Genomic DNA, 141,993 nt, shown 5'->3' with positions numbered 1-141,993 from the left:
ATGTGGCAGCAGTCGAAGTGTGCCTAATGAAGCAGAACTATGAAAAGTGTGAGTATGCGTTTACTTGAACAGGTCTACGGGTTGGTCCCATCAGCCTGTTTCATATGAAGAGAGCGTACATATATTACTGAATGACTTTCATTAGACATGAAATTCTGAACTCGAACTCTCTCTTTTTGGGCAGCCTTGAATTTGAAAATGGATCTGGTTTTCCTCCGCATCTTGTCGACTAGTACCAAAGCTATCTGCATATGTGTCTCGGTAAACTAATGATATGTAAGTTTAGAGCTTCAATCTGATACCCTTTGATCTAGGATATGCAAGTAAGGATCTGACGTTAACTGAACCACGAGATTGATACAAATATCTTCGAAACCTGTTATTAACTCATTATCCTGCGTGCATGTCTAGGTTTAAGGCTTCGGACTAAGAGTAAGAGGCAGCAGATCCGAACCCGGTCAACTTCTGAATGATTTATTATTGGGAGAACTGAGAAGCGCGCTTGAACCAGATAATAAAATGTAAGTGCAGGTGAGAAATTTTTTTGATATGGATCAGATTTAGGTGGTAGTTTGAAGATGGTAGGAACAGATTGGGGTGGGATTTTAAATCCGTTGGCGCCTTAACTTATGATTCACATGTGACTTAAGAAAATACGGGGCTTGGATCGTCGAATATCATTCACGCTACTCATTACCATGGATGAAGATAAGGAGGCCCATACAGATTTGGATCCCGTGAAGTGTCCATTTGCGTCTCCAGGAGTGGGGGCCCAGGTAAATGACTGCAATGGACGTCCGGGACTCTATATATATTTAGTGAACCGTTGAGATAGGTCCGGACGCCGAAAACGCTTTGAAAAATGACACACATCGCCATTGAAGGCTAGTTCGGAGTCCGGAGGCTTCACTCCCTCCTCTCTCCATCTCACCGATCAGGACGTCTTTCCGTTGCTTTTCATATCTTTACTGAATTTTACTTCTCTCTCACTCCCTCTCTCTCTCTCTCTATGTGGCTACTTCTCCACCCGTCTCCTTGTCATTCTCATTCTTCCCAACTCTTGCAGGTAAGTGGACCTCTCTCTCTCTGTACTTTGTTGATTGATTGTTTCTGGATAGTAAATGTGTAGCCTTTGTCGCCGTCGTCAAACGCATCTGGTTGCAGTTGTGGAGATGCTTGTGTGATATTGGTCTCCCTGTATCCCATGTTCAACCCTTTAAGAATCAGGTGCATGCGTTTCTACTAAAATTCTTTTTGTCTGAAGCTGTTTACTTGCGGAAGGCGTGGATGGTAGGTGGCAGGAAAGGGGAGTTGGCATGTTTGAATAAACTAAAGTTAGGAAGTAGGGACATCCAATAGTGATAAATAGGAACATAGATGGGGTCAGATATTGATTATAGGTTGTATCTGTGGCATCTCCGGAATACAAGCAGAAGACACTTTGTGGCCCATGGTGCAGAAATTGCCAGGAAGATGGAAGCCCTCAAGGCGGCGGTAATGGCCTATGGTTCCACGCAGGACGGGCTAACTAGTAGCTATTTGGTCAAAGAACCACCACACCTATAACCCGGTCTAATCCGAAATGCTTAAGGATGTTCCGCCGGGAAAACTGTCTTCTGTGCTGGCCTGGCTTGGTAGAAACCTCGACATCCTGACGCGTCTGGCGCATAAGTTCCTCATGGGAGATGGAGAAGGGATAAACTTACAAAGTTACATAAGTAGTACGTGACTCTAAATGAATTGAATCTGTAGAGTAATCTGTATATTTTCATTAAAGAAAGGGCAACTTCAATGCCTTCGTTCTTATTCCTTTAAGTAATTGAACATATATTAGCTGAGATTTCTTTCTTCTTGGTGGCGAATCCTGCACAATTTAGACCTGTTAAGAGCTTCTTATTGCAGAATTTCACATTAGATCAAGGGTTTGACCTATGACTTCTCCTGGATTAGTGGCTTTATTGAGTGCCTATTTCAGTTACTCACTAAAACAATGGATGGTTCAAATGTGGTGATTCGGTGGTGGTGTTGCAAAAGAGTAAAGCTTCTGTACTATCTCAAAGTGCATAGCCACCAAAGTTCACTTGAGTTATTTTGTCATCGTGACAGAACCAGATGCAACACCTTCCATGACTGCTACCATAGTTATATTTGGTCCATGATGCATTTGATATCAGTATGCTTGTAGGGAAGGTTATGGTTCTTTTGTTCGTTCCTCAAATTTGGAGTTGCTTTGGGTTTAAGTTTTGACATGTTTCTTGTGCATGTAAAGGTGCCTCCGATTTCGGTTTTTGCTTCCAATAGTAATTAACTTGTGCTATGCTATTGAATTTAACTTTTCTCTCTCTTGTTCTTAATTAAATTATTCTCAGGACATGGTTAATCATCACGTGGAGATTAGTGCATTGTCTATGGTGAATGACATCAACGACCATGTTAAACGAAGTTGCCCTATGGAAGATATTACTTTGGATGGTTACGTGCCAAAAGTTGGTATGGAATTTGATGATGAAGAAACTGCCTTCCAGTTTTATAATCTGTATGCTCGTAATCTAGGATTTAGTGTTCGAATACATAACTGGAGAAAGAATAGCAAAGGTTTGCTGGTGCGGAAGGAGCTTGTGTGTTACAAGGAAGGCTACCCTAGGACACAAAAGAAACATGGAATAGTACAGATGAAGCCAAATGCAAGATGTGGTTGCCCAGCAAAGTTACATTTGAAGAGAGGGTTGAGCGGTAAATTATGTGTGGTAGAGTTTGAGCCTATTCACAACCACCCACTTGCTAGTCAAAACAAAGTTCACATGCTAAGGTCACACAGAAATGCACCAAATGCAGGTGTGGCAGACAGATCAGGTTCAACACCAAAAAAACAAGCTGGTGAACGGAAAAACTTAGCATTTTTATCAATGGATTTCAAGAACTACTTAAGAACAAAAGGCGTATGCTTACCTGCACGTGGAGATATGGGGTCTCTCATGCAATATCTAGCAACTAAATCAGCAAATGATCCTTCTTTTTTTAGTTCTGTGCAGCTAGATTCAGATGACCTTATAACAATTTTTTTTTGGGCAGATGGGAGGTCGAGGGTTGACTATGATTGTTTTGGAGATGTTTTTGTTTTGACACTACGATCACTTTAGACACTCCTACACGGCCATTCACAGTATTTATTGGTGTCAATCATCACAGGCAAGTGTTTTTGGTGCAGCACTTATATACAATCAGACAGTTGAGTCTTTTGAATGGTTGTTTCAAACCTTTGAGAAGGCTATGAAAGGCAAACAGCCAAGGGTGATTTTAACAGATCAGGTTTCACCCATGGCAAGTGCACTAGCGAATGTGTGGCCTGAAACATATCATAGGCTATGTGTGGCATATATATCAAAATGCATCCAAGCAGTTGAGCCATATATACAACAAAAATGATTTCAAGAGTGACTTTGGCGCGTGCTTGATTATGAAGATGAAGGAAGTTTTCTATCAGCATGGAAAGATATGTTGAATAAGCATGATCTTGTGGGCAATGAGTGGTTGCAAAAATTGTTTGATGTTAAAGAGAAATGGTCCTTGGCTTATGAACGAGGCAGATTTTGTGCTGACACAGAGACTACACTGAGGAGTGAAAATATGACCAACATTTTGAAAAAGTATTTGAACTCGGAGACAAATTTTTCTTGTTATTTTGAACATTATGATAGAATTGTGAAAGACCGAAGACATGCTGAGCTTCAACAAGATATTAAGACAAATCAAACAACTCCAGCCATGTTATTTTCATTTTTGTTAAGAGAAGCTGCAAGAGTATATATATACTCCAAGCATCCTTGAAAAATTCAGAGAAGAGGTATTGATGATATCTGATTGTGATGTCGATCATTTGGGTGAGGAAGGAACCCTTTCGAGGTATAAGGTTAACATGGTAGACGATGTCAAAGATTACATTGTTAATTATGACACTTAAAATAAAGCAGTTTTCTGTAGCTGCAAAAAGTTTGAGTTTATGGGCCTCCTTTGTTGCCACGCTCTGAAAATAGTCGATCGATTGAAAATCAAAGGCATTCCTGAGAAGTACATCTTGAAAAGGTGGTCAAAGGAAGCTAAAAATGGGATGGTGCAACCATTTTCATATGGAGTTGATTTCAGTTGCAGCGATAAATCCATTGTACCATTGCGTTATGGCCTCGTAAATGATGCATTGGTGAAAATTGCTGCAAGAGCCTCAGAAAGTGAGGAGACTTACAAGTACCTTGAAAGTCAGTCCATTGTCATGATGGAAGTTGTGGAGAACATGTTGGAAGGTGGTACCAGTTCTCTCCATCCAAATGCCCACGGCTTGCGACCGTAGAACTTGTAGTATTTGTTGGCACATGTGACGTTGTAAAAGTTGTGGCAGTTGGTGAAAATGATATGACAAAGCTTAGATCTCATTTTACTTCCTAATCAAATGTAGTCTGACATCGAAATCCTTGTAAAGTGATACAGTTTCTTTAAAATGTACTGTATTGTTCCTTATAATGCAACGAAATTTCAACTTCTAGTGAAAGTAAGGAGCTTGCATATAATGTCCCTTTTTCCTGCTATTCCTCGTACCCTCATGTGTCCTTCATTATTTTTGTGTACAGTTCGTTTGCAACTTTGTGTTTCTGTGAAAACAATCCTTGATAAATGCGGTTCATTAGTTTGTTATTTTCTTGGATTTCTGAAGTACACTTAACTAATCATGCGAAGTTATGTTTCATGAGGTGCTAAAGACTGCCGCTCTCCACCTTCGTACGTGTAGAGATATACAGATGTTTAAATCACCGCATTTGGTAAAAAGTAGTTTAATTTGTGATCAATTTCAACTTCTCATCATTCTGGAGTTGTCGGTGACAGGCGATATCTACTCTTTCTAATGTTTTTCCCTTTTTACTGACAGGCAATATTCTCACTTCGTCAGTGCTTTGTTTCATGGTCTTTGCTCTTCGTTTCTTATTCACATATAACTATTATTTTCTTCTCCATTGAAGTGCAAATAGTTGTCATGAGCTACCATCTTAGTTTCTTTATACGTAGATAGCATAAAGCTTTGCCTTGAATCTGGACTGGATCTTCTGGAGTGGAAATTGAAACGTGTCTTAGGAGGTTGGATCAGTCTCAGATCGTCAGCTTGTTGCTTATTACTTTGACAAAGGTTTTAGATTTACAGTTTGGACGAAAGTGGGCAGTTACGGTAGAAGGGGTTGGTGCGGGTAAGACGGGTCTGTTCCTGTTGGCATCATTCACGGTTTGATTCTCATGGTCATCATCTTTGTAGCAGCTGAAGCAAGATGTACTTGCTGTGACTGATGTTATGCATGATCCAAGGAGGTTTACCATTTACTGTAAGAGGATCCAGACCTGGGTTTCCTTTTGCCTCATTTGAACCAAGAGACTTCAGTTTCTTGGCATTTGTTTCTATTTTCATTCGTGGTCCAGTTATTTGCTTCATTAGCTGTTGTAAATCCGCTTGTGTCGTACCATCAGCACTTCAGAAGTTTTGAAATGTCTCCTGCAGTATGGCTGCTTCTGTTGTGCGAAGTATTTAAGATTGGGCCTGACATCCTCGGTTTAAACCATCTGATCAAGACCCTTCTCCTTGGAGATTAATCTTGGTGCTTAATGTTTGCTTCTTTCTTTCAAAGATTCCGTTTCACTCTTCCGGATCCTCATCTTCTTTTATTCCAATTCCACTAACCACAGAGGCCATGTGAAGTAATTGGCTTCCAGTAAAAGCAGCTTTGCCCAAGCTTCTTCTTCTTCTGTTTTCTTCTAGACATTGAAAATAATCACATTTTCATGACGTCAAATTTTGAAATGCCAATAAAGAACTTCTATGGATCATGGACATGAGACGTTGGTTCATGGACATGAACTTTGATGTTTTACAATTTTAACTCTAAGTGCTCCCGTATATAAGCCTGTGGCAAGATTTTAATCCCAACTTCCCAGAAAGTGCCAACAAAATGTAGATTGCTCATTGACAAGGAACAAGAGACCCTAAAATCTTGGTAATTTGACTAGTTATTTCATATAGAAGTAAGCCACCATCTCTCCCTGAGAGAGCAGTAACAAATTAGCAACAAGATTAATGCATTCTCTAGAAAAGGTCTTCCATCATATTTACATAATACCGCCGCAGTTCATCTCGTTGCAAACATAACAAAGATAACTGATTATGGACTCCTCGAACAAAAATAATAATGAAAAGGATGTGAAACTAGATGAATCCTGTCTAGTATAGATCAATGAAAGGCAGCTTTCGCGGAGACAACAGAAGAGGTGTAATGAAGAGTTGGGGTGGAGAAACTGCTGCTACTGTTACTGTTTGATTGAGAGCAAGCAGCAGCCGCGGCGCCCGGCTTGACTAGCTCCCGGATTTGGTTGTCCGGCGTTGATGGTCCTTTGATCAGCATGTCAACCTTGCTGCTGGGGCACTCGCCCTCCCTTTCATGCCTAATTTCCTTGAGCATGGCCGCCACGTCCTTCATCGTGGGCCGCTCTTCCGGGCATGGATTTACACAGAGCAGCGCAATCCCTACCGCCTGTACCATCTCTTCGGTTTCAGAATCTGGCCGCCCACGGAGTTGAGGATCCAGAACTTCCACACAGGAATACCTCCTCTGCCTAACCCAGTCCACCACATGCAGCCCTTCCGGTATGGTGGGATCAATGGGCTGCTTCCCTGTCAACACCTCCAGCACCACAACACCGTAGCTGTAGACGTCGCTCTTCTCAGTGATCTTCATCCGGTATCCATACTCTGATAGCAGAATAAGTTAGAGGATGAATCAAATCATTTCAATTCTTGAAAGGGCGATGCATTCTCTTGTTATGCCTATTTATAACTTGGTCATCGTTTCAAGCAAGTGTATAAATGAATTCACCGTCATCTTCCTACATATCAATTTTCAGATCGTATTTTTCAACCACCTAGTTTTAAAATTTTTCATATTGAAAGAGTACAGCGGCAACCTGGTCGCTCTCCGTGCCAAGTGGGGCTTTGGCAACTCACGAGTCAAACAGACGCAAACTTGGGAACTCAACCATGGTTTTATCTTGCCAAGCACGTCACGGAAAACATCGGTTCCAGTCTACCAGCTTTCCGCATCAATGGCGGCACTCGCCGCTGGGGTTCCCATCATTGAGGTCACATGGTGAGAGAGAGGAAAAGGAGGTCAACCTCTTTCCTTCTGTCAACAGTACTTGAAACCACGACGTGTCCTTTAATGACTAAACTATGAACAAACGCCATGATTGTCCTGGACTCAAGCAACCAAGAAGGAGAAAAGGAGTCATCCGAAACTCCACATAGGCAGTCCTATATTCCATGGAAAAGGGCGCTCCTATGCCCTCTCAAAATTCTTCGAAGAAAGCGACCTCTCTGGTAATCCATAGATCTGGACCGAATTGACATTGACCACTACAAACGTCTGAGTTGCCATGCGAAGCAAAATGTCGACAATACACCAAAAAGATTCAATCTGGTTATTTTCTGTTTATAGGAGTAATCAAGTCTAAATGTAGTTAGCATCTTCTCTATCTAAATATATAGTTGTGGAAAAGAACCAACACAAGAAAAGAGTTGGTTTTTGTTACCATGATCCCTACTCAAGATACTTGAAGGCCAGGTTTTAGACCAAATACGTTCTGATAAGCTACAATGGCGTTGTACCGTTCCCAAGCAATTGAAACAAAGAAGTTTCAGGCTAAGAGCTAGTTGGAATTGGTAGTAACTAGTACTAAAACAGCTGAGAGTTGTGACGAAATTCTTTGGGTACACAGATTTGATCTCACTTTGTTTATGTTAACGAGCTTTAGAACTTAATAAGATCAAACGGTCTAAGCTTGTATAAGGTTGGTTTAAAGGAAAACAGAAAAAAATCAAAGACGGAAGAAAATAATATCTGACAGACCTGGTGCAATGTAGCCGTAAGAGCCGGCGACGGTGTTGGAGGACCTGGCGAAGTCGTTATCGTCGACCAGCTTGGCCAAGCCAAAGTCGGCGATGTAGGGCTCGAAATGCATGCCGATGAGAATGTTGTTGGCCTTGATGTCTCTGTGAACAATGGGAGGGACGCAGTCGTGGTGCAGGTAGGCCAGGCCCTGCGCGGCGCCCAGTATGATCTCGTATCGCACGCCCCAGTCCAGCACCAGCCCCGTCCTCTCCTTCTCGTGCAGCAGGCTCCCCAGGCTGCCGTTGGGCAGGTAGTCGTACATCAGCAGCCGAGTCCTCTTGTTCCAGCAGCAACCAAGAAACCTCACTATGTTCTTGTGCCGAATGGAGCCCAACGTCTTCACTTCTGCAGAGAAGGAGTCCCGATTGTTCGCCACGCAGCCATTGACGATGAAGTTCTTGTTGTTCTTGATGGTGGTGGTGGTGGTCGTCGTCGTCGCGGTGAAGTCGTTGGACGAAGGCCAGAGCTTCTTCACGGCGATTACCTCTCCGTTGCCCATGTCGGCCTTGTACACCACGCCCGAACAGCCCTTTCCGATGACGTTCCCGTCCACGAGGCACCGGACGACCTCATCCACCGTGAAGCTCAGCTTCTGGAAGGGCGTGAACTGCCACGGCCACGCCATCATCGTCTCCGGGTCGTCGAGGTCGGAAGACGCCGGCGAGTCCTCTCTCATTACCATCCGCCGCGCGCGCACTGCTACCAGGATACCGACCAGCAGTGCTGCCAGCAATGAAGCGAGTACTCCGAGTACTAGCCTCACCCTCGCTGCCCGGCCGACCGCCGGGACAGAGGGCTCGCCGGCGATACATGTTGTGCAGAGACCGTCGTTGCCGGCGAGTTCACTGTCGGAGAGTTGCCGGAAGAGCTTCGTGTTGGGGAGGTTGCCGGTGAGACGGTTATAGGAGATGTTGAGGGAGACGAGGTTGTCGAGTGGGGCGAGGGCGGTAAGGTTTCCGGTGAGCATGTTGTGGGAGAGATCCAGAACCGAGAGCTTCGTTAGGGCGGAGATTTCGGGAGGGATACGACCTGAGAGCTGGTTGTTGCTGAGGTTGAGGGCGATGTCCAGCGGCTGAATGCGACAGAGCTCAGGCGGTATCTCGCCGGACAAATGGTTGCTGCTCAGGTCGAGCATTTGGAGTGCGGAGCACTGACCGAGTGCGGCTGGGATGGAGCCGTTGAGAGCGTTCATGTTCAGGCTGAGCTTGTTGAGGGACTTGAGGCCGCCGAAACTCGCTGGAATCTGACCCACGAAGCCGTTTCTCGACAGTTCGAGTACCTGGAGTAGGGCAAGCGACGCCAGCGAGGCCGGAAGTGCTCCCTGAAGAGTGTTATTGCTGAGGTTGAGCATCTGCAACTGGCTGCAATTTCCTATATCCTCCGGCAACTCGCCGGAGAGCTGGTTGTCGGAGAGCTCCAGGAAGTTCAATCTTGTGAGCTGACCGATCTCCGGTGGAATGCTGCCGGATATGCGGTTTCCTCCCAGACGAAGCCGAACGAGCGACGCCGAAAGGCCGACGTCCGGAGGGATCGGTCCGGACAGGTCGTTCGAGAGGAAGAGGAGCTTCGTCAGGTTTTGGAGATGGAAGATAGACGGAGGGATGGCACCGGATAGGGAGTTGTGCGAGAGGTCGAGCGACTGCAAGGCGGCGCAACCACCGAGCTCCGCCGGGATGTATCCTTCTAACCGGTTCTGCCATGCGAAGAATACCGTAAGGCCGGATAGCCGGCCTATCTCCGGTGGTATCGGGCCGGAGAGCTCGTTGGTGTCCAGCTGCAACTGCGAGAGCGCGGTGCAGTTGCCGATCTGGTAAGGTATCGGACCGGAGATGTTGTTGTCGCTCAGCATGAGCTCCCGTAGCCCTGCGAGGCTGCCGAACGCAGGTGGGATCCCTCCCGAGAGCGAGTTAAGCGAGAGGTCCACCGTCTTCAACTGGCTGCAGTTCCCAATCTCCTTTGGAATCGCCCCGACGAGCTCATTCTGCCAGAGAAGCAACTTCTCGAGCTTCTGCAGCCGTCCGATATCCGGCGGGATCGATCCGGAGAGCGAGTTCTCGTACAGATAGAGGTTGACGAGCTCGGAGCAGTTCCCGATCTCCGGCGGTATTTCCCCTGTGAGCATCGCAGTGTATATAGACAACGTCTGAAGCCGGCCGAGCCTCCCGAACTCCGGCGGTATCCCGCCCGAGACCTTTGTCTCCGACAACCCCAGCACGGTGAGGTTCGAGCACTTCGCTAGCTCGGTGGGAATCTCACCGGAGATTCCGAGATTCCCGCCGGCACGAATAGCCTCCAGAGAGGCCAGCACGCCGAGCTCCCGCGGGATGGTGCCTGTGAGGCGGTTGTCATAGATGAGTAGGTTCCGGAGCTGAGAGCAGCCGGCAATCTCCAAGGGGATGGCGCCATCAAGCTGGTTCGAGTTTAGCGCGAGCGTCTGCAGGCTCGACAGCCTGCCAATGGAGGACGGAATGGGTCCGGTGAGCGCATTGGCGCTAAGGTCCAGGACGACGAGGTTGGTCAGGTTTCCGATCTCATCGGGAATGACGCCGGTGAGGTTGGAGCTGGAGACGACGAGGGTGCGGAGGGAGCGGAGGCGGGCGAGCTGAGGAGAGAGCGTGGCGCCGGCGAGCTCGAGGGAATCGACCCTAAGGTCGGTGACGAGGCCGGCAGGGGAGCACGTCACGAAGGTCCAGTTGCAGGGTGAAGGGTCGGCCTGGTTCCAGTTAGAAAGCTGGGAAGGGATGGCGGTGAGGTTGCGGACTAGGGAGAAGAGCGCTAACGACTCAGCGTTATCTGCAGTTGCTTGCAGAGCAAGAAAGAGTTGCAGGAGAAGATGGAAGAAGAAGGTGGTGGTGGTGGTCCTGAGATGGTGGTGGTGGTGGCGGAGGAAGTGGGCGTTGGGGAACGACATGGCTACAAATCCCAAGCCTGAAACTGCATTGGGTCTCCAATGCGTCGCTAAGCTCAAAACAGATTGCTGCTACAAATACACACATAAAGAGGGAGGGAGACAGAGAGAGAGAGAGGTGGTGGTGGTGGGTGGTCTGGTTTTTGTAGGGTAGTGTTGAATGTGCGCTTGGAAGAATTTAGTATTTCGTTTTCTCAGGCGTCACGCGGCGGGGAAGAAGATGCCACACACATGTGCGTGTGGTGCTTGCTTGCGCCCATGCATGGGGCGGGAAGGTTTTCCGCTTTAGCCACCCACTTTTAGATTTAATTCTAGGAACGACCTCAAGGTTTCTGATTTTCAGTTAAAACCGGCCTCCCTTCTTCTTCACCAGGCTCCCACCGTTAAATTAGAAGACCAAGATCCTTGTTCATAGATTCCGGACAAAGCCGAGCCCTTAAATTAGAAACTTTTCCTTTTTAAACTATTTTTGCTTTTGGTGACGGCATGTAACGGTCTCCGTCCCTCTCTCTCGACGCTTTTGTATGATGGGGAAAAGGTGGCAAATAAAGGGAGTGTGGGGTTTAACACCGCCAAGTGTTTCGAGTCCTTTGACTTGCAAAAGGCCCCAAGTTTCAGTGATGCTTATCTGACATTTATATTGTATAGTTTAACAATGAAATGTCTGTATTATACACGAGTACTTTCGGTATTTGAATTCGCCATAGGTGTTTCAGGCATGCGAGTGAACAGGTTGAGATTCCGGCGAGAATTTTCCGGTGGGCTAGCATTAGAGGGCACTAAGGAAATCAACTGTTGTTACACTAGTCGAGTACTCTCTTTGTTCTGTTCTATAAAAACAGTTTAGTTAAAACTTAAGCAGTTTTAAGGAAGTTAATTGTATCATGTCTTAGAGTAAAAAAGTTTTGCATACCTGATCGAACCGATTGATACCGAAACTACAAGAGGAGGAGGAGGAAAGCCTTCACTGCTAGTTTAATGTTGAACCGTGGCATGTGCATGCATGAGACATGACTAGCTATGTGGAGTGCCCTTATTCTCTACCTAGAGCTCATATAATTAGCTACAATGTTGGGTTTAGGTCTGGTGACTGGTCGGGGCAGGTGCTTGTAATGGGCAGGTCACCTGTTCGATTCACAAAGATATTGTTATATATCTTGATGATACCAAGACATTTTAGTATTAAGTTGTGAGATATTTCATGTGATTTATGGGTGGCGGTGTTACATCCAGTTTTTTTTCTCTCTTTCTTGTTCTTGTATATAGGAGACTTATTGTCTTTAAATTTTGTTATGCATTCTCATTTTATGGACTTTTATTTTCCTCTTTTTAAGGTACCAACTGTTGATTATTTGCTATCTCTATCACACGTGTGGCATGATAAATTCTCCCCACATCATTGATGTAACTACATCTCATTTGGTCTGTATTAATTAATGTGTGGATATTTATTCTATTCTTTATCTTCACACGTTTCAGGAATTGTATTTCCAACGCTCCGAAGTGCAGCATTTTCTTAAAGGAAAAAAGAAAGGACAAGTAAGCGTGATATCTCAAACAACCTGAAGACTGAAGAGGTTCGCTGGTTTGTGACACTTGCAAAGGTACTTCTATTCTAACTTGCACAGTTATAGTCATATTCTCATCATATGAAAACTTGAAAAAACTGGGACAGAAGATCATGAGATTGTTCATCTTAGATGTTCCTTTTCTGGAATAATATGTCCTTTAACCAAGCAAGCCATAAGCATCAGTCCACAGTCTTTTCAGGATATAAGAATCATCTGTAGTCTGAAGCTCTCCTGGTCCAAGCGAATGATCGCTTCATGGCTCTACAGTCAACAACTACTCCTGCTACTCACTAAAAGCTAAAAGGGGCAGCTCTAAAATAATAGTATATCAATGTATATGAGACAATAAAGAGAAAGAGAAAACAAGGAAGAAAAAAGAAAAGAAAAGGTCGTGTTCACCCGGGTTTTCCGGGCAACAAAGGGATGGGAGTGGGATGAGTTATGATCAAAACAGCAACTTTATGATAAATCATTAAGGGGATCCCAGGTTTCGAGGAGCTCAGCCCCCCACTTGGAGTTCTTTTTCCCTTGTATCTATTCCTTATTTTATTTTATCTTATTTTTTTTTATATAAGTTTATATGACACCGATGAATTTGTTTTGTGTTTTTTAAAATGTCTGCGTTTTGGGTAGTGCTTGTTTTTTCAAAAAGTTTAAAAATTTTAGTGATTTTTTTAAGAAACAGGTAAGCAACTAATACATGATATTAAATACCCAGTCATTAGAATGCCTGGTGTTTTTAATATCGAGTGGTTTTTTAGATGACTTGGAACTTTTGTTCCATGCTTGTTTGTGTATAGAAGTTTTCTTTGGTATGAAAGACAACGGTCAAAAAAATTTTACCTGGGGTTAAAGTTCTACTTGTTTAGGTAGAACTTTATTCTCAAAGTTTCAAAACCTACTAAAAGGTGATGACATATTTGTTCCACATTTGTTTCTTGCTGGAAATTTTCATAAAATCTAAACTAAAGATCCGCCTCTAGAATGGAATACCACTTATTCAAACATAGCACTAATGTTTTCTTGATGATAAGAAAAGATACACTTGAGAGTTTGAGTTTCTGCACTCCTCAAGACACCTGTAAGTTGAGTCGGCCAAAAAATATACCTTCATTGATCTAATTAATCTTGTTCGTTTCAAAACAAATAGCTCAATCTTAAACTTTTTACAACTTTGTAGTATTTGAATGACTCTTATATGATCATGCCTCCATTGAATGATAAGAAAAAGGTAAAGTTCGATCTCTGTTACTCGAAATTCAGAAAGGAAAAAGTTTTTACCACCCATTTAAGATTAATCTTGTTAGGAGACTTAAACTAAGAAGCTTTCAACTAATTATAAAGAAAAGTTAGACAGCTATTTAGCAATACGAAAAACATTAGAAGTGCTTTTATTGTCCTCGAAATTCTAAGCAATCTTTTTTTCTTGGTAAAGTAAAGTTCTGAAAGTAAAAATATGGGGAGATAAGGTTTGCTCTGGGGGGCCATTTAGAAAAGACTTTTGCCCACAAACAAAGGGCAGGAGGGGCTTCAACCATGCCCTTATTTTTAGGGTCATGGCCTTGGGAGGCTCCCCAAAGTGGAATCTATACACGTTGTCACACTGTGAGGAGATGCTTACAATAATCAAATAAAAACAACTTCTTTAGTCTTTGTTTTTTCTCCTTTCCCTTCCTTTTCTTGTTTTGTTTTTTTAAAAAATGTGGGGAGGGGCTCGGTCATGAGGGCTCTAGGGGTGAGGGTCACGTGCCTTTGCTCATTTAAAGAGAACAAGGCACTTAAAGACCCTATGTCCTAGCCAGATTTTTTTTTTTGCCCTAAAGACAGTGTCCTAAAGAAGGTCTAGTGTTAAAAAGAAAACCATACTTGCAACAGGTAGCTTCAATTACAGTTCCATTCAGCTTAAAGAAACAGTATGCCTGCTGTCTTCCCAAATATTCCTGTATATATACAACACAATGAGTACACTATAACCCATCTATAACGTCATATATATATATATATATATATATATATATATATATATATATATATATATATATATACTGCTGTCTTCCCAAATATTCCTGTATATATACAACACAATGAGTACACTATAACCCATCTATAACGTCATATATATATATATATATATATATATATATATATAAGAGGTAAAAACAAGATACTTATTTCAGAAAAAAAAACCAAACCATTTACTTTTTTGCTAAAAAATTATTTTAATATATATATATATATATATATATATAGATATATATATATATATATATATATATATATATATATATATATATTGCATCAACCTATGCTTAAGATCAAATTGAAAACACTTTAAATATCATATTTAATGGGTCTGGTTTTTGTTTCTGACCTGGTCTGGTTTTTACCAATCACTATATATATATATATATATATATATATATATATATATATATATATATATATATATATATATATATATATATATATATATATATATGAGAAAGAAATATCACACGGGCTAGAGCTCAATAAAAAGTAAAGTTTGGTATCTTCCTAAATATGTGTTCCTGTATATATGGAACAAATCTACAAGGTCGTATATATACATATATTTTCCTATGTTAGGTATATTATAGGGAGATTATATCTTGAGGAACCTACCGGTAGTTGCACTTTTAGCAACTCCTCGTTTATCTGATAATTCAATATTGCTCAAGAGCCAGATTTACATTCACAAGTAAGTTTATAGAAAGGTTACACCACAAGGGGCTGATTTAAGTGTAATGGTTTAAAGTGTCTTTCCCCTCATGACATGCAACTTGGCCTCCCCCATTGGACCATAACAACCGTTTCGATGGAACCTCATTCCATGTCCATTAACTAATATATAGTAACACAAGAATTCATGTTTCCTTTTTTTTTTTCTCCTTTTTCTACTGTAAATAATGTTTCGCAAAATCATGTGTTTGAGCTTGACCTTGACTTATAAATTATACACATGAAGATGAATATAATATATCTGGTTGTGTAACACCCTAAAAAATTAGTCTTGTATTGAAGATTATGAGGGATATTCAAGGGTTTATAACGAGGGTCATTACATAAATGGTTATCATGGTTCTTAGCCTTTTTCGAACTGAAAACTGTTAGGATGTGGTTGGGATCCATCGAACCAGGGGATCGAGCCAGGAGTGGGTGGGGTTGTTATAGGTTGACAGCAGCTTGATCGAACCAAGCCTCTGCAAATTTTGAATCTCTCTGTCGAATGGCCTTTTCTCCCCGATCGGAATAGGTAGGTCAATTCCTTCCCTTAAAACTGTACTTGAGAGTTTTTTGCCTCATAAAGCTCAACAATCAACTCTTTTTTGGTGTTACATCTTTCTTAATCTAAATCTATCGTATCTAGCTGAATGAGATTGATCAGAGATCTATCCCTTCTTGGATTAGCCAAGTCAAATAACCTAAAGAGGTTAAGTTAATTACATGAGTTTCAAACTCCGATTTGGAGAGATATAATGAAATTCCTCTATCAATACCCCCGAAGTAACAATTTATTTGATGGATCCAACAAACAATTTAAGTGAATTCAGTTTGAGAAGAAAGTGTTCTTATTCGAACCGCTCAGTGATCTACGGTAAGTATTCTTTGCACCAATACAACCCTAAACCTTGGGGGGTAAGGGGAAAGGGGGCAGCACCGCTCTCGTCCTAAAACCATAGGGTAGATTCTCTCGCTTCCCTGGACTTATAAACTATACCCATTTGTAACATTCATGTGTATTTTTTTTTTCATGCATACATAAGTGTATGGATCAAATCTTACAGTGTCGAATATATATATATATATATATATATATAGAGAGAGAGAGAGAGAGAGAGAGAGAGAGAGAGAAAGAAAGAGAAGAAGTATTTAATGTGGAATTTCTTATGCGAAGATACTCTCATTTCTAAGGCAAGGAATTGACCTACGTTGGTGAGGCCATGGCGGTAGGGAGATTGAAAAAATCGCCATGGTTTGCAGAAGCTAGTAAAACACTTGACAAGCAATAGCACTTCCTCTCAATAAATATATACGAAAACACAGAATATGTTGACAGTCACCGAGTGATCTCGCAGAAGAATCTCAACCAACTATCCGTTTGGCATTAAAGATTTGCAAATACGAAGAAAGAAAGACAATTCTTTAGTCAAAGCAGGTCAGTTCGAGGTACAATTTTGGATAGATAAATAATAAGGAAACACATAAGAAATGATGAATATATAGTATTAAAGAAAGGCTGCCTGCAGGAGGAGTATTTGAAACGGTTCATACTGGGTCCACACTCAAACTGGGGAGGACAGACCCACTTGTGGCTACACCTTAAGATTGGCTCGTTCTGCCTCGGTTGGCCCCGGCCTTACCTATGAAGTTCGGACCAACCCACATTGCTCTCTTTCTCTTGTCCTTGAGATTCAGGGTTGCTTTGAGACCTAGACGACAGAAAAAAGAAAAGTATATAAAGATGTTATTATGGGGGGCTTAATTTGGTTTTAATGTGAAAAATTGAGGAGGTTTTGAATCCAAAGTTCATAGCGGAAAGGCCCGAACGTACAGATATGATAAAAAAAAAATTGGGTCAGAACGGGGATCAGGTCCAGCCCATCTTGGAGGTCTAGTACGGATATTAAATACCCGATTCCCTTTTCTATTTTAATGTTGCTACTTGCACGACCGGTCCAGCATAAACAATGCCGCCTTTATCTCAAGAACAGACGTACGGTCCCAATATTTGTAATTCAGTGAAGTGACTAAGCTCTAAGCTTAGGATTCTCCATCTCTTTCTCTCTCACACACACATGCGCGCGCACATGCTCGCCGGCCGTGTTCTTTATTTTTCTATTTTAAAGGTAACCAACAACTAATGAAAATTAATTAAGAAAAACTAAGGATAAATTTTTTTTCCTTCATTAAATAGTTTTGTTAACCAAAAAAAACATTTTTTTTTATTTAAATCACATTGGCTCATATCTTTTACTGCAACAACAACGTTCTTTATGCAATATATAAGCCAGAAAATTTTAGTTAAGAGGTACTAGTAATAACTTTTAAATTTTTAAAATGCATCAACATATAAATGAAAAAAATTGCTCTTAGCACTTTTGTGGATCCATTGGCCTTCATTCACTCCTGACTGTACCAACTGCATCGATCTTAGCTTTCCACGAACCTCTGATGCGCATCGCCACAGATTTTATATTCTTAAAAAAATTTGCGGATTAGAGGTTTTTATTAATGAAACCAGTTGAAACAACAAAGACAAGTGACATAGGATATAAATATATCAAGCCTGGTCATTAATGTTGTTTTTCCTTCATTTTTGGGATTAGTTTTCTTTGATTTCAAGAATTACTATTAAATTTAAATGATCTCATTCTTGTTTGAACTTGGGATTTATTAATAATGTGCAAACATGGAAATCTGTGCCTGTGACCACAAAAGAGTATCTATCCAAGCAATGCTAATCCCTATGACGCAGAAGAGGCATAGGGATTCTTCCCCTTTATGATAGGAAGCTAGAACTAAAAGTGCATATTCTACTAAAAAGAGTCGTATCGCTTCTACTTATTTCAAATGAGATTATCTTCTTCCCTGTTGCTGTAGAACATTTTGAATTGGAAGCTACAACTCGCTGCCTCAAGAATATGTTGAAGATTCCTAAGATTAACTTGAACTAATGACACCGAGAAATTTGAATTTGGTTTTTTTTATATGATAAGACATTTAGTGTGCAGAGCGATACCCTTAAGTTGTATTTTAGATTCGAGACTGCATAAAAAGGTGTGTTTTGAAAGACCTTCAATTCAACATTAATAGCATAGATTTTAAATCCATGCTACATGTCAAAAACCATAAATTTAAAGTCAGACAAAAAAATATTTGACCTTAAATTTATGGATCTAAGATCTTAGAATCTCAAACCATCCAGTGTTTGAGATCTGTGGTGAAACAAACACAACTTATAATCCTGGCGAGTCACATAATCGGGTCTAGTATGGGTATAACATGTAATTTTTGAATAAATCTAGTATAATATAGATCCATTACACTAAAATTTTTCATGGGCAGGTGTAGGTAGCGGACCACAGTAGATCTGCTATTGCGTTATTAATTGTTGTTTGGGAGGTAAAAGATTGTCTTGCCTCTATAATATTGTTTAAGTTTTGATTAAATGATGGTTGAAATTAGGTCCGTGAAAAACTTTGGGCGTGTTTGAACGACATCCTCATAAAAAACTGTTTAAAGAAATGGTTTATGAAAAAATTTAATTTCTAATTATGTTTTAAATTTTGGTTTTTGTATTTGTGAATAACTCTGGACGGAACAGGTTATTCAATCCCCTTTAAAGCCTGGATTTTCTCACCCGGTTTTGGTGTCATCCAAACACTAGGAAAAAGCTGCTTTGGAGGCAAAACATTTTTTGAGAAAATCGGATTTTAAAAAGGATTCAATAATATAGTTCCCTTCAGGTTATTTATTAAACAAAAGTTTTAGATGTATGATCCAAATACGAAAACAATTTTTTATAAAAAAATTAAAAAGCTACCTTTTAATTTTTTTTTTTTGAAAACCTTTATTTTGTGAGAGTCTCATCCAAACACACCTTGCCTTAGTTTTAACTTCTAACTTCAAGTCAAGAGGAGTGAATAACATAGTCTTCTTTGGGCTATTCACAAATAAGTTGTTTTGCTTTTTGATGTAAATTAAGTTACAAAAGCCACCATATTTTTATTTTACAAAGTACGATGGTATAATGAATGTTTTTTCAAATTTAGTAATTAAATGCTAGATATAATCATACTGTATTTTCCTAAACAAAAATGTGGGGATCTTGAAACGTACTCTCTAAGCATATTTGATCGAAAGAACAACATTTTTTTACCAAACATCTTCCAAAATCTGATTCTTTTTTTTTTTAAAAAAAAAACCCAATTTTATGGCCAGGATTCTGCCATTCGGGCGCCCACTATCATGCAACACACCGAATATGAAGAAATTTTTATAGAGATCAATTTTATTTTTCAGAAGTTTTCCAAAGGATCAAAGTCACATTTTAAAAAAAATTAGTAATACATTTTTTTTTTTTTGAATGGGGAGCGATCTCTCTGCCGGGCCCACCCTAGATCTACCAATAAACGTCTCCGTTTCAAATTTTGAAAGAGCCATCTTATTAGGTGATTTTTAAAATTAACAATACAATATAGGTGCCAAGTGCCTTTTTCGTAATTCACAAACATGGTTTAGTAAAATAATTAATATATATAAAAAAAATTATGAATACCATGATAATGGAAAACTTACAAATAAATATTACGACAAAAATGAGTTGGTAAATGAACCTTTTTTTTTTCAATTACTTGTCGATCGAAGGTATCCGGTTCAGAAAAATGTGGTAAAAAATGACATATCAATCCTTGGAAGCAAGAAACATCATATCAATATCAATGAATGAATCAGCATCTTTATGTTTTTAAAGATGTCGGGACTCGAGCTTCCATTTAAAGGTTATTTTACATTACAAGCCTTGAGTTCAGGATTCTTTTTCTCTCTCTCTCTCTATCTCTCTCTCTCTCTCTCTCTCTCTCTCTATATATATATATATATATATATATATATATATATATATATATATATATATATATATATATATATATATATAATTGCAGAGCCAAATCTTTATGAGTAATCTGATGTTTGCTGGTCCAATATAAGCTTATAGTTTATTTAATAAAGTAAGCTACTAAAAAGTAAGTATCAGAAGGACATTGTCACGATTTGTACTGCATCAAAGTCTCACAAGTTAAAAAATATGATTGATTTTAGGGAGAACAAGGAGATACCAAATCATTTTTTGAGTAATTGATTCTAAGATAATCATACTGTGGATATTAAATTAAAAAAATGAAAATTTAGTTTTGTTTTCAAAAGATTAAAATGCCCCTCAAAAATCAAAATAGACAAAATCTCAATTAAGAAAACTCATTTATTTCATTTATTGAGAACAATTTCAGTTCTTTAAAATATAACTGCCTTTTCATTTTTTCAACTTAATCTTTACCATTTAATCTCATTTAAAATTAATGGGACAAACAATATCCATGATGGTCTAATTTCTACTCGTTTTCCATTATTTCAAAAAAAAAAAAAATTATCACCAGCATACAAATATATCAACAGTGAAAAAACGAAAATCATAAGCATGATTGTAAGTCATGTAAACAATTTGAATGGCGATTGACAGAATGTAACAGGTAGAATTATTATCAGAAAAAATAGTACCTTGACTTTGGAAAAGTGACTTTACTCTTGTAAAGTATCAATGAAAATGTTCGTTTTACATTTCCGTAATCCACACATTTTATGAAGTGTATGGGTTTGCCTAATCCCATCTTAAGGCCTTTTTTTAAACCATCTTAAGAATAGTTTAAACTGGTGGATATTAGGCCAGACCCCACTAATGTTGCACTAAAAAACATAAACTTTTTTTTTTTTTTTTTTTTTTTTTTAAATCCAAGCCGTTTTGGGAAACGACTCCATCTTCTGATTCCAATTCAATTAGAAATTTTCGTTTTGAATTGGATTAATTTGTGAAAAATTTTCTTAACACACTAAAAATTCAATAAAGTTCAGAAAAAATCAGAAACCCGGAAAAGAATAGGCGGTTGAACCATCCAAATCACACTTTCCATATCCCGATTTTGCTTATCTAGTAGAAAATCACATTTCATACATTTCTAGGATTTTTCTATACATTAGACTAGAACCAACAGGAACAGCATGTGTGCTGGGTACTTCTTGTTGCATTAGCCATTCTGCACATATCTATTATATATTCAGAAAAATTGGATATAAATTAGATCAGATGGTTCATAAAGTGGAGCACCAAAAGTTCATTTTTCAAAAATCAAAAGCATAACTTATCCTTCATTTTTTAAAAAATAAATTTTACATGCAGTACTTTACAAGCTATCAACTGAAAACACTTAAAAGAACATTAATTAGAACCAAACTTCCCAATGTTTTGCACAATAAGACTGCTGAAGCGCCAATAACAGGCTTAAACTTGAGCTTGGTTTGTAACAAGTTCATGGGAATGAATATGAAGTATCCTTGTTACATTTATTCAGCACATTTACTAGAACTAGTTAAATGGTTACAGCTCTCTCTCTCTCTCTCTCTCTAGGAGGATGACCAGAACATATACCACTGACACAACCTGCTGCGGATACTGTAAAACCAATCTAGCAACCAAAAATAGATTATAACAAGCTTACCATCCAATATACAATGGAAATCTGTGACCTCTTGTTACTTAGATGCAATAACTGGGCGCTTTATTATTGCTCAAATGCAATACATAAGCATACAGTAATCTGCTAGATACATGATTGCAAGCTAAGCACAGTAACAAAGCATTTGAAGTCCAAACATATGCCATTTGGGTATGACATTTACATGTTCTCAAGTTCATTGAGCAACCATTCACGACGAAGATCTTCCTCGTAAGTCATGAATGCAACACGATTAAATGGGTCTCTAAAAAGTCTAGTTGCCTTCACCTTATCCTTCCGATCAAGCCCAGGTAAACGCTGAAGCTCTTCTAAGCACTCCTGTACAGATGGCTCAGATGCTCTAGTGGACTTCTGCACTGCTCGACTGTCAGAGGAGTAGTCAAATGGCACAACATTTTCTACAGCTAAAGGCATCATTAATTCAGGATCTGATTTCACTCTTTTCTCCCGCCGGCTTGACGAAGCTGAAAATCTACGTTTTTGATGTCTTGGTGTTATGGCATATCCATAACTTGCTTCATCATCTTCATTGTTTTCACTCATATTGCTCGATCTTGTTCCAGCTTCTGCATTCCGAATGATGGATAGTGTTTCACGTCCTTCAATTTTTTTACCTGCACAATGAGTTTCTCATGTGATGTTAAACGCAATGTTTCCTATAGGAATCAAATGGAGATGGCATAACCCTTACCATCAAAGAGTGTTGCACATTGATCAAAGAGGGGAAAGCATTTGTTCTTATAGTTTTTGGCATCAGAATTGATCTGCATATTGGGAGGAGTAAGCACAATACACAATACGCTTCTAATCCACCGCATGGAAGAAGGATGTACAACTTGCAATATTCAAACTTACAGCAATATATCGATCCCATACATCCTCCTCCGCAGTCACCACCTTGTATACATCATCCCAACCAAATCCACTCTGACTCCTAAGTAGTTTCACCAGTTCATATTGTTTTCTCAATATCTTAAAATGACTTTTCAGTTGTGTAGTCGTATAATTCAAATTGAACTTTCTGTTAAAAGAGGCACAGACCATTTTCCATGCTTCCTTAGTGAATCCAGAATCATTTTTGTTGCCATAAATTAACTGTTCAATTAATTGTTCAACCAGAAATTGGCTACGAGCAGTTGTCCAGTCAGCCCGATCCGAGTCTTGTGGTATGCGAGGAAGCATGGACATCTTCTGGATCATCAAGTGGGAACAATTGGAAAAGATGTCAATTTATAGGACCATATATTACATCTATAAATAAGAGTGAATGGAAATCCTGAAGTAAATATAACAAAGACTGAAAATTGTTGAAGTTATAATACATCTTATCCAATATCCGGGCATATATTTCACTATGCCATTCTCTTGCCATAAATTTTCCGCAACTTATGGCTTCATTATCTTACAGAAGGCCCACATTTGTCACACATAAACACTAACAGATGCACATAGATTGTGTTGAACATGTAAATGCAGATACAGAGTGAATGAATATCTAAAAAAGCACATAAAGTAATTAAAATTCAACAATGATAACCCATGATAAGCAGAAGAAGTTCCATCTTCATGCACTTGTTTGGCGTTGACAATGAAATTCTGCTGACCAAACCCACGAAAGCTTTGCAGTAGGGCCTCTCTCTTTGCTTTCACAATCCAGTCCAATAATAATAGATGGATGTTTCATCCATTAATCATATGTAAATGACAGAAAATTACCCCTCTAGTAATTCCAAACTGATCATAAAAAATTTGCAAGGTCTGAAGTGAGGATCTGACACAGCAGTATCTCATGACCAATGATAACAATTCCACAATTTACAGAAAGCTTCCTCTCTGTTAACACCCAATCCTATAAACAAAATTAAAGGTGATCATTCTCCAAGGTCAACAAAAAAGCAGAATCTCCCCCAATAGACATCTTAATTTTGTCAAAGGCTCCAATTCTTGACGGAAAACCTCTAAAATCTAATTAAGAAATATAGTTCCATGCACAAGACCCGATATGGAAGGGCTCCACTTAAAGATCAATCAGCCCCTTTAGTTACAGACATTAATGGAAGGCATAATAACTGACGTGTACTCAACTGTGGACAAGCATCAGTCATCTCAAACATAAGCAAAAGTTGGTCACTACTCACTAACAATCGACACTGTAATCCCAGCATGTGAGTTCTCGTATTTACAGAATCCCAAATTTGCCAAAAAGATGTCACCATAAAATCCATGCACTGGGTGTTCCAAATTTTGGTCTTACAAAGCAAGAATGGCGGTGCTTATTGACAAATGCAGGCGTTACTCCATCATCAAGCCCAAAAGCCACACAGAGTTTGTATAGTGAAGATTTTCTCTGGTAGTTGGAGAAAATCACTTTACAAGGTTATTGGTGTAAAAACGTCAGGTCCTTCTCGACCACCAGGAAGAACTCCCACCTATGCTCAAGTAAGATGCTTGACAGGACACAGTTCATTTTCGAAGATCATGAGCGTATAGTGCATACTACAAGGAATGGATGTTTATTAAGGTTCTGTTTCTGTAAATGAAATAACTACGGATAAACCAAACGCCCATCGGCCTCCTACTAGTGGCCATCACATCAGTCGAAGGTCCAGTAACCTGTTCAAAGCAAATTTAGCCACTCAAATGCTGAAATATGCAACTTTATGAACTTGTAAGAATCGCCATTTCGAGTGAACACACACACAGACAAACATGGAACCGAATCCAAACAGGGTGGCACCCAGAACTTCACCGTATATTCTCTCTTTGGTAATCGCGTATGAACAATTTATCATCAGAATCATGAAAGGCAATATAGATGTTAGCAGAAAAACATGGCTATGTGGGTTATGTTTACGAACTTCTTATCAAGAATTCAAGATAAACCAGAATCTCTGACTCAGAAACAGCTAATGAACAAACCAAGGAATTGAAAATTAACAAGAAAAAGCAAATTTAATAGGAATTCGTGTGAAAAAAAAAAAAGCAAAGGGACGGATCATGGCTTTCCACCCTTTTGGTAATCAAGAGGAAGGAAAGTAGGGGATCGATGCATCTTACCGCTTGACCGAATGCGAGGAAAGGAGCCAGCTGATTGAGACAAAGATCGAACCAAGAGACTCCAGAATGGTCGGTGGAATCAGGGGAAGAAGAGGGTGTAGGATGCGGGCTTCTAACTTTGAAGAGGAAGAAAACGAGATATTAATATTGTTCTCTCCAATTACCGTGTGGAAGACGCCAAATCTCGACACTGCCCTCATTATCTGGTTGGGGAAGACGTAAAAATCCTGATATTTCCATCTCTAACCGGATGTTGTGAAGACCCCATTGATTTGGTCATTTCCAGATATAGGTTTTATATAGTTTTCGATGTCCAGCGATTTCTAGATTTAGATTGATGCACAATACCAGCCTTAAATTTGGAGCAATTGTAGTTTGCCAATACAGATAACAACATTTATTACAATATCGAGAATTTGTAAGTTCTCAAACCTTTTCATTTTCAACATCTTGGCTTTGGCTGTCTGAACCGTAGCTTGGAGCAGCGGCGAAGCTCGAAAAAAATTTCAGTCCATTAATATTTTTTTAGGGGCAGCTGATTAATTTTTTTTATTTTATATAAAAATATTTTAAAAAAAAAAAGCAATTCAAAGTGTTGCTTTTTTGAAAATCCAGGGAGAGTTGTCGTTTTTTTTTTTTTCATTTAACTTCTCTATTTCAGAAACCGTCCAAGTAAGAAATCCTTAGATTAAGTCAATAGAGCATTCAAGGTAAGTGTGGCATAGAGTTTCAAATTTGAAGCACATTCAAGAGATCTTGTTGGCATAGAGTTTCAAATTTGAAGCACATTCAAGAGATCTTGTTTATGTAGTTTTGCAAGTTCCAACTAGGGACATGAATGAATAAGATATATTATTTGTCCAGATCTGAAACCATTCAGCTGGATCTGGTAGGAAAATCAGATCATGATGACTAAATTAGATTCTTTGAATCTAGATCTGAATATGATATCTAACTGGATCTAATAAAACTAAGCCCAAATTACATAAAATCTCGGGACTTATACTAGTTGGATCTGAAATCAATTTGAAAAAGTAGAGTCTTAATCACATCAAAGTTCAGATCTCACCACATAAATTCAAGTCGCATTCAATAGAAAGCTAAATCCGAACCAGTTCCAACAGATCCATGAAGGTGGATTCATTGCTCCCATTTCAAGCGAGACAAGGAGAATATGTTTTTGTTCTTTAACATTGTAACCTAGAGCGATTATTCCCTCTGCTACCAAAAGTGGTAACGCGATCATTGTATATTGTGATAAGTTTATTGTGAAGCAAACATCATTCAATTTTAGCACGGGCAAATGGGCTTTCATCGATGAGGTCAAGGCATATATATGTATCATCCTTTTACATCAATTTGCAAACAATCTGTCTAAATTTAAAAGTATCATGCCTTTGTCTGATTGTCGCTTTTTTAAACAGTACTGTATTAAGAACATATTTCTATCACTAAAAATATCATCATATTTATGAAGATTGGCTTTTATCCTAGTCACAGAAACTTTGTCAAGTTCACGGATTATCCTGATGTTTCTGTGAGTTTTTACAGATTTTTGGATTGTTGAATGAAGATATACCAAGAAAGATAGACATCGAATCCATAAAATGTACTTGTCCCTTAGATTTGGCATTTTCTACGTTTCATTGGGCCTTCTTTTATAATGCCAATTCGCAACAGGTGAAAGTCACTCCCCTTCACGAGATCCTGGGGTCGAGGATTGCTTTGAGACCTTCATGGATGTATGGTGCACTCATTAACTCGCAGATTGTTTGCAGTCCATAGAAGTAGTGTCCACAAGAATCGAACTCATGACTGGTCTCTGACCAACTATGCTACACCGCGTGGAGCCGGCATTATATAATGGGTCGGACCATTTTAGTGTATTTATAGAACTACAATTAATACATAAGCTGCATGTGGTATTGACTATTGTATTATTCTTGATGTGGCGTTTGTTGGTGTACTGTCAAGAACACACATGTTTGTGCTATGATGGTTGAAAATATTGATCTGAAATTTGAGTCCAACTTAAGATCCAATATAAATTTACATCTACCAAGCTAAGAGTAATCCTCTCAGAATCGTGAGTCTTTTGGTATTTGGATTCAAATATTGCATTGTAAAATCCAGATCCGTCTCATAATCGTATCCTTTTTGCTTTGAATAGTCGAATTAATGCGAGTTTGAGTCGGCGATCAGACAAGCCGACCCGTCAACAACCCTAGTTGCCGAAAAATGACAAGATTCATCATCTATGGAAGTAGTAGAGAGAGATCAAATAACACTACAGAAAATTAGATGAGAAGAATCTTGCCAACTTGAGGCTTTTGCATTCAGCATCTGATTTGCTCTTGACGTGCATGCGTATGGAATAAAATTACTCATAACTAACTTAGAATAGTTATTTTACGGAAAATATTAATATCTAATACTTTGGATATTTGATTCCATTTTTTTTTGTCTTTATTAAATGCCAATAAAGAGAGTGATTTTAGGATTTAATATGTTTGGCAAGTATGAAAGACAATATCTAATATGTTAGATTTATGACAATATCTAGTGCTTATATCATATCTTCTAAAACAAGAACGTATTATTCTTGAAGAATGCATTTGAAGCACATAATGTTGTTCTTATCAATGACTCTTGGACTATGTTTAATTGTCTGTGTGTGTCAACAACAAGCCGTCTTAGCCTCAGTTGTCATTCGGCGGAAGACCATTTCTGCGTTCAATGAAATGCGCATCACCTCATTTGATATGTCTACGAACTAAACATAATCTTAGAAGTTTTTGGTAGCACGATATATAGGTTCTGTCGAGTTTTTACCTCACAGGATATCGTCCAAAATAGATAGGATTATGAATATGCAGATTCTTAGTTTTAGGTTTCCTGACTAAAAGCATCCAATGTTTTTTCTTGACATAGAGAAGACATATAGTCTCGCTATGGAAAAACCAGACCTCTTAATGGGTATAGGTGCATTTGATAGCCTTGGATTTTAGGTCTCACATTGATTTGAATTCCCTTTTGCTTATAGACTAAACAAACACTTGGTTGTATGAATTTAGGGTCGGACCTTCCTCCATCCAACCTTAACATGTAACATGATTTTTAAATTCATGCTAAATTGAGGATCTTCCAAAATACACCTTTTTATGTAGTCTTAGATCTAAGATCTAGACTGTCAAACGCAACCTAAGTGTGTGGCCAAAATCTCGAATTTGGGGTTCAATGGGAGGGTGGTCTGAGCTCAAATAGTCGAATCTGAGATCCTCAATGATCTCAAATCAACTAGAGTATGAGATCTAAAACTATCAAACACACCTCAAGAGAAAACCAAAAAGGATTTAAAATATCGCGGATAAATATCTACTTGGCTGATATTTTCCCCAAAAAGGCGATTCTTGAAAAAGACTCAAAGCCTTCCCATGCGTCACTTTGGACGTCGACCCCCAATTCCAAAGGCTGCACTTGTTTTGGTGGGGAAGCAGAATACATTATCCTGGATTTCTTTCACCTAGGAAGTCCTTGTCACAGCGAAGGAGCCGAACTTGTGACCCCAATCCCATGGAGCCAACACCTACAATGAAAGATCAAGCTGGTGGTGCTTGGCTTCTGGTCGACAACGCTTGGCCGTATGCAAGAACATGCTGTCCTTCCTAATTGCTACATTGACAAGGACCATACAAGCTGCGGCTAGTCTGGGCTGGGTAGCTAGGTCTGCAGGTCCGCGGCGCACTGGGCCCAGACCGCATTCACCGAAACTCCGTGAGGTTGACCCAGATGTCCTTGAGACCTGCCTATATTCCCGGCCGACATAGTTCCAACCAAATTGACCAGCAGCTCCGCCAATTCGGTTCATGAACTGAAACTGAATCCACCACTGGAGATCGACCATAGCTGCTGTTGGTTGTGTGTGGGGAAAGTTTTTTGGTCATTGCTATATATGGTATGCTCCAAAGTGAAAATTAAGATGGTTTTGGATACAACTGGTCAGGTACAGTGCTGGAGATAGAAAAATTGGCGGAAAAAACACTTGTTTAAAAATACTCATATTTAGTGGGACACTTCTATACATATAAGGATAAATGTTTAAAGATTTTCATTCAAAAATAAAAAAAATTTAAGAGACTGGTGTGGACAACAGAACCATGTGGCCTGGTCAGGCATCATCAACTAAGATAAGTTATCACCATTATTTTGTCAAGTTGCCGACGAAAGCGAAGGATCTGCTGCTCCGTGGAAAGTCCAACGACAACTTGAACTGAGAGTTGTCAACTCATTACTCAAGAATTGAATCAGTTCCCACCAACTTGGTTGTGTTTATCATTTTTTGATATTATGTAGTTTGAGATGCCTAAGTTGGAGCCAGAGTGAAGGGGATAAAATGCTTGAGGGTGAATAAGAGTAACCCACTTCAAATGCAGATATATGGAAAAAATTCAGCCTCCTGAGTGATGGTGTTCTCAGGCATACCATTAGGCTGCTCAAGAGAATCTACAAGTGTAATACTCCAAAAGTTTAATCTCGTATTTAATATTGTAAGAAATTTTAGGGGATTTACAAAAGAATTATTAAGTAATTGGTTGTCTTTGGTTCTTAGACTCCTAGCACTTTTGGGTTAAAACTTAAGCTGCTAGGAGGTGGGTTGAGATTCAGTCTAAGAACTCAAGCTTGATATGTGAATAAGTTGGGTTATTACAGTGGTATCAAAGTTAGAGTCAACATTTAGACCTAAGGTCCTACACACGATTTATATCTAATATTATAAGTAACTTTGGAGATTTATAAAAGAGATTGTTAAGTATATAGTTATCCTGATTCCTAATTTTTTTTATTTGTATAAAAGCTACTAGTGAGCGGGTTGGAAATAGTCGAGCTGTTACAGACTATCATTGTGGGGTCAAACTTGATGTCACTTCAAACTTCACATTAGGGCCAAAGTTTCACAAACGCCCTTGAATCTTCAAAACTTTTTTTTTTTTTGGTTTAAAATTTATAGAGAACATGACTAACCGCACCTTACATTTGTAAAGAATATAAGTGTGCCTATTTGGTTGGTAGATCTAAGAAAATCAATCTATAAATCTATCAATAATGAAAGGAAACAATAGAACAATTCAACAGATGTGATGTCTCATGCGATTCTTCAAATTGAATAATGGAATATCACCAATATACATTTCCACATTCCCTCGAAGTTGCCGTCGGTTCAACACCCCGACAGGGAACTTTTGTAATCATCCCTCACAAATTCCCTGTACTCTTTACATCTTATTTTATTGGACTTGAGTGTGTTTGCACAGTTACTTTTGAGACGAGAGAAAAGGGAGAGTAGCATAAAAGAACAACAGGGAAAAGAGAGGAGCACGAAGTACCGAACTCATTTGCACGTACGAAGAATTAAGTTGGATTCGCAGTCACACAGTGAACAGTTTGGTGTGTGTGCTCATGAACTGTTAGTGATATGATTATGAACCAAAATAAAGTGTGTGAACACTCACAAAAGCTTCGCCTTTACATCATTACGTTTCAACGGAAATCCTCCACCAATATCTTTTTGCTTTATTTTGCAAGCTATTTATTGCTCTACTGGACTATTTGTCGATGCCATATATATATACACGTGTGTGTGCGTGTGTGGAGAGATAGGGGAGGAGGTGCAAGGGAGGCATGAAACAGATTAGAGTGGCATAGAGGGGCTGAATCGCTCAAGTCCTAATCTGCTTTCTTTAAGGGTCCTTTGGCATTAGGATCACCAGCATGAGCATTCTATGATTTTTTTTCTGAAGATTGAGATAGATTCATGCAAGTATTATTTTGACATTTTCATGAAAAGTATGGCCCTGGTTAAAAACATAGCAAAAAATATAACCTTGGTTTGTTTGATCTAGTTAACTAAGGGGGTCAGGGATGGAATGTAGATATATCTATGATGCTAAAGTCTCTTTCCCTTTCTCCTTGCCCGCAAGATTCAAAGCTGCTTCTAGACTTTAAGTGGAGAGCAGGACATCTGTACACTAAACATTGTACATCAATTGTTTACAGTTTAAGAAAGTAGAGACCAGTCTTACAATGCTCTGCCGATCCCACCAGCTATGTATGCCCCTCAGGGCGAAAAACATAAGGCAAAAACGATAGAGCTTGAACATTTCTCCAGTTTGAGATTCACAGCTACAGAAATTTTATATTTCCATCGCCAAAATTGTGGAGATGATAATGACCGTGCTTATTGATGACTTGACGCATGCTCGCTTACGACCAAACACCTTTCTGAACTCATTAATTAAGCAGAAGACGAGCTTGCCCATCATTAGACCCACCATTTTTGGTTGATCTTGGCCCAATTCAGCGCATCTTCAATAATTTGATGTGATCTTAAGTCTGTATTTCACAGTAAAAATGTGTAGATGCTACACGTTTGTGTTTGTGTATGTCTATATTTTATATATAGAGAAAGAGGACGCAGCTAATAAGAAGTCGGTTACTTGTTTGATTTTCATAGGCGTCAACCTCCGGCATAAGCCAATACAAGCATAAACCCTAGTAACAGGGGTATTAGTCTCGGAGTTTTATACTGTCAAGCAAGTGATAAAATCTCTCGGCTTGTGTGTGGTTTTTTTCAAGTCACAGACCAAGGGAGAGGAAAAGAAGACAGAGGAGGAGGAGAAGCCTGCATAATTTCAAAATAAATACACAAACACACAAGAACATGCCCAAGCGAATGCAAGGGCTTTTACATAAGAGGCCGCCAGAGTTGGCGGCCAAGTAAACCTATATCACATGGACAGGACCAGAAGAACACGGCGACAGAGCGTCCTTTGTTTGATTCTTTAACAAGGACAACATATAACGGTACCTGACGCCAGTGCAATTTAAAGGGTCCGTGTGACGCAGGAGCAAACTACTTAATTTCTTCCTTCCGGAACAAAAATTAGCAGGAAAAAGAAGAGCCTCCTCTTAAGGGCTACATACATAATATGGCCTACACTTGGAAGCAAGGTTGCTGGAGAGAGTTTCGATTACTGCATCATGAACAGTCCTCTTCTAAACGTTCTCGGTGGAGGAAGGTGGGAGAAGCGGCTGGGCGAGAGAGCTTCTCACGGAGGCGTGCTTTATGACTTCATGAGCTCCGGAATCCACGCACCTGATTCCATGCACCTCGTTCCTGATCTCACTGCTGGCCGCTATGATCACATTCTCTCTCGCCCTTCTTCTCTCCTCGCTCTTCCCCCACAGAACAAGGTACAGTCCAGCTATTATAAGCACTGCTCCAATGATTCTGCACCATGCATGCAGCCATTAGAAACGGAAACAGAAATTAACAAATGGGGACTCCAAGAATATGAAGACCAATTACTCTCTCCCTCTCTCTCTTTCTCTCTCTCTCTCTCTCTCTCTCTATATATATATATATATATATATATATATATATATATATATATATATGTGTGTGTGTGTGTGTGTGTGTGATGTATATAAGACACACATATGACACCAGCCATGTTGAACTCAAAGTCCGGTCTGGTTTAATGTGATGGCCAAGCATGGATTCAACTTATGAGCTCAGTGGGAAAGGTATGAGAGAGAGAGAAGCATACCCTCCCAAGTAGAACTGTTCACCCAATGCAACGGAGGCCATGATTGCGACAACTAAGGTCTGCACTGGCTGGTAAACTGCAACAAACACGGGGCCACCCCTATCAATGCACCAAATCTGAACAGCAAACGCTATCCCGGAGGCGACGCATCCCTTTCAGTCAACATAACACCATTGTCAAGATGGAGAACTAAAATCTTATATATATATATATATAACTGACTGTACCATACACCTGGCAAGAACTGATCAAACCACTTGTTTGGGCCTACTTTTACATTAATCAGCTGGTATCATGATCCTATTCTTGGTAAAAGGATGCTCTCCATGGCTTACAACCATTCGGGCCGTGTCATGGAGAATCCTGTCACCCCTGACAGTGATCTAAAAATCCAATGAATAGGGGATCAAATGGAGACCTAAACCTCAATAAAGAAGGCTTGACACAGGATGAACCTGTAAATTAGAAGGCTGCCAACCAATAAACAAAATTGTCAGCCTCAAGCTAAGCTTAGACCATCAATATCAATTTTTTTGGTACCCTATTACCTATTGGTTCCTTTTTTTTTTCCCTATTGAAGCATTAATTTTAAGCAATGAAGGTGATTAAACCTGCCAAAATAACAGAATAAAAATCATAGCTGAAAGCATTCATAGTACAGTTGAATGGAACGTTTTTTAACCCCACTTTGTATACGTTCTTACCGCGTATAGAATGGTGAAAAGTTCACCCCCTGAACTTATAATCCAAGTCTGGATATCTCTCTCTAAGAATGCTGCAATGATGAGGAACTGTATAACCCCAAAGAAGCAGGTGTAGGAGGTGACTGAGAGGCGCGCAGGGTATTTCTTCAGCACTGGTGCTTGCAGCACCAACCAGCCGGACCAAGAAAGGCAGTGCCCTATCAGAAAAATGCAGCCCAGTGTCCAGTTTTTGCCTCCATTGCCTTCCAGCAGAAGGAGCAGTTCATTGTTTGTACTTGTTAGGTGTGGCTTTATTACGACTGGTCCTTTGTATAGAGTGATGATGGATGCGCCACCAACACACAAGAGAGTTCCAAGTACCTTGGATATCCCATCCTTCCTGTTCAGGTGAACCTTTTCCAGCCTGTTCAAACCATACTAGATCAATAAAAATGTGCAAGGAAAGATGCACGAAAAGAAAAAAAACAGAAGAGATTAATCATACCCCAGTGCTGCTGCCATGACAAATGTGATTGCAGGCACAGAGTTTTGAATGGCTGATGCGAAAGTTGGGGATGTATTCTCCAACCCCAACAGATAGAATCCTTGGTTAGCAGTAATCCTGGCCAAAATTGAAAAACTTTCTTACATAAGTGAATTTTATTGCCTACTTGAACTGTGCCTCTTAGTCTCTTCGCTTTTGAACCATCTGTGAGATTCATCTGTTGGCCTTCCTTGAACCATTGTGTGTGTGTGTGTGTGCACGCATGCATGTGTGTGTTGGGTGAATAGTGAGGTCACTTAGCGTGCTCAAGCTTGTGGATGGGGATCTCTCCTATCTAAAGATCAGGCCTCATCTGCAGGGTGATGCAGTTAAAGTGCTGAAGATTCAAGTCAGTCAGATTTTCAGTCTTACAAGCAGTTTCATAAACAGACATCTGTGAAAGAATTATTCTTCTTACCCGCATAGAGCTAGGAGGAAGAACTGGACCAAGAATGAGAGATTGATCTTCGGCCTCTCCTTCCTGGAGATGAGACATGACAATGTAAGCAGCTAAGAGGAGGCAGGCATTGACAGAAGAGGAAGGAGGTAAGTAATTGACAAATTCCAAAGAGCTTTACTTCTCCAGGAAGTACGCAAAGGGAATGAGCAGAATCAGAGCTATGATGTTTCTGTATATTGCAAACACGACTTTGCTGACCCCCATGTTGAGTGCTGCTCTTGAAACGACATGGAAGCCAGCATAGCCGAACTGCAAGGCCAACATGGCCAAGTGCAGCTTGGCACGCTCCGGTATCATAGCCTTCTTCTCCATGGCAGCGTTTTCCGCCATTGCTCCACGCAGAGATAGATAGATGGATCGGCAACTGAGAAGAGAGACAGAAAAAGAAAGGCAGACCTGGAGAGAGAGGCAGAGGTGATGAAGTGGAAATGGAGGAAGAGGATGTTAATATACTGCACTAGAGTGGGGAGCATCACTAGCTATTGTGGTGTCCCCAGTATGTGGATGGCAGTGGGTCCCACAAGTTCTCATGGCAAACGCATAGCGTCAAACTGATATTTTGCTTGTCTCCCACAAAATTTAGCTTTACTTCCCCCTTTGCTCCATTGTTCTGCATCCCTCCACTCCACCCTGACAAGACAAGTCCCCTCTGCACTAACACTTGCTTTACCATCCTCACCCTCTTCTTTTTGCTTGATTTATGGTCCTTCTTGCCTTTTTCCCGTCCTGCCTTTATTTTTTGTCACTGTATCCCTGCTTTTCTTAATGAGCAGAGGCAACCAACAACCACTTTTATCATTATGATAAGCAACTAATGTGCTATCACATATTCCTTGAAATTATCAGAAATGATTACTCTAGTTCATCTGTTAATCCAAGATTTGTGTATATACGAAGAAAATAGATTTTGAAATCTGATAAACAAGCAAGACTGGTGCAGCAAGTTTTTGGTATAAATTATTCTCAATTAAAGGGTGTTCTCTTCACTGAATGAGATGATGAATTCCAGAACTGCAGTAGATGCAAGGATATCCATGCAAGGTTCTTGATTCACAAGGTGCCCATATCCGTCCTAGATTCTCATATGGAAAAAGGCCGCTATGGGTGTCTAGATCCTGATATGTTAGGTAACTAATGCGTATACCACCTATCATCTCTCTCTCTTTTCTCTTTTTCTTTCTCTTAACAGATCATACTTGTTTTCATTCAGAAAAGAAGAAAAAAGCAGAGCATTTTCCAATGGTCGGTATGCTGACCTCATTCCAAGGCCGCGGCAATAGACAACGGTAGATGCCTTGTCTCTACAGTAATAAATGTATGTCATGCGTCGGGGCCCAGGGGAGTAATGGCCACTCAGTGGCGTCAAAGTAGCAGTGCTGAAGTGCCCTCCATCAGATGCACATGTTTTCCCCACAGTGCACACGAGGGGAGAGGTCGCGTGGGGCGCCACCCTTCACATGGCCGTCCACCTCTCTCTCTCTCTCTGTGCCCCATTCTTTCTGGATGCAACCTGCTATAGTGATCCATTTGTCCACTGTCCCCCTCTCTCTTTCTCATTCAGACACATTCAGGGGTTAGAAAGGTCTCTTTTGCAAGAACCTTTTTCTGTCATTCCCATACCAAACCTGCGTCTTGTGGCCTTTCTACCACAAAGCTGCACCATGGTGGCCTTTCTTAGGATTGTTTGTGGCAGACCCTTTGGCTGCTTTCTGAGACACGGTGCTTGCTCAATGGAGACCGCATCATGTCAGTAAAAGAAAGCATCCACAGAGGACGTTCTCATCTTCCTTTTCTATCGCATTCTTCCCTGTAATTTATTAAGGAAACGATCCTATGGTGCGCAAAATTATACACCCACTAGGTCTTACGGTACTTATGGCCTTTAGGTCCCATGAAAAGATGAACCAAAAAAAAAAAAAAGAAAAAGAAAAAAAGAAAAGAAGGAACAGTAACTGACTTTGGTCTCTACTGTGTAGTGTAGGACATGGTAACTCCACCAAGCTTGGAGGAAGGGTAGGTCTTAAGGAAAAGAATGTTGAAACTGTGCAGGTGCTGCATGGTGCAGTTCATGAATCTCTCAAAGTGACAATTTTCCTGAGATTCTCATCATGACCTGCAGCTGTTCAGGAAGTGATGAAGACCTGGTAGGTCCTCTCGAGATGCCCAAAACGTAAGAGTAGCAGCAAAGAGACTTACACTTGATCATGAGTTAAAGAAGCTAGAAATGTTTATCAGTCCAAACCAAGAACTAAATGTCGATTTAGAAATGACGTTCTGGATTTAGGGAGAGGAAGGGATTGAAAGGGAGAGAGATGCTGTCTTCTAGTTCTAGGCACCTCTCCTGCGTACAAGAAGACCAAGGCATGATGAGAGGCGAAGATGTCCCTTTATTCTTTAACCAACTTGGGTAGCCCAATCGTCTTGTTATCGTTGGATTGTTCTGCTCTCACTGCTGATCATTTGCTATGTCTTTGAGTGAGATGTCATGATTTTTTTTACAAAATTAATGTTGAAGCAAATGTTTGGTAATATTTTTCTGAAAGAATATACTAATATGAAGATATGAAACATGAGATCAAGAAACTTTTTTCTTTTGATCTAACAACTGAAAAGTTAGGAGACCGTTTCTGAATAACCGCCTGGTTAGGCAACTTTCCGTAATTATTTTGGAAACCATATTGTTTCTCTTGGCAGTGTGTAAGCCTATAAAAATATTAAGATATCATGATCCTCTCAAAGTATTAGCAATATAAATTGGGATAGTGTGAATGGAGAGAGTTAGTTATGGGATCTTTATTTAACTAATACAATCATGGGCCTGACTATGAGGTAAACCCATGTAATTAATCCACTAATCCACATCCTCATAGGATCCTTTGCGAGAAAGACGGCTGATCTCCTACCAATGAGATTTAATCTCGAGTCCATGCGCCTCACCATTATGTATTGGATCTTGAACTGCAAGTTGATCTTATAAACAAGTAGATTACCCTTCATGATCCTCCACTGATGAAAAGAAGATTTGTTTAAGAACTTAAGCCATACACAATTGAAGAACTGATAATTCTCGAACCTACCCAACTTCAGTTTCACATGCATTGATACTAATCTTTATGTGACATTGGTAGATAAAATGAATGTTATCACATTTGGGGTTACTTTTGGGTAAAGCTGGTTATATACATCATCTCAAATTTATGTGCCATTTTGATAATGACAAAAAATGTTTATGATTAATACAAAAAGAAATTTCTTGTAAGAACAAAAAAGGAAACCACAAAAACAAGATCTGGGGATTAGGTAAAGGTAAAATTATATCTCTATTGTTATGACCAATATACTCCTCTAAACAGTAAAAAGTCTCATTCATAACGTGATGTCATTATCGCATAAACATGATCTCATACTTATGTTTAGCGTTATCTCATATATCAATTGTTATCTCATTATCTTGTATATTTTATTATCTCATACATATGTATGTTATTTCATATCTCATAAATATTTTGTTATCCAATAAACATTATCATATACTTATGTTTAACATTATCTCGATATATTGTTATCTCATTATCTCATAAATCTTTTGTTATATCATACTTATTTATTATTTCATACATATTTGTTATCTCATGCACATTCATATGTCCAAAATAAATATGCATATTGATAGTAGGGTCCATATCAAGCGTGCACTCGTTATATATACAAAGCGGCATATAGAACTCGCTCTCCTTTTGGGAAGAATTCCACAATACTTTTTCATATGTAATGCCCATAAGGTAAATCTTCCAAGAATTCCTATAGGCATGCGTTTGGACTCATTCTGCATAAAAGATCCCATTTACACTTTGATGTGTACAACTCTTTGCTTTGATCTGATACTTTAAAAGCAGTATTATCTATATGATTGAGTGGAGGTGCTGAGTATCGGCCTGTATCACTCACCTTCCTCGATGAAGTCAGGGCCAATTGTTGGCTAATATGGGGGCAATTGAAACCATATCGGCTTCTATTAGCTAATGCAGCCCTGCACAGCCACAGATGTTCACGTATTTGGATTTGAGTTTGGATTCGAATGAAAATAAAAAAAAAATCTACTTCACCTTTAATTTGAAATTTGAATCCTATCTGAAACCGACTTTTGAATTTACAACCAAATCCAAATTTGACCTCTAATAAATCCAAATCACATTATAATATATTAATAACTGACGTCCAAAAACATAAGGATATGAGATGTAGTAAAATTTATTGACCATGCTGACACTTATCATCCAATTAGATATTTATTTAAATCTGTAATCATATCTGAATCTGTAATTAAGATGTCGTTTCTTAAACCCCAATCTGGGCTGGGTTCTTAACTGGATGTTCAATTTTTAAAAACATCCATTTTCTTGAAGCAATTAAGTCTGTTATCCAATCTGAATTCAATCCATTGACATCCCTACTATCGGCCCATGACATATTGTTTGGGTTTTGGATATATGATAATACCAATATTTATGATACTTCTTTAACATACACAATGATCTATTCTTTTCTATATATCCAGGCAGCCCTATTCAATAGCAATCTATAACAACATAGTAGTCTTGAAGGAAACTGATTGCTCTTTAAACAATCGAAACTCTGACAACACCAGAGAACCCTAATACTTGAAAAAAAATATCAGTAATAATGCATTGATTCCCTTTCAAGATTGGACAAGACACCAAAATGTTTAGTTGGTTTTGTTTCCTTGCGTTTCCAAGGGCTCATTTGTTGCAAACCTAATGTTGGGCTCTTTCTGAAATCTTCTGTAAGTAGCAGTCTGTAATTACTGAAATTGAAAGAACTCGAAAATGAAGGTCTTGGATCTTTCAATGAATCTTCTTTTTCGTAATCATGTGGAGAAAACCATGCAAGGAAGAAGAAACCTTGGTGCATAATTGGTCCTTGACTGCCTTGCCTACAGTCCCCATCCTAACAACTAATCTGAAACTTTATAGGCTACCCATCGACTCTTAGGCGATCGACTTCCTGCTTCTGTATTGTCAAAAGGTGAGAGCCACAGGAAAACTTGAAAACGAAATAAAGAGGTTATTTCTCTATTATTCTTGTGTAAGGACCACATGAATCTCTCCTTCTAGTTAGTTCATGGAATTACGATCTAGAGCAGATACAATGGCATGGAAGCACAAGAGTTGGTGGAGTTTTGTGCCAAGGAACAAGTAGAGAGGGGATAGGGTAAATAACACATTCTATGTTATATTTACTCTATCACCGGCTTCATCTTTTTAAGTCGTTTGGCATCAAGAAAAGAACCCTTCCTTTAGTAAATAAGCATATTCACCTTTGATGTTAAACGCATCCAAGAAACCCGTGGCTTCCTTTCGCCAGGGAAAAATAAGCCAAAGATTTGGAGATTTTTGGGCCAAACTAGTCTCAGTTACAAAAAGAAAAAAAAACTTTCTCAAATTAAGGACTGACATTCCAAGTCTTGCAATTGGCACATAAAAGATTTTTTAACTTTTCTCCTTGTACTGTTTGCCTTTTGAGGCCCTTGATCACAAGGGCTCTCTCTCTCTCTCATGATCCTTCTTTATCAAATTTTTGAGAACAATATCTTATGGATGGTTGGTGCACGAATCTGATAAAGGGGAAAAAAGTGTACCCAAAAAAGATGTTCATATAATCTTTTTGACCAGGTAGTAGGTCGATGGATTACTTGTTGAATTTTTTTATGAACAAAGCATGTGTCCTCTAATCCTTTAATGCATGAATGAAGAGTCTGCACACATCATCATCATCAACGAGAAAATTGCTCTTTAAAAAAAAAAAATTTATCTACTGGTCATCATGCTTATTCTTAATTATATAGAGGACCTCCACTTGTTCGAGATTTCCGATACATAGGAACTTATTCTAGCAACTCCATCTTTTTAAGGAGTACGTTAACATAGTTTGGTTTAATAGGACTCAGGTTTTATTCTTGGATATACCGGTGATGATGAGCCCTTGTTTGAGATTTGTGAGGAAAACAGTAGGGACATGAGGCACGTGGTGAGATTATCGATGAAAGGTTAGGCTTTGGATGAAAAAAAAAAAAATCTTTTAAAGAATCCCGGATGGTGCTACACGCCAGAAACAAAGATTTAGTTCTCAGACCTCATGAATGAGTACTTCCACTTACAGATGCAGAGAGCAGGCTTACTGTCAGGCGTGCAATGGTTTTACCAGTCAACATATCATCTCCAATACAACCGAATCCTATGCTCATTTACATGTGTGAAGTCCTGGGAACAGATCGGATTCGCAACATATAGCCATCGTCAGATCCAATTTAGTTAAATATGGTTAGAGAGAGGTTGGGAGGGAAAAAGGGATCAGAACCGATCCACTTTGCCTCGACAACAACGTTACCCCTAGTCCCAGATCAACACTCTTCAATACCATCATCAGTATAGCGCCCTTCAAGACTCGAACTTATGATGTGGTTAATTTATGCCACCCAACTCGATTCGTTACATATAAAGAGAGAGAGAGGGAGAGAGAGAGAGCCGATAAAATGAGAATGCATAACAAAATTTGGGGACAAGAAGTCTGGTAGATCCAAAATCAAAACACAAACACAAAATAGAAAGAACGAATTATACAAGACAACAACACAATAAAGAGAAAGAGAGAAAGAGAGCCACACAAATCATGGTCTGGATCATGTACTTTGCGCCAAAGAGGTACTGGAACTAGGCCATGAGTCTTCAATGGCACTTGCTTCCATCTTTTCCCAATAGCTCAATGAAAACTCTTCTTTTTTTTCTTTTCAACATTCCTTGACTGGCTTTCTGATGGCAAAAACTAATGAAGAAGAAGATTAAAGAACTAGTGGTGCTATAGTTTTTCATCTCATGCAGGTGCATGACTTGAGATTTCCTTTTTTAAACTTCATACATGACCTTCTGCTAGCATTCCATAAACCTTTCTAATTTAAGCCAATTATGCAATTAATGGTTTCACCATGAATGGGGTGTATTTGATTCTCGCACCACAAATGGCATGTAGAGAAGCTCTTTTTCCAGTTGGGAGTTTTAGATGTGATACCACAAATAGCATTTTTAATAGTTTTTTTTTTTCCCAGTGGGGAGCTTTATTATGTGATATTTTCTGAAAGAAAAGAAGTTTGGAGCAATGCTTGTTTTAGGAAAAACTGTCACTATGTTAGCTCACTTTTTTCCTTATACAACAATATTTGTTCTTCTTTTGTTCTTTAAATTTGGATTTCACTTTTCCTTTGGTTCTTATCTTCAATGGTTCCCGCGTTTCCACACGTCATGTTTAACTTTTTAGCATGCTGGTGTGTAACGGGTTGGATCCAGACCTGGGTCCGGATCCAGGATGCTGGCGCAACGTCCTATCAGTTTGCAAAACTTCATTGACAGCACCTTTTGTTCGATAAGACTTTCAGACAAAAGAAGGAGAAAGCAGAAACTGGTGCTCCATTCCCCAAAGGACGGAGGAAAACATTTTGCTCTTCAATGGTAGCGTTTCAAATCACAACATTATATTTAGGAAATTCGAGTCTGTAGCAATAGCATTCAAACATAGAGGAAAAGATAAGTAATTAGGTTGGTTGTCTAGCTTAGATTCAGCTAATAATAACGATTATATAATAAGTTGTCGTATAACAAAGCCTCCATCAATACGAGCCGATGCAGCCCTAGACCCCGAAAGCAATGAGAAAAGAGTATGCCTTGGCTTTTCATTGCTTACTCAAACAAAGCTTCCATACATCTGAAAAGTCCAACTTTGTGACCTTTAAGCTAAAAGGAGGTTAAGTGTTCAATATCCAGAGCAGGACTCAATGTGTTTTGTTGGACACATTCAGTTTAAACTGTAATTTTCACTTGGGCATCCTTGTTCATGGCAAATCGTGAGTCTTATCGGGTTCGAAAACGATCCGATCCATGTCAAATGTTATAATTGACAACCCTGTTGGTGTGCACTGAGGAGACTTTCTCCTTGTCTCCAAAGGGAAATGCCAAAATGAGCACCTTTCCAACCCATATTGGATAACCAACTACTGGTCCACATTCAACACCTTCAAATGGTAGGATGAAAAAGAAACTAGAAGAGAGATGTATCTAGTGTATAATTATGGCCTTGGATGTGGTAACAGATCATTTGTGCTAAATTCATCAGCACTCACTGGCAATTTTGAAATGAGTAGATGGTAGGGCCAAGTTTGTAGGAGAATGGCCCTACCCATATTCCACAATCACCACTATGTTCAAGAAGATCATTAAATTGGGTTTCCATAATACACACTATCTATGTCTATGTCAATAATAGCATAAAGTGTCCTTCTATGAATCCACAATAAGATCATATAGCTTTGATTGTCTGTTGGCTATGGGACACCATGTTGGAGATCAAGAGATGACTTCCCCTAATCAGTGTGAGTGCTTCTCTTAGGTTTGAGAGATTTGTTTGGGTGCTTGGGTGTTTCTTTGCACTATTTCTAGCATTAATATGGGAATGGTAAATCTCCCATGGCAACGCCCTCTTCCCACTTTCAAACTTTTAGAAAAAAATAATTACATGTAAAATTTAAAAATTTTAGTTTTAACCTATATAAAAATTTTGAAAAAATATATTTCAACTCATGTTAAAATATTGAAACTATAGTTTGGTCCCTGCAACAAAAAATTTCCATCTCCCCACTAGGCGGACTTCAAATATTTAACTTTTTCAACTCTAAGGTCTTTTAAATCTAACGTTGTAAGTTGGTGAAGCTTTGATTGGCAACCACAACCAAGGGTGGGCATCCTGATGTTCGAAAGTCGGGCCCAGGCCCGATCCCCGAAACCCATGCCCGGGCCAAGCCCGACCCGGCCTAGTTATAATAAAAAACTATTTTTAAAATATAAAATATTTTTTGAATATAAAATATATCTTTAATTATAAAATATATAATAACAATAATAATAATTTTAAAAATTAATCAAGCTAGATCAGGCCCCTGTCCAGCCGATTCGGGCTGGCCCATTTGGCCCTGGCCCCCACCGGCTGCCCAGCCCGGCCGGCACCCGCCCCTAACCACAACACTACAAGCAGAAAGGGAGGGCAAAAATCTTAAGTAGTGTCAAAGGAAACATTATCTAGAGCATGCAAGGCTCTCTCTCTCTCTCTCTCTCTAAGTGCAACCAGTTGGGATGTGTGCCTGTATTAACAATATCCTCAGTTTGATTCTAGAGGGTGCTATCCTGAATGGTATAGGACTTGAGTATCGCTGTTCTTGAGGCCAATGTGGTTGGGTCTTAGCTCCCCCTTCCCCTCACTCTTCTCCTGGAGCCCTTTTTTTGTTTTCCTTAGAAAAATTCTGATGCGCATGTCAACATGCAAATCTCCCTCTAATTGCGTTCAAGCCGCATCTTTGTTCCTTCTTAACTTATCTATTTGTAAGTGGAATTGAGTATTGGTAGTAAATTGTTGATGATTGGATTCAATGAACATAACTACCATGAGAGGGATAAAAGAAAATATGCGTCCCAAGTTCGAAAACGGGAGGTGGCATTGCTGGCTGAACGGTCCTAGTTACGTGTGGTGGGTGTAAATGGGGAGAGAGAGGGAGATCTGACAAAATGGAAACACTAACCACCAAAGAAATGTGAAAGTGTTTGGATTTTACAAACAATTAAGATGCTTCAAATATGTCCCAGCATCTTTCCATGACTTATCTCAAGTTAAAGACGCACGGAAGATGTCCGAACCCAGTTTTTGCTCCCTCTGATAAAATTGCACTACTTGATGTTTAGATACATGTGGCACATGTACAAGTTCTATCAATCATGTCAACTAGAAACACCAATCAATGTTACCAAGAAAATGTTTTTTTCAAGAATAATTCAGAAAATAGCTGAACGAACTGGAGCCTTTTTTAAATCCCCATAATTTAAAGTTTGTTTTTCTTTAATCCAAAAATATATGAACAGGAATGTGTTCGAGGATTTGACAGGAGGACATCATGATAATAAAATAAATTATTGTTATTAAATTATGACAAAAAAAGAAAAACCAATTTAAGAAAAATAGCAACCAAGTGAATCACCGAACGAGTAAATTCCCAAACATTCGTCAGCCGCGGGGAACTACCCGTGCTCAAATATTGGCCGATTTAAGGCAGTAGAGTGGAGCATGTCCTTAGCGTAGAGGCCCACAGGCTTCATTCGTTTAGAACTGCTAAGACACATTCATTAACACTGCATCTCTTCATTTCTATTGTTAAATGTGGAGAATCAGTACAAGTTGTAGGACAACCAGTAAGTTCCCCAAGTTGCTCAAGCGCCTTTTGAAAAATTTTACACCACTGGACATGAGAAATCCACAAATGAGGCTTCCAAACTCAAGCAAACTGGAAGGTGGCCTTCATTGGGCATAGATGCTCCAAAAGAAGTTCTCCAACCATGCACCCGAAAGATCGAATCTAGAGAATGTGTATGCGCAAGGCAGTAATATTTACATGAAACACTGTATAGGGTAGGAAAAATATTAAAAAGCTTTATTTACATTGAAAAGGCAGACTTGCAGAGCGATATTTTACATTGAAAACGCTGCTATACTTTCCCTAAGCCGGAATTGCAGGCAAGGATAACCCTACTCCAAATGTGTTTTCCCCACTGTACGTCATGTAGAGAAACCCATCTTCATCTTTGTGCTCTTCATAGATGGTTGACATCATGGCACCTGCAAAAACCAGAAACTTAAAACGAAGTGACAGACCACACAGTCCACACCAATGTGCAGTTCACTTTTTGCTGCCACTTACCAGTGGGTGGTAGCACATTCTTAACAAAGATGAATATAGCTTTCTCAGCACTTAGCTTTATTCGCTTACGGATAACATAAACTAGTTGACCCACGGTTAAATCTGCAGGAACAAGATATCTGCAAGAATCACATAAACACAAAATTAGCAGCTGGCGTCATGTCAGTGAGTTACAAGAGAGCCAAATGAGCTGCCTTCAGCAAATCAAAGGCATAAAAATTGAACATGCAAGCGCAGGACATCAGAGTTTATGACTTCAATTACTTTCTCCTCGATGAAGGAATGAAATTTACAGGTCCACTAAAGTCTATAAAGGAGAGGAGAGAGACATAATAACATAAATAGGAGAAACAACAGGTAACAAGCTATAACAAACTCGTAAATCCTGGTGAAACTTGACAACTTGTAATGCATGGTCCCAAGAAATTATGATTTGGCATGGAAAAGTTCAGATTCCAGACAAATTTAAATGCTCAAGTCATGAGGCAGAATAAAGTAGATATTGGGAGGCAGGCTTCCAGGAATGGACAAAAGTTATTCCATGCACAGTATAGCAGTCTCTTCTTAATTGCTTTCAGCTTTTGAATTTGAATTTTGAATTTCATTAGGATGCCCCCAGCTGGACTGGCATAAAAATAAGCAAAAGTTCCTAGTTGGACATCAGGAGAGAGGTGGTTACAAAAATGAACCTTCAGAGATTCCAATTCCCATGCTTAAGTTCTTCAGCCTGAAGAATTCAGGAAATGAGATTGCTTGAGATTGGTTTTTGACTCTTTGTCCATTTCCATATTTTCACAGATGGAAGAAACTGTACGTTTGGTATCTGATAGTTGACATTCAAAGTGCTAACAGCTGATGAACTCAATCATCGAAATGGCTTACAGAATAAGTACTCGATGTCTAATGGTTTTATTTTTCCATTCTTGATTATCAGTTGTTCAAAATGGTTTATATGCCTCTCCATGTACTCAACATACAGACTTTGTACAGCAACCAGGTGTTGAAATGTTTACATGAATGTCGCTATAACTTAAATGGCTGCAGGCTCCATTAGATATAGGCACAGCTTATATGAAGTGCAGGACCATGAAAGCGAGGGGGTTCACAATCTCCGTTCATTAAATTTCATTATCACATCAAAGCATGTCTTTTTCAGCCAAACTGTTGCAGTTCTCTTTTCAGTCCCCTATCTTACCAACAGACAAAAGTTGGCGCAGTTCATTTCATCCACTCCAGGATCAGAAATGCTTCTGACTTACAAGTGCTGTCATTTCACTGCAATATCCAATTATGCTAACAAGACATAAAAAATGTTCACATTTTTCTATCACCAAGCATAAGGGCATAGCAATTGCTAAATGGCCACAAGTCAAGGTCTCTTCAGTAACTTTTGACATTGACAACAGAAAAATCCAATGGGCAATGGTATTAGCAAAAACATAAAAACCATTCAGACCTTTCTACCACTAATACCGTAAGGGCCCGTTTGATGGCCTGGAAAAGTACTGTAGCAAAGGAAATAAAATTCAAAATTTAAAAAAAAAATCAATTTAACAAACGCGGAAAGATTTTTTTTACCGTTAACACGGAAATCGGAATTTTATTTCCGGAAATATGTTTCCACCGCAAGAGGTGGAAACATATTTCCGGTTTTTTTTTTGCCCGTTAGGGCACGCTCGCTCCCATCGCTCGCGTCACCTCCTCCCTCCTGCCGCTGCCGCCTCCCCTGGTCGTCTCTCTCGCAGCTCGTCGTCTCTGTCAATCCCTCGCTTCCAACTCACGCAGAGCCTTTTCCCATTGAAGCTGGAAACGAACGCCTTTTCCAACTCTTGCGCAAGAAGCTACGTCTCCCTCTACCATCCATCGCTTTCAAACACCATTGCAGCCTCTTGCAGAGCTAATCAAGCGGCACCAATCGTTGGAGACGCTTTGTAGATTCTGACTTCCGCTACCTTCCATCCTCATGAGGCAGACATCGACAGGTACCAGAAACCCCCTTCTCTCTCTCTCTCTCTCTCTCTCTCTCTCTCTCTCTCTCTCTCTCTCTCTCTCTCTCGTACCCTCTTCTCTGTGCTGCAACTTCAGATTGTATCCTGTTTTGGAGGCTCTTGTTGATGTGGGATAGGCGTGCTTGTTCATGGGAGTGTCGGTTCTCTATGTGCATATTTTTTCCATTTGGGTATTACAGGTTCATGCACAGAATGCCTCTTAACTGTTTGTTAAAATGCATCAGCCTTGAAAATTGGTATGGAAGTAATTTCAGTAACTTATCCCAGACTGGGAATACAATTTCGATGCTCTTGACTCAGATTGGCCTAAAACCCCCTGCATAACCTAATTTTTGGTTCTTGTAGGCTATTCTTACTATGAAATTATTTGTGAATACAAAGTCTAACCATTTTATGTTTACAATCTTCTGAATTTGCCTTCTCAGTCTGGTGCTAATTGCTGCTGCTATTTGAGACAAATGTCGCTGGAGGGGATGTTGGTCTAGCTTTTCTAAGAACGTCCTTATATATCAGATGGGTAAAGCTTCACACCAACTCTCTTGAAAAGGGAAATTGGACGTCAATTCTCTTGGGACCTTCGGCAAATCTTTTATGTGCAATCAAATGGAGCCAGGTTGCTGCTGCTATATACTGCTTGTTTGGATGAAGGGGAAGTGACTCAAATTCTCTCATCAAATCAAAGAAGGGGAAATAAGGGGAACGAAGAGGAAAGAAATGGTATTATTATAAATGAAGTTAAGTAATGTGTATCTTATTTCCTTTCCTTTATGTCAGTCACATGATTCTACTACATACTGCTTGTTTGGTTGGACTATGCTCATCATGGAGTTGAAAATGTATTCTAGAGCTTCATTTGTTTCTTACATGTGAAGTGGTCGTCTTGTGAATAAGGAAAGTGCTGCTTTCATTTGTTTTAATGTCCTTTGTTTATTTATTAGATTGACAACACTTTTTACTCCTGCTTGCTTCATAATTTTATTACGTTAGGTTTCTTGGCTGTTTTTCTCTCATTCCCCCCCCTTTAACTGGAAATTTATTTCTCAGTCATCACACACTCATCAAAATGAGAATCGGAAAAAATTTTCTCATTCCTTTTTTCCAAGAAATATATTTCCAGAAATATATTTCCGATTCCAGATTTCCAGGCCATCAAACCCTAAGAGAATAGCAATGCTAAATGTTCCCTTACTTCGCATGTTACCATTTACCAACAATGAGTGGATAATATCTAGGAAAGTATACCATCACAAACAAAAAAAAAAATAGTTGCTAAATTCTGCAATTACTAAATAAATAATATTCAAAGGAATGAAATAAAGTAACTGACTTCTTCTTATCAATGTCTGGAATGTCAGTTTTCTCTGCTTTCTCCACAATAACCTAAATATACAACAGATGCAATCAACTCAAAGTCCCAGAAGTCATTCCAACCAGTTAATTGGTTGCATTCAAAAGAAAACAATTTATTACCGGTACTCTATCTGGGTATTTCTCCCTTATACGTACTGCCTCTGCCCGTCTTCTTTCTGCATTGCAACAAAACCATTTTTGGTGGTGTGAAATATTATTCAGAATTGACAAGACGGTAGTTATTTTAGGTGCCCAAACACATAACTGTATACTTAGGAATTCATTTTTTATGCATATGTGCATGGATTAATTCAACTTGGTTCTTATCAGACATAGAGAAAAAGTGGATAAGGAATAATGTCCTATTATTTTTTCAATTTTATGGTCTCAACTGAATAGCAGAGTTCAAACTCCCAATTCCACCCCACCTCCTTTCCCAAAAAAGAAGGAAAAAAAAAAACAAAATTCAATCAAAATCTGATTCATAAACAAGTATAGAAATACATTTATTATACATTCATACCAAGTTTTCTATTGTCTCAAAAAAAGTTTCATATAACAAAGTTGAAAGTTGAAACTAGAGAGCCAAACAAAACTAAGAAAAAAGGAAGGCTCTATGAAAATCTAATTGTTTCAAAGACATCCTTTCTATGAAACCAAATGAAACTTTCACATTTAACTTTTTCCACTACTTCCCAGGTACAACTACAGGTACCATGTTTAGGAATCGTTAGTGGTATGGTCTACTCGACATGTAAAGTTGTTAACTATTATCAGAGATTTAGAGTGCAAGCTGTCGTTTGACATGAAACATGATACAAAAGAACACCAAAACCTTCTTCTGTAGAATGCATATGAACTCAGACAATAAGCAACAAGCAAATCGATTTTTTTGTAGCCAATGATTGCAAAAATTTTGCTTCTCATGAGCAAAATCTAGTGGGGTAAAAGAGGTAATGAAACAACCTAACCTGCAATCAAATATACAATGTTAAAAAGAAAGCAAACAGCACGACAAACATGCGTGAGAACCTTAGACAGATTGTACCTAAAATGATGGTATAGAAGAACAATCTTCCCACCACTGAAGAGGTTCAAAACTAAAACACCCTAACCCCGGCCACCAGCACTCAAAAATCTTGCACATTAACAACCCAGAAGATAAACCGAAATAAATCAGCAAAAGGAACTGAAGGCCATTCGACCGCTCTTGAATGACTGTTAGTTGTATCACTAATAACAGTACCACAAATATCTGGTGATAAAAGAGAAAAAACTCCATCTGGAGCCAGTCGTTCCACTTGATCCGACTTGATCGGTAAACAAAAAATCGACTAAAATGTGAACGTGTCGAACAATTTCTGATGAAAAATAACTAATCGTGCAGGAAGTACCCGAACCAAATAATATATATATATATATATATATATATATATATATATATATATATATATATATATATATATGCCATCTCGACTCCACTCAAATGCCTGAAGAGATTGAAAGTCGAAACCCGCACTCCTAAACTGCTCAACAATATCATACGGAATATAAAACAAAGATATAAAAGTTGGAATTGTCAATAACAACGCAACAATCATACTTAGAAATTTATTTAGTTCCAACTCCTCCGTAGAAACCCACCCAATTAAGTCCATCTGCTAGTATCAAATCAAGGATGCGTGTTTTCATACTTTGCGTGGGAAAAACTACAGCTGTGCTAATTCCCTGAGTTAAAAAAAAAAGATACATGCTACGTTTAACAATACAAGAATCCAAAGAAAGGGCTTCTCAACTCTAGGCGGATGCCAAACGGAATACAAACTCTGAACCTTGATGAAAGCAAACATTGAGTCAAACGAAAACAAAAACCGATCACGGTAACGAAGCAATCGGCGGCCCGTACATCCCTACAACCAAAGAAAGGAGCAACGGCAAAAAATACCCAAAGGATGCTCCGCCTTAAACGAACTATTCGCCATCCTGATACTCCCCTCGATTCAGCTAAGACCTGCTGCAATAAGAGAGAGAAAGAAACTGATACAAGCAAATTCGAAACGAAAACTAGAAGAAATGGAAAAAAGCGGCGGAAGGAGTACTGCTTCAGAAGAGGGCAGAACTCTTTCTCTTCTCTTGATTGGCGAAAAGAGAAGCACCCAACCAGAAACCCCTCCCTCTCCGTCGGAGTGACCATCGAAAGAGGCCATTTTATAGTTGGAATTTACCTTTTGGCGGGGCCTCACGCCCACCCTCCACCAGAAAAAGCGGACACCGCCGAAGATGGACGGCAAGGAACGTGTGAATGGTAACGGCGGAGCTCCTTAACCCTCCGATGGAACTCGACATCTCCGGCATTTTAAAGGCATTTCTCGTTATTCAACTCAGGGATCAATGCCCTACAGTCGGGCGCTGCCAAGTGTCCAAATAACCTCAGGAATGTGATAATTATACAGGTGGCAGTAACCAAGACGAGGCACAATCTTTTTTAACTGGATGCCCGGAATAATTTTTTGTTGCAAGATTGTTCCCAAACAAGTTAGAATATCTTCGATTTGAATTTCATCTCTTGACATTCCTAGCAGCACGATTTTACTAGTCTCTCTCTTGTGCATGTTGTTCGTTTGCTTCTTTGTGAATTTTATGTCTTTTTGCAGACTTTTTGTGTTTTTTAGTAACTATTCGTCACTCAATTTTGTTATTGAATTTCCATTTTACCGGATCTCTTGCGCAGTTTATCTTTGTTCTGATTTGTGAATTCTTGTTGAGTATCCGATCTATCGGCAACCGCTGCATAAAGCCATGTTGCTACTTGAAAGTCAATGTTCCAGCAAGAGACATTACTCAATCCACCAATCGCAGCATGATATCGTATACAGCAGTAACAGCAGTGTTGCATAAAAGCCTCTTCCCGCTATCTGCAGCGGCCCGCGAGTTTCAAAACAGAGCGTCGATCATATGATCGGAAGGGGCACAACGGTTTAGGGCTTCTGGTTCCCGCCATTCTCGAATTCTTCCACCTCCCTCCTTCATTCCCTCCGTCTCTCCCCTGTTGGGCTCCTGATGGACGTCGATGCGCCTCTGGATTTCGAGGCCGAGGACTTGCTCCTGAACCAGCTGGGCTCCGCCAAGAAGCGGTAACGAACTTGCCTCCGCTTGGTATTCGATTTTTCTTTCCGGACTCCAGTTTCCCCATTTCGCCCATCTTCTTAGTTCTCGGTGTCGAACGATTTTGCGTTTTTCTCTGGCCCAGGAGCAAAAGGGTGATCGGATTAGACGACCTTGTCGACGATTTTTACGCGGAGAAGAGCAAAAACGCGACAGCAGAGGTTAAGCGGGCGAACGTCAGAAAGCGCGCGATTTCGGACGACGGCGACTACCATGAAAGAGACAAGGAGGCTCTACTATCTAAATTTGTTGATGAATGCGAAAAACAAGTGAAGAATCTCTATGCTCATAGTTTCATCATACATTTGCGAATTCGATAGATGATAGAACTTAATTTTGTAGCAGTGGGTTGTTGGTAACGGCCGTTTTCTGTTTCAAATCCATCAGGTGAAGGAAATAGTGACGGAAGAAGAGATTCCCTCGTGGGGCCTTCGTGTTTTCGGCAGTCAGGTTGTTCACGTTCCTATCCGATTTTCCTCTCTCCAATTCCGCAGCAGACTTCAGACATTTCAATGATATTCTGATTCCCGTTGATCAATGAAGTTACTTTAATTTTTTTTTTTAATACCTGCTATTGTGTTTATATGGTGAACAAGGTGTAAGAATGAAGTAGTTGTCGTGGTGATTGGTTTGTTGCGCATTACTATATGTCTTTCTCTAAAGTTTAGTTATCTTTTGCTTCAGAAAGCTTTGCCGGCTTCTCCTCCTACACCTGCAATTGGGAATTGCAATATGTTAAAATGCGTTATTGACAATGAGATCGGTCCAAAGTTCAGTTCATCTGATGAGGAAAGTAAGTATCTCGGTTCAGGTTCATATTGTACTGTACTCTGTTGATTCTTCATGAAGCATGCTTCGGGATCTCTAAAATCTATTCTATAGTCTATAATCAATTCAAGCGCTTAAAATGGTTCTGTAGCTGTGCTCGTTCCTGCCCTTGCCCTTTTTAGCGCCGAAAGCAGAATACTTGTGTAATATCTGCAAGTGCACAAACAAATTAACAAGAGCACGTAGTGGGGCCTGCTCAAATTTACACAGATGGTGATCCGTGCAACGACACAAAATGGCTCCAATGTCCATTTTGTGTTTGTCCCTGTCAAACAGCTTCCCTATGTCCAATATGGGCTTTTGGATTACTTTATTTTGCTGCAGACAAGGAATTATAAGCATCAAATTTTATAAGGTTGTTCTTGAACTTTAAGTCCTTATAAAATTTTACTTCTCATCGAAGCAGTGACCATGATGCACGTTTTATGTTTTCGGGCTTGCATATCACATCCACGTGTCTAGAATGTTTGGAAAGGACCATAAAAGATATTCTGTTAGATGTAACTGCAAAAGTTGGGACAAGTATACTACACAAACTACTTCAGCGTCGATGCTTTTGTTGACAACCTTCTGTTGTTTCTTCATGTCATCCTACAGTCTAACCTGGTGATTGTTGCACACATGGTTTGCTTAAATAGGTATAATATTGCACAAAGAATTAGTGTAGTTATTGAAGGCTGTCAAATATGTCGAATCTCAGTTGGTCTTTCCTCGAAGAGTATAATGAGAATCATTTCATGTAGGTCTTTCAACTCTCTTGCTATACTAATGCACTTCATTCTTTTGGGCCCTGTAGAGTACTTGATGTATTTGATCTTCTAATATTCCTTGTAATGATTAATGTAACTGGGTTTAGATAATCCATTTGTAGTGGTTTCAATGTTTACACATTCTTCTTTGCCATATCTCCAGAGATGCTGCTAAAATATTCAATATCTTGAAATTTCATCTTGACTTCCTATTTTTCATGGCGTAGCACGGAAGTTTTCAGAATGCCTTCTACTAAATAATTGGCTGACAAATTTGGTGTTAACAAGCGGATCAATAGAAGATTCTATGGCAATGTGGACCTTTCACCTGTGTAAGTTTACGACTTGAAATTTTTGTTAATTTTGAAACAGTTCCTTCCATTAAATGTTATTCTAAACTTTTGCTATGGAAGCCAGTGTTGTATTCTCCAAATGAAAATTTGCAGTTAGCTGCTTGTGACTTTTGGTGCTCTATTCTTTTGTATGGTAGTGAGGTAAATTCACCTTTTTTGATAGTTTTCTGCATATGTAAGTCATCCTTTCTCTGTATTTGCTCAGTATGGTGAAACCTAAGCATTTTCCACTTTGCAGGACAATCATCTACAGCTTAGTTGGGTCCCTAGCTATTTAGAGCTAAAGGATGCCCTTGAAGTATATGGGTACCTCTGGACTTTTGTTACCTGCAACCAGAAAAATGATGCCACTGGTTTGTCCTTTTCCTCTGCTAATTTTTTCCCTTTTTGTGCCAAAGCATTTCTAGAATATTGTCAAGATGATTTTAGGTCTTCAAATCTAGACTTGTTTGATGATCGTGGCATGGTGCTCATAAATTCTTCTCTGCCTTTCTCACCAATGTCATGATGAAGTACTTGTGATACTTTTCTGTATGAACTTTTCATTGCTAAACACTTATGTTACTTTTCTTGCAATTTCTTCATGGTCATATTGTATGCAGTTATCTTACAATTCTCAAGTGGCTTTTCCAATATTTGAATGTGTTCCTGTAAATATATTTACATAGAAAACTTTTTGCAAGCGTGTTTCGTACACACTTTTCTGCTTTCATTACTTTCAACATTTTGTGAAGAATTCTTAGAACTCATTTTTTGCTTTGCGATAGCACTTGATAAAAGCTCCTTGTTTTCAGTTGACTAGATTCTTTTGGAGTGAAGCATTTACTGGTGTTATACATCAATTTCTGATCTTTTGAGGTCCTTCAGCTATCTTGATTATGTTGGCATCAATGGCCTTGATTACATGTTAAAAAATTTTGTTTCCTTGTCAATAATATTTCAGATCGAGCTTTTGATGGCCCACCCCGTAATATCAGACTCTTGCTCAAGGTTATTGCAGCTTGCTGTCAGTCGAGGTTTGTTAATAACTGAGGTTCCAATTTCTATGTAGCTCTAAACATATTAACTCACAGCTTCAAAAGTCATTTCTTTCATTATGAAACTGACAGATCTTTTGTGCTGGTCTTAAATGCACTCCCATTTCGTGAAATTTTTGCAGAATTGCACATACAATCTTTTCTGTTGCAGAAGTGGAGAACCTACTTGGTGTGGTTATTAGTTTCTTCTTGGAACGTCGACTTGAAGGGATTTCGTTGGTCCTGCAAGAATGCTTGGTATCGGTTTTGAGTTTCTTTACTGATGATGAATGGGAAGTCAGCTCCAAGCGTGTTGCAGAAACTATATCTGGCAGGTCAATTCTCAATTTTTATTTTATTAACTGATAATCTGGTGTGGCATACTGTAAACTTGGTGACTTTAGCCAATTAGTAGAGACTTTTGGTTTTCTATATTAACAGTCATCCACTCTGGCCCCTATACAACGAGTTTGAGGTACTGATTAGTCACTAGGACGAGATGGACAATCCTAGTGTTTTAAGTTTAAAAGGCTTGACTTGTCACTCAGTTTTTAAGATTCTGCCCATTCCATGCATTTTCGAATCTGCATGAGCATTGTTAAGATTCTTTTTGTTGGTGGGGTTTTTTGTGGGGGGGGGGTGGGGGCGGGGGGTGGAGGGGAGGGGTGTGTGGGGAGGGGGAATCATACCACCATACCTAGTTAGCCAATTGTAGTGGCTGAGCTACAAAGTGTGCAACATGCATTTTATAGCTTTGATTGGTTTTCTACCTGCTGAATATGTATTGACTGAGATACTAGTTGTCAAGATCGATATTGGGCCTTTTTCACATTTTGATTTCTTAACCTTACAAATTTTCTTTAAGGGAAAATAAAGACTCCATATTTGTGTCAACATAGTATTAGGAGAACAATAGAATAAAAGAATTGGGGATTTCACTTACGTATTTACCACCTAGAAGGTGCTATCGCAGGTCTATGTAACATGAATTTGGTTACCTGCCCTGTAGTATCTGCAAGCATGCAAATTCTGACCTTGGCACACATTGCCATTATATGGTATTTTTAATAAAATCTTCAAAAAAGTTGAGAATATAAAAATTGACCATTATTGATGTGAAATAAAAAGTCCATGAGTCATGTTCTTTTTGGCAAAAAAATTTTGAATGTGCAGTTTCGAAAAATTATGATGTCAATGTACCATTCTTACTTAGCTTTATATAAAGCAATACCAACAATAAAACCCATCTAAAGTCACAGTAAACATTTCTTCTTGTTTTTCTTCGTTTCAAATGTCTTTTTTCTAGATGTGCTGCTATTGTCAGTACCGGCGAGCTGCAATTTTTCATATCTCCAAGCATGGCCACAGATATCATCATCTCAATAATATTTCAAAGATATTATTATTTTTGAAATGTCATGTTTTCTGTAATTTTTACATTTTTTCTCTATATTTCAGCACATTCCTTTCATTCAGAAATTTTTAGTTTTGATATTGACTGGAAAAAATTGTGTAGTTTTAATCTTTGGATCATCCTTTGCTTAGAAAAAATTTGATGGTAATTTTTGGAGTGCATGGCACTCTTTAGTTTCTCATGGAGTAACTTTATCAATTAACTCTCTGTTATTAGCAGCATTCAGAAGGATTTGAATTGCATACGTGTTGTGGAATGTATATCTGGGCTTGACATGCGTAGCAAGCACTTTCGAAGAGAGCTGGCATATCATCTCCTGATCAAGTTTTTGAACAAGGTAATACATCCATTGTTTTTCTAGCCAGCACTGTTGATTTTGAAGTATGTATTTAGCAGTTGCTTGAATATTTTTTGCAACCAACTTGGTTTGATGTTTTAGAGGTTTGTGTACTCACAGGGCGATGATGCAGAAGAGCTCCTTAGATCGGTTGCATCGATCAATATGAAGGATAAATTTTGCAACTTTCTTCATATCTATATCTACTTGGTTCTAGCTGACAATTGGCTTTTATCTAACTCTCTTCTGGAAGAAAGGCCAGAACTACACTCGATCTGGGGTTCATTTCTTCGCAATTGTTCCTGCCAGATTACGTGTACAGATTGGAGGTCTTATGCATCAAAGGTGCTGAGACAGCATCTCCTTCCTAGTATACATGTGGTATACAGTTTGTGCTTAAAAGGAAATACTTATTTTCATGCAGGTGCGGAACAAAGCTTCATATCTTCTGCAGTTTTACCAATGCGAGCAGAAGCAGCAGCTGCAGACATGTACAGAACTTTAGTCTTGTCCTTTTAGTTTGGGCTGCCCTATTTCAGACCCTCCGAGATGGTTCTGCACAAAAGAAAATCCTGTTGTTTGAGGGTGTCATCGACTAGGGAACAGAAGGCAAATGGTGTGGTTGAGATGCAAATTTAATTAGTATCTGTGAAGCTACCAAGCCATGTATGGTTGGTGCTTACGTGTTCAGTAGTAGTAAAGCCTATCAACAGAGAAACCCTTTTGGTGCGACAAGTTTTTTCTCTGGAACCACAAGCTTTTACAACTTTTTGACATTCATGGTTTGGCAGTAGCTAGCATCGCGAAATGCATTCTCAAGTGGCAACAAAGTACTGATCTTGTTCCTGAAATGTCTAGTTCTTGAAGTTTATTGCCGGCTACTCACATCCGAAATTGCTCCTCTTCTGCGCACTTCAGTCCACATGTTCACCCTTGACGGGTCGAGGTTATAACCTTCATCAGCAGTGCTGGTTTAAACATCCCATCATCGAAAGACCAGTCTTCCCATGAAAGTGATGCTCATGTGGCAGTTCTCAGTTGTTCTCTGTGCATAAGAAAATAGGAATTTTGCTTTCCGAGGGCGTCCGGTTCGGCAATTTCCGTTTGAGAATGGCTTTCTTCATAAGGAGGATCTCGTTTTCCTCGAGATGAACACTTCCCTGTGAGAAAAACGCTGGGAAATCCTATTATCTTGTACTCAGCGCGCCACATGCCCAGATGAATCCTTCCTAGGACGACATTATGTCCTAAGCATATGTTTTATAAAGGTTTTGAGCATTTGAGTGCAAGGAATTAATGTAAAAGTTAGGAACATGTGAGCCTCTCATTAAATTGGATGTGCCTCTTGGGGCGTCCGGAAGGACCTTTAATTTCAGTTTTCCATTCGCGACGGCTCTACATTGGATTGTCTCTATTCTTCATTGACTGAAGATTTTTTTTTTTTTTGCTGAAGTTACTTTTCAATATTTTTTTTGTGATGTCTACTTGGGTGAAACCGTCAAAGCTTATAACACCCAAAGTCATACTCTTATTATCCTTGAGGTTTTAACTTACTTTGGGGCCTAGGTGAATCTATGGTATATTTTTTAATTGGAATGTTATGCTAGCTAAAGTAGCACACCTGACGTCATGACCTTTTTGAGGCTGAAAAGATCCAACCCAATTGCATTTAATCATGCCAAACCTGAATTGGAGACTAAATCTGAATCTGACTGTCAGTAAAATTCATAGGATCAGACAGAGCTTTGCAGCTTCACCGCCATTCTTGTCTGCACAATTCTGTATAGCAATTGGAAGTCAAGTTTGTGCCATACTTCTGTTTCAAAGAAGGATTAAATCAAAAAAGACAAACCAGTTCTCTTCTTGGTGGGGTGCACCTTGGCATATAGCTAGAAATATCAAAAGTATGGTTGGAAAGAACCAAACTGGATCTCCTAAATCCATGAGTTCACCTTGCGGTGTTCACATGTAACACACACAACGATCACTCAATATCAAGCTATCTTTGTCTGATACCATTTCCACAGTTCACAGAATTTTCTGCCATGGATGTTTCTTCAGTAGAAAAAGGGGGCCATCATGGCCTACAATGGCTGCCAAAATGCACTGCTTACATACAGAATCCATCGAGGTCGACAGCACGTCACAAGTTCAAAACTCATTTGGGTATCCTTTGCTATAAGGTCCAAACTGAGCTGAGCGTACTTCCTGGTCGAGAAGCCAGACCTTGAAGATGTACCAACCATACATGGTGAAGGGAAAACTTATAAGATTCGCCAATTATTGCCGGCATGTCACGAATTCGAAACTCGAGGTGGACATCCCTTGTGATGATATTGAGATTAGGTGCATTCTCAGTTAGTCAAGAAGTACCCATCAATGGTTTACCAGTTTTAGGCCTGCCCACATGATGCCGGCGGCTAGAGAAGTTGGATTCCTTGGTCTGCTGGAATAAAACTTTCTTCAAAGATTACAGAAACACGCTGCATTACATCTCAAGATCAATCTTTAGCGTTATCCAAGTAGTGGCCTCTGTCTCAAAGCCTCTTGTCAGTCTATTCTTAGCAGGGCAGGAGAAATTGTGTAAATGGCTGGGACTCTGATAATCTCAATTTATAGAAATGTGGATATGAATCAAATCAAGTACGGGCAAAAAGATGTGTGAAACTTGAAAATCATGGCAATTGGCAAACGCGTTTACATGCATATAGCGGCTGGTACCTCAGTACGTGAGAATTTTACTGCCAAACAGAAGATTGGTCTACAGTAAGGTGTTTTCTCGTTTAAAGAACAAAGGAGAGAGGAAGAAAGTCTTCATTATCAGCCAAGAATCCGATGGAGGTGGGAAATTCTCGTTTAGGAGCCCCCTTCTTTGTATAGTTTCAGGAAACAGTTCAATTGGCAACTCTGCGTTTCTAGAATGTCTGAGACTTTTGCTGTCCATTGCCAAAATGAGGCCTATCTTTAACGTTCCACTCAGTTCAGGTCAAAAACTTTATCAAATCAGCGAAATAGCAGCAGTGAGTTGGTACTGCTACCCTTCCTCTTCTGTTGAGACTTGATTAGGAAGAAGATTGACAACCAAGTTCAGATTTTGGTGGATTGAAGGCAGACCAATTTGGGCTAATTTGCTGCTAAATGTGTGATTTTTCAGTGGTTTTTTGTCCAAGTAAACAAGAAAAGTCTTTCATCCTACCGCCCAACTGAAAGCGAAGGCCACACCCTTTCCCTCATCCCCCAAGGTACCAACTGAACCTCTCAATAACTCAAGTTATTTCAGTTGTAGATATTCTGGACTGCTCTTTAGGAGCTGGTGAAAAAGTCGATGATACACATCAAACTATATGATTGGAACACATTTTCAATACTCTTAACATCATCCTTAGAAAGTGAAGCTTTGTTTGTGAACAAACCTAAATCTTGGTTGCTACTTTATTCCTTTTACATCAGCTTTAGGGCTTAGGAAGAAGGCATGTCTGGTTCAATGTGAAAGCTGCAACGTATGTTCATTTGCAATGAGAACGCCACAAAAAAAGCATCCTTCACGATCAAGATTAGGTTAAGTCACAAACGAAAATTACATTATAAATTGAAACCGTGTTCGTCCAGTCCGAATTGACCCGAGTGGCGTAAATTAAGGGTCTCTAAATTAGGTGTCATAAGTTGTATAAGGAAATTTTAGTTAATAGAATATAGAGAGAATGAATGAACCTTTTTTTTCCTTTGGTGGCAAAATCCCGTTCTAAAAAATCAAATCCCTCCTGATTTGATCTAGTTTGTCAGCCTCACATCATGGGCCTATTCCCAGAACCTTATGAATGTAGTGAGAAAAAAATTTCACTGGCCAACCGTTTATGATATAATAAAGAGACATTTGAAAGGTCGATTTTATGGGGTGCTTCTTAAAAAATTGAGCATGATTTTATAAAAATTTAACTTTATCTATCTATCTATCTATCTAGATATCTATCGATCGATGGAGTGAGTGGGCAGCGGCCTTGATGGCCGTCCCTTTTTTATTATTTTTTACCCTCACCATTCTCTTTCCCCCTCTCCCACTGTCCCCTTCTCTCTCCATGTCCTCTGGTTTGTTGGGGGAAGGGGGTGCGCCTAGGCCTTGGCCCGCCCCAACTATTTGGAAAAAAAAAATTACATTACAAAAATTGAAAAATTTTGGTTGGGTAATGTATTTTTTATATTTGAATTTAGATTGGCCATACTCGAATAAGTTTGATGGACCGTTTGGCTTGCCCTTGAAAAAAAATCATAGCTTCACCCCTGCCCCCTACCACCTCAGGCCTCTCACAACATGCCGTCATATGCATTGTATTTAATCATACCCACCCAATTCATGGAGAGCCCTGATTGGATAGAGTTAAAGATCACAGAAAAATTTCAGCTCTTATATATAATTATATAAATATAGGATTTATGGATTTCAACATTTGGATTTGGATGGAGAAATCCTCTGGACATACATAAATCAAGGGGGCAAAGCTCAAGATGGTAGGAGGCTTTCAGCAATATATATATATATATATATATATATATATATATATATATATATATATATATATATATATAGAGAGAGAGAGAGAGAGAGAGAGAGAAGGGGGGCATTGAAGGGATGCCCTAACTTTTATATTCCCTAGTGTTTCTTACCCCCAAAACTATCTAATCGATTGATTGAATGTCTAACATATTTTCATTGATGCCAGGTAAACAGTTTTTAGCAAATATTTTTAAACTATTTAGACATGTAAGTAGGAATATTTAGGGCCCTCAAAAATCAATGGCTCATAATGCATCAAAGCTTGGTAATTAAAAAATGAAAATTAATTAAAAAAAAAACACGATCAGAAGCATGATTCTTGTTGACAAACATTGGATCTATTTATGCTGCTAAATTTACTTAAAGAATTTCGTTTGTCTGGACACACACGGTATATATACACTCTCTCTCTCTCTCTCTCTCTCTCTCTCTCTAGAATAGGGGAACACTATCCATAAGTGTGTGTGAATGTATGTATGTATTCCGGCATACACACGTTAGAAAAAATAAGTGAACGAAAAGGGAACTAATATTTTTTTATTTTTCCGGGTTTCTCGCTCTTAATTAGAGGTGCCCAATGACGACTCCAACTTATTGATCTTGATTACTTGAATAATTTAGGATCACAAAGCCAAATGAGACTTTGCAGCCTTCCATGAACAGTTGTTTAACATAATCCTACTCTGGCCAAGTTAACTTTTGAGAAGTTAGGTCAATGAACAGCATGAGGACAACGAGCCCCTAAACTGTTGCATTTGTTATAAGGCTAAAGTCTCACTATGGTTACTAACTTCTATTTTAAACTTCACTAATCAGGACTTCTTCAATGCCATCGTCTTTGATCTCAAGGTTGGCATCATTCCACCTTTCAATCCTTCCATACTTTATCATCATTCTTTGTTCTTTCCTGTAGACATTTTGAAGCTCTGAGGAATTGTTAAGTAGCTAGTTTATGGTTTTCCCTGTTGATTCCTGTCAAAATTTCACAGGTTAACAGTTCGTCACTGTGGAAACTTACGGCATCAAGTCGTTAACAATTGCAAAAATTGTTGGGTAGTTATGAAAAATATTATTGAATTCAGATGTGGATGTAACCATTAAGGATTTGAACTCTGGTAACGGAGGAATCTCCACAGAAACTCAATTCATATGATATTGTTTCGGTTTGATGGATTGCAACTCATCTCCTAGCAGTTTTAGTTGCAATACGAAAAAGACTAAGAATCAAAACAACCAACTACTTAACAATCTTTTTATAAGTCGTCTCAGATTTTTTACAATATTATATATGAGGTTAAACTTTTCAAAATCAAATGTTATAATTTACCCCAGTAATGCTTGTGGGACCCATGTGTAAGTGTTGAACCAGCTCTTATACCACTATAACAACAATATTTGATAGATTTCACCCCGCTCCTTAGCAGTTCCTGTTTCAGCCTTAAAATTGTTAAAATCAGGACAACCAAACACTTACCAATGTCCTTAATGAGTCGTCTAAGGTTCTTTACAATCTTGACTAAACTTTTCAAAGTGTAGTATTACGGTATCTAATTAAGCATCTACTTACAACATTCTAATACTATGTAGTCTTCAAGTACCAAAATAGATTGATACTAGTAAAGTGTGCTAACATTTCAAGTGTTTAGTGTTTGGTGAGCATCACATGTTTGTGAAAATAGAGCAGCGTGTTACTATACCAAACACACCTGTGCGGAACAAAGCTTCTACGTGTTTGTCCATTAATAAAACATGCAATAAGCAATTAATCTAACACAAGGTAACAAGAAGTCTTGGGGAATAAGTACAAAATGAATACGCTTTTCTACTTATGGTCATAGAAAGCCATAAAACAAGCCAGAGCTCCCAATTAATCATTGTTTATATAGAAAAACCAGTCCATTCCTAATGATGCAATCATTCAACAGGGCAAAGCGAAGGGAAAGATGACAAGAAATAGCAACAAACACTGGCTTTGTCTATTGACTATAGGTCAATAGAAGCTTACACAGACATATTCAATTCAATGTATTATTTCTAGTAGTAAGACTAAACTTTTCTCACATCATGGGAAGAAAAACGGGATGAGTTGTTGAATGTGAAAAGAACAGACTTGTTAGGCTCCTCTTGACAGGCAAGTTTATGATGGAGCTCTTTGCAATTTTCAATGAAAACCAACATTTAGTTGTCATGCATAGACGAATATTCTCACCATTGACTAGTTTTGTAGCTAAATTAATGCTCTCTCTCTCTCTCTCTCTCTCTCTCTCTCTTGGTTGGATTTTAGAATTTCACAGGTACAAAAATAGTTCCTGCAATTGTTGACCCTTCACTGGTCTCACACTGCAAATCCTTACTCAGTGGAAGTGTTGTGGAAATAAAACCTTATCACTCTAAGGATTTCTTAATTTGTTGCCAGTTAATTGCCAAGTTGGCATGATGTGATGAGTCTAAAGACAGTTGAACAAGATGATCAGGCAGACCCACTTTATGTATTTTTAAGAAATGAGCTTCTTTTCTTCATTCAATAAGACACTAAGGTTCAAAAATGAAGGTACAATTCTAACTTTAGAGGGAAGCAGGATGGAGCCAAAAATTTTTAATGAAGGAAGCCGAATTAAAGTTTCTACATATTAATTTTAAATAAAAGAAACCAAGCAAAGAAGGAAGAAATTGGAGGCTTATTTTTCAACATCAGAAACATGATGATGACTCCAAAAAAAAAAAAAAAAAAAAAAAATCACTTGACAGGACAAAAAGCGGTGTCCTCCTTTTGACTAAGGACCTAGTGTGACTTTGAAGTCATTTTCTTATTATTTAATATAAAATTAATAATTTAATAGTTTCATGATATCTTTTGCTGCATCAAGCTCCACATGTCATGCATCCTTTGCAACGCTGCCTTAGTTTATCAACCATCCAGCATAGTCATAGGCATACAAGGTTGAAAATTTAGGCTCCCATAAATATTTTTATTCAAAAAATATTTTTTAGATAAAATAAATTGAGATATGACAATGGGATTAGGCAGCCACCATGTTAGAAGGAAGGATGGGGACTTCTTATTGAGTGCATTTGACCATCCTAGCCTACATGCATCAAAATACGTGGGATGGAGATATCCTCAAATGGTAAAAACTTAAAAATATATATATATTATTAAAAACACCATAAACTATTGCTAAAACCGTTATTGAACTATTGTTGCACTATAAACATTTGTTATTATTTATTTGACCACTGTCCAGCCATTGTTGCCTGTTTCAATATATATATATATATATATATAGAAAGAGAGAGAGAGAGAGAGAGAGTCTATGAAGCAGTTAACTGGTGAGACTCTAAAGATAAAATAGACACGTAAATTATATCCGTGTTTGTGTTACCAATCATTAGTCGTGTAGGAAAGCGGCCGCAAGCAGGTCTCCCCATGGATCGCCGTCAACTCTAATGAGTGCCCAAAAGAGAAACCGCGTTGAACGTGAGACATCTTGAGAGTAAAAAAAGGACCCTCGACGTCGTTCTCTTCATCTTCATCTTCCCTCCATGTGATGGACCAAGAAGTAGAGAACAAAAGCAAAAGACCTTTTCCCAACCAAGAGATTCTTCTTTAAATGGAATTGAGAAAGATGATAAACAAAATAGAAGAAGAGAAAAGAATTGCTTGCCGTTGTATAAATGTCCTTGTTCTGCCTCTTCTAGTTAGATTAGAGGAATAAGAAATCCCAAGTGTGGAAGATGAGACATCTTGTTCCGCTGAAGTTCGTCGCACACAGGAGAAGATGAGATTATCATTGGATTTTTCGTCTCGCGGACCGCGACGGACGTCATCGGTGGCATTCGAATAAAGCTTTTGGCGTGACTTTGAAGTCAGGTACGACGGGGCCCACCCTCCCTTGTTCACACCACACTGCTGCGACTACCCTGCTACGGCCTTTTTCTGCCATCGAGTGGGACCCACGCGCTCAGCGTGCACCGGAGCAACCGGCGATTTTAGAGAGAGAAAGAGAGTTTTGGTGTAGGTTCTGATGCAGACAACATGAAGTCCAGAACACGCGTTCCCTGTCTCTCTTTCTATCTCTAGACTCCATGGCGTCGTCATTGCATCTGTAATAAGTGCCAAGCTTCTTATTCGTTCCAAAAAAAGATCACATCATTGTGTTTCTTGTCATTTTTGCTGAGATGGGATGTTCAACATTGATAACATACATTATAATACATGCAAGAACAATGTATATGCATATAAAGAAGATATATAGTATGTATGTATATAATAGTACTCCACGGGTAACACTTGTTTATTCTGACCTGGATAACAATTGTGTGAAACTTGAGATAAGAATGATAAGTTTGGGACATGATCAAAGGTTTTTGACACTTTCTTTTTTTGTACAAAGGAGCGGTTTAGAACCGCATTAACTAATTATAGCACGAGGTCGAGCTACACCAATCAGATCTTCCTCAATCAATAGATACAAATGACCAGGTGGATTTGTAAGACACTTCAAAAGATCCTTGAAAAGCCCATGAGGTAAGAAAATCCGCACACATATTAGCTTCTTTGTACATATAACATAAGAAACATTCCCAATCACGGTTTTTGACACCCTTTACATCTTCTTTTTCCCTTGTGATTACCTTTTTTTTGTAAGCCGCACTGGCCTTGAGGTTCAAGGGTGTGTTCAGGTCGGTAGTAGGGACATTGTAGGTTCAACCTTATATTACATTACATGTACTTGTCCCCGTCCCCATCAATTTATGAACATAATGTCCATGAGAATAAAATTAACGACTGTATTCTCATCGTCTTACCAACCCGACCAGCTATGCTATGAATATTATTGTGTCATATGTGTGGACACAGTGCAAAGCTAGCTTGATATTGGACATGAAGATCACCAACTTTTTAGAGTTCGAGATATAAGGCAAGCTCAACTTAACCTAACCAAAAGATGCGTGGAGCCACACTAGGTTGAGACGTAGGCCGTGTTAGAATTTTTCCTCGCAACTTTTTTAATCTTAATTTTCATCTAGTGCATTGTCTGGGGCAAAGCCAAGGGGGTGCCGGCAGGGGCCATGTCACCCCCACCCTTCAATTTTATTTTTAATTTATATGTAAATTTTAAAAATGTTCATTTATCTTGTATAAAATTTTTGAAAAATAATATTTCGGCTCTTGTCAAAATTTTGAAACTATAATTCGCTTCCTTGTCATAGCAAAACTAAAAAACATGGGGTGAGCCTTATTATTAGCTTTAGAACTGTGACGCACCTTATCCAAACCATGTCCACCTTGAAGAGGTCAGGCTTGTTCTTGGCTAGACGTTCCTGCATGCAACCCCTAGATTACATGCGAGCACATTATAAAATTTAACCACATTTTGCATTGTATATTAATTCAATGCAGGTTATCAACCTGTAATTAAATATTTAAGGAAGCATGTTCTGACCCTTAATTTCTATGGATGTCAATGTAATCGATTTACCTGATCAGAAACTAAGATGTCAAATCTATGATATTTTGACGAGTATATCTGTAACAACTTAACTCACTCCTACACGGACATCTAATTTAATGAATTTCAGCCTACTTCGTTCATTCTAGCTTAGAAAAATGGTAGAAATAAGGACAACTAGTCTTTTAACTAACCTCCCCGATAAGCTCTTAAAGATTTTTTAGAGTTTTCTATACGAGACTAAATTTTGGGATGTTACAATCTAAAATTGACTATAAAGCAATTAATTGGATTTAGTATGACAGATTTTTCCATCCAAATCACAATATAAGTATCCATATGATTAGCTAAACTCTGATCCAAATCCAGCCACTGTGAAAATTGTTGTCCCTTGGATTCAAAGTCTCCTTTGGTAGCTTCTTTAGAGGCGCTTTTTAGTTGTGAAACTTGTTTCGGTTTTCTACGCAAAGATAGACTATCACTTTTGACTAAAAATGATTTTTAATGAATTAGAATATTCTAAACATGTGTGAACTTCTGGCAAATTCTAACGACCGTCAAATTCCCCATGAAGGTGAAAAAAATGTCCTCAAAAATTCAAAAAAGCTCTAAACTCAAAACAAGTCGATAAGTATATATTTTAATTTTCAATCACTGTTTGTGAGATCGACTGATAATCAAATACAATATTGCTACAATATATATAAGCTCTCGACATACATAAATGCTATTGTTACCGTAAAATTAAGCAAATTTTCTTTCATTTTCTTTCCTTTCTTTTTCTTTTTCGATGCAGCAAAAGACGGGTCTTTCTGTTTCAAAAAGAGACTTTTTTTCTTTTGTTGGATGTATTTGTGCACGAGCAATGACTGTTGCTACAACAAACACTCTTTGAACACTTTCTGCTTATTAGAAAAGTCTCTCTGTTGCTTCGGCCGCATTTGAATACAAACACAAACACAAACAAAACCTAAACTATTGAAGCTCGTGATTTTTTCCCTTCAAGCTTGAATATGTCAATCCGGCCGACCTAGCTAGCGGCCGCGCCATTATGGACTAATAATCTAGATTATGCCAACTTCATGTGATCCTTAAAGTCGTTAACAGGAGCTCAAATGCTTGTCTACTTGCAAAGTTGCACCAAAGCCAGTTGATAGCAACATCTAGCTATTAAAATCCAATGAATGTGAAATAAATAATGTTCTACTGCCCTATAAAAGCTAAAAACTGAAGAGAAAGGCTACCATGTTTGGTAGAAGGAGTGTTTGGTTACTGAATCTTGGAAGGATGCATAGAACCTACAATCTAACTGGCCATGGAATTTTTTTTGTGTTTCAGAAATTATTTTGAATTAGGTGAAGCTGTACCCATCAAATAATTGTATTCATATACATCTTTATTTCAGAAAAAAAAAAAAAAAATCTTTCCTTGATTTTCTTGCTCCCTTTCTTGTCTATTTGCGGGACAAATTTTTCCTGTCCGGTAGATAAGAGGTCCTCGTTTCCCCGTTTTTGGACATTATTTTTCCGTATGAGACACGCGCGTATCCATGCAAAATCAAAGTGTACTTCCATCTCCACAATATTTTATAATGGCCAAGTCCATGCACATTATTCATGTGGCCCAGATCGGATATGTATTGAATACTTTTTGGGCCCGAATCCAAGTATCGAACATGGGTATAAAAGAGAATTTCCACTTGAAGTAGTTAATTGTAAAGCCGAGTAAGAATGATCTTTAAATTATGTGGGTCAGGTTGGGAATTCTTTTGGTGGAAATTTCATATATAAAATTCAAATCTTGATGTAACTTTATGATCACGTTCGACAGGCATCAACAAAAATAAAATAAAATAAAAACTTGAAGCTTTTTAAATAAATGAGAAATCAGACACCTTTTCCGAAATTATGGCTAAAAGCGCAGGCTCAAGTGAAAAACTTCCCCATTATTTCCCCTGCCCCGACAAGATTTCAAACTGGAGCCCGAAATCTGACTAATTTTTTGGCCAATATTAGGAAATCTTCAGTCCTGACATCTACCGAACCCAGTTGACAGTGCTCACAGAAAACGCCAATCTTCATCTCCAGCTATATTGAATTCTTAATGCTAGTCTTATCATCAACAATGGTGCATATACTCTAACAAAGGATTCATGGATTTTTTCATCTATCAAAAATCCCTACCTTCTCCTAGCATATTACTAGATGCTGGGGCGAAGGGAAGGGGGCTCCATCCTAACCAATAAATTTTTTTTCTTTTATATTGAAAAAAATATTATTTTTTAATTGCGTAATGTATTTTTTGTATTAGAATTCAGTTTAGCCCTACTTGGATCCAGAGGCCAGACTGTCGGCCCTTTCCTAAAAAAAATTCTGGCTTCACCCGACTCGATGCATTGCATTGGCAGTGTGTTTAATCATACATGCCCGATACAATGCATTGGATGATCGTCTCCGACGATTTCAATTCCTAAGAAGCTCCCACGATTTCAATTCCTAAGAAGCTCGGATTTCCTCGAGCATTTATTCTCGCAGCACACTGCCTTGTGCAAGCCACAATGAAATAGATGGCTTAAGAGAGGGATATGCCTAATAAGGGCCTGCAAACGTTGATTGAATATTGGCTAATAAATTCGGCACTGGGAAATACTAGTTATGCATTTATTGATTAAATATATAAAAGGGAAAACTTTCAATTTGTATGAACTTGCAACATTGATGATCAAAACGTAGACAAAATTGAATAAAATTATACAATGTTTTTCTACCGTTTAAAGAAAAGGGGGACCAGGAGCTCAGTGCATTAAGTGGTATACCTTGGTCCAATGAAAAAAAGTTGGTATGCCTCGGTCGGTAGAAGAAGGTAGACCTAGGATGGGGATGTTGGCAGGTGAGAGAAATTAAAGTGGGGAAAGAGAGAGAAAAGAGTCGGCCGGTCTTTGTTTTTGATTGATGGTACTCATGACCCAAAGTTGGCTTGGTCTGTAGGCTAATGTCTCTCTTTCTCTGCTCCTTCTTTTTCTATAATCTTGTTTTTTTCCTTACTTCTCGCTATCTTTTACAATGTGGCGGTCAATTGGTGCGTAGTTTAGCTGGTCGGACTTGTGGTGCGTGAATAATGTATCTGGGGCTTGATTCTTGTGGACGTTATCCCTAATCGACATTAAAAAGGCCAAGGGTGAACTCTTGATGGCTCTGAATCCTCTTCCAAGCGCACCTCCCTCTCTCTCTCTCTCTCCCTCTCTCTCTCTCTCTCTCTCTCTCTATATATATATATATATATAATTTCTCTCTCTCATGGGCACACCAAGTCAGAGAACTGCGCCTACTTGGGGGGTCGACCTCCTACCCTCCGGTTTGGGGGTCTAGCACTTTGACTGCATGTACCTAGAAACTGCGGCAGCTCAGGTGGTCCTCCCTTCCGACTCGCCCCTAGCTTTACATTTTTACCATATTTTAAGTTTTCCCGTTTGTAAGCATAAAATTAGAACGATTGGGTTTGGCCGTCTGAGATTTTTTGTTTTATACGGTAGGCTGCCGTCTCCGAATGCCGGCAAAAGAAGTTATAAACAGAACCAGAAAGTCACGAGAGCACTCCCGGCGGAAGATGTTAATTTTATTTTGTTTCGTTTGTATCACAGGTAGTGAACAATCAAAACTGAAAGCGAGAGATCGATTACGTTTTGAAAGAAAAAATGTATTTAGTTCGGTTTGGACAAATTAAGTTAAGAAAAGACTTGTACCCTTTTGTTTACTAGATTTTCTATAAGGTATTTGTGTTTGTTTCACCAAAGATTTGAGACCCATAGTGATTTGAGATCTTTATGATCTTAGATCCGTAGATTTCAGGTCAGACCATCCTCCATCTGATTAATTTTTAACTTGTAGCATGAATTCAAAAGTCCTGTTAGTGAGACCCTCAGTTTGTTTGCACAGAGGATTTCTCAAAACACACCTTTTTATACGGTCTTAGATTTAAGATCCAAGTCTATCAAACGAAACCTAAACTTTTTAATCCATTATAAATGTGTAATTGGTATTAAATTCTCCTTCTCAACAATATAAAACTTCTACTAATTTCATTTTTCATGTAAAAAAACTTTTGTTGATGGACAAAACAAAACTTCAATAGGGTGGTATGTGGCACTAAGTTATAACCCCCGATGCAGTTTTAGACTCTAGAGATAACGGAAAAAAGGACTTCGGCCCTCGTCTCTTCTCTCCCAAAAGTCACATTGCATCTACCAACAAAGGAAAAGGTGAAAAAAAAAATTATTCTAACATGGATGTCAGGTTGTAGTGAGACATCAATTAGCTTTCACATATTCTTCTTGAAAAGGACACTCATATTTACTGACTGACTTCTATTACCCAAATCAACAGAGAAAATTTTCAAATTTATTGTTCATAAACCAATGGCATTTAATTTCAAAGCTTGAGAACATACCAGAAAAGGAAAAATGAAGAACATCTTGTCATGAGCACTGCATTGATTAGTATGGTTCAAGATCTGAACCTACCACCATGAACTGCATCTGTCCCAGCCTCTGATCTCTAAAACTCTCTTTGACTAAAGAGCCATGAAGCTAGACTTTTTGGGACCCAGGATATCTCCACTGCCAACAAAATCTAAGTTCATGGACACGTTGGTTGCAGCCTTCTATAGGGATTCTTTTTCCTAGCCTAGGCACGCTTACTTTTTCTTTCAATCTCAATCACATGGTTTGCCCTATAAACTTTAGGATCTCCGGAATTCGGCAAGCACTCACAAAGTGGAAGACTTAGACGTGCTGGTTCAACCAGTCGTATCTACGATCACTTTCCGTGGCAAAGCCAGAATTTTTTAGCTAAGGAGTACTAATTGCCGAAAGGCCAAACTGTAAAGGTTTAAGCATTCGAGTTAATTTCCATCGCATCTAGTGAAGGGGCACCCGGCTGGGTTTGAGGCTCATATTTATGGGTACCGACTCAGGTCGGGTGGACGCCGCCCATATGACTAGGCATGGGTCTAAATTCTCTCTTAGTGCAAAATAAATTTAGATAAAGGCAACTGCCTACACTAGCTCATATGTAACTCTGCCACTGGTCTCTCTTTGAAATTTCACTATGGCAAGTGCCGCGAGGTTCGGGGACCAAAAATGTGCACATTTGGAAACTAGGCCCCGGCCGTCTTGATGGTGCAAAAGGAGACGGAAAATATTGCACTTGAAGAGAAGAAAATTGCAGGAGCTGCCCACTTCACTTTAAATTGCTTGCCTATTCAGAGGAAGCTGTAATCTTGATGGCTACGGCTGTAGAGATCCTAGCCCTCAACAATGGCTCAATAGTCATGCTCTTCTTTCGTCCTTTTGCTTCTCTTTCTTCTCCCTGCATATTTGACGATGGGAAGCAGGGAAGGAAATGAGCTAATGAGACATACATGCAGACACATCAACTTTGACCCCTTGGCCTTATGCACATGCAGCTTGAAGATGCCAAGCAAATCTAATTGATGGTACTAGTAGGGGCAGCCTAGTAGCTTCGAAGTGGTTGGGCTTGGTTCGGACCTCGCCGGAACTCGAACCTGGTAGGGTCTGGGTTTGGTGATGAAAGGAAAGGTTCAACTAATGTTCGTGTTGGACTCATTCGTTAGGCCGACTCTGGACGTGAAGGCGATTAATATACGACTAAGATCAACAAATTTTGAAGTAAACATACGCAATCTGGAGTAATCTTCCTCAGGACATAGGTATGGACTTCCTTATGACATGTCTAGACTGGCGCCCGAGCCCAGTACCAGCAAAAAGGGATTAGAAGTGGGTCAACTTTGGCTCCAGCCTACTAGCATCCTTCTAGCATGCATTCAGCATGGGCACCAATGTTGCAAGCCGTGTATCAGCCGTACTCAATCAAGAACATGCAAAACCTTCATACTAATTATTTTGTGAACTAAGAATGAACTCGATATCCTTTGCTGCACAAATGCTAGAGTATGTTTGATTCGCTTTTCTGGCTTTGGAACTAAACATTGCAATTCTATTTCATCAAGATGGACGCAAGCACAAAGTGGAACACTTGTAATCGTTTTAAATGTAGTATTCTCTAGCTTTTCATGGTAAGGAGTAGAAGAGGAAGGACAAGCAAATTAACTCGACAAGTGCTTGCATTGTTCCTCAAATATGCTTATGAGACAAAAGGCGGAGGTAGTATCCAGCTATTCCAAAAAAAGCAGAACTGGATATCTCGTTCCAGCTGTTCGAAAACAATGAATCAAACATGCCCCTAAGTGGACATTTGCTTCATTGTCCTAACAATGGCAGGAAGTAAATGTGCCGTTCTAGGATTTCCAAGAGTAGGATTTGCAATGCGGGTCATGTTTGCCCATGTTTGCATCACAACAGTTCCTTGCCAATATATATATATATATATATGAAATGCAAAAATTAATATGCATTTTACAACTGTTGGCATCCTTTACTTGCATATGAAGAATAAGGTGTGTGGGTGTTCAATACGGGATGGATGATCATGATCACCCCAACCACGTAATAAAAAGAGCGTGCAACTGAAGCATTTTCTTGAGAAGACATTAGCAACACCAACGTACTCCCTTGCTACGGCAGAAAATTGATGGCATTTACAGTCTCTGTACTCTTCCAGTAGAAGATAGCAGCAACTCAGGACAGCAACGGCAGACTCATTGCACCAAAATCCATTAGCAGAGAGGCACATAAGTCAACATTAGTCGTCTTTTCAGTCTATTCCTTCCGGCTAGACTTGAAAGTTTACTCAGTCAGTCAAGCCAAGCCAGCCGGACACAGCTTTAGATCCCCAACCCAGTCTATGCTCAACGTAAGGCGTAAGGCAACCCAATCTAAGTTCAGGGCCTCAGCCACAAGCGATGATGCCCCTACCAATGTGAACTAGTAGGAGGATCTGTGAGTGCCAGCTAAACAATATCGTTTTCATTGGGAAATTCTGCTACCCAGATGCATTTTTTCCTTCCACAAGGATAAACCAAGTTTGATTAATGTTACCAGTTCTCATAGACAAACTGAAAGGCAGATCAGAACAAGATGAAACAGAACGAGCTTGATCAGGGCAAGCAGAGCAAGCTTGAAGGGAATGATCAGTAGCTAGGAGATAAGCCTGAGTGAGGTGGTTCATCACAAAAATACACTTCAAAGTAGTTAAATTTTAGTTGTGGAACTGATGAGTGAGCTTGAGCTGTCTCATTTTAAATAAAGCATCAATTTAATACTGCAAAGTTACTTTTGTGGTTAACAGGGATGCTGGGGTTAGGCAGACAATTGACAGCTTGTTTCAACAACTGCAATTTGGATGTTCAAACGTTGGTCATCATTCTTCAACTTGAAGACCTTAAGTCCGACACTTTACGTAGGTAAATAAGGATTTACAGTGCTGTAAATGGCAGATTTCACGTCTGCAGATGGAATCGGACACTGAATCATCCCTGAACTCGAACAGGAGTTGCAGAGATGTTCTAGCACACGGATGCATATCCCTCGAAGAATTTCACCTACTTCAACGTATACAACATGCTGACAAGAAGGGAACAAACTACTTTACTTCAAACAGGGACTTCCAACAAGGGTTCTCCCCATAAGATGAACAAAACTGGAAGGCAATGACGCCAAGATCCAATCAATCTCTGTCCCCGTAAAAAAATCTTTCATAGCAGTACCAAGCAGTAAAGACAGGAATCTGGTAACTTTGACTTGAAGAATACTTAATTCTCCAGTTCCCTCCTTTGGAATTGACTGCTGGACGACTAAGATTAACAGAATGTGCAGCTGGAAGCTTTTAAACTCTGCTTCCGCAAGGAGCGGAGCGGAGCCCTCTCTTCTCTGTCATATTTATAATTTTTTACCTCTAATAAATAGTTGCTTTCAGCTCTGCTAATGGCTCAACAGAAGAAGACATAGAAACAGAAGAGGACAAACAGAGGGGAAGACCCGCTACAATGGACGTCCCTTTTGGTACAAGGAAAAACTGCATCACCCTTTCTTCCCTGTTCATAAATTCACTAGAAAAAGGAGAATGCGAACAAAAAACACAAAGAAAAATTTGGGATAAATCATTTTCTATGGAAGACGTAGGTGTCCTAACAATGATTCGAGAGAGAGATGGAGAGAGAGTGAGAGAGATTCCTGTTGCTTTTTGTCACTACTGGATCAAGTAAAACGATGCACGACTACCACTGTTCTTTTTCCTCCATTTTCACATCAGTTTTCAACTGTCGGTAATCCCACAACCTTATTTAAGCTATGATTTCGGTCTCCCCAGCAAGACAAAGCAATCAGATCATCCCTCCATAGTCCATGCTCTCTTCCCTCCTCCTCCCCTCCTCTCTTGTCAGGAGACAGTGGTCTCAGTAATCACCTCTTCATTCTTCTCAACCACAAAAGGCAGCTCTTTCCAGTGATGGATCAGCGGGTTCTCCCAACAACAGATTCTTGGCCTTACTTCCTAGGCAAGGTATTACTCATAAAACCCTTCCTTCTTCTCCCCTCTCCAAGCACAGAGACACCCCAATTGCCAAAGAAATCGAACTTACCAAGCCAAATTGGGCGTCTCCTCTTTCTTCGCAGCTAACTCTGTGGGTCATGCTTTTTGCAGAGTATGGAGGAAATGAGGCAATCTCTCTTGTACGCGACGTTCGAGCTCGAGTGCACGCGCATTGCGGCGAAGGAGGAGATAGAGAGGCAGGAGCAACACACCAAGGACTTGCTGCAACTTCTGCAGCAGGCCTACAGAGAAAGGGACGAGGCGAATGAGAAGTGCAAGAAGCTCTTGTTTCTTCAGACCAACACCACCACCACTGGATCGCCGCCGGAGGAGACGGCCACCGTCCTCAAACGGGTCGATTCCACCACCTCCGAGTGCGACAGCATCTCCCGCGCCTCCTCCTCCCCTGTCGACTCCTTCTTAGACTTCGACCACTCCGACGACCAAAACCGGATTTCTCCACCGCCGCAGCCGGTGCCGGCAACGACAGTGGCAACGACCACCGTCCATTGCGACGTATGGCCGGAGACGGACATGAAGCTGCCGGAGAAAGGGAAGCTCCTCCAGGCGGTGATGAACGCCGGGCCGCTCCTGCAGACGCTCCTCCTCGCCGGGCCGCTACCACAGTGGCGCCATCCTCCACCGCCGCTCGAGTCTTTCCAGATCCCTCCCGTCGCTGTGGCCATATCCGGTGGATCGGCTGTGACGGAGGGTTCGCCGGCTATCTCCAGGAAGAGGTCGCCGGAATCCTACGACTCCGGCGACCGCTCCGTCAAGCTCCAGCGGCTCCACTAGGGCCGCTGTTGGGTGGGCCCTTGTGGTCCTTGGCGCTTTTCCTTCCTAATCCTACCCCACTAACCTAAAGGAGGGGTGAAAAATTACCAAAATGGGCACGATTGCACGGTCAAAAGCCCCGGAAGCAACCCCCACCACGGCAGTGCCAGTGAGAGAAGCCATGCCGTTGACCTGTTGACTCAGAAATGACGATCTTAGACAACCGGATTCCGGCGGCTCCTGTTCCCTCTGGGAAAAAGAATCAGAGGCGAAGCGGACCATGGAGACGTCCGAGACGAGACGGCGCGGGAGAGACGGAAACGAGGCAGTTGCCCATTTTTGTAATTTTTCCTTTTTGGTTAATATGTACGTTTCATTTTCTCTAATTTAATTTGGTGAGATAATTAGTCGACTAATTCTCTCTAATCTAATATATTGGTACAAATATGGCCCATTTATCATGTTAAAATGTATTTTAAGTTATAGTGTTTTTTTCCTCTAGAATATATGATATGACTGCTTTTAATGTTTCAACCAATATCTCTGTTATACTTTAACTTATATCATTTTTTTTTTTAAGCAAAGATAGTTGATGCTACTAAAATTTGAAATGAATCTCACCCATCTATTGTGCCAATCCCTCAAAAGATTAAGGGTTTTAGATTAAAGAGTCCGATTTAACAAAGGTCTACCTTAACTTAAAGTCTGGAAAACCTTGCGATTAAATTTATCATCACACTTCTAATTTATAGATTAGTTAAAGGAAAACGGAGCCTGAGTTAAGATCTACTTATTTCAAGCTATAATTTGTCTTTTATTCCTGAGATTTCACATCCTTCACGGATCTAAAACATCAAAATTTAATATCTTAAATCACTTTTCTCCAAAGCAATAGGGAAAAAAAAAAGACAAACTTTGAAGATTTAGAGCAAAACTTGGTTTCACAGAAACCCAGTTTGTTGTCTTTCAAACACCTCCAAAACGGGGTTTTCGGAGCCAAAATGAGGTTTTGGCTTCAAAACCTGGTTTATGATGTCACCCAAACAAGGCACTAGAGATTGGGCAAAGTACATCGTGGTGCTTTTGAACCTTTTCCCCACCTTTTCTGTGAAGGCAAACCTCCGCGCGCCCATTTGAGTTGAAAAATCCTCAGAAAGAAAGTTTGGCGATATCATGTGCAATTGAGGAAGCTGTTTTCAAAGTTTTTAGTTAGAGAAATTTTTTATTAATGCCATTTTGGTTTATAATATATATATATATATATATATATATAAAACTTTAGGGACGTTTGATATCCAAATTTTAGAAGTCTGAATCTTTAAATCTTTTTTCTCTAACAACGTTAAGGATTTATGATATTAATCTTTGCATTCTTCATGGCATAGGAACAAATCAATTACTTAAAATCCTATCCCATCCTTTTAAACATAAGAACACATCAATCATTTAAAATCCTAAGGCCTGGGAATCTTATGTTGCATTAAACTTAAAGATTCGAAGTGATCAAACCAAAGGCGGAGCTAGAAATTTTTGTCTATGAAGGGTAACAAATTTTCAATTGGCTTTCTATTAGTGACCTAGGTCTTGTGAGGTTGATCCATATAATTGGACCCAAAACTGTCCAAATCCAATCATTAAAAAAAAACAAAAAGGCAAAAAAGCTTTAGAATGAGCTCTGTCCACCCCTGTATCAAACACACCCTAGAAAGATAAATGGGTGTTTGCATGTTAGTTCAAAACTACGTGATTTTGCTTCCAAAATATCATTTTAAGTGCTTGTTGACTATATTAATTCTTCCATCCTCTTTTTCCAAAAATGATTTTTGTCATTTTCCTCAAACTTATTCAAGCTCTTTGCCCGACCAGCTATATTATGTCTCTTGAGACACATAGGCTGCTTCATATCTTATATCTTCTTTGCTAAACCCAATTAGATTATGATTTAAGGCAATCAACCAATAAACCCGATTCATTCGTACCAACAAGTGATAATGTTGCAAAAAGCCTAGTGCAGATCTTACTTATGCAACATTTAATGTAAAATAAAAAAAAATGATGGAGCCGAACCGTGGGGGAGTCAATAATTTGTACAGTTGCTTTTTCTACTTTTTTTTTTTGGTTGTCTTTAAAGAAAAAACTTTCGTACACAACGTGAAATTAAATAAAGTTGCTTTCCGTATAGAAAAAAATAAAAAAAATAAACATTTATAACTAACCCTTAATTTAATCCCTTCGCAAGTCAAGTTGGTTTGAGAAAGCAGGTTAGCAAAATAGCAGCCTTGGACTCTCTCTCATCTCATCGAGTGCGTATCCGTGGAGGTACGAAGAAATCGAATATATCCGATTTTAAATCCGTTTGGTCAAATCTGTAAGGAAATTTGAATTCGGTCTCCAATCAGATTTGGATTTGGTATGCAGTTTCAAAAAATAAATCTGAATCTAACTCTGATGTCTGGCTAAGAACCGACAATATTTCATCGCCTAATTACATGTGAATGTTGGACCTTTCAAAAAATGGGGCCCCATTCCAAGTAGAAATCCGAAATCCAATTATTTAGGATCCAAGGAAGTGGAGTTCATTAACGATTGGAGTGGACTAGAATCAAAACCAACTGAATTATGTATGGGGTCCTTGTGGATCCAACACTCCGAATCCATGCTATCAACGCTTTTTTATTTGGTTACATGAGAGCGGTGGTTTGCACCCCCTTCTTGTCCTTCTTAGTGTTTAGGGCTGCTTGAAACTTTAGTGGTCATAAAGTACACCCTTCAACTCGAGAGTTTCAAACTCCTGCATGTTGTTTTTTGTAATTAAAAAAAAATACCATCCACATGAATCAAACTAAGTAGCGTAGCTGATCGGATGCAGTTCAGGACCTCGAAAGTAAAGAGAATGGGGGGCCTTTCAGACTTCGTTTCAGGCAATAGGATGAACCTCTCTCTCACCTAAAAATGAAGTGTCATTTAGTACAATGTTCAGACCATCTAAACATGCCAACTCAATTTTGCTTATAAATTGTAAAAATTTTAGTTTATTTAAATAAAAAAAGTTTGAAAAAAAATCGTATTTTAATTTAGATTGAAATTTTGACACTATAGTGTAACTCGTGCAACTCCCATGAGTTTTAAGATCAAATTTGGTGGCCAATTCAAGGGCTATCAGCTTTTAATTATTAAATATTTTAAGATTTATTCAACTTTAATTAAATTATTTTTTATACTTTTTCGTTTATGTTTATACCGATTTTTTCATAGGACTATTTTTTCAAGACTGGCACTTTAATTACAGCAGTTTAAAGTGGTTGGGCACGACTTATAAGTTGAGGGGTGCACCGTTGCTATCGTTGATAGCGATGCAGCTCAGTAACTCGAAAGTAGAGAGAATGGGGCCTTTCGGGCTTTATTTCGGACGGTGCCTCTCTTTCACCTAAAAAGAAAAGGAAGTGTCATTTGTTAGACCATGCCAACTCAATTTTTCTTATAAATTGTAAAAAAATTAGTTTATTTATATAAAAAGTTTTGAAAAAAATTTATATTTTAATTTAAATTGAAATTTTGAAAGTATAGTGTAACTTGTGCATCTCCCATGAGTTTGAAGATCAAATTTGATGGCCAATTTAAGGGCTTTATATTTTAATTTAAATTGAAATTTTGAAACTATAGTGTAACTTGTGCATCTCCCATGAGTTTGAAGATCAAATTTGATGGCCAATTTAAGGGCTATCAGCTTTTAATTATTAAATATTTTAAGATTTGTTCGTACTTTGTACTTTAATTTAATTATTTTTTATACTTTTCCGTTTATGTTTATACCGATTTTTTCAGAAATTACAGCAGTGTTGTACGTGCAACGCCGAGATCGATCTGATTTCCAGAGGTCTAGAAATGACACGGACAGTACATTTAATTGTCTGTGTCATTTGCTTGACAGTCGGTTTTTTTTTTTTTTTTTTGGTACTTGTACCGTTGCTTTAAATAAAAGAAAATTGAAAAAAAAAGGAAAAAGAAACAGGAATTTAGTTAATTTCTTTTTAAGAGAAGGCTGCCAACCATGTATCTACTATTCATTCGATGCACTTTGGGGAAACATGATCAATTTTTATTTATTTACTTTTCTTTTTGTTAACAATCCATGATGATTTTGCTTTAAAAAGACCCATGCTTTTTCCTAGTCTAAAGTCTAAAAGGGGGGGCACTTTAGAATTTGAAAGCAGCTGCTTTGTATCCTTTTAGTCTCACTTTAAGAAGCTACCTCTTTTGATTTGGGAGAAAAAACAAGAAAGTCTATCCAAAAGGCAACCCCACCTTACCTATCAAAAAACAGGTCAGGTCTATTTCAAATCCAAATTTGCAGGATCTAATCATCTACATGATATCTGAATTTGGTTATTCATTGTTAATGAAACCCAAGTGTTTCATTTATATATGTTTAATAGCTTTAGATTGTAGGTAGATCCGAAGCTACCACATAAGTTAAAACAATGGATCTGTGTTAGATAAACAACGAAAGGAGTATTTTATCATACCACCCAACCCAACAAGTGAGCCGAAATCCCGTCATTTTCTCTATCACTCAAAGGTGCTAAGGCCCGTAAAACCTTGGATATGTGGCTAGACCCCTCACCCTCAAACATCAAATCCATCGTTTTCCCAAAGTAATACAGATTTCTAATCTCCAATTGAGAAATTCACTGTTTGTTTGAGCTATGGCTTCAACCTAATGTAAATTTAACATCAGCTCTGGATCTCAGATCCGAGGCTATCAAACATAGCTTAAAATAATTATACAACTTTCAAAATCTGCTTTGCCCATCCCATCAAATCCCTCACTCTTGAAGATAATATACATGTGAACCTTATTATAAGCATCGATGGCCCAGAACTCCTTAACTTCTTTTCAATGACAACCAAAACTACCAAGGGTGCAATCGGTTCTGACTCATATCGGATCCACTCTCTACCGTGTCCAATATAATCCGATCTTCATTTATCCGAGTCAAACTTAGATTTGGGATTGAACTTGAAATTTTGAAAACTAATCCAGATCTGACAGGCACAGGGGATCTGACCTTTATGCATAATCAGGTCCGATCTTGATTGGATTTCAGACTCAGATTCTGATACCTGAGCTGTAAACTGAATCCAAAATCCAATTGCAATTCATATATATCTCCGCCGCGCTAACCCATTAGGCTTGAATGCTTTGACTTCCAATGTAACACAAAGGTCAGCACCAGTCAATACAGTCCACCAGAAGTGCAGACAGCAACCTCATCTTCCATGGTACTTTGTGCAGTTCTGCGGCCATATTTGTCAAAACATGCAGAACAAATTTTTGAGTTCATATTGATATGATCCAAGAACTGCCAACTTCATTTACCTTCTTTAGTTAGGCAAAGTGGGGGGAATAGAGAGCTGTCTATCTTTCTGTATGTTCACACCTGGGAGATCCATCTATGGTTTTACAGCTTTACCAGACGAAGTGTCAGTTTCAATGGCTCATTGTGCTTGCTTGGTGTAAAGCACTGTTGCTTTTTCTTGTTTAGGTGTTGGGTATCTGAAATTGTTCTTTTCTGCTATGTGAACTGCACCTATGTTCTCCCAACGCCATCGATTTGGTGTGTGTTGAAAACTTACTAATTTGTAAACATGTGCATGTTGTAAACATCGTTTTCTAAAGGGTTTGACATAAAATTCAACTCTCTTGGTTGGCATAGAAGAATCAACTTGCGGCCATTGGAATTGGCGGCCGCAGTTCGAGCTCTTTGGGTGTAAACTCTCTACACAAGTCAAAGCATGTAAACAGTGATACCGGAGCTAGAACTTTTTGGCTGAGGATTGCTAATTCAAAAAATCATTGGCTCTTCAAATGCATGATCAATAAGCAAATGGTTGGAGATAACCAACCTGTAAATAAATAAAACTTTGTGGAACTAAAACTTTGTGGAACTGTGTGGGCAACTGCCTACACAATCCCATATATGGCTTCCCACTACTGAACAAAACTAAGGGTACTAGCAACTAAGTTTTAAGACTTTCACTGAGCACCACTAAATTATATATTACTAGAGAAGCTGAAACAAAAATGTGGTTATTGAGATAACACAAATTAAAGAAGCTTGTTTTCAAAATTTCTTTTTGAATTAGATCATGACTTCACTTGAGGAGATTTCAAAGAATTGGATCTAATAGACCTTGTCTTCACTTCACAAGAAAATAAAAATTTTGATGTTTTAAATGCCCAACATTTGTATATAATGACAAAAAAAGAACTTTAAGAAAAACTAACAAAATGAATCAGTCAAGCTTTAACAAAATAAAGCAAACAATGATTTATGAATGAGGGTTGGAGTTTTCTCCTCCTGCCTTGTTAAAGAATAAATTTTTCATCAATTGTTCAACTCGCCTTAGTTACTCATAAATTCAGCACATAAATCCTCCAGATTAATCATTTCGAGCTGCTGTTAAATTTCACAGAGTACGTCACAATCTTGCAATTTTGTCCTTGAGAAAAAGAGAACACCTAGTATTGCGTTATAAGAATTTGAGATCTAATATTAAATTGCACTTCCGACTAATTAGCTCAAAAAAGTTGGTCCACTTTAATAAGTTCGGTTCTTGGCTTTTCAGGAAAGGGGATTGTGGAAGAAGACGAAGAAAAGATCATAGTAAAGAGGAGTTCCTCTATCGAGCCGAGTACACGGCCCTGCTCTGGTAGAGCACGTGCCTTTGGAACGAGCGGCCGTGCTTTATATGGGAAGTGCAAGCACCAGTCGGATACTCGAGCCGAGCACCGGTAACTCCTTTAGTAGGTTGGAGTTAAAAGGTTCGAAAGGAATGGATTCATATTTCTCACAGTCATTAATTTTTAACGTACTATTTAATTTGAATTGAGAGTTGCTTTGACATCATATGGAATCAGTGGTCACATTTCCCCCCCCCCCCCCACCTCTCTCTCTCTCTCTCTCTCTCTCTCTCTATCTATATATATATATATATATATATATATATATATATATATATATATATATATATATATATATATATATATATATATATATATATATATATATGTGTGTGTGTGTGTGTGTTTGTTGGGGGAGGGAGAGAGGGTTAAAAAAGACTATATATGGCTATGTGTGTGTGTTGGGGGAGGGAGAGGGTTAAAAAAACTCGATCTATGACAACCTACTATTCTAAAAAGAAGCTTCAAGGGCTTCCGGCCCATTTCCCTTGTTTGTAGGGTCTTGAGTTGTATAATAAAAGCCACGGTAAGCTCTTCAACTTAGGTGCGACGCTCCATCACTTAAGAGGTAGAAGCATAGCATGTAGGAGAACAGAACTAGAGACCTGCCTTTTTATAAGTATCAAGGCCGACCAACTGCACTATGCCTTCTTGAAGGCAATGTATAGCATTAAAGCGAGAGGTCTTGACAAGAAACCAACTTAATTGGTGGGTGATAACGTGTTTCACCCTTCAAAGGGTTACGGAGTAGCCGGTAGGTGGATAAACAGCCCAGGATGACGTTAATGTGCTGCATGAAATTTATTGAGTAAAGTTACATCTCACCGAATCCACGTCCCTTGCATGTGGGGATGTAATTGGCTTTTGCCCTTTTCCAAACACCATCATCACGGCATCGCTAGTGTCTACCGGTCTATATGAATAAGAGCATACTCAGGGGCGGAGTCAGGATTTTCTTTATGGGTGGGCCGACAGTCCAATCTCTGGATCTGGGTAGGGTCAAATTGAATTCAAATCCAAAAAATACATCACGTAATTAAAAAATTATATCTTTTTTAAAAGATTTTTTTTTTCATTTGCCAGGGTGTTATTTCTTACCAATGTTCATACATGCACGCAATCTGGTTGAGTTTCTAGTTTCTACCAGTCAATTGGTTTTTACGAATACGATTGCATAGATGCGATTGACACGATCAAATTAAAGAGCTAAGAAACTTTGTACCAAAAAAAAAAAAACTTGTTTGGATGACAACCTAAAACCAGGTTTTGGGAGACAAAACAACATTTCAATAATGTTTGGATGAAATTAAAATTGGGCTTTGCTTGGTTTTCATGAATGATAGGTTTTTCGGGCAAGGCTAAGTTTTGCCTCTAAACCAAATTTTTCGCTTGTCATCCATTCAAGCCAAGTTTACAAAACTGGGTTTTAAATCAGCTTTTCATAAAACTTGTTTTGGCAAAACCAAGTTTTTGAGAGCGTCATCCAAACGCTCCCTACAATTTAAAACGGCTTTTAGCATGCAGCATTAGTGCATTTTTCGGCTATTTGATACTTGGACCGTCGACAAGAAAGAAAAATTGAGACGAGTCTTTTGTTTTCAGGCAACCTAAAAGTTGACGCTCGCTACTATAGATCACACTGATAAATGTGAATGAGGAAACAAATTCCAGTTCAATACATGTAGAGAAATTTGTGGTGAACGGGTGTCTGCCTTCATCTTCCCACCACCTCGATCTAGTGGCAGTGCGAGGGATGTCAGCGGATCCTGTTTGAATCGGAAATACCCTTAACCATATATGTTTTTTAGGATATTCATATATTTGGATTCAAATATGAAAATAAAAAAATAATATCCGAATCTGAATCTGAAATCTGATTTCACAATCTGAATCCAAATTTCAAACCAAATTTTGCCAATTTTCAAAATGTAAGGCATGAATCCGTACCCAAGTCCAGTAGGATATTTCTGTACATCTGAATCTGATTGGATGTCATTTTATAAATGTGAATCAAATTTGATTTCTTAATCGAACATTAAATTTTTTTCTATATTCAATTTTTTTGAATCGATTAGTCAGGTATCATATTCAAGTCGGATATATTGACATATATACGTGAAGCCACATAAAAAAGGTGTGGGAAACTGCCCACACACGCCCCACAAAAACCCTCTAGTTTGATATTGTCATTTATATAGATTGGGGCCCCTAAAACTATGAAAGTTTTTTAATTAGTGGCCGTCGGCCCAAAGTTCCTGGCTACGCTGCTGCCTGGAACTGGATCGATCGAGAGTGGCTTGTTGATTTCACTGAAAATTTTATTCTACGATAAACGCGTTTTACACGTAGTTGTGAGTTGGAAACGGCAAACAAAACTAAACAAAGAGACGATGGTGGTGGACAGAGAGAGCTGGAACTTCGATCCACAGCTCACCAGCTTCTTAAAAATGCTTCTTTCTTTGGACATGGCGGCCGGAACGCGTAAAACAGACATGTGAAGCACGCCAACGAAGGTCAATGTCAGACTAACCTTTTGTTTAAAAACAGAGGGGAGGGGGAGATGGTCTCACGGCCGGAGCAAAGGGGGCTTGCCGGAGATGAAACATATAAATTTTAGAAAATTTTATGTTATAATTTGGTCTTCTTCATAAAAAAAATTTCTAGCACCGCTCCTAATGGGATGATGTGTTATACGTACCTTCCTTTTTAAAACTTTTTAATAGTTTAAAATACTTTTATATATATATATATATATGTTCCAACCTTTTTTTTAACCGATTTAAAACATTCAGCTGCATGTGCTGAATCAGCAGCTTCACCGGTTTGCGTCCCGAACAAGACCTGTTTGCGTCCCGAACAAGACGGCTAGGAATGGTTGACTAGCAGATAGGTAGATCCGAAGGGCTAACTACATTTCTTCGTTCCTTTATGATGAGAGAAGGCATCATCATGTTTGATTTTGACTCAATTCTTTAAATTGACTCCAAGTTAGAAGGAGATTCACCGTTCCGGGCTAACCAATTATTTTGAACTTCATGAATTTTTGGATCTAATCTGAAAGGGGTTCAGATTCAATTAAGGGGTGTTTGATTGCCTCTTATATAAAACCATTAGGATTTGAGAACCGTAAATTTAATATGTTTTCTATACATAAAAGTAAAATAAGGATTTCAAGTGCGGTTTGATCTAAGATACTTAGTTTGATGAACCATGGATTTTACTTTGGATTTTTTTGTCACATTAGCAAAAACATACTACATCAGATCCATAGACTTCAAATCTGAAGTAATCAAACATCCCCCTTAGGAATTTCAGTTTGTTTGTTCTTATCTAGTAGGTAAATTACTGCTTTTTGGGAATATTTATCGAAAAGAGAAGTACATTGTTGTTTAGGATCCTCAATTCTCGAAGTAGATAAGAGATGACTAAAACATCGGAACATGAATTTATTCTTTGTTTTGGTTCAACTTTTTCAGTTTCCTTTTGTTTATCGTTATTTCCAATTTGTCCTGGATTATCTTAAGACATTTTAGACTTCATCACAAGTCGGTGGAAGTTCTTCATCCCTAGAGAAAATCTTGGACGAGGAGATAGTTAATGTGATGAAATTACACTTTTATTAGAGACCTTGAAAGAAGAAGGTGCCTTCATTTTCCTCGACTTCATTTTCACGTCCTGGTCATTTACCTCTTACAACAATGTCGTCTTCCTCCCATCAAATTCCATAAGCAGACAGCATCAACCATCATATCCTACCATGAATAGGTAACGTTCTTAGCTTTGATTCCACCATATCATCATCCTTCGTCTTTCTAAGCCAACCTAAACTCGCGGTTGAGAAAGAGACCAGCAATGGTATACAAACCCTAAATAGTTGTTATGCATCTAAGAGAGGAAAATGAAGTTGTTAGGATGCCAATTTAAATCATTTATGTTGGTTTTTTTTTTTTTTTTTGCTTTCTTTTTTTTTTTCTTGTTGTAGGGGATCATTCATTTTATCATGAGAGGGGAGATACCAGAAGCGGTTGAAGCCTCTTCCTCATTCTCCTGTTCGTGGGGGGCTCAGGGCTGTTTTAAGACTTGGATAAACTTATTATTTATTTCTTTTAACTTGGAAATAACATCTGCCAACATTCGTAATATAGACGAGTAGCACCCATGAAAATTGAACTGTTCATCGGGCTTTTGATGATCCACCAACTACATTACACTCCTCATAGCTTCATTTAATCATGAGAGAAGAGATTCATTTTTATGAGAGATTAAGTATGCTTAGAATTGAACTGTTCATCGAGCTTTCAATCATTCACCAGCTACATTACACCCCTTAGAGCCACATTTGATCATGAGAGAAGATATTTATTTTTATGAGAGATTATGTACCCTATCTTCAAGAGAGTTAGTGCAACTATCAAGGCAGAGGCTGATAGGTGCCAGTTTTTGTTTCGAACTTCCATGGGCAAACAAAAAGGCACCAACATGCAAATAGTGCATAGCAATGGCGTCTCCTCAAAACACTAAACTAGTCTTAAACCACCTGAAAAAGAGAGATTATTTATGGTGGAAAAGTGCATAGCAAATTAGTCAAAAAGTGATAAAAGTGATTGCGTTGAGACACTCAAAATGAAAATTTATATAAAAAAAAAAAATGTGTTTAAACCTGAAACAAGTATATTTTAATGAAAAACTGAGTGAAAACAGACCGACTAAGAGAATTTAAGTTAGAATGTTAAATCTCAACTTTTAAGCGCCTCGGCCCTCCTACTAAAAAAAGCGGGCAATGCATGTGCCTCCTCCCGGTTTTCAAGATAGTTGGTATAACCACCGGAAAGTGTACTCTTAAACCTGAGACTTCTTAGGTCCGTGAGTTCTTGAAGGGGCCATTTGGCCATGGAAACAAACAATAACACATTATTTGTATCTGCAGATAAATGGTTTTCATGCATTTGCTTCAATTTTCCAAGCAGATAAATGGAATAGTTTGTGCAGAAGAACAGTAAATATGACTTTTACAGCTTAAACCCAAGTTACTCACTGGCTGTGGTAAGCATGACCTTTCAAGTTGAACTCAAGTTACTCTTGCTTGGCTGCGGGGTCTTGTACGACCATTCAGACGGTTCTGCCAGCAAGCGGCCGGTCGAGAAATGGAGGTCTAGCCAATAAATTATGCTAAAGACACCTCGACGGATCTAAGTGGTCGGCAGGTCGCGAAGCGAGAAGCCTAAACTAAAGAGCCGCTTCTTTCAAATCCCGGAAGAGGAATCAGTACCATCCTTAGCCCCGTTCCTCTTTCCTTAAATTGGCCCAAGTCATCTGCCCTCTTATTGCTCGTCTTTTCTTTCCTTTCCACCTTTTCGTCCGCAGCGATCAGAGATTAAGGTAAGACCCTTCTGATTCTCTAAATCTGTAGGAAGATTATAGAGATGAAAGGGCCGGAAAGTGTATGTGGTGTTGACGGTTGATCACTAATCTCTGTTTTTGTCTTCCTTTTTTTTCGAGTGAAGAAGATGAGTGAAGAACATCATCTGGGTGAAAGTGGAGCCTCCTCTGGCCGCCCAACCCCTCGACTCAATGAGAGGATCCTTTCATCTTTGTCAAGGAGATCTGTTGCCGCCCATCCATGGCATGATCTTGAGATTGGTAAACTCTGGCATCGTTTTGGCTAAATCATTACCACCACCACCACCATCATCATGATCATCTCACCCCCAACCCCCTCTCTCTCTCTCTCCCCCTGCACGTTTGTCTCTTCCATTTCTGGAGTCAAATTATAGTTGTTATGAATAAGAGCATTCAATCAATGAGGTGCTTTTGATTTTTTTTTTCCCACTGAAACGTTGACATATGCACGGTCTCGTGTTGTCTGTTTATCCACAAATGGGCGAACAGGTTTGAGTGCGAAATGCCATCATCTACTTGGTTTTAGCAGCAATACCCATAAACATTGGACAGCGGCATATAAAAAACACCCTTCTCGTGCTTTTGAACACTAAAGTACATCAAACCAGACAGGCAATTGCCTTTCAAAACCAGCTTTACGTTTCTCATTTTGCTAACCCTTTTCTTATTCCCTTTTTGCTCTGCAGGACCTGGGGCCCCATCTATTTTCAACTGTGTTAGTATCTCAAACTATACCATCCATTCGGAGAATATAAATCTCACGTATTTGTTCACGAGAAATGGGATTGCGGGATCATTCTTATTCTTATCACATAGTGCAGGTGGTGGAGATTCCTAGGGGAAGCAAGGTGAAATACGAACTAGACAAGAAAACAGGTTTGATAAAGGTAAATCAGATTACGGATTGATTTCGCAGTATAGGATTGCATTCCTATGACGTATTATTTCATCTGCCTGCAGGTTGATCGAGTATTGTACTCCTCAGTGGTCTATCCTCATAACTATGGCTTCATACCGCGTACTTTGTGTGAAGACAACGATCCCATGGATGTCTTGGTGCTTATGCAGGTACCAAGCTAACGACAGCTATTCTCAATAAACAAAAAAAATCACTGAGATTTACCAATTAATGTTTTACACAGAGTTAGATGATTGCGTTTTCATTTTGTTCCCCTAGGAACCAGTTCTTCCTGGGTGTTTCCTGAGAGCAAAAGCAATTGGACTGATGCCCATGATAGATCAGGTAAGGAACTCTAAGAACAGTCTCATCTTTTGTGCTTCAGATTCAAGTGGGTACTCGTGACTACTCTTCATTCTTAAATCTATTCGAAACTGTTACCCGTATTCTGCTTTTTGACGGACTATTGAATCCGCTGCTCAGCCCATGTGATAAAAGTATGAAATGATCAGTCGAAAATATAAGTGGCCAAAACACGGGACAGTTTCATATTCTCAGAATGTTTCCCCTATGATAAAGCCATTAATTTTTCCAAGGTACTCATTTTTAGCCAATGGAATGGACTTTTGGTAATTGTGGGCTTATTCCGTTTAGTGTTTTAGATATCCATTGTTGGTTATTGTCATTCCCCTGATACCGAAGCTGCAACGGCTAACCATGCGGACTGTCCTGTCAACAGGGAGAGAAGGACTCCAAGATTATTGCAGTTTGCGCAGACGATCCGGAATATCGAGATTTCAGTGACATCAAAGAACTACCACCTCATCGTCTCGCTGAGATCCGGCGCTTCTTTGAAGACTGTATCCTTTTACAGTGAAACCTATGGCAATTCAAAACTAAGTTAGATCCTTGGTACAATATCAAGATTGGATGGATTAGATCAAAATGGCAAGCCCCCTGTTTTCATGATGTTCATGCTAAATCAGCAAGAACCTTCATCGGAGGCTTGATGATCTATTCATGCCGCGTGCATAACCCCGCATTAACGTGTTCATAGCAGTATATCAATTCAAATCCACACTTGCAGAATAATTAATGGTGCTTTTCGTACTCGCTATGAACTCTCTGGATTGTTAGTCAATGTCTGCTAATAATTGGAAATTTATTAGCAGAAGAGTGCTATTTGGGCTTATGAACCCAGGTTGAGCCGTGGATGTTCAGTTCCCTGCCAGGGACTCTGTGATTGCCTAATAGGATAAAGTAGGCAGCGTTGCAGACAGCCGGGAGGTTTGACATCCCTTGGCTAACAAAATTCCTACTGACTGCTTCATGATACTAATCAAAAGGGTTTCCTTGACAGAAGTGTAGACAAGAAGAACGAGAACAAAATGGTTGAAGTAGATGAATTCCTGCCAGCATCCGCTGCCCTCGATGCTATTCAGTACTCAATGTAAGTAAAGTCCGTGGGATCTACCTTCCATCAGGGGCTACCATTGTTGACCGGCTATTATACTAGTTCAAATTCTTTCATCTAGATACACTTCATTTAGAAGGTGATTGGCGATCTTCACTGCCGAAATGGTGAAGGTGCAGCACATTTTATGGAATCTGCTTTTACTGAAAAGTTGTGGTTTGTGTTTCAGGGATCTTTATGCGACGTACATATTGCAAAGCCTGAGGAGATAGGCGTCATGGTTGCCCCGCATTCTTATGACAATAAATCTTTTGTTTCGGGGGATAGAGTTTACCCATTTGGATGGATTTTTGTTTGAATTTTGATCACTTTTTTCCCTCTGTATTTTCTTGGCCATGCCAGCAACTTTTATTTGATAAGTATTTCTCTACTTTATGATTTCTGCTACTTTCTGGAAGCTCTGGCGATGGCTTCTTAAGCTCCAAGAGGCTAACCGTTGACTAGAACGACAATGAAGAATTGGGAGATGCATTGGACGTCTTCAATTTAGTTATTATGACAGGTAATGGGGACGCGCTGTGGGGTTGGTCGACTCTCAGAAGTTGCCTCTCTAGAAACCAAATAAAAGAAATAAAATAAAAGTTTCAGTCTGTAAATTGTAGGACATCAACTAAAGGTATGTTAGGAGACTCACTGTCTCCAATGTACAAGGATTAAATTTTAGACAAGCAACTCAGCTGAGTGTGAGCAACACTTAAGTCTTTTTCTTCTTAAATTTACCATGTTTTTTTCTAAATGTTTTCACTTCCAACAGTAGGACAGAAATTTTGAGGCATGCGAGCACTCGGATCTTGTTATACACAAGGGTCCTTAGATGGGATGCGTCAGACATGTCCTGCCCAAACAAACACGTCCTTAGTTTGAGGCGCCTTTGAATTAGTTGTCCAGTGTGTCCATGCACATTTGGTAGCTAAGGTACAGGACTAAACATATTCAAGTTGAAGGTCGACGCCACAATTCGAAAAAGGTGCAACTCTTGGCATAAAATAGCCTGTGCCTTCTGCCAATACCAGCTTGTTTGTCGAAAGCAAACCTACACCAGTCTCTGCGTGAAGAATAAAAGTTGACGCAGTAGTACTCAACCTAGTTCCCGATTCAAACATACATGTGAACATGTCCGGAATATGGTTATTTCTGATCACCTGCTCTGGACTAAGTCAAAAGTAGATGCAGTAGTACTCGACCTAGTTCCCGATTCAAACATAGATGTGAAACATGTCCAGAATATGGTTATTTCTGGTAAGTAATAACCTGCTCTGGACTAAATCACGTTGAATCTTTGATGGACAGAAAGGGAAAGAATCTTACGAATTGAGGACAGCCGACTCAGCCTCGTTAAGCGTGCCCATACGGTGGAACCACATACAGTCAGAGCCTCGCTATGAGTCCGACGTCCTAATCAGTAGGACGCGTCAGGCTATGATGCGGCACCACCACATCACGATGCTGGCCCTCTCGCGAACGCCACCATATTTGACGCCCGCAATGGCCGATGACGCATACCAGTGCTCGTTTGGTATGAGAACCTAATTTTGCATAAGGCACCTTTAATTTTGCATCAAGACAGCTTCTTTTCACATTTTCCAGTACGCCTGCCAGCCGAAAAACGGCTGAGGTCCCCTGTCATGAACGACCTTTCCGGCCGGCAGGAGCTGAAAACCAGCGGCAATTTAGAACCCTTGCTACAAGTTGAGAACCATATTTTGACATTCGACGTACAACTTTTAGAAAACCAGATTTGTAGAAAGCTTAGTTACGAACGAAAACTTAGTTTCATAATGACCAAGTTTAGTCCTCTGGCATTCAAACGGCACCATTAAGGATAATTTACGCAATGCATGCGACTAAATTTAATAACTTTTTACACACTGTTTAAACAGTTCATATTATATGAATAACTGTTTATGCTTTCACACTTTCTCACGCAACATGAGATACTAGTGATGAAAAACTAGGTTTTACATCACGTGGTGTTATTCCTGGAACGCCAGTCAACTAGGCTTCTCATCTGTCCACTTTTTCCTTCAAGTGCACACCATATTTTTTGGCTTGGGCAGACGAGATAATAAGAGACCCGGTTTTCATAATAGCTAAAAAAAGCCCAGAAAAAGTATATGTAGCTAGATGGTAGCCTTCATTTTATGAATGAATTGGGGCTTCTCGTGTTACAGAGACAAAACTTGAACGATATATTTGCAGCAGAAAACGGTGCAAAATGGGAGCCACAACATGGCTGATGACGGAATCGTAACTTGGCACCCGTAAGACATCATTATCAAGCTCGAGTGTCAGATATGTAGTGCACAAATTCTTACATCAGATCAGTGGACCATCTTCAGTTCAGCCTACACCAGGATCAGGTAATTATTGCACAATTTGTTACATCAGGTGATTCAGGTCATTGGACCATCTTCAGTTCAGCCTGCACCAGTTAAAGAACAGACCCAAGCAACAACCAAGAACCAACTACGGAGCAGCGAAACATAGAATATATGACCACTCTGAATAAATAGACAATAGCGATTAGACATAAATCACATACATGACGGATAGTTCAGCTCCGACTTTGGCCTCCTTCCATCTGAATAGGCATTGGACCGCAGAGTGAAAAACAAGCAACCACGGCAACGGTTACTCCTCAATCTCATCTCCAAGGATAATTTACACATGCATGCTCAAAGCAGCACATCCTAAAATAAGATGGCAAGAAAACGTTACTATCAGATACGTGGCTTTAATGAAAATGCATCTCAGAAACCGGAATGAAGAAATAAATGGAACTCGTAAACAAGACTTACCCCGAGTATGAGCAACATATATCCTTTCCTGCAACTGTATTAGGAACAGGTATCTTGTTCTTGCTTCAGTCTTCCTCCTCGTCCTGGTTCCTTGAATGGTTAATCTTTTGATTGCGGTACATGTCAGCAACCTACAACACCACAACCAGCAGATGTGGATCAGAAAAGGAAACATAGATCGTCAGCTCGTTGATAAAGAAAGATTTTGTTCCTCACCTGCTCAGATGTTGTGGCTTGATCTGGGTTCTTATCTTCACGAATTTTCAGCAATCGTGGAAATCGAAGAGAGATACCCTTTAATAATGAAAACACAACGTTCAGAAACAAAAATAGATCTGCATATAAACAAGAAAGAAATACATGCATCTTTCTGTGATTTCACAGAAGCAAGTTTGGATAATTATGGTCGTGATATATAAAATTTATTATTTTCCCCATCAATGATAGTTGAAATAAATCCAACCTTCTTAGGATCTACTTCACCAATAGCAGCACAATGTACAGGACTAATGCTTAAATCTGCAGCTTTCACCTCCCAAACCTGCAGAAAAATGATGACAAATGCATGAGCTACCATGAAAAACATTTGATTAAGAAGCTAAAGTCCACAAGGCACACTAACAAGCAGAGGAACAATAGCCATCCCCTGTAACTAATCATGCTAGACTACCATGCATTAATGATACCAATTACCAACCTTATAAAGGAGCAGTGAACAAGTGCAGCACAGAGAGGCTGAGATTTTGAGAAGGTTCAATTAATAACATATGCACACTTTTCTCATCTTATTTTATTTAGCAACCATTATGAATTATGATCATGTGATGAAAAACACGCAATGGAGAGGAAATGACCATGAATTTTTAAGTTGCATGTTAACTTCGCTAAATAAAATTTTTAATTCTAAAGGAGAACCTAAGAATCGATAATCAAGCATCCCAGAGTTAAAGATGTCAAAGCTCACATCTTTTGACACTTTACATAATAAGAATGAAAAGAATAACATGGAAGTGTCCATGTCTTGTGTTGCGTAATAGGGAAGGGGAGAACGAGAGAAAGAAAGAGAGAGAGAGAGGCGGTAAAACTCCTTTACACAATCTCGTACACTAATCTCTACTAAAAGAGAGATTAGGGCACGGCTGTAACAGTTACAAACGGAGGACACATAAAATATTGAAATGACATAAGAGAACCCTAACTTTTAAATATTCAACTAACTACCACATTTAAAGCCAAACTTTCTACTTTCAACATCTTGGATACAGTGTCCACCAATACACAGTTCAGACTACCAAGCAGTGAGGACATGCAATGGCCAATATTCATTCCGACCGCTGAAAACCATCAAGATTGCCAATCTGTAAAATAGTGCTGTCAACTTCGGCATCATGTTGAACAACAACAGCTTTCCAAGGTGTAACGTCTGATTCATGTTCAACAGCAACAGTCTTCCCAACATGTCAACGTACCAAGAAATATGACGAGTTCAGAAACTACCTAAGGAAGTTCTAACCCGATACACTAAAATAACATGAAGCCCACAGCAAAAAGATAGCACGAAGTCCACTGCATAACAGAGAAGTCTTTTCAATCTTGCAGGTTTAATGATAAAACCAATTAACTTTGCAAAAACAATGAACTACTTAACACATTCAGAACTTAAATGGTGAAAGTCAAATATGGATAGACACTTGTATACTTGCATCCAAGTACATGCAGCAACCCTTCCTCTATTAAAAACATACACCATGTAAAAGAACATATAGCACATCAACGTCATCAAATAATTTTATAACATATGCATTTAAAGTCACTTAAATACATAAAGAAAGACAAGATTTACAAGTACATTTATTTGCTTTCAAGTGTATTACCTCAGATGGTTCAAACCAAACATCCGGATTCATCGTATCTCCGTACCTATAATAAGGCTACAGCAAAACAAAACAAAAAAAAAAAAAGTTAACAGATTTTGACAACACAGACATGAATCAGTAAAAAAAACACACAAAATAACAAAAAAGAGCACCTTTGGCTTGGCAATAACTTTATCACGTAAACTAGCTGAACGCTCTTCAAGCATTGCTTCAGAAAAACCAGTTCCTGCAAAATCAAGCAACACATAATCCAACATCATAAATATGTCAACAGAATAAGCAACAATACAAAGTAAAATTTGTAGATAATCACCATTGATATACCTATCTTGCAGATGCTCTGGTATTCTTCCTTTACTTCGTCATAACATGCAAGTAAAAATGCACCATAAACTCCTGTCACAAATGTAACATAAATAGGCTTACAAAGGAGCAAGACGACAATCAAAAGAATGAGAAGAAAAGGAACATGCATCAAAAAGACAATAACAACATATACTGGCCACTAATGATAGGTGGAAAAGACAACCAAATATCAGAAGTACTATATATGTTTGTCCACAACATAAACTTTCACTTCACCTGTACGCTTTCCACGGCCATGAAATGCAGCAATAGGTACAAGATCCAATGAGTCCCCAATACTGCAAAGCATAAGAAAAAAACAAAAAGGGTCACATGCATGCATTCAGACAGTTGGATTGAGACAAATTTGGAAATTTTAATTCTGAAACAAAAGATGTTAGGACCTGTCCATGTAATCCTTCTTCAATTTCAACCAGTTCATGGACCGTTTGGAAGGTTCATAAGTAGCATCCTTGTCCAGTGTTTTAATAATTAACCCTTCACAACTGCAACAGGGTGTAATGGCAAATACATGTAATCAGAACTATCAGGTGACACTCAAAGGCTATCAACTATCAACTTCAGTAACATCATCAATCAGTTCTCTTGTTTAATAATATTTCCATATTTTAACACATTACAATGTCAGATAATAGTTCATCATTGAATGGGAAACAAGAGACAGATGAAAGGAGATTGTGGGACCAACAAAAACAACAAGTTACAAGAATAAGGCAAGAAGAAACCTATTATTAACTGCACTTCCAAGAAATTTCTGTATTTCCTCAAGATCACTCGATGTAATTGCAGTTGCAAACTGAAAGACCCCTTCTACTTCATTAAAAGAATCATACAGAAGCTGCAAAATTCAGAACTGTTGTCAGCCATGCTCTTGACTGTAAATGGAGCAACCAGACAAAACGGATCAGCAAATGATGAAAAGAAATGCCAAAACTGAACGTGCTGACACTAAAAAGGTACAGCACGAGCTTAACTGATAAAAGAGAGTGGGGTTCAGAAAAAACAAGATAATGTAGAAAAATTTTAAAAATGGTAATGTCAAGAAAAACAAACTTCAAAAGAGTAGAGTTTAGAAAGGAACAAAAACACAGACTGGTCAATAGAGACGGGAAACATAAAAGTTTACAAGAAAGAATGAAGTCGAAAGAGCAGCAAGAAAATGAGAGGTATTGAAACTGGACATTTCATTCAGGGTGACGCACCCATGTCAAATTGTCAATAGATTCAACACCTTAGGCCAGGCTTGGACATGGCAGGGGCATGTATTTGATTGTGTCTGGTGCAGTCAACACACTAGAGCCCAAATGAGTCACTTTCTAGACTCCATCAAATTCGAAGGAGTCTAAAAATGTCCATTCTTTCAGGTACGAATACACACACTCTCTCTCCCTCTCACACGTCCATTCTTTTGAGGTACAAATATATATATATATACACATTACACACAAACAAACACACGTGCACATGGGTATCACTCTTTCAGTTTCCTTTCCACTATTTGAAAAGAACAAAAGCCAGATGGAAAGAAGAAAAAATCAGGAAATCAGGTGATGTTTACTCCTTTTACTAGTGTTGAAAAACGGGAACAAGAAAAGAAATCTGGAAGCCAATAAAACTATAGAATATGAGAGCATAAATCAAAAAATAAGATAGGCAGGTTCCTTTTTTCAAGTTTGCTTCATCTTAATGTAGCTATAATTCCTTATTGGAAAGATATGACTACATCCTTGGCCAATTACAGTTTGACTTGTTACGTGCCTCCCTACTCAAAGAGCTTAAGAACAGTCATTTCTGCAGAAGGGAAAATGACTTAGTGAGAACTTGCTAAGAAAATCATGGAAAAGATATAAAATCTCTATCATTTCTGATGGGTGGACTGAAATACAAAAGCGGTTTATTTTAATTTATTTAATGGGTCAATTTTCTAAAGTTAGTTGAAGTATTTGGAGAGTATAAAGACGTTCAGCATTGAAAGAGGTTGTTTTAAAAGTGAAAAGAAATGGATGAGGATAATGTGGTGTGGATCATTACTTATAAATTATGATGATCCAGCATGCACTCGTGCAAGGATGAGTTTCTCAATTTATCCCAAGTACAATCACATTTTTCAGACACTATGGAGCACAAAATCTTAAATCTACCATTCAAGAATACATGCACCTTATCAAAAAGAAGATTTGCATGCACAGAATTTATGTTCATGGATTGAATAACTCGAACACAATGCCAGAAACATCACAAATTCAATTGTAAACCATATATATGATCTCTGTACATTCAATAAACATTCTGATCTTAAATCAGTGAAGGTTGTTGAGACTCATTTTACTTCTATAACTGTAAAAATGAAAAAAATTAAACAAATCATGAATGAATTAGTGATGGTGGTGAGACTGAGATTTTGATCATAATAAAGATGATGGGAAGGCCCAGATGGTTGACAAACGCATTTTGGATTATTTATCATGGGACAGAATCACATATTTTCTTCAATTTATAGAGCCTATCTGGGAGTTGTTAAAGGAAATTGACATTATGAAATATGGGAGAACATGATCGAAAAAATTCAAAAAAATAATTTTCAAACAAAAGAAAAAGAATGTCGCACATGATTATTCAAATTTTCTCATCATGTACATGCAATTTTAGTGAAAAGATAGGATTAAAAGCAAAATATCCTCAAATTAGCAAACAGTAGTTTGGAAAGTTTTTGACTCAATTTGATTCTTTAACAGCTCTAATGGTAAGAGATGAGGAAGATCCTGTTAATTGGTAGTGAAGTGGTGGACGGTATATGGATCAGCCACTAAACCTACAACATGTTACAATCATCATTTTCTTAAAGAAACTAGAGCATATATTGTCAAACTCACAACATCAAAAGAACAAGCTCCCTAGCAAGAGAGTAAAAGATATAATTTATGTTCACTTCTGAGATTACTTTCCATCACATCTGGATTGGTACCTTTTACATTTATGTTTGACATGCAAAATTCAAATTTCCTTTTGTAAATTAAATATGAAGCTAGTCATTGTATTGCAGTTGAGGAGCATCCATGTTTTAACTTTTCACAGGTAAACCAATGGGTTTTGACTTGGCAGGAGAACAAGCTTTGCATGCACTTAATAACGGAACCTGTCCTTCCAATTTTAAAGATAAAACAGAACAATCACTTGGTCGGATCATTCTCACAAACTTCTATGTGATATTTATTGGTAATTTTGTTACTTTGCTAGTATTAGTTTATGTTTTACAATTAGAAATTATGAAATATGAAGGTGTTATTCTATTTGTTCGTTTAAGACCATGTTTTGTATATACAATATATACACACACACACACATATACATATATATATATATATATATAGTTGGAATTGCTCTGTACCCATCTACATGCCTGCACCCATGTAACATAGTATGGAATTAGTAGGCCAGAAAAAAACCAGTTGTATCCTCACCGTAGGCCTTCACTGCACTGACCTATATTCCACATCAATGGCTCGCATTTAAGAAGAAAAGAGTAAGTATTCTCCCACTTGTGGCTAACATTTGAAAAGGAGACAACCACCATGGGATAGAAAAGAAGCATAGTGCCATTATCACCTCGCACCTTATTATGAGATAGCTGGCACCTGAAGGACTCAAATGACTAGGTGCAACACAAAGATGGGCACATAAATTTTCTAAGGATTCAAAATGAACTGCATAGTTGGAAACTTGGAATTAGTAATGTAATGCATGGATTCTGTACATTTTAAGGAGACAAAGACATAAAACTCAACCTCTCGACGTGTTCTAAGTTGCTCCTGAAGAAGGGGGCGGCCATTGAGGTACAAAATATCAAAAGCAAAAATGCAAACTTGAACTTTGATATCACTCAGTATGACACCCTTTCTGGCACGGGTTGTCAGGACCTGCATAATCAGATAGCAAACAATCCATGAGTAAAAACATGACTTTTCCATGAAAGCAGGAGTTAAGAAAGTTTCCACATGCCAGCAAAGATCTGGACGCAAGTCACACAACCTATCTTCTCACTGAAATACATGATTAATCATTCATCTTAACATGCTGAAGTCATAACCTGGAAGGGCAAAATCTTTTTCTTTTCACGATCATAAGCAACAACTTCACAGTCCAGGACAAAGGATTGTACTGAGTGCTTCTTGAATCTGAAAGTTAGCCAAACATAGGTTAGTAACCACCAACTGAAAAGAAACAGCGCTATAATCGTAGGTACTTGGTTTGCTGTCATTATCAGTGCACCCAAGAACAACCCCTTCACTTGCATGCAAAACTGAATTTTGTTGAACCTGAAGTCATTTAATTCTAAATTCTATAGGGGATTTACTATACAACTCCTTCTCACAACAGGTCTTGATTTAATCAAGTAAATTTTCCTGAGAGAATCAAAGTCCTCTTGTTAAGAGTGCTTATTCATTGATGCATATGATTGCCAACATATTAACACTAGAAGAATTGAAAATAAAAAAGTATGACCTTTGTGACACCAAAGCATAGAAAAAGCTTCTTCAAAAAGTGGAGACCCTTTTGAGTAGGGTAAATGTTAGGGCAAGTAGCTGGCCAAAAGTCAGGTAACCAGCCAGTTATCACAATAAGCCAGCAAGCTTCAGACCTTGATAATATTTGGCCCTTCCTAGTACAATTATAATCAAGCCTTTAACACAGGATCATTCTAACAGCATTACAAATGAGCAAAAGTCACATGGGTACTTCAGTAAGGTCCACGTACCCGTGTCGTCATACTTGTACCCAAAATGAGTACTTTGACACATGGGTACCTATAGATCCAAACTGCTTAATTTTATTTTGATTTAATTTTTTTCACCTTACTTTTTATTCTATTCTTTAGATGTGAAAATTAGACTGGTGTTCATATTTGACTAGGGAGCTGCTTGGTTGTCCATATGTTTAAAGTTTTTCATAGGTTTCTTAAACACACTGTTGTAAGAGCCGTTGATATATATTTTCTACGTTATTTATTTTTTTATGTTGATGTATATTCTTTATTTTGGTACATATTTTCTAAGTATTTCTTATTGTTTATATATATATATATATATACGCCCGTGCCCCCGCACCCAAGTTTTTTGAAAATGGTCAGTACCCGTACCCGCACCGGCACCTGTACCTATGTGACATAGTGAGCAACTATGTGACACAAACACCCCTGAAAGAGTGCTGCACCATGCTGACATAGCTGGACACAGGTGTGGGCATAGGACATGGCAGGCTTATATTTTATATTTTTCTGATGCATTTGTTATATATACACACACACATGCATGGTCGTGTCCATGAACCCAAATGCTTGAAAATGTTTTGCACTAGCATCTGCCCACCTCCATGTGACATAGATGAGCAAATTATCTTGTTCCATGGAAGTAGAAAAAACTTCAAATGCATCCTTAGAAACAAATCCTGGACACTAATTTCTGCTTGATTTGATGAAGAAACTGATGTGAAAGTGTGAAACATAAAGAAAGAGTTCTACCTTGCAACTGAAGAAACAACGTCAGGAAACTTTTCAGTGTTTCTTTCAGCATTACGACTGTAGATCTCAACTTTTCCATCATCCATATAATGTATCTAAAACAAGGGCAAAGGGAATCAGAAAGACAAGATAGACCAGAAGGGAAAATTTGGAATGGTGAATGGACATTAGGTTACCTGAGCCCGTTCACCATCATACTTGTATTCACAAGTAAACTCAGTATCCTGAAACTTATCTAAAATTTCTGATACACCCTTGGTAGGCTTAGCTAACATAGGCCCAACAGGCACACCCAAGGAAAAGGTACATGCATCCAAAAGCTTACTCACTCCAACACTCAGAAGGGTGGAGACAATTCTGTCGTATATAGGGAGTACCGAATACACTTGTTTGACACTTTTAGCAGCCTGAAAATGTGTTATGAGCTATGTCAGAAAAATCAAGAAAGATATATAAAAACAACCAAAGAAATTACAGTAGCATTTGCAGCAATAGTGATGTGATAGAAGTGAACAGTCAACAATTCATACAACATTAGATATGGCAGATACTATAGAATTTTCTTCTCCTATATCTAACGAAAATTTTGAAAACATTTTTTGACTAAACAAATGTCAGCAGAATGATTTCAAAATCAAGCATGCAATTAAAATACATCATCAAAGTTGAGCATTTTATACAATTAACTTAGAGCTTTCAATAAAAATTCAAACTGAAAAGGAATACGGACGCTCAATTAGGTTATTAATCCCTTTTTTCTAACTCCTTTCTTTAGAAAAAGCAGCATCCCTTCCTCCCCCCCCCCCAACAGATTAAGAACTAGCATGTGAATTCACACAGTGTACACACCTCTTCCAACCGAGATTGAATTTGTGATGATGGGACAGGAGGAATTTCAGAATATACAGCTGCTTGCCCCAAGGCAACCAAAACAGTTTGCTCAGCTAAACCAATCCGCATCTTTGACTGTAACAAACACTTCAAAAGCTCAGAAACATTTTGTAATACCTAGAATAAAATCTCTACAAGTAAGGTCAACCTGCAATAGACGGACAAGATACTGTGGTTCACAATCCGTTGCAGCCACCAGGAGGTTCCTTATCCGTATTCGCTTTTTGTCTTGGCTTTCCTTTCCAGATTCCTGGTTAAATACATAAACAAGCAGAAAAGATCAGCTAGGATATTATTTATGAGCTAAGCAGTACAAGCATTTCTACCATCATCTCCTGTTTGGATAAAACTAGTGAATTCAATCCGCAACCATCCATGTTTCAATGTAAATGCATACTCACAAGTATGTAGATATTTTTGAAGAACAATATCAAGGTAATGACTTTGTAGTTAAGAGGGATCATCACAACCTGCCCTAAAGGGCTATATACCAAGATAGAAGGTAGTGGTGAGGTCCAGGCGTATAAGAGCATATATTTTAATAAATTTCTTAGGTATTGGTATATACCATTCCAGTTCATCCAAAGCATGGGATCAGCTATAAGGTTCGAATTGGCCCCATGTTAGAAAAGCCCTTCCAAATATTGAATTCAAGCAAACTATAGGGATTAGGCCATTGGGGAGCACTAAAGTTCGCTATGCCAAGTTGTGGTCCATTTGGAGTGTCTCATAATCAAATCAACTAGAAGCAATTCAAGCGCTCCTCCAACATGGACCAATAACTAGTCAAGTTAGCTGAAGATACCCCAATTGCATAAAATTATTAAAACGTTTCTTGGTTGCCAGACATGGAAGCCCAAAAATTAATCTCAAAAACTCAAAAGTAATACTCACACATGCAAAAAATAGATATAATATTATGAGAGGAAACAAACAACAAAAAAAATCCACAAAGCTTTCTTAGATTATCTTCACATAATATAGCATTACAAGGAATGGGATAAAACAACAAAAAAAGAAAGACAAAAAACTGTGATCAAATTAAGCACTTTAGTCTTGATCGTACTTTATGAAAAGAAAAACAGATATTAGTCCAAGCATTTTTCAAGATATTTTCCCATGTATCGTGATTAAATGCCAAAAAAGATTGAACTTTTACCATGTTTGTTTGAAAAATAAAATGTGTCTTAAGGATCCAACCAAACTAGAAAATTGACATCACTTGTGAACTATGTCACATAGGTACCGTCGGTGCAGGTATAGACCATTTTCAAAAAGCTTGGGTACATGAATATGACCTGTATTTAATCATTATATATACATATAAACAAAAATAAGAATTAAAACAAACAAATAACACATTCATGATTCAAAATGTATAGAGTATGGAGAAGAAACTAACGAACAAACTATGAAAGTAATAAGCATACTAAAAATCCAAAAAGAAAAAGATCAAAGATAACTCTAATTTTTTGGACAGAAATGGACCTGATCAACATTGACCAAGTCCAAAAAAAGATGTATACATCGTATGGTATGGGTACTACTCCATAAAAGCAGTACCTGTGTGACATAGCTTGTGAAGTAGTCATACTAAGCATGCAAAAGCACTTGTGACATTATTTCCCATGGAAGAGACAATGGTGGCATGACTTGCCCCATAGAAGTCCAGCAAAAACTCTTAGTGGCAACTAGCAATGGACCAAATCACCAAATAACAGGATATGCACATAAGTGTGCTACACAAAGTAAGTAAATATATTGTATTTGCAGTATATCAACAGTGTCAAACACCTCAAAACTCAACTAATGTTACAAAGAAACAAAATAATGGTTCCAGGACTAAGTTCTCTCAAAATTCACCTTCTCTTGGACCTCACTGGATCGACCTAATCTTATTTAGCAGGATTTAAATGGTTACAAAGATCAACATTTATCTCATTGTACACCATCCAACAGATTCTAAACTTTTTATCAATTGTTTGTCCAAGCAAGCTCAACTTTCCTTGCTAGCCATTATATAAAGTATAAACCAATCCAAGTAGTCAGTTGCACATGAAACAGATTGTCGAAGCCAAGCGTTGACATAGAAGTATCAAAGCAACAGTCCACTCTCAATAACTAAACAGATTAAGCAAGGGGAGCTAGCTCATATCCTACTTAAAATATTACAAAGATTTTATCTCACTTGAACTGCGAAAAAGAATACACAAAGAAAAGCAGACCTCTGCAATGTCACGAAAAGCCTTCAAAACATTGATAACCGTGAGTGGCTCCGGCTTTTTCATCAGCGCTTGTGTCCGACGGCTTGCTTTTGCAACAAGTCCTAGGTCACCCAATGTCTGAACAAATACAAACACATTGGAATCACAGGATTAACAACATATTTGCAGCCTCAGAATTTACCAAATCAAGCTTCAGGAGACAATTAATTGTTGGTGGACTAGCTTATATGTACAACTGTGTAACATTTTAACTATAACCAATTTATGGCCCTAATAGTCAAGTTCCAAAGATAAAGAAGGGTGACCTTGATTTCTTAAAGCACCAGTTCCGTGTCATGTACTCGACACAGAAAAATGTCATGCACTTAAATCATAAAAGACACAAAGATGCAATAATTTAGCAAGTCATACCACACAACAAATTCAAAATGGACTTGGATCTTTTAATCAAATAAAAGTTACAAGGTGCTTGGGCCGAATTATTTGCTATGACAATAGCATGCAGAAGAATTATAGAACTAAAACATAATCAGATTTTGAAGAAAAGGAAAACATTCAGTATTCTGAATCTGTTATCATTATTAGTCATGTCATTTCATTTGATAATTTAAAATTAATTACACAGAGATACTTTCAGCCTGTATATCTTATTTCCTCACTCCAAGTGCATCAACTCTGCCCAATTCTTCACTGAGCACCTGGTTTGACAAATCCTAGGCCACTCTTAGCCTGTTTCAATTTGCATCGAAAGAGACCAAACAACTAGTAACGTGATGCACAGGTATATAAGTATTATAAACCACAAAATATTTCCCAAAATATACAATCTAAGACTATTTTCAAGTTAAACTCTACACACTTGGAGTATTACAATTAAATCTTCTTAAGGAACAAGCACTCTTTGGACCCCAGATGTAGTATTAAACTTCGCTTTAACATCAACTATAACAACCCTAACCAAAAGTATTCTAGAGATCTGGCATGGAAAATCTCAACCTGTCCTGTAGTCATCTACACTTGATTCCAAAAAAAAAATTGTGTTTCAAGACAATTGATAGTAGACCATATAGGTATATAAACCACTGAAGATTTCTCAAAAACTTTTAGTATAAGCTATGTCATATTGGTGCACGTACAAGTGCGTGTGTGGACACACCAGTGTGAAATGTTTTCCAAAACATCGGTACAGGAACATGGCTCATATCCACATTATTGTCCAGCCGTGTCGACAAGAGGACAGCACCCTTCCAGGACTGTCCTCTCGTATGGACTCACCAACCAGGGCCTCAAGAAAACCAACAGACCCTTGTTGGCAGTTTGCCACAAAAAAATGAGATAGATTTGATCAAATGTCCAATGCAAGCTCTGCGGCAAGAAGTGTACTCAGGCGAGAAAAATCTCAAATGAGAAAGAAACTTGGCATGTTTGGCTGGAAAGAACATCGCCATATTGACCCCAATGTCCAGTATGGTGCATCCCAACAGAACCATAGCCAACATCTGTTCATACCAAAAAGGCTACTATAAACCATTAAGAATTTCTCAGAATTTTTTTATTTAAAACCATTTTCAAGTCATAGTCAACACACTTGGGTTGTTAGACCTGGACTGCATGAGTTCCCTTCAGTGAATAAAGATGGACAAACTGATACAAATACAATGAAAATTCAGTCATGTGTCAGATATATAATTCAAGCAACCAAAGTATGTATCGTTCAATTCATTTGAGTATCCACCATTCAGTCACTAGAAACAATCAAACAAGTGTACAGGAATTACTATATCTATACTCGTTCAACATTCTCAGTTTGAAGGGAAACATACTCGTCAGCGTTAGGACCGACATTAAAAGCACTCTTTTCTTGTCATATAAGTCATAAGCAAAAGAATCGGACAAGAGACAAACAAGTACCCAAAGTCATTGGAAGTCGTTACTCCTTTTTAAATTTTACCTCTAAAAGGAATGGTGCAAAAGTTTTGTGCAATGCTTTGAAATTTTTGTAATGCATGGGCCAAGGAAATGCGTTTTTGTCACAAGAAACGAGCAAGCAAAGATAAGCTTAAATGGAGGGGATTCATTCAGCTTCAAAAGAAGAAATCGCAGTACATATATATAGCTAGCACCGAAAATATATATATATATATATATATATATATATATATATATATATATATATATATATATATATATATATATATATATATATATATATATATATATAACGCAGAAAGAACTTAAGAATGTATCCGTAAGAAGCTCCCATCATTCTTGACGTGCCTCGATTGAGCGGGGCTCTGGAATATGGGACTCCTGATGATTACTTTCAGAGTTAAACGATATTTTAGCGACATGAAGTTCTAAATTAGAAGACAATGTACCCAAACTCTGAATGAGAATCATTCAGATTACAATGTGATCTAGCCGTCAAAGTATCAAGAACAATGGACAAAGAGATGTACATAAAATGAAATTTTCATCAGGTAAAAAAAAAGGAAAAAGAGATACAGAAAGAAAATCACGCTATTACCTTCAGTTGTGTTTTAATATGCGTCTCATTCCTCCCACAGGCTTCAGCAAGAACCTTGATAATGGCCGCATCTCCAATCCCGAGTTCAATGCCTTTGTAAGCAGGGGCAATCTTGTTCGCGGAAAGATACACCACGGCAAGCAAATCGTCCGGCGTAGTGGCGATCACTGTCCGAAACACATTACACATGATATCCGTCATTGCGATCCTTCCCGATTCATTCGCAATCAGGTCAAGCGCGCGAGCGAGGAAGAGGAACGGCACGTGCTCCCCTTCCTTCCAGAACGCAGCGGATTTCGGCTTGAACTCCGGCGGCTTCTTCGTCAACTGACGGATCTTCGCGTCCAGATCAAATCCCTCACTGCTGCCACCCTTACCACCGCCGCCGCTGCTGCCGGTCGGCTTCGCGGGCTCATCGGAGATATCGGCGTCCTTCTTGGGGGTTTCCTCGACGATTTTGGCGCGCTTCGAAGGAGGCTCTCCCTTCTTGGCGGCGTTGGCGCGGGCGGCGGCCATGAGAACGTCGGCGACTGTGCGGGTGGACATCTTTGAGAAGGGATGGAAGTAAGGCCCGGGGTTAGGGTTTGGGCATGAAGAAGGGAACCTGGAGAAGCTTGCGAAGGAAGATTTAATGGAAGCACTGCAGAGGAAGGGGGAGAGGGACAAATGCCTCAACATCAACGACAGGGAGAACGTCAAAGAGAGGAACATGAACGCTCGATCACTTTCCCCTCCGCTTATATTGCACTTCCTTTGGGCTTGGGTTTTGCGGGTCGATGGAATGGCGGGAAGAGCGTTTCCCTCCTTTATCTGTGGCGTGTATCGACAAATCCCGATTCGATCCGGATGCTTCTGAGACGAGTTGCTTCAATCTCCGGTTCGCGTACGCACGTGGTTTGGACTTAAATCGAGTATGACCCGTATCATATTTCACTCATAAGACCATCTCACCCGGCAAGGTGCGGGTGTGGGTGCCGATAAGGGTGTGGAAAAAAAAATTTAAGTGCCACCGGTGAGGATATTTTATTATTATTATTATTTTAAGTTTATTATATATATATATATAAAACATAAGCATATATATATTATTATTATAATTTGATTATTAATATATATAACATATTTGAATAATTGTATTGCACAAAAAAATATCAAAACAACATATATTATATAAGTAATTTAGTAATATGACATTGCTCGAGTGTGAGTCGGTGTCGCACTCATGTCCGGTGCACACTCGACTCGATGCAACTCGGGTGCGGCGATAAAATAAAATAGTCTAATGACTTAGATAAAACCTTTAAAAGAAAAATATTTATTAAAGAAAATATCAAAGCACCGTAGTTGAATGCAGGGCGAAAACTGTGAACAATTGTCCACTCAAAGAGTGTTTATTTTTATATGGATACTTGAGGATAATCTTTCTTATTTATATATTGATACTTATTAAAATTTAAAATTTTATAACAAGTGCCTTAAAATTTTGTAACCCCACCGCTAGTCAAATGTTTACTTCTAAGATTTAATGATGGTGAGTCTTCTTTTAACAACCAATTTGTATTGAATCAGTTTTTATCGGAAATACTAAATGTGAAAAATAAAATACCGGCAAGGCAATTCATGTGATTTGCTAGAGAACAAAAACGATTTTTCTTTTTGCCTCTTATTTTTGTTGGGCAGATTTTCACTTTGGGACCAAAACAAAGTTGTTTTAAATTGGTTTTGAATCAAATCACTGTTCCAACCGAATTGATTATAACTGAATCGTCATTGTTTCTAATTCAAACAATTGAATGCTAGGAATGATACATAAAACATATAACAAAGGGAAAAAAATATGTAATAGCGTGAAAAAGACAAGTTAAATAACGAAAATAATATACATGATTTGTTAAAACACAACAAAGTCGTTTTTTGGAAAGATGACAATGGAAAAGAATCAGATTTTGGGTGGATGATTGGAGTCATGGCATTCTTATACAAAGGGTTGAAGGAAAACTCTACGAGCAGGTTAGACATGACAGTCACCTCTCTCTCTCTCCGATAGAAGCCCTTAACCACCATAGAATTGAAGAGGACTTCTCCTTTCTGAATGATATAGAAGCCCTTAACCACCATAGAATTGAAGAGGACTTCTCCTTTCTGAATGATATCAGGAGTACCCATCTCTCGTACGGGGAAGATAGACTCGTGTTTAAGATTAATGCTAACCAAGAAATCATTAGTTCACTTGTTTGGAACATGGTGAGAAGCAAAGGTAATAAGGAAACTTGGAAGAAGTTGGTTTGGGATACGAATGCCCCGGCATGCGCCAACTGGTTTGTTTACCTAGCCTCCAAACATCGGCTCCTGACTACTGACCATTTGAAGCATATGAGTCTGCCCTTCGTTAATAGGTGTTTCTTTTGTAAATATGAGGAAGAGAGCAATCTCATGTCTTAATTTCCTCTCAAGTGGCAAGAAATGTGTGGAGTTGGATAGTGAACAAGTTCAACAGAAGGGGAGATTTCTTTGGAGGAACATGAATGAGGAGGTATGAAGTTAAGTTTCCACATAGATGGATAAGTAAATATTGACATCCATTGCTAGAATTAGGAATCTGATTTAGAATATAGGACAAAGGGTGGCTAAGACGATCTTTTGGCATGAGGAAGACTGACAACTGATTCATAACTCGTGGTTCACTAGTCTTTTTTTTAGTAAGAGAGGAAAAACACATAAGTACTATCATACTCTTCAAGTTATACACAAAATATTTAACTTAAGGTTATTCCACATTAGCCTATTTTTGAAGCCTGTGTTCATCCGCTGGCTGGTTTTTGGACTTTAGTTTTGGAAGCTTTTGTGTCTTTATATGACTGTCATGCTTATCCTGTTATCCGGACATGTTGTAACATTCTTTTGCTGATGCGAAAGATATCTATGGTAAAATCAATGGTTCATCAAACAAAGATCATAGCCTAAACTCAATATCGACGCTTAAAATCTTTATTTTACTTATTTGTATTGAGAAAATATCACAATACAAGGTTAAATCCACAGTTTTTAAACCATGCGATTCTTTGAAACTATCAAACGTTAAAGTTTTATCGACCCCGTGCATATTTCTTGAGTAAGAAAGAAGAAAAATGTTAGAATTCAGATAAAAAAAAGCGTTAGAGTTTGTCTTTCCACCATTCCAACAACAAGATCTTCAGAATAACGGCTAAATTCGTTCATGCAAAAACCAGGAGCTCCACATCGTTCAAGGCCACCAGCATCCGAAACAGGCCCCAAAGAGCCACGTGACACCCGAAAAACACCCAAAAAGCCTGCCCGAAATTCTGGCCGATCATCTCCATGATCCAACGGCTGGAAACAAGACCGACCAGAATGGAAGCTCCTCCGAACCCAGCGACCAGGACCCATCTCCCAACCTTGTCCTTTCTCTTCCTCTCCTTCTCGTTGCGGCCTCCCATCTTCCTTCCACCACCAAACTCGGCTGCCACTATGTTCAGGTAGAAACGGAAGCAGGAAATGAAGGCCGCCGCCGCCGGGAGCAGATACATCAATTCCCTCACCAACTGAGAGGCCCAAAAGAAGCCAACCACCGTCGCAGATAGATAAAACGCCGTCAGAATCCGGCGGTTGGTTGGCTTCCGGTCATCGAATCCGACGGAGCCAGCGACTATCGACGCCGAGGAGCACGCCGTTCCAACGACGTCCACTTTGTGGAAAAGCTCCCGCCGGTCCAACGAGTGGAACCAAAAGCCTCCCACGCACATGAATGCGTACCACCACATCGCCATGCTCCACGAGAACGAACCCTTGAACCGGTGTTTTGTTCTGCTTAGCCGGTAAAGCCTTTTCCCAGCGTCCGCGAAGACGACGATACCGGCGAGGGCGCAGGCGGCCACCGACGGCCATTCGACGTAGACGGTCTTCGAACTCCAGACCTGCGAGTATATATCCAAATGAGCGGTTAGAAAAGCAGGAGCGTTGAGAAAAGAACGACGGGTAGATGGACGCTCGGTAGTGTTCTGGTACCTTCACATGGAGGGTTGGAACGTGGGGAGGGTCGGGGAAGAAGAAATCGAGGACTTGCGAAACCCATGGGATGGATGAGGCCAACTCGTAAGTGAAGGGACAGAAGTACTTGAGGCAATTGCCTGACATTTTTTCCGGCGTGATTTCTTTGTGGTACGAGATGATCTTATAACAGAATCTCTCCTTATCTCACCCGCATTTCCGTGACGACGTAAAATCCAAGCCGTCAGTATCTGATGGACATGGGCAATCTTTTTGGACCACGAGAAAAAGGAACAACGCCGTATTCTGGAAGAAATCAATCAAAATTCCGATTCACATTGAAACCTAGTTGAGTTGTTCTTCATCCCGGTTATATAAGAATTCGAAAGGACATTTCACGAACACATGATTAACTTAACAAGAAGTTAAAACGAAAAGCACTCATCTGCTTGGCTTAATATTTAAGTCACACAGAAAACATGGTATTTGATAGTGTTATTAGCTCGTAAAAGACCAAATTTGCGTAGCTCGGCATATGGTCCTGTAGAAGATGCATTGCGAGTCTGGTTGATAGTGATATTTAGTTAACCATGTACTAAACCTTACCAAGGCCTTCAAGCTTCTTTTCTTTTCTGAGTGGTGGATGTTAAATTTTCTGCCTACCAAAAAAGCAAATGTAAAGTTATCAATTTTAAAAAGTTAAAAAACATTAAAAAAAAAAACAAAATGCACCTATGTTATTTTCAAAAACCCTCAATTCAAATTAATATTTCTGGATACAATCAAGATAAAGTCCTACAAATTTAAACCAACTGAATACGTAATTAATACAAGCCACACAACTTAAGTGATTGGTTGTCAAGTTGAAGTCATGATGGTATTTTAGGAGCAGACAAAGTCCACCTTCATTAGAATTGGACCGATCTACCATGAACTTTGTCTCAACACGCCACTTCCAAACATGCTAGCGGGCACGTCACTTACCAACGTTAACGGTCACCATTAGGTGGTTACTTATGGAACGATGCATCAGTTGGGAGAGAGAGAGAAGTAGGGAGATCAGTTAGGTACATATCCATCGAGTCTTTAGGTTTCCTTTCAAGAATTTCCTACCTTCAAAAGTACTAATGGGGTGACCTGATCTCAATTCCTTATAAATAGGGGTGAGTCGAGCCAAAGTTCAGTCAACTTGAACTAGACTCGACTAATAAAAGCTCACAGCTCGATCCGGCTCGAGCTTGATAATAACTCGATCCGGCTCGAGCTTGATAATAACTCGATCCGGCTCGAGCTCGATAATAACTCGATGAAAGCAACTCGAGCTCAACTTGGCAGTTACGTGTTGACCTTGAGCTCGACTCGATTAAGGCTCAACAAACTTGTTTGAGTAGAATTGATGTTCATCATTACGTGTTGACCTCGAGTTCGACTCGATTAAGGCTCGACAAACTCGTCTGAATAAAATTGATATTCATCGTTACGTGTTAAATTTGAACTCGACTTAATTAAGGCTCAACAAACTCGTAAACTCGTTTCAATATATTGTCTTAATCGACAAACTCGATTAAAGCTTGAGCTCAACTCAGCAGTTACGTATTGAGCTTGAACTCAACTCGATTATTTGAACGAGTCGACTCATGAGTTCGAGCTTGACTTTTTAAGCAAATGACTCGGCTCAAACTCGTTTCAATATATCGCCTTAATCGACAAACTCGATTAAAGCTCGAGCTCGACTCAACAGTTACGTATTGAGCTTGAACTCAACTCGATTATTTGAACGAGTCGACTCATGAGCTTGAACTTGACTTTTTAAGCAAATGACTCGGCTCAAACTGGTTCACCAACCGAGCTTTAACGAGTCTCGTTGTTCACCGTACTTACAAACCATGTAAAATAAAACTTGTTTTACTAATAATTTCTCTAGAAGTGGAACGGTAAAGCTGAGGACCCCGCCTATGTCCATGGGGCATCCGGCCGTGGCTGCTTTCGAAACTTCTGCCAAAACATGTCAGATGGTTTCCTTTTTTACAGAATGATTGGTGACATTTGGGATTCCCTATTTTCCCGACTCTCTGAAAGCAAGCATGGGCAACAAGGGTGACAAAGCCCCTCCGGTCATGGTGGCTTCGATTCTAGTTGCATATATATCATTGGAGTTTGATGTGTGCTCTTGTTACGTAAGGGCTTCCTTTTTAGAACGGCAAAATCGTTGCCCACGCAGATTTGGTGTTGATTCCTTCATTTTAGAGGGCAATGGAGTTGAAGGATTTCAAATTAATAGTGCTGTATAACTTTAATTTCATAACTAAAGGTGTATCGTTCCAATTTTATCGGATATCTTCGAAAGAGAGTTCAGAACTAAGGTGATATGTGACATAATCAATTATGATAAGTGATATAATCAAAAGAGTTGGTTTTCTTTGTGTTCTCTGAGGTTGAAGGTGGGGCAAGTATAATTAAGAGCATGTTCGTGTTTCCTAAAGCTGATATACGTCACGTTCCTAGCCACCATCTACTCTAGATACTCAAATTCTCCTCATGCTACGGTTGTTAGAAGAAAATATCTGGATATGCATAGCCTCTAAGCTTATAAACTCAAACCAATAGATTTTGGACTTCGACAATCCAAGGGGATGGGAGGAAGTCAGTCAGTCACTGAAAGTCAAGGAAAGGAGAGACGACCAATATTTTGGAGGGGATGTGGAATTCTCCTCTATCATGTTGATATAAGAAAGATATGCGTTATGCTCGTAGCTGTTCGATGCATCCATTGTTAAAAAAGAGAGATGCAGCCCTTAGCTTGTTCAACCACCTTACATGTGCTTTGCGGCTTAGCCATGCATTCAACAAGTTAATTTGCACTAGCGGATATCAGTGGCAGAGCTAGAATTTTTTGGCTGAGAAACACTTGAGTCACCGCCATGGTCCAGCTTCATTTCAACGAGATTTTTAATTTGATAGACTGGTGTGTGGCGTAGCCTACACCAGCCCACACTTAGCTCTGATACTGAAGATGCTATGATGTGGGGAGAGAAATGGCCCATGATAAGAGAAGGACTGGACTATGAAAGTGGACCTGGTTTCTTGCTAATGAGAATAGGCTTTTATCTGTTGACCACCTACAGGGCCAGAGTTTCTCCTTCGCAAGTAGCTGCAGTCTAAGTTGAAGAAACTAACTACTCCCAACATTTTGTTGTCATCCTTCATTTTGTAGACCATATGTAGAAGTGGTGAAATCCTCCTACCATAGTCCGAATGGGGTTAGTGCAACCGCTTGGAGTGGGGTTAGTTGACCGTCAATTTCATTTCGAGTATTAAGAGTATCAAACATCTTGTGTTGCAAAAGGGGGTTCACCGATGCACAAACTGAAGTATAACGAGCACGACACCTTGAAACACAAAAAGTAGACAATGTACCAAAGGAAGCGTGGACTTGAGGCATTGGTTCTCCGCCAGGTGGTTGGTTTCCCCTGCTCACCCGAAATCATAAAAGCAGAATAGGTGATAGACTTCGTGAGGAAAAAAAAAGTGAAATAACAGTCTTAAAATGATATTTAAGATTATTTTTTAAAAAATTATTGATAAGTTATACTTTGAGTTTGAAAAGTAAATCTATTTATAGCATTTTGTAAGGCATGTTTAATCAAGTTAATTGAAAAACTTATAAATTGACCATCATATATATATATATATATATATATATATATATATATATATATATATATTGTTCTAACACCTTATGCTCATTCTGATTAGCGATACGATTCCACCCGTGTAGTACTGCTCCATACCTTCAACTTTTTCCATTCTTTTCATCACGGTAATAAACAAAGCCTTCCTAGAAAAAGGAAGGAAAGGACACGTCTACGTCTACAATGATGAGTGCTCATGGCCGGAGCTACTGGTGACGTCCAGTCTGGCCTCCATCGACCTGACCCGTTTGGACCAAGTCATGGGTCAGATTCGGGTTCAGCCCATGTGCAACTGGGTCCGACGCAATTGCCGCTGTTGAAGGAGAACCAAAGACATAGTCTGGTTGGGGTCTCCTATATCTTGCCTGCATATTAACTAAACGCATCAAATGATGAAATGTATAAATTGTCCCGCATCTGCAAATATTACATAATATTTTGAAGTTTACATGCCCAATAGTTATTCCTCATATCTTAATAGCCTCAAGAGGCATGGTATAACAGCTTGGTTCGAGCCAGTATAGTCGAGCTATATTCGAGCTCGAGCCGAGTCGAGCTCGTGATCTTACTTAGTCAAGCTGAGTTCGAGCTGACCGAGCTCGGACTCGACTCGACTCCTGTTAGGCCCTAGGTTTAGCGGATGCATGGATGCATGCATGAGTGAGCGAGCGAGAATATTATGACCCATTGCTTTGAAAAGGTTCCGAAATGTTTCGGCACCAGACCGGATGCAGCCTTAAACCTTACGTTAACGAGAAGTTTACCCTCATCCAATAACCCTCAAAGAATGCAGAATGAGTACTACAATTCATTCCTACCAGAGGAGATTCTGATTCATCTCCTGCTCCGTCTTTCTCCTGTCAAATCCTCATTGAATGGCCACGAAAGGTACCATTGACTTAGAACTTTCAGTGACGCTTTCTTACAGAAGCAGATGGGTTCCCGACTGGGACGCACGTTGAAGTCTGATTACATGTAAGAATCAGATGCTGCTTAGTTGACAGTGGAAATGGTCACAATATTTGATTTGATATTACCTAGACTGTAGATAGGCATTAATAGAGAGATACAGAGAGAGAGTGGCGTTGAAGAGGAGACCTCAATATCCCCTCTCTAGATCTGCGCGGGTTCACGAGGGAAAGAGTGTCTGACCTTGCTCTGCGGTTTCTTTTTCTTCTCCAAGGGGATTTGTGGCTGAATGGTTCTCCTCAAACGCCAAAGGGAAGCTTTTTCAGGTCCCCACTGCAGAAGGCAATGGCCTCACTGACAGGGCCACCAGCCTTAACGCAAGCTCAAACGCCACTAGCGTGTGTGGCTTCTGAGTGTACAGAAAAGGCTGAGCACAGATCTTCCTTTTTCTGCTGATGGGTGGAACAGTAAAAGGTTGGGAAGGATCCACTAAAGATACAGTACTTGCTTAGGATGCCATCTTGATTCTTGAGTAAACAAAGAGAAAGAAAGAGTCAATGTGTAATGCTATCAGAAGTGAGAAAAGGAACAATTTCATTTGAAGCCTCTTTTCTTCTGTAACTACAGAAGCAGCCCCCATGATTTTTGTTATTTTTTTCAGTGGTGAGCCTAACTTTTGCTTGCGACCGTCAGACGAAGGCCTCAGACTAAATTAAGTTCGAGAAAAAAGTTTTTGAATTCCAGTGTTGTCCCTTTGAGTTGAAAGGTTAAATTCATTTTCATACAAGGAACGGCATTACAACCATTCGTTCCAACTTGGCTGATGTACATCTGAGCAGGAGCTGTATGGAAATGGCAAGGATCAGATTTTGTTTTACAATTGTGAAAAAATTAGAGGTCTGAATCAGGAAATTGGAAATGTCTGATCCGTTTTTTTTACATTAAAGCAGGATGTCGAGATCTTCAATGAAAGTTTTTACAGAAAAAAAAAAGAAAAACAGAAAAGTACTCTGGTTTCACCTCGAATGGGGTAAGAAAGGAGGAGGTGGAGAAAACGTGCAGAGCCCACAAGTTCATGGTCAACACTTATTCTTCTTCTTTTCACCTTCTTCCTTTTTCTCTCTCTAGCTTTTCCCCGACTGATACTTGTAATTAGTCAAAAAGAAAGCTGTATGGTAGTGAACTATGGAAAACACACTTTTCTAAAGCAGTTAAGTGAAGTTGAAGCCACCAAAAGTCGGAAGCTTTTCTTTCCAGAAGGAAGAGAAAGGACATCTCTCTCTCTCTCTCTCTCTCTCTCTCTCTCTTGTTGTTTCTTACAAAACGACACTTTCCCTTTCCCTCGCACGACACGCGAAGAATCCCATCTGGCTTGAGTCTCTCTGCTGCACATGAGAAGACCAACCAATCCACTGGTTTCGCCTGGTATCCTAGATTGCCATAGGCGTTCCTTCCACTCTTTTTCTTTTTTGGCAGGCCAGAGTAGCTAGGAGCAATCAACATGCTGGATAACAGCCAGGAGGATAGGGATTCTCGCATATAAGGGAGCTAAATTAAGTAGACCATGTAGTAAGGAAAGCATGTCCGTTCATGCTAACAGATGCATCAAATGGGTTGAGTCCTATCTCCTTTGATTTCAAGTTAAGGGTCATAAATCTAAAATCTGATCAGGCAAATGGGTCTTTCCTTGATGTGCATTTCATGTCAAATAATGGGCATTGAATCGTTTGCTTCCCTTTTATCGACTCTTTAAGACAGGTAGCAGAAAACAACAGGGCAAAACGGTTCAGATCTGCGTAGACTTTAAGCAGAATACTTATTTTAGGAAGAGCTTCCGATGTTGGCACAGGATATGCAGGAACATTCTCAGAAGGCTACTTGTAGAAGCATCCAGAGTTAGTCGTTGCAGCCATCGTGTAGAACTACCTGGTTCGATTTTATCTAGAAAACAGCCTGAATCGCCAACTCAAATTGATTGACTCAGTGGCCAATCAATTTGATTCATAAGGATGCCACCTACAATACACTTCTCATTTAAATTTTTTGAATAACTTTAAAGTTTTGCATATTTCCAACTATTTTTATATATTTAATGTTCTTTTATAAATGGTCAATATAATAATGTTTCTTCCAGATTCATAACTCAATGGGCAGCTTGGCCATTTTCCATTTTTACAAGACTTGTTACTGCTGCTCATGAAAGGGTGGTTGAGGTTTGAATTTCACTGCAAAACCCATCAGAAAAAGCAGAAAGAGGGACAGTCAACGCAGGTCGTTTCAGCATGTCGACAAAATCTCGCTTCATGATCAATCAAAGAGAAAAGCCAAGAAAGAAGCAAACAGAGGGAACGACATAAGAGAATTGCTGTTATTATATAATGACAATTAAATATATCGCAGATTACAGAAAAGAGAAAAAGGAGACACCGATTCCTATGGCATGAGGGGAGAGGGCAGAACGGAACAAGAGGATATTACATACAAAATACAAACAAAAGGACGTGAGAGGAGGTGTGAATAGTGGATACAAGCACTCCAATTTTTTGTTCTTTTTTTCATTCCGATAAGTTCAGCAAAAGGGGGTGGTAGGCAACCCCATCCATCATAGGAGTTAGCTCATAGCTGTCCGGTTACACTCAGCAACTGCTGCTGCTGCCTTCACTGTCCTCACTGGCAGCTTTTGCTTGTATTATAACCCGAGCTCCTGAAGGAAGCCTGAAATCAAGCAACATAAAACAGAAAAACCCCATCATTTCTCTTTTTTCATACCTCAGCAAGCACAACCCTCACTAACTCTCTCTCCACACATATAAAAAATCTACAATTGTTTGTTTGTATATGCAATCTAGTTGAAATGTCACAATCCAAGTAGTTCTGATCCAATTCAAACGGAAAACCTAATAGGTGAATCGTTTGTTCGTATGTGATAAATATTTACTTGCAAAATTTGAGGCATTTACAGCTACTGAATTTTTTTATCACCAGAAAGGTCCATGAGGTACAGTAGATTCCAGATTCTACTAAGGCAGGTTAGACAAACTTATTAGGGCCGGCTTTATTCAATCTAAATTCATAACCATATGCTTTTCAAGTTCTATTTAGTCTGACATGTATTAAATAGATATTTTCTGCACCTGTACACGTATTTTTAAGAAGAACGAGGATTTAATAATAAACTTTTTCCTATACTAGTTCAATGTGAAGATGCTTTTTAATCAAGGTAACCGTTGAGAAACACATCTGTAAATTCAAATCAGAATATCATTAACTGCATTTCTTGATGGGAACTAAGATGCGTATCAAAAAGAGTGTGAACCAGACTAAAGCTCTATCATGAAGAAAAGATGATGCTGTTAAAATAAAAGGACTAATCAAAGATGGTGGAAGAACTTGTCTATGTGAACAATTCCTGGTTAGCACAGCTGAGTTCCAGAGCAACTACTAACAAGGGCAGATGTCACAAGGGTACTAAGTCCTGCTACTAAGAGCATATATAGCAATTCAAAAGCATTGAGCTTGGTAGATTAAACAACTCAACTTTCTTCAATCTTGATAATCTTATCCTTCTCTCCTTCCCTGAAAGACTCAAATCTCTTCGAAGATTTCCTCTCTGATGAGGATGCTTCAGTAATATGTCTGCCACCGTTCTGCAAAGAAGCACATTCATCAGGGTAGCGAGCAGACGACTTCCGTGGGTTGTCGGCAAGTGGAGATCTGGCCAGCTTGTTGTGTGCAGATTTTATGGTCCGAGGGATGCATTTGGAACGAGCTGGCTCCTCTGGTTGTTCCTGCTTGGCATCTGATTTGCCACCCCTGTAACATTAAAAAAATTAGCATGAATAATGTGATTGGGAGAACCTTTGTGAATGTGGAAGTAAATTTTGAAAAGGATGTAATCATGTAACTATGACACAAACACCACTCAGACCCATTACTGCACACATTCTGTTTACTAATTCGTTTTGGAACTAAAATACATTCATGCATAGACTCAATCATTTGATCCTACTGAACAATGCTGACTTAGCTCCCACCTACCAAAGCATGTCAATGAAAAGTTGGTTTCCAGATGTCTATTTGGAGATCCAATTTTAGCTCCACCAACCAGAAAACATAGAAAGAATAGACCAGGATTTCAAGCATTAGGAAAGAGAATATCCATTACCAAACCTACTTTTTTGTCCAACTCTCAAACAGTGGAAAGGGGAAAATGGCCCACTGTTTTCCCTTCCAATTCTTTTCTCAAAAAGCCAAAACATGAAAAGGAGCCTAAAAGCAGGAAGGAAATAGGCACATCACCAAATTCCCTCATTTCCCCATCCCAAAACACCGGAAAAGGGTTCCTAGAACCAAATTTTCCATCAAGAAAACCCAAGAACAGGAAACAAACAACCTACTAAGCCAGCACAAAAGACAGAGAGAGAGAGAGACCCTACTAAGATAAAAGATTGCCCCTTCGACCACCCCCAAAACGACTCGGTTTGAGCCCGAGACGAGACGCTTTACCTCTCGGCGTTATAGGAGGAGCATCGCTTGAGAGAAGGAACAGGGTTGGCGCCTTCCTCCTGCCGCTTCTTCGTCTCCAGCAGGCTGCCGCTGAAGTACTCCTTGTCCTCCAACCTGATCCCCATGAGTCTAGGGTTCTCGCAGAGCGAGTCCAACTCGCACAAAAGACCGGATTTCCACGGGTACCGACCCGAGTCGCCGAACCTCCGGCTCTCTCCGGCAAAAACCCGAGACCGGTACGTGGGGACGAGGCCGAAACCGTGGTCCTTGACCGAGATGGAACCACAAGAGATGAGCTGCATCAGCATGTCCGTCACCCTCGGCTTGGAGCTCTCGGGACGATACATTACCGAGTCGTCCGATATGTATCGGAAGCTCCGGAGCTTCCGGTCAGCGCTGATCAGCGACTCGAGCGTCTCGGGCTTCTCCTTCTCGCCCGACGACGTCGAGCAAGGCGGAGGCGACGCGCGACTCGGGTCGGCCTCCACAGGCTCTTCCCGCCCGCCGTCGTCGTCCTCGTCCTCCGGCTCTTCCTCCGGTTCCTCCGTCGACACCCCTCTGCTGCATGTCTGACGCACGGGGTCGCTCGTCTGCGTCGCGACGTCGGCCGCGGCCGGCTTTGTCGCCGCAGCTTTGAAGAGCTTGTACTCCTGTCCGGCGCTCGAAGGGGAAGAATCCGACGACCGGGAGAGCTTTCCCGCGCCTGGAGAGGAGGAAGTAGATGCTGAAGAGGACTCCTGGTGTTGCTTGGTTTGAAGAACTGGTGGTGGTTGCTGTAATTGCTGTTGCTGATGTTGCTGCCGATCTGTGAAGCATAACAAGCCTGGATCAAACTCGAATGGAAATCCGAAGTTGGGAAATCGAAATTAAGTATCAAAAAACGGAGGTGGTGACAAACTATAAGGAAAAAACGAAAGATGGGGCTAAAATGTTCTTAAGGAAAAAAGAAAAGTCAGAAAGTTCTTACCAGATGTAAGGGAACATGGAATCTCTTCTAATAGTTCAGAGCCCTTTAGAATATACTCATTCCCGTTTGTGGGGTAGATCAGATCTTCTTCGCAGAGGTCATGCCACACAAACCCATTCTTATAGCTCCTGTTTTTCCATAAAGCAACAAACGAAGATCAATACTCTTATTATGTTTCCTGCTCGATGTTGGTAGCATAGTTGAGTATCAAACCTTTAAGCGCCCTGACTACCTCGCCAAGCCACAGAATAAAGGAAATGAAAAGATGGGCATGCGAATAATCCCAACAAAATCATGTAAAAATGCAAGTGACAATGTGAATTCATTAACAAACAGCAAGAAAAAAAAAGGTGGTACAGATCATCAAGAAACTGGAGAGCTTTGAGTTCCTTTTCTTACCTTTTGCAAGACCATGAGTACAAGGCGGGCATCCCCTTCCCTCTTAGAACATTCAGGCGCTCTATGAAATCTGAAACCAAAAGAAAAAGATAAATTAGTAAAAGGAAGAAAAAAAAAACGAGAAAAAGCAACACCTATCCTCAGAATTCCTGGTTAGGAATTTGGGTTTCCTTCTTACCTCTGAGGAAGAGGCCGTGGGAGGAAGAAAGAGGGACCTCGATGAAATGCGGGTGCTCGAGATGCCGGTTCCTGTAGAGGTAGTAGACCACCGGAACTCTCTTCGGGAATTGGTACCGCGGCGGTGCATCCGGCGACACCTTGGCCGTCGAGCCCTCCGGACTCCCGCCGTTCTGGCGGTGGTGCGGCTTCTTGACCCCCACCTCCATCCTCTTCCCTTTGGGGCTCACCGACATTGCCATCAAACGTCACTCCCCAGTTCAACAGAGTGAGGAAAAAAATTTTAGACACCCACCATCGATTTGAAGACCCTCAACGATGGCGCAAAATCTAGCTATTTGATTTTCTTCCTCTGTTTCAGAGAGAGGGAGGGAGGTAGACGGAGATTTAAAGAAGTATGGACACTGACAAGCATCCAATCGGACGGCAGCCACACTAAGGAGAGAGGAATGGTTTGGTGAGCCCGTGAAATCCTCTCCGTCCGAAGACGAGAAAGCCTAAAAACAGGGAGCTCTTTCAGTCTTTGCACGGGTAATATGGCATTTGACAATCCCTCAGTCCTCGTTGCAGAGCACGCTCCTTTATGGTGCTCTTGTCCGTAGTCACCGTCCGTCAGTCCCGCCCTCTTTCTCTCTCTTCCACTTATCAAACTTTTCCTACCAGAATTTCCTGGATTATCTTCTGCACCACATACAAATGAAGCTTTTATCAGGTCTCCACAGAGGAATTAATGAACTGCGATGAAAAAGCAGATATTATTCCCTCAAAATCTCGTTAAACTTCAACTTTTTTCTGTAATATTTGCTTTAGTAAAAGTCATGTCTAAAAAGGGCAGAGATACTAATGTTCTTTGAATTTCTAGTCACCTTCTAATATGACCACCTGTCTTTGGAACCTAGTTCTAATTTCAAATCTGGTAAAAAGCAGCGAGGCCCTCTCTCTCTTTTAGTCAAACTCTTCATCTTTGTCGGTCTCTTGGTGGGCTCACTGGGTCGGACCCACTAAAATGTAGGTCCAAGTTTTGTCTTGGTTCTTGTCTTTTAGGTTAGGGTTTTGGGTAGCAAGCCTTTAATTTAAATCAATGTGCCAATTCTACAACTAGGAAAACGGAAATGCTCAAGGTAGAGGAACCCAACTTCTCCAATTTCATAAGAGATTCTGACCTGACTTCCAATGCATTTAACTATTCCAAATTTGATTCCTTTATGAATATCTCATGAGGCAGTAAAAGAACAAAACCTTCATCCTAAATCCCACCTATAATTTGCATAAAAAAACATTTAAAGAGTTAGGATATCCTCAAGATTTTCTATCATTTCGGGGTCCTACCCTTGTTTGTGTACAATTTATAGCCCTTGATGATTATGGTCCCAAATGGCCCTAGAGTTGGTGCCATACCCACATGGTTACTCTTTCTCAAGACGAGAAAAAGCTTGCTGAAAGGGGCATGAGGCAGCTGGCTACTCATGCGGGTGGCGCATAAATGACGTGTTGCCTGTTCAATTTTCGTCGGTGATATACTCTTGTGTCGTATGGAGTAGTGTGCGATACCAAGATGATGATACATTGTCTCATTCCTAAGCACTAACGCAGCCCTACATCATATAGGAACAATTTAAGGTGGTGGGAAAGGGTTTGACTCTGTTTTGGTAGTGGGTCATGATGCTCTTACCCACCCAAAAGATAAGAGCGAAACTTCTTGCTCACCTCTGGCTAAAAGATTGTATTGTGAGCTCTATGTGGCGCCAATATAGGTGAAAGAAGTTAATTGTTGCTTGCCTTGGCTTCGCTTATGTAAGCTCTAGCAGCAGTATCTTTCTTAGGTCACTTGAGATTTTAACTTAGAAAAGAGACACACCACCTAAGCTGCTCAAATATTTTGTATAGAATAATACAATCAGTACAATGACAAGCACAAGGCCGATTTTGCATAAAACACCCAAGTAATCAGGTGGCCGCATTTCGTATATCATGCTTGATTCATAAAATGTTTTAACAGGCTAATTTGAGCTTGACTGGGATAATTCGTTTTTGACCGAGCACATCACGAGTTCAAATCCAGCCAGAGCGGATTGGTTACGAGCCTATTGGTTGGCCAAGGCTAGACTCTCAATGTATTTGTGCTATGGTTCTTGACCAGTTCAAGTCCAAGCTACTCTTTGCCCTCCCCATTAGAACTTTCTCTCAAAGTATAAGAAACACGATAGATGACCGTTGTGCATTGCCCTAGTAAGAGAGGTAAAAACGACTGCTTTGCTTGGAGTGCTTTCTACCCTAAATCCTAGGCAAATTGGTTGACCCTATGAGGCATAGGGAACATCCTTGGCTGGTTTTAAAACTTTAAAAAGGATAGTCAGTCGCTGTTTTCCAAGTACTTTCATGTAATAGAATCCCTAGAGACCAGAGTTCTCATTTATTATCCAAGAGCTTGGCTTCTTCCTGCACCATCTCCAAGGAGAACTTATCTCTCTCTCTCTTAAATGAACGGATCCTTCATCTCATTTGGCATGATTAGACTTGATCTTAAGCAAAATTTGGACACTAAGCAAGGGGAATGAGAGAGTCTTCCCGTCAAAATTTTGGTCGAGCAGTGAATTGTCAACCGCTTAACTCACTTAAAAATGAAAATAAGAAGGAAAACCTTTGAGTTTCTTTCTTCAAGCAGTAGATTGTTAATCTCTACTCACTTAAAATAACAAAGAACAAACCATTAACTCACATTTAAACCCAAATCTCATTACCAAATGGATATTATATATATATATATATATATATATACACTACTAGAGACGAACCCATTGTTTTTGGAGATCAAAGAATGTTTTCATCGTTAACTGAGCCTCGACGTGGTGTATAGGCAAAGGCACAAGCGTCTTGTTCCTCACGATAGGCCACGGCTAGCGTCGTTGCCATTTGTTAGAAAGCTGCATGTGGCCTCGTGCTAGTCAATGCGCTTGGTTTTAAATTTATTACTTTCTTGAAAAGTGATTGAAGTCAATGTGCCCTTGTTAATTTCAAAAAGTGGTAACTTCCAAATTTCGAGTTTATATCCAAGTTTTCAGCATCACTACGAAAGTGAGACCTATGCTCTCGAAAGTTTCAAAAAGAAACACCTAAACTTGGCTACACTTCGTCAAAGGAAAAAATGGCACCAAACAATATCAAATCACCTATCTGAAACTTTAGGAGTTTAAACTTTAGAAGAAGATGGTATTAAAACCAATACGTCTTGGCAAGAACATATAAACAAAAAATGTCAAGTTTGATCACAGAATAACCTAATCAATGGCTACTTGTTATGTATATATATGAAAAGACCAATTAAATAATATACTAAAAGACCAACAAATTATTTTAATTGTAGAAGGGTAAAAGGGTAATGCCAACATAAGAATCCCAATAATGATCAGCAGAAAGTGCAAAGAGTTATAAAAATATTTTGCTCTGCATAAACAAATCTTTCTTTTTTCAAAACTTTTCAAACATTAGGTGTGATTGAATTATGATAGAAAGAAACAAAAACTAACAGGTAAACCACCCAAGCTGCTACAGTTGGTATCAAGCAATCACTGTGCACGCCCATCACCTGTCAAACACCCAAGTCATGCCTATTACCTGGATTCAATCAAGACCGGGATATTTAGACCCACTTTCAACTGCCCTTTTGAATAATAACGCTAATAGTTTGGCTGCGTTTGAGAGTCAAGGATCTTATAACCTTGAATTTTTTGTCTTACCTTGCCGAAAAGTCTGCTAAAAATTAGAACCTCAACTGCCCTTTCAAACTCTGGGAATCTAGAATTCATATCAGATGTGAGGTAATCAGACACGATCTTTGTTCTATATGTGTTTCTCTTCATTTGGATGCAGTTCTTAAGAAGGAAAGCACTTATCAACAGGTGGAATACTTTTGATCCTTTACACTGTTATGCAATGATGAACAACTGTGCCTCTGCCAATACCTGCACCTCTTTTCAGTGCATTGGCAGCCCTGATTCCAAAAATAAGATTCTATACAACTATTCAATTTCACTGGCAGAACTAATAAAGTGGTCTTTGACATTTTGAAGCTTGGGCACAAGAGAAGAATGAGAAATAGATCTTTCTCTGATCAAGGGCAGTAAATTTCCACTAAAAAAAAAGCAGTAATGAGTGCTTATAGCGCTTTAGTACATAAACTACTTTATCATTCAAGAAGCATAATTCGATGTGTTTTTTGTTGTTTGTACAAGAGAATCAACCATGGATTCAAACATGATCAGGAGTCAAGTCATGCCTTTCTCCATATATATAGCACTATTTGGGTTGCTTTTCTTGGCTGGAGGTGGAGTTGAATCCTACCTTTTGGCCTTTTAGCAGACTTTATCCATTTGGAATGTCAATTTTGGGTTGGATTTGAGTAGTGCCATCCTGAACTTGACTTCCATTTGTCCGATTGTATGGATAATAAACTGAACCATGTTAAGATTTTGTTTGCAGATTTTGGATCTAAAGAATATCCAAATCTAGGTGTTCGAGTTAGATAACCGGGCACAAACAATTTGTTGCATTGGGCATCTGTGGATGCATGATGCTTAAGTGATCAAGAGGTACATTCATGCTTTAATGCCACATAATGCATAGTAATTAACTCAACTATTATCTCATCAGGCGATCCAGTTTGCTAGGCCGCAAGATCCGGTAAAGGGTGCTCAACATTTTTCACTGTACCGGATCTTGACCCAACATGTACTATAATAGCTGTCTTGATCCGATCTGTATACGTCCTTAATTGTAAAGCAGAGGCACCTTGTGAAGAACATGTAGTGGTGTTGAAAGCAATAGACCGAGGACCACAATATGCCCAATAATTTCTAATACAAAAGCTAGAGAGAGAGAGAGAGAGAGAGAGAGAGGCTTAGGATGAACATGGTGATATTCCTGACATTATTCTGAGAAGGGGATTTGTGAAAAAGAAGCAATATTATTCAATGCATAGTGTATATACCAACCAAAAAACAAATTGGATAAGGTATTGAGTGATGCAGAGTATGCTGCAGAAAAGTTTTATCTTAATTATCTTGGCTGACAATATTGAATGACGGTAGTTAAGCTTCTTTAAGGGAGCATAATTAATACACTGCTGTAGCGCTTGTACAAGTTTCATGAACTGCACAGAGAGATCATCGTGGGCATGAGGTCATCTTTTTTCTTTCTTTCTGGCTTTAATCTACTGGACGCTGTTCGAATCGACCAGAAAAAAATTAAGATGCACATCCAAAAATGCAGGTGCTGCATGCCTCACCGGGAAATAATTGCCAACCAGCAAGACTGGCAACAAGAAAGCAAAAGAATTCTTCTCAACCTGTTCTGTAAAATAATGCACCTCAGATTTTCTTTCTAATGCTTCGTCCTGCTTCACGATCGAATCACGGGTTCTGTCTCTGGCTTTTACTCAATTCAAGTAACCCGCTGCTTCTATTATCATTCTTCATTGAAAGTTAAAATTGTCATATATATATATATATATATATATATATATATATATATATATATATATATATATATCCTTTAAAAAAAATGCATACATACAAACTATATATAGATAAAAAACATTTTACTTCTATATTTATAGTTTGTATGCATGCATTTTTTTAAAGGATAAAATGATAACCTTTTACTTATTTAACGAGTTGATAGTATCACTCTTGGATTGTGTTGGCCGATACTTACCCTATCTCCAGCCCAAATTTTTTGTCATTTCGAAAATCAACTTACACTATTTTCAATTATTTTTCAAAACATAGAATTCTTTATTCACAAAATGAAAAAAATAGGGCGATATGAGCCCGTACATAATTTGCGGATATCGACATTCACAACACTGGATTTGGTTAAGTAATTTATTGAGAACAATTTTATGTGCTTTCTTTTATTAATCATAAAAGTAGGTGTATGTTTCACAACATGCCTTTTGTTATCGCCAAGTCTTTAGGTGTGTTAAGAGCAATACAGAAGACCCAACCCTTTAGCGACACAAAAGAAGCATTAGGAAAAAAAAGGACAAAAAGTTACCGAAGCTTTCATTGCCACAACCACTAGCACGAAATAAAAGTCAGTGAATATAGTAAGGATTAATATCACAGCAAAGGCATTTTTAGTGACGGATCATATTTTGCACTAGTGAAATGGACACCTTTAACACGTTTGTTATCTTAGCGTTACTAAAGAGTCGTTTAGTAACAGTAACAATATGTTACAATTTCATGTATTTACCTCAAAAACTGAAGTAGATTTATGAAACATTTTTAAAATGTGATATACTGTTACTATCACCAAAAGCCACTTAAGGTATCGTTTTAATAGCGGATGCAAGCTATGTATCCCCATAGACAGCTTTTCTGGCGCAAAAGCTGGAGAATAAAGTTCACGTGGCTTATCTACTCATCAATAAGAAATCAAAGGAATTTGGATATAGTAAATCATATATTCATGTAATTGGGTATAGTTAAATAGGTCAATGTAAACTAATAAATTTTAAATTTACCATTATTAGAGGCACTTCAGTCATTTTACTACATTACCCTCCCGCTCCCCTTTCAGTGAATCACGACTTAGTTAATTGACATAATATTATTTTTGACCAATGGTGCAAAACTTAGGTGCATTTTTTAACAATATCAAAAGGCTAAGGGTATCTTCCTATATTTAACGCGCATATTCTTATATTTAAAACAAATGCCCGCGCCCATAGAACATTCGACCATATATTTTTATTATTACCGAACACATGTCCAGTTTGTTACAAAGAGGTAGATGGTATTTTTCAAGACAAGTCATGGGACGCTCCTTCTTAAAGCTCTTTTGAGGGAGATAAAAAAAAAACCATACAAGCATATCAGAATCGGTGTCAGTATCGAATCGGTTTGCTAGCCGATACGGCGTGTTGGTCGATGGACATAATTCTTATTTTTTTTTGGGAAAAAAATTCAAAGTAATTAAAAAATATAAAGTATTTACAAAGTTGCTGACTACCTCTGTGTGCTGGATATGGAAATTAAGTCCAATAGTAAAAAATGGTTGGCATTGATGAGAGGCTGCAGTGACAGGGAGATTGAGATCAATATGAACCACACAGTTGGAAGTGAAACTTTTGATTTAAACTGCAATTGAAGAATTTAAGTATGCGGTGGAAATTTGACTGTTGAAGAAGATTGAAATTATTTAAATTCGGTTGAAGGTTGGGTTGGAATTGGATGCAGATTCAAGTCGCAAACAGTTTGGATTCAGGAGCGCTGTGGATGTCAGGTTCAGATGCATGCCAGTAGAGCTAGAAATAGCAAAAGAGTCTACACGTTCAGTACTAAAGCTGCACACGAGCCGATCCTAGCTCAAATTGAGCCAGATTGAGCTCAATGCGATTAAAAAAATTTGAGCTCGATTTTCATAGAACAAGTGACCCGCTTAACTCGTTTAATTCGTTTATGTTAACTTATCTTGTTTCTTTTTTAACTTGTCAACTCGTTTAACTCGAGCTGACCCAAGTTTAAAAATGTCGAGTCCTTACAATTCAAACTCGACTCGTTCAACATTTGAGTATAAATTTAAATTCGAACTCAACTCCCTTATAAATGAGTCAACCTCGAGTTGATCAGTTTTTTCGAGCAAAATCAAGCCCGAGCGGACTCGACTAGTAGTACTTTGCTAATGTTCACCTTGGACATGTATGGTAAGCGAAATGTCCAAGATAAGATATAGGTTTTGGATTCGCGTCACTGAAGATTTAACTTGGAAGATAATCCGTAACATATTTTCTACGCTACTGCAAGTGGGGTACTGTGACACTTGCGCAAGGAAAAATGGAAACGTGACATGCACTTCATGCATGATGGTGGCTAGATCCTAATCAGAAGGCGGGTGTGGCTGTTTGCTGCTCCCTTTCTCCCCTGACAGAAGGCGGCTGTGGCTAGGATGGCTGCCAGCAGCGTCTTCCCGGCGGCTCCGTCGGCTTCTTCTCATATGCTTCCTTCTTTCTTTCCATCCGCTTCTCCTTCTTCTTCTAAACTATTTTCCTCTTCTTTTAATAGCCACACTTTCAGACCCATCGTTCGCCCGTTGAAGCTCGCCGTCACCACCGTAATTGCTTCCCCTGCTCGGCCTCTGACCATCGTAGCGGCTAGCAAGAAGGCCGTGGCTGTGCTCAAGGGGACCTCCCAGGTCGAAGGAGTGGTTACCCTGACGCAGGAGGACGACGGTTTGCCTTTCCTTTGTTTTATCTTTGTGATTTGTGGAGTTCTGGCATTGTTTGGTGTTTGGATTGTAATGCTGGAAGTTGTCTAATTGTTGTTTCTGGCTGTTCTTATTGCTTCTTCGTTATGGACTGCATGTTTCTTTGTTAGAACAAGGGGGAATGAGGTGGTTGGTGTGAATTTGATTCCAACCTTTGCTTGATGGATAGTCTAAGTTAGCTATCTTCTATAAATGGTAGCTGCTCTGTCTATTTTGCTTTGTGCGTGGTGAAATTGGCGTCTCTTATATCCTCTGCGGTCGGTGTACAGGGAATTATTGCCTCGAGATCTTAAGATGTTACGGAACCTCTACTGTAAAGCACCTTTTCCTGGTTTGGACGCGTCTGAATGTGTTGCACGAGCATCTTTCTGGGGATTAATTTGCATAATGGTAGCAATTCAGTGGATAGATGGTCAGGCCATGACACGAGATGACTTTAAGACTTTAGAGGTTACCTTTAGACGTACAAGAAGTTGTTTATTTTAGTAAAACTTACATGGTTGTCCATCCATCTTACCTTCAACTGTCCCTGGCAATATACTATAACTCTGACTTTCCTGCACCCATTTGTAGCCTCTTCATAAGCAGTTCGCCTAGAGGTTCGATGGTGATTACATGGTGAATTATCCTTGCATCATGAAACTGGAACAGAGGGTTCGTTTGCCTAGTCTAGTGTCTGAATGTAGTAAACACGACTGTGTCAGATGTCCTGATAGTAATGTTGCTATGGGAACAATGCTGCTTAACAGTGACCAAGAATCGCATAACTGTTCCCAACTCCAATTCCTGGAGCTTCTTCTAATGGCAGCCCATACCAACGTAGAACCTTGAAAGGAAAATTTTCCACTGTCATTTGTCTAATGACATCTAACGAATGGTTAAAGTTCAGAAGCATACGTTTCATTCCCAGAACTTGCTTCTTTGTTCTACCAAAGAGGCCATTCTTTGATTGGAAGTGCTCCATGAAAGATGACCGTCTTGTCCTTTCAACTGGCGAAAAATGGTGGCGTTTTTAGCTCGAAAGGCCTGAATTCTTCTCTCAGTGCCTTATGGAAGTAGTCTTAGGTCTTTGAAAGATGACCGTCTTGTCCTTTCAACTGGCTTACTTAGGTTCCACCGCTTTATGGAAGTAGTCTTAGGTCTTGGACTGGAACGTTCGCTCATATCTACTAATATCACCCTGCGGCACTGTCAGATTTGATGTCTCCTCACCAATGACAATAGCATCAAGTGAACCAAGGGTCAGCAGAAGTTGCATGACATCTTCTCCTTCTATAATCGCTAATATAATGAAAGCCATATATTAATTATTCTGAACTTACCATCGAAAAATGACAGTTGACAAGTGATGTCCAGAAAACAGAATTTGCAGTTGCAACAGTATCATACCTTGATGTCATAACACAAGAATGAAATGGGGAAGGACTTGGTTCTTCAGATGTTGATTCCTTTTAGTGATATTCCATTTAATATATCGATACCTGTAGGAATTGATACTGTCACTATGACCTGCTGGACTCCTGCTGTGGATAAAACTTATGATGCCAAGGAGCTTAGGTTTCGTCCTATTTCTGTGCTTTTCAGAACAACATAGCTTATTTTCTCGTCTTGATTCTCCTTGGCCACTGTTAGCAGGTCCAATAACGGTTCAAGTTCGTGTTACTGGACTTGCTCCTGGAAAGCATGGTTTCCATCTTGTGAGAAATGCACCATATATATTTTCCTTTTCTTTAGCTGTTTTTTATTTGCATTACTTCAACAGCTTAACGTCTTGGGTGTTCTTTGCCTCAGCATGAATTTGGAGATACTACAAATGGCTGCATATCAACAGGCTGGCGCCAATCTATTTTGCTATATTTTGGAACGAAAAGAACTTTTGCATCATGCATGGTTTTTTCCCTAATGCTGTTATAATGTCATCAATTTAAATTTGTCTGGTTAAAATGGATGAATAGGAACACATTTCAATCTTAACAATCATACTCATGGTGCTCCTGAGGATGAAATCCGCCATGTGGGCGACCTGGGGAACACATTAGCTAACTCTGACGATACTCTCTCTCTCTCTAACTGTAGAGCTAACTATTGTTATCTCAGATGCTTACCTTTGTGACTGTTTCTCGCAGTTTGAGTTAATTAGAAGGAGTAGCTGAGGCAACTATCGTGGATAATCAGGTAAAAATGTTATCTGATTATTGATACTACTAGCAGAGTAGCAGTTTCTATGTTTCATTCGGTTTCAGCTCATATGGCTCCTGCTTGTGTTGCAGATACCACTGAGTGGGCCTGATTCAGTTATTGGAAGGGCTTTTGTTGTCCATGAGCTTGAAGATGATCTGGGAAAGGGTAAAGCTTATCATTATTATGCTAGAAAAAGTGGACTCATTTTAAATGTTGAGCTTGTTAACTTTTATCTGTGTTGCTGTTCTCAATTTCTTCTCATCCTGATTCTATTACAACCATCTGTGCACAGGTGGACATGAGCTTAGTCTTACAACTGGTAATGCAGGAGGGAGGCTGGCATGTGGTATGTTGTTGCCCAAATACTACTTATGGTAGTGTGGGTCCTCTTTTGAATTGGATTCCTTGATCTTATAAAAGAAAATTTGAGAGAAGTATATGAAAATATATTCTTCAGAATGAGCAACTCCCGTAGACATATATGTGGAAGTTGCTCTTTGCAAGCACGCTGGTATACTTCATGGAGTAACTAGATTTTAATAGTTTTAGAACTAAGATTAGATTTTAATAGCTTTAAAACTAAAATCATTTGTAGGAGGCCAAAATCAAGGCTTTTTTTCCTTGGTTTCTTTCATTTTCTAACTTTGGTTTGAAACCCATTTTAGTGGCACAGAATTGGATTGCAAGTAATTGATAATGCACACAGTTGAGGCATTTAGACTGGATGGGGCTATGGCAGTCTGTATCCAGTAAGATGTGCTTAGATCTTCTAGATTGGTCCTTACTCAGCCGTTCTTAACACTAATGTGAAACTTTGTGCTTATTCTCTTCGAAGAAATAGGATCATTTAGCCTGCCACATAAGTTCTGTGTTCTCGTATTCTTCTATATTTGCTTGTTAATTACTCATGAATGTTGTGGTCGTCCATTTTCTTGCTTGTAAAGAAGCCAAGTAAATTTGAGTTTATCATGGTACTAATGGGTCCATCAGGATATCTGTATAATAGTCACAACCACAGGCATGCATATCTTTCCATGTTGTACTCGAGCTATTATTATGTCTTACTAACTCTGCGTAGGTTGTCTGCTTGTTGCAGGTGTCGTAGACCTTTCCCCTGTCTAGCTGCTAAGTCCATCATCTGGATATATGGCATCTGAAAGGTCTGCATGCATAAAAACATGAGTTCAAAGTGGTTTTTGTAAGAATTATGTCAACTCTTTAGATCTGATTTGTACTCCCTGTACTAAGGACTGGAAAGGATGGTACTCTGTCATCTGTCTCAGGCAGTGGCAATGATGTTGTGATCATATCTCTTGGGTTTCAGTGCTCATTGGCCTTTGCTCTTGTTTCGGCATTATTTTATGGCTGCTGCTTATATTAAACTTGTGAACTTTTGGTTCATAGAGCTGTGGCAGGGGGCATTTGATTCGGGTATCAGCTTAAGCCTTTATGCTAGAAGCTTATATGCAAAAAAAAAAATGCATAAACTTTCATTTTGTTTCAGGTTGGCTGGATCTAGACTGTTGATCGATCAAAACCAAACCTGTTCTGATAATTGTTGGGCCAGTTAAACCCAAAGTATTTTTATTGACATCTGCAAAATTTTAATGTTATTTTATTGAGTAAATTTTACAAGAAGGTACTTAGTTTTCATGAACCTAAAACTTTCAATTAACCTGGGTTTTTCATTTGTTTGTAGATATACTGACATCACTTCGTTCACGTTTTTTTTAAAAACGGTCACATAATTTACACAACTTGGTGTCACCTGGAAAAGTGGCTGAAAGGTGCCGTCCCCTCTACTCCCGCTCAATCTTCCCTACCTCTGAGGTCCGGGGCTGCTTCGGCATTAACAATGGTAATAGTATATATTTTAACTTAAATAGCACACCCCCACTATTTAAGGTGGGGGAATATAATGCTTATGAAAATCGAATTAGAGTCCTGCCTCTTTATAGCTTCCTAGTTCAACCAGTTACAATATGCCCCTTAAAAAGAACTGTCACTTAATTTGTAAATCAACATATGTAATCTAACCAGCTATATATATATATTTTTTAAATTCAAAAAGTGCCAAAATTTTGGGCAGATAATGAATCATGGGTTCTGAAAAGCATAGTTGGCAAACTCAGAAATCCGACTTGGATCGGCAGCTAACCAGGTCGGCGGTGACTCGGTTGGGTCAAATATTAAGAATGAGACTATCGACATGCAACTGAGTTACAGACTCTAGCTCTCTCTTTCTTTCTATTTTTTCCTCAAATGATCTAATTAACTACTCAAAGACTTAGTGAAATCATTAAAATATAAAAAAGGTATGTTTTCTCCGGTGTTGGGAAGTCACAGATGACCCGACCTACCACTTTAGGGGTCTGAAAGAGAGAGAGAACAAGGTTGGTTTGGGTTTTTGAGTTTGGGGATTGCCAAAAAGGCAAAACCCTCAACAAATGGTCCACTCTTCTTCGCAAAGGAATATATATATATATATATATAGAGAGAGAGAGAGAGAGAGAGAACCAACCAATTCAGCTTCCTCTGCCCTTTTTTGGTCTTTCTATACTTATTCAAGAAAGAAAAAAATGAATCAAAATCATATTTTATCATTAATTTAGTTTTACATTGCCAAAACTAAGTTCGAGTTAGCTGAGTCTTGGCCGAGTCAACCAAGTTAACCGAGTCGCGGCAGAGTCTTGGTGTAGATCGCTTGGGTCCTAACCTGTGACCCAGTAAGTGAACGATCTTAATCCGACTCAGGCGATTATTGTAGGGTTTGCCATTCATGCTTAAAAGTTAACCCAAAAAAAAAAATCACTTATATTTCAAACTCATAAAGAATCATTCCTTCCATGGCCGACAAAAAATATCTTTGCTCTAAGAGAGGTAGTATTATTATTTTATGTTAAAGACTAATGCTTTCTATCAATAACATAATTTCTCCCAAAATGTGAGTAGCTATTTAAAGTTGACATCCCCCAAACTATTGACGCGCACTTGTATTTCTTTTTTACTTTTTGTGAGCTGGCAATACTGTTTTAAACATTGGATCTCTGTGTGAAATGATTGAGATTGATCTCAGTGTGACATGATTGAGATTAGTTCATTCACTTATGCGGTACTTACATTTTATGCACATAAAAGGGTATTATTATAACTCAATAATGAGGCTACCAGACAACATCTTTTTCTCATTTAACCTAATTAGTATTTAACAACAAAAAGATTTTCTCAGTTGTTTCACATTATTGAGTTGTTAAATTTGGCTATCATTAAAATCTGAAATTTGTCGCTGTTAGATGTTGTCTGACGGCCAAAAATTTAAAAATGATCACCGAGAAACCCATAAACTGCCGCTAAAACTACAAAAAACTGTCAATGTTGCCATCTATTGCTAATAGCTTTGTGGAAACTATTGTTCGGAGAACCTTTTTCGAGTTTTAGTCATCGGCCGGCAACATCCGGGAGCCGGCGGATTTCAATTGCTCGGTGAGGTGATAGGCATGTTGGCGAAGCTTGTGCATGTGGCCATGGTTACGATTGAGAGAGATAGAAACAACGAAGGTCTTCAAATTAAGATATGGGTTTTGCTTGTAATAAACAATAAAAAGAAAAGAAAAGAAAAGAGTGAAAGCTTTTGCTAAGTATTTTTTTAAGTGGGCCAATGGACGCACTGAGGATCGTTAATGATCAGCCACTTTACGTGTATGATATTGATCATCATGATCTTGGAAGCGATCGACCATGACAACACTCTCTTTTAAAAAGGTTAAGAGCTGGATATTCGAAACATGCACAAAGGAATATCTCCTTGCAACACACCACCTCTTCTTTTGTCATACGTGAATTATGCTCTTCTTTGTCATATGTAAATTATTGTCATAAGTACCATTCTCGAAAAAATGTCGGCAAGATTTTTCTCGAAGTCGTTCTTCTCAGAAAAAATCTTGCAAAAATCTCGGCAAATTAAAAAAATAAAAAACCCAGAAAATAGAAAATGAGAAACTAATACAAAACTGAAAAATCGTGAAAAATACAAAATATTCATTTTTGCTGAGGTTTTCAAAAAATCTGACGAAATTGTCTAGGTATTTTCTTTTTACTTGTTTTTCTCATAAATATCGTAAGATCTTCTAAAACCTCGCCATACCTGTGGCAATAATCTAGATACCCTGTTGGTGGTTAGTTGAGATTTATGAAGTTTCAGTGTCCGCCCCTTTGTTTCCCCTCTCTTCTTCTGGAATAAAGCCATAAAGTTCCTCGGATATACCTTGGATTGGAACCAGTTTCCTTCTTATACTTTTTATACATTTCTCTCGAGAGAGAGAGAGGGAGAGAGACTTATTGGTGTAAAGGGATGGTGCACCAACCAGAAAATATAATATGGTGTTTTATATTGACATGTTACAATCAGTGGGTGATTTTGTCGGCCTTTTTTCTTTCTATTTTTGAATTCAGCGTCGGTAATGACCATAAAGATAGCAACGTGGAAAATCTTGAGCATTAAAATGGCAGGATACCACGGGCTTCATAGTCTGGAAAACCTTTTTCCAGTAGAAAATCAGAGAAATTTCACAATGGCACGTTTTATATATCGCCTTCTATTATTTCTTGTTTCAGAATATCTTTTCCCTTTGGCTTCCTTCTCCCGTCGATTTTCCCAGGGTTGGAAACAGATGGAGATGGCTCATGGAATGCTGGGGACTGTTGTTACCCATAGCCGTAGGCTTGTTTTCTCATTAGATGTTTGGAGAAAATCATTTATCCAACTAAACAGACAAGTAGCTGACTGATTAATTGCTTTCCAAAGGAGGAAGTTGGCTTGTTTGGCGTTCATCAAATTAACCGGAGAAAATTTTCCTAGAAAGTTGTTAGTCCTTATGAGTTTTGACAGTTCTGATATGGTAAAAGCCTAATCTCAAAGCCTGTGGAGGCGTATGATTATTCCAGATTTGCAATCCATGGATCTGATCTGAACTGATGTGACATGCTTTTGCTGATGTGACAAAAGATTAATCGTAAAATCCATGGTTTATGGAACCACTTAAGATCCTTATTTTACTTCTTTGCATTGGAAAAAGATTGAATTTAAAATTGAAGGTGAAAGGTCTGATTTTAAATCCACAGTATTTCAAATCTTCAAGATATCAAATGCTGCCTATACGTCCTCAAAATCTTATGGTTTCACCTTATCAAATCTGACCATGTAGACGCAAATTACATGGTTGATCACATAAATAATTTTTTGCAGTTACATTATCTCTGAAACTAAGGTTAAACTTGCAGGAAATAGATTGTGATCCTTATTTTTTTCTTTCGCTTTTTTTTTTCCTTGTCCTTTTTCAATTGTCAGCCCAGATTTAGGTGGTCCTATTAGATACAATCACAAAATCCATTATTTTTCCTTGTTCCTTGCTTCGTGTTTCTGTAAGAACCAGAGTAACCGTCAATTTTCATGTGGAGACAAAGAACAGTCAATTCAGGATGGAAACAAAATTAAGGTGATGAACGGGCTGCTGCAAACAGGGACAACACTAATTGCGAGGCCCACTCCCCAATTTGAACCGCCATTTCAGGGGAAAGGATCTCCACACAGATGGCAGCTGACAGAGAAAATTTAGCAGACAAAGCATGAAAGAAGAGACTGTTGCATCTCTGAGGATCATGGTTTAGGAAGGAGTCCCCCTTCATCTCCTACCCTCATGTTCTTAAGTTCATAATCAATCAAGCATTATATTTGTACAATTTTTCAGGGAAAGCAAGAGAAGACGATCATAATTACATCATACTTTTTTCAACAAAAGACGTGATTTAACAGCTGTGTGACAGACGTTTTTATCATATATATATATATATCATGATCTCGGAACTTTGAAGGTGGGCTCCAATGCAGATTATAATTAACCACGTTCTTCACCTCCAGGCACTGGCTATAGCTGCAGATTGCGCAATTAGTACTGTTGGCGATAATCATCAAGAAATTGATGGTGGGTAGTGCAGAAAACTGTCGCTTATCCTGTGCCAATCAAAGAAATGCTAGTATGTACATGCTCTTGGAGAAACTTTTTCCTGACAAAAAGGCAAGTTTCTTCTTGAGCGGAGCGTCTCACCAGCGATCAATAATCACAGCTTAACTTGTCTCGGTTGGACGTTTCAGGAGATTACTTTACTCCTGTCGTCAACAATCATTGACATAAACAGCATCTCAACTCGGAAGAAAATAATAAGAAAAGGTTATTTGCCTTTTTCTGTGGCCGGTACGGCCCGATACAGGCCGATGGTTGAAGCCTTAAACTATATAGCGACCGGCTGACAGAGCCATCTGCACTACCATGCCTACTCCTTTTGGGTTTATCAGAGAAGACAAATTATAATCCAAAAGTTCCTTTCCTCAAGAGCTGACAGATCCACAAACTAGCTAGCTAGCAGGTCTTTAGAAATTTCTCTTTTTTTCCATTTAAGAGACCACCTTTCTGCTTTAATTTCACATATGGATTTTACTTTTCAGATTTTCTTGTTAGAGGCTTTGTGTTTAAAGCCTCTTTTCATATATATATATATATATATATATATATATATATATATATATATAAACGCCTTGATCTTATCATTACCTTTTAACTCTAGTTCAAATTATGAGGATTTCCTATCTCTCTGTGCAAGAAATGGAAAATGGTTTTTGAACATAGGGGACGAAGTTGGCAAGTACAAACCTTTTCTCTTGCAATATAGTCATGGTTTCACTTGAAACATGAGTTATTTGAAATTATACCCAAAACAGCGGGTCCCCAAATGGGAATTTCGCTATAAAAATTCCTTGTCGACAGACATGGATTTAATATGTTGAAGCCAAAAAAAAAATGACACTTATGCAACCAGATAAACAAATTTATAAGCCGATCAGACTACTTACATTGAATGGGCAAGATATTTCTCGGAGATGAACAGTTTTGAGGCCTCTGACTGCTTATCTCCAGACCCTACCATCTTCTTAATTCGATTTTATACATTTAGAGAGAAAAAATTTCTAGGACCATTTTGTTTTTTTAAATATCTAGTGACATGAATCATGCCACGATAGAGTTTGGATCAATGGTTTACCAAGTCCGACTTCATCTAATATAGCCTAATCTTATCATGATTCAAATCAAAACAAAATTTTTATGTTATGAAATCAAATTCAATTCCAACAGTCTTAAATTATATTATATTATATTATATTATATAGGACGTGGCAGAGCATCCGGATGGCCGGAGGACTTCAGCTTATTCATATGCACGCCAACACACTGGCTCTCACACACACACAGTCCCACGGTGAAGACTCCAAAAATAACTAAACGAAGTGAACGGTCATTTGGAAAGTGTTCACTTTGTAACCTCAAAAGAGAGTGAAAATTTTTCTCATTACATGGGAGGGGTTGACATTTTCACCCAAAAGAGAGAAACTCTCCTCTCTGAAAAAGTTTCTTCTCCTTAAAATGTACCCACGGAAGATTTAAGTAGTCCTTTTCTTTAAAAAATCTCCAAGCAAAAACTCCTTAAGGGCGTCTTTGTTTACTCCTGATTTTAGATCGATGGATTTGAGATGTTTCTGATGCAGCAAAAGATTCATAATAAAATCCATGGTTCGTCAAACTAAAGATCTTAAGTCAGAAGTAAGATCCACACTTGAAATCCTCGAGCTCATTTTAGCATGTTGCATCGCGAAAATGTATGATCCAAGATCAAGGGAAACATGATAATCTTATATTCATGGATCTCAAATCGCGAGGATCTTAAATACGAGTAGATCAAGAGAAATCAAAATGTCTCCTGAAAGAGAAATGAAAAACAGTCTCGAACCCAACCCGCTAACGTGTCGACACATCAATAGGATAGAGCTGGACCAATGGGAAGTGTCAGGCAGGGCCAACTCATCAAGGGTCCCACCTGAGATCAGCAGCACATGGCATAGTCATGTGTGGACAATGGAGACAGCATTCTCACCACAATTGAAGGAGCAAGCATTTACTATTCTCCACTGGCAGCACACTGGGCCTGCTGATGTTGATGAGATGCTGGGCCCTGCCCCTTCCCTAGTGTCTCTCCATTAGGGTTCATCATTATCCTCTTTGTCACCATATAAGATCAAGATCAATAAATGAAGGGAGAAAAAAAGGGAGGAGAAACTATGGGAAATCATCATGTGGGTGCCACTTCCATTGATCTAGTGACTCAGTAGGATGCATTCTCAGCCCTTGGATGTGGCACCAAACACATACCAACCCTGATCTAGCATGTGCTAGTAACAAATGATGCACCAAATGCACCAGAAGGGTCCATTTGACAATTCTTACTAAACAAGTCCTCATGTGACTTCTTGATTCTTTCTAAACACATGTTCATGTGGGAAGTAACACTTTAAAGTGAAAAAGTTTTTCCATATTCTTGTAGTTGTTGATTGACTTTCCTTGTATCAATATGTCAGTGTTATGGTAAACTGAAATTGGTGAACTTAATCATTGTCTTTTCAGGACTTTATTAGCATCAAGCAATTATTTACCCACCAATGATAGGAAATTATATTGTGTTAGTTGCTGATAATTGAAATGGCTCAAAACGTTGAAATCTTAGACCTTTTCTTTCCAGATATGCAAGCTGAGTTTAAGCTTATATAACTCTTATCTGTTGATGCCATAGAGATGCAGTTTAAGTATTGAATTCCTAACCCTAAAAGGCCTTCTGTAAACCACAACGCTACATCATTTAGGCCGAGTTCGAGTTCCACAGGTGGATTACCCTGCATCTTTCTAATAAAAAAAGAAGAGGCAAGCAAAACAAAACTACGTACTCTTAGCGTAGTTTGGCAGCAAAGACGCTTTATGAATGTCCCATGAATCTATCCTACAAATTGGAGTACGTTCATGAAACAATAGTGCTAGTATTTGATAAACCTACATCAATATTTGGGGTCAATTTATAAGACACTCACAAACTGTCTCTGCTGCCAAACAATCATTTTCAGAATATAAAGTGAATGATTTCCATCAACTTTTTGTTGGCTTACCCTTTCCATAATGTCCATGCATGTGAATTTCGAACTTGAGGCCATGTTTCTTATCTTGAGTACCTACTTCTTTCTACCTTCATTTTCTCTTTTTTTTTCCTAATCATCAATGGTTAAGATGGTATTGAAATTAGTAGGTACAAGACTTCTAGGTGTGAGACCAGTAATGAATTATCTTAAGTTTTTATAAGATAGATGTTTGAGAGAAAATCAAGGAGAAAAAGCTGTTGATTAATGTTTTCCGACTAAAATACCTTATCTATTTTCCCTAAGATATATATATATATATATATAAATTCCTTACATACAGATCTAACATCTACACGTCTCATACCTACCAATCTCTCTCTCTCACACATGTATATATATATATATAACCATGAAAGATACGGCCCACAAGATATTAAAAATTCTGCGTCGATTTGAATTAAAATTAGGGCTCCAAACAAGTGTAGGTGCCAGTCTGAAGCCATAGATTTTCAAATCTTCAAACTCATAGATTTATTGCAGAAAGGATCTTTTTGAATTGCCCTTTGCAATCTACTTTTTAAACGTATACAGTACGAAAGGCCATCGACCCCAAAGGCGCCAAAAGTTCATGAATTGGCGATGAAAATGCAAGTGGCATCACATCCTGCCAGCGAAGAAGGTGAATTAATTGGTTCAATGTCACATTAAAAAAATAGAATACATATCCAAATGCGCGATAGATCACCTTATTTTGATGTTCTTGCCAAAAATTATCAAAGAGGACCACCAATATATTCTTATTATATGGCTTGGTCACATGTGTTAGTTTTATCCTGTATTGCAGACATCATTTATAAAGTTGATAAACACATGGACTGGCCCTGCTTAGGAATGGTAGTTCGCTGGTGCACTTGGTTGCACCAGCCGCTGGTAGGCGGCAGGTCACTGGTTCAAATAATCTCTGAGGCGCCTGCCATATCCTTGCGGTTTTACCAGTTTGACTGGTTTGAAAGTTCAACCGTTAAATACCAGCCCTCAAACACAAACAACAAAGTATGATGAGTCGGCAATGTCAGCTGATAGAATCAAGGCTCAAAATTTTCTCTCTTTTTTGCTTTCTGGGTAACATTTTTGAATCACATGAATTGATGTTGAAAGATGGGGAAGTTCTTCTCATAGGATGGAAAAAAACAGGTCATAAGGTTATAGACTGCCTTCTATCCAAGGTTTTGAATACATGGTGCTTAACAAACTATAAAGAATGGATGATATCATGCTCTTAGTAAGATGTGCAGCCCCATATTGGTAGGGCCTCTCATGAGATGACTCCTTGTTCAAACTCCAGATCATAATGCTAAGCCATCCTGGCTGGGCCAGCAACATCCTTCTTTATCAACTATGGGCTCTTTACAGATTGTACTAGTACTGCCATCCTTGAGTGATGTCCCCTTCACATTCTAAAGTCAAATTGGGAACTTTCTCTGAAAAATCCTTCCTAGGGGATGCAATCTCTAACTTTATATGAGCCTGCTGTTGGGTTGGCATATTTGGAAGTGCAGGTGGAACTTTAATGCATCTTGAAGTTCCAGAAGTTTTAGATCACCAAATTTCAGAACTTAAAAGATCTTATTTAGCAACCAAGCAAACCCATTTGAGAGTGGTCTTTTGGGCTCTTACACAACTAGAATTTTGAAAATAAACTTTAAGGCTTGATTAATAA

At 39.0% G+C, this 141,993-nt stretch overlaps 12 protein-coding genes across 17 annotated transcripts; 5 read left to right on the top strand and 7 right to left on the bottom strand.

Annotated features, from left to right (window-relative positions):
• Positions 1-654: 654 nt before the first annotated feature.
• On the top strand, positions 655-4,519 carry LOC116265461 (protein FAR1-RELATED SEQUENCE 5-like). The gene is made up of 2 exons (XM_031646055.2): positions 655-1,066; positions 2,370-4,519. Exons 1-2 carry the CDS (start codon positions 1,010-1,012, stop codon positions 3,138-3,140), a joined length of 828 nt encoding a protein of 275 aa, XP_031501915.1. The 5' UTR covers positions 655-1,009; the 3' UTR covers positions 3,141-4,519.
• A 1,505-nt stretch (positions 4,520-6,024) lies between these two features.
• Positions 6,025-11,429, bottom strand: LOC116265448 (LRR receptor-like serine/threonine-protein kinase RGI1). Its single transcript, XM_031646041.2, has 2 exons — positions 7,935-11,429; positions 6,025-6,781 (listed from the first exon to the last, which is right to left on the bottom strand). Exons 1-2 carry the CDS (start codon positions 10,885-10,887, stop codon positions 6,264-6,266), a joined length of 3,471 nt encoding a protein of 1,156 aa, XP_031501901.1. The 5' UTR covers positions 10,888-11,429; the 3' UTR covers positions 6,025-6,263.
• Positions 11,430-21,791: 10,362 nt separating this feature from the next.
• LOC116265169 (L10-interacting MYB domain-containing protein-like) lies at positions 21,792-25,118 on the bottom strand. Of its 2 annotated transcripts, none has more exons than XM_031645713.2 (4): positions 24,824-25,118; positions 22,622-22,954; positions 22,458-22,530; positions 21,792-22,380 (listed from the first exon to the last, which is right to left on the bottom strand). In XM_031645713.2, exons 2-4 carry the CDS (start codon positions 22,952-22,954, stop codon positions 21,926-21,928), a joined length of 861 nt encoding a protein of 286 aa, XP_031501573.1. In that variant the 5' UTR covers positions 24,824-25,118; the 3' UTR covers positions 21,792-21,925. The 2 variants fall into 2 exon arrangements, with proteins under 2 accessions (XP_031501573.1, XP_031501572.1); XM_031645712.2 differs by having other exon boundaries at positions 22,622-22,957; positions 24,824-25,114.
• Positions 25,119-31,491: 6,373 nt separating this feature from the next.
• On the bottom strand, positions 31,492-34,539 carry LOC116266377 (protein WALLS ARE THIN 1-like). Its single transcript, XM_031647564.2, has 6 exons — positions 34,236-34,539; positions 34,076-34,138; positions 33,619-33,735; positions 33,135-33,537; positions 32,431-32,582; positions 31,492-32,111 (listed from the first exon to the last, which is right to left on the bottom strand). Exons 1-6 carry the CDS (start codon positions 34,445-34,447, stop codon positions 31,877-31,879), a joined length of 1,182 nt encoding a protein of 393 aa, XP_031503424.1. The 5' UTR covers positions 34,448-34,539; the 3' UTR covers positions 31,492-31,876.
• Positions 34,540-44,355: 9,816 nt separating this feature from the next.
• Positions 44,356-50,653, bottom strand: LOC116265480 (autophagy-related protein 8C-like). 4 transcript variants are annotated; one of them, XM_031646086.2, is made up of 6 exons: positions 50,512-50,653; positions 50,232-50,300; positions 48,407-48,462; positions 48,264-48,316; positions 44,928-45,046; positions 44,356-44,845 (listed from the first exon to the last, which is right to left on the bottom strand). In XM_031646086.2, exons 2-6 carry the CDS (start codon positions 50,266-50,268, stop codon positions 44,727-44,729), a joined length of 384 nt encoding a protein of 127 aa, XP_031501946.1. In that variant the 5' UTR covers positions 50,269-50,300; positions 50,512-50,653; the 3' UTR covers positions 44,356-44,726. The 4 variants fall into 4 exon arrangements, with proteins under 4 accessions (XP_031501946.1, XP_049936723.1, XP_031501945.1 ...); XM_050080766.1 differs by having other exon boundaries at positions 50,232-50,297; positions 50,512-50,637; XM_031646085.2 differs by lacking the exon at positions 50,512-50,653 and adding an exon at positions 50,386-50,502.
• A 633-nt stretch (positions 50,654-51,286) lies between these two features.
• On the top strand, positions 51,287-57,546 carry LOC116265479 (uncharacterized). Its single transcript, XM_031646084.2, has 12 exons — positions 51,287-51,420; positions 51,537-51,720; positions 51,839-51,901; positions 52,136-52,244; positions 53,256-53,360; positions 53,446-53,522; positions 53,620-53,734; positions 54,325-54,397; positions 54,541-54,732; positions 56,031-56,148; positions 56,269-56,493; positions 56,573-57,546. Exons 1-12 carry the CDS (start codon positions 51,347-51,349, stop codon positions 56,651-56,653), a joined length of 1,416 nt encoding a protein of 471 aa, XP_031501944.1. The 5' UTR covers positions 51,287-51,346; the 3' UTR covers positions 56,654-57,546.
• Positions 57,547-74,263: 16,717 nt separating this feature from the next.
• Positions 74,264-75,888, top strand: LOC116265972 (uncharacterized). The gene is made up of 2 exons (XM_031646993.2): positions 74,264-74,630; positions 74,772-75,888. The coding sequence occupies exons 1-2, from the start codon at positions 74,577-74,579 to the stop codon at positions 75,453-75,455; spliced, it is 738 nt and encodes a 245-aa protein (XP_031502853.1). The 5' UTR covers positions 74,264-74,576; the 3' UTR covers positions 75,456-75,888.
• An 11,404-nt stretch (positions 75,889-87,292) lies between these two features.
• Positions 87,293-90,321, top strand: LOC116266423 (soluble inorganic pyrophosphatase 1-like). Of its 2 annotated transcripts, none has more exons than XM_031647645.2 (9): positions 87,293-87,558; positions 87,687-87,819; positions 88,266-88,294; positions 88,401-88,466; positions 88,540-88,647; positions 88,757-88,822; positions 89,217-89,337; positions 89,846-89,927; positions 90,121-90,321. In XM_031647645.2, exons 2-9 carry the CDS (start codon positions 87,687-87,689, stop codon positions 90,161-90,163), a joined length of 648 nt encoding a protein of 215 aa, XP_031503505.1. In that variant the 5' UTR covers positions 87,293-87,558; the 3' UTR covers positions 90,164-90,321. The 2 variants fall into 2 exon arrangements, with proteins under 2 accessions (XP_031503505.1, XP_031503504.1); XM_031647644.2 differs by having other exon boundaries at positions 87,295-87,558; positions 87,684-87,819.
• Positions 90,322-92,183: 1,862 nt separating this feature from the next.
• Positions 92,184-106,918, bottom strand: LOC116266281 (DNA ligase 1). The gene is made up of 18 exons (XM_031647429.2): positions 106,154-106,918; positions 103,627-103,743; positions 101,550-101,651; positions 101,360-101,476; positions 100,687-100,917; positions 100,511-100,605; positions 99,080-99,167; positions 98,778-98,909; positions 95,718-95,830; positions 95,376-95,477; positions 95,209-95,270; positions 94,951-95,022; positions 94,779-94,852; positions 94,624-94,680; positions 93,213-93,290; positions 92,966-93,043; positions 92,750-92,880; positions 92,184-92,641 (listed from the first exon to the last, which is right to left on the bottom strand). The coding sequence occupies exons 1-17, from the start codon at positions 106,862-106,864 to the stop codon at positions 92,815-92,817; spliced, it is 2,295 nt and encodes a 764-aa protein (XP_031503289.1). The 5' UTR covers positions 106,865-106,918; the 3' UTR covers positions 92,184-92,641; positions 92,750-92,814.
• Positions 106,919-109,125: 2,207 nt separating this feature from the next.
• On the bottom strand, positions 109,126-110,490 carry LOC116265960 (uncharacterized). Its single transcript, XM_031646979.2, has 2 exons — positions 110,180-110,490; positions 109,126-110,088 (listed from the first exon to the last, which is right to left on the bottom strand). Exons 1-2 carry the CDS (start codon positions 110,306-110,308, stop codon positions 109,369-109,371), a joined length of 849 nt encoding a protein of 282 aa, XP_031502839.1. The 5' UTR covers positions 110,309-110,490; the 3' UTR covers positions 109,126-109,368.
• A 6,626-nt stretch (positions 110,491-117,116) lies between these two features.
• LOC116266332 (protein SOSEKI 3) lies at positions 117,117-121,479 on the bottom strand. The gene is made up of 6 exons (XM_050081015.1): positions 120,813-121,479; positions 120,635-120,704; positions 120,236-120,363; positions 119,269-120,073; positions 118,301-118,575; positions 117,117-117,477 (listed from the first exon to the last, which is right to left on the bottom strand). The coding sequence occupies exons 1-6, from the start codon at positions 121,051-121,053 to the stop codon at positions 117,452-117,454; spliced, it is 1,545 nt and encodes a 514-aa protein (XP_049936972.1). The 5' UTR covers positions 121,054-121,479; the 3' UTR covers positions 117,117-117,451.
• Positions 121,480-128,752: 7,273 nt separating this feature from the next.
• LOC116266153 (superoxide dismutase [Cu-Zn], chloroplastic) lies at positions 128,753-132,508 on the top strand. The gene is given in 8 exon segments (XM_031647261.2): positions 128,753-129,044; positions 130,715-130,776; positions 130,871-130,910; positions 131,035-131,151; positions 131,220-131,254; positions 131,350-131,425; positions 131,553-131,606; positions 132,357-132,508. Coding segments are annotated over 8 exon segments (693 nt in total). The 5' UTR covers positions 128,753-128,761; the 3' UTR covers positions 132,383-132,508.
• The last annotated feature ends 9,485 nt before the right edge of the window (positions 132,509-141,993 follow it).

The sequence above is a fragment of the Nymphaea colorata genome, chromosome 12 (genome assembly GCF_008831285.2).
Source record: "Nymphaea colorata isolate Beijing-Zhang1983 chromosome 12, ASM883128v2, whole genome shotgun sequence".
NCBI lineage: Eukaryota > Viridiplantae > Streptophyta > Magnoliopsida > Nymphaeales > Nymphaeaceae > Nymphaea > Nymphaea colorata.
This window is presented reverse-complemented; position numbering and strand designations above follow the sequence as displayed.

Coding starts and splice junctions, on each gene's coding strand:
- LOC116265461 (XM_031646055.2), top strand. CDS start 1,010: ATGTGGCTACTTCTCCACCCGTCTCCTTGTCATTCTCATTCTTCCCAA. Junction 1,067..2,369: donor ATTCTTCCCAACTCTTGCAG/GTAAGTGGACCT, acceptor AATTATTCTCAG/GACATGGTTAATCATCACGT.
- LOC116265448 (XM_031646041.2), bottom strand. CDS start 10,887: ATGTCGTTCCCCAACGCCCACTTCCTCCGCCACCACCACCACCATCTC. Junction 6,782..7,934: donor TTACGGCTACATTGCACCAG/GTCTGTCAGATA, acceptor TTCTGCTATCAG/AGTATGGATACCGGATGAAG.
- LOC116265169 (XM_031645713.2), bottom strand. CDS start 22,954: ATGTCCATGCTTCCTCGCATACCACAAGACTCGGATCGGGCTGACTGG. Junction 22,531..22,621: donor TATGGGATCGATATATTGCT/GTAAGTTTGAAT, acceptor CCCAATATGCAG/ATCAATTCTGATGCCAAAAA. Junction 22,381..22,457: donor ATGTGCAACACTCTTTGATG/GTAAGGGTTATG, acceptor CTCATTGTGCAG/GTAAAAAAATTGAAGGACGT.
- LOC116266377 (XM_031647564.2), bottom strand. CDS start 34,447: ATGGCGGAAAACGCTGCCATGGAGAAGAAGGCTATGATACCGGAGCGT. Junction 32,583..33,134: donor TTTTCACCATTCTATACGCG/GTAAGAACGTAT, acceptor GTTGACTGAAAG/GGATGCGTCGCCTCCGGGAT. Junction 32,112..32,430: donor GAACAGTTCTACTTGGGAGG/GTATGCTTCTCT, acceptor TGCATGGTGCAG/AATCATTGGAGCAGTGCTTA.
- LOC116265480 (XM_031646086.2), bottom strand. CDS start 50,268: ATGGCGAATAGTTCGTTTAAGGCGGAGCATCCTTTGG. Junction 48,463..50,231: donor TAAGGCGGAGCATCCTTTGG/GTATTTTTTGCC, acceptor GTTGCAATGCAG/AAAGAAGACGGGCAGAGGCA. Junction 44,846..44,927: donor GAATGTGCTACCACCCACTG/GTAAGTGGCAGC, acceptor TGGTTTTTGCAG/GTGCCATGATGTCAACCATC.
- LOC116265479 (XM_031646084.2), top strand. CDS start 51,347: ATGGACGTCGATGCGCCTCTGGATTTCGAGGCCGAGGACTTGCTCCTG. Junction 53,735..54,324: donor CCAGAAAAATGATGCCACTG/GTTTGTCCTTTT, acceptor ATAATATTTCAG/ATCGAGCTTTTGATGGCCCA. Junction 54,733..56,030: donor GCAGAAACTATATCTGGCAG/GTCAATTCTCAA, acceptor TGTTATTAGCAG/CATTCAGAAGGATTTGAATT.
- LOC116265972 (XM_031646993.2), top strand. CDS start 74,577: ATGGATCAGCGGGTTCTCCCAACAACAGATTCTTGGCCTTACTTCCTA. Junction 74,631..74,771: donor GGCCTTACTTCCTAGGCAAG/GTATTACTCATA, acceptor TGCTTTTTGCAG/AGTATGGAGGAAATGAGGCA.
- LOC116266423 (XM_031647645.2), top strand. CDS start 87,687: ATGAGTGAAGAACATCATCTGGGTGAAAGTGGAGCCTCCTCTGGCCGC. Junction 88,295..88,400: donor CCCCATCTATTTTCAACTGT/GTTAGTATCTCA, acceptor CACATAGTGCAG/GTGGTGGAGATTCCTAGGGG. Junction 88,467..88,539: donor AGAAAACAGGTTTGATAAAG/GTAAATCAGATT, acceptor ATCTGCCTGCAG/GTTGATCGAGTATTGTACTC.
- LOC116266281 (XM_031647429.2), bottom strand. CDS start 106,864: ATGTTCCTCTCTTTGACGTTCTCCCTGTCGTTGATGTTGAGGCATTTG. Junction 103,744..106,153: donor ATATTAAAACACAACTGAAG/GTAATAGCGTGA, acceptor GTATTTGTTCAG/ACATTGGGTGACCTAGGACT. Junction 95,831..98,777: donor AACTTAGAACACGTCGAGAG/GTTGAGTTTTAT, acceptor TGAATTTTGCAG/CTTCTGTATGATTCTTTTAA.
- LOC116265960 (XM_031646979.2), bottom strand. CDS start 110,308: ATGTCAGGCAATTGCCTCAAGTACTTCTGTCCCTTCACTTACGAGTTG. Junction 110,089..110,179: donor TTCCAACCCTCCATGTGAAG/GTACCAGAACAC, acceptor ATATACTCGCAG/GTCTGGAGTTCGAAGACCGT.
- LOC116266332 (XM_050081015.1), bottom strand. CDS start 121,053: ATGGCAATGTCGGTGAGCCCCAAAGGGAAGAGGATGGAGGTGGGGGTC. Junction 120,074..120,235: donor TCCATGTTCCCTTACATCTG/GTAAGAACTTTC, acceptor TATGCTTCACAG/ATCGGCAGCAACATCAGCAA. Junction 117,478..118,300: donor GATTATCAAGATTGAAGAAA/GTTGAGTTGTTT, acceptor GCTTGATTTCAG/GCTTCCTTCAGGAGCTCGGG.